At 35.2% G+C, this 144,179-nt stretch overlaps 2 protein-coding genes across 2 annotated transcripts; both read left to right on the top strand.

The window, feature by feature from the left end:
- The first annotated feature begins 60,603 nt into the window (after positions 1 to 60,603).
- Positions 60,604 to 131,988, top strand: LOC128857506 (microtubule-associated protein Jupiter-like). Its single transcript, XM_054093287.1, has 3 exons — positions 60,604 to 60,725; positions 122,958 to 123,091; positions 131,720 to 131,988. The coding sequence occupies exons 1-3, from the start codon at positions 60,604 to 60,606 to the stop codon at positions 131,986 to 131,988; spliced, it is 525 nt and encodes a 174-aa protein (XP_053949262.1).
- A 3,475-nt stretch (positions 131,989 to 135,463) lies between these two features.
- LOC128868595 (microtubule-associated protein Jupiter-like) lies at positions 135,464 to 143,270 on the top strand. The gene is made up of 3 exons (XM_054110874.1): positions 135,464 to 135,574; positions 135,733 to 136,239; positions 140,782 to 143,270. The coding sequence occupies exons 1-3, from the start codon at positions 135,568 to 135,570 to the stop codon at positions 140,916 to 140,918; spliced, it is 651 nt and encodes a 216-aa protein (XP_053966849.1). The 5' UTR covers positions 135,464 to 135,567; the 3' UTR covers positions 140,919 to 143,270.
- Positions 143,271 to 144,179: the final 909 nt, after the last annotated feature.

Genomic DNA, 144,179 nt, shown 5'->3' with positions numbered 1-144,179 from the left:
GCGCTTTTTTATTGTTCGAGTTACAAAGAAGTCAATAGGGGAAAAAATGAGTTCGAGTTAGCACGTCGTTCGACTTAGCGGCTATTCGAGTTACCGCGAGTGCACTGTATTAGCAAAAAAAAAAATCCTCGTGTATTCAGTTAGGCTCGTCACTGTAAAGGTGGAAAATATTATACTTTAAATTATTACATAATCGGTATTTTATAATTTTTCCGATTATATTTACCCGATATTTGGGTTTTCCTATATACTTGATCTTTAGTTTCATGATTTTTGTTTTTGCCATCATATTTGATAATTTAGTATTTTATTTTTTCGATCATGTTTGATAGAAAATTTCAAATTTCGTTCCTTCCTTTGATTGAGAAATTGTTCGGTTTTATTTGATTGTTAATTTTACACTTAGGTTTTTTCGATCAGATTTGCGAAAAAATTTCAAATTTCGTTCCTTCCTTTGATTGAAAAATCGTTCGGTTATATTTGGTCGTTAATTTTACACTTAGGTTTTTTCGATCAGATGTGCGAAACCGATCAACTTAAGCCCACCCCTCTCTCATTTTCTTTGAGATTTGTTTCCTTTTATATGAATGTGTTTGGTGACTGAAATCCTTTGTATGATTCCATTCGATAAGTAACGGGGCTTATTAAATGAGTGAAGGACTCAAATTCTGGTCGTTGAATATCAATATCAGAAATCCAGTTTCTTATCCACTTTTCGATATTGCTTTTTCAGAAAAGTTTTAGTTGATGAATAACCCTATGACAAGAAAAATTAGGTCACCTTAAACTTATAACAAAAATCGAATGGATTCTATTTTATAGGTCAGGGTTTGTCGAATATTCAAAAGAAAACTCATTACTTTTTTCTTTCTCACTGTCAATGCGGATTGCGCACATATGTATATTTTTAATTTGGGTCATTTATAATTCGGTCATTTGATGTGCCCAAACATTGATGTGTCCCGAACACTCGTCCTATTTACGGCGACCACTTTTCTCCTAATCTGAAATCTACTGTGTGCTCCATATTTTCTAGTTCACACAAAGGACTGTATCCCTTAAGCAAGTAAGTAAACATATACATAAATATTTATAACGGTAGTATACAACCTCCGTTAGATGTTCGAGGCCGAGTTTCTCCTTCATTTTGTGGTATGCGTTTTGATGTTGCCCTACAAATGTACCGAAATGGAAAGCATCATATCCCATCCGTTACATAGCGTATACGTTCTCATTTGCTCATTTCCGTTCCATTGCTTTTGCATAAGCTTTTATTGATATTTTCTCCACTATTTATGCAGCTTTGTACAGCACTTTAGAAGTACTCACACTCTATGCGAATAATTGATGTTAACTAAATGCTTGCAATGTATCTGCACTTGCAGCGTGCAGCTAGCCCTGCCCAGCCCAACAACAGGGTTCTATATACAACCCATCATCACTACGCCTACTCTGTGCACGCACGCAGGCACTTAGGCGCTCATACACATGATAAATACAATATTTTTCACACAAATACGCATCTGAGTAGTACTAAAGCATACATGCATAAAAATCTACATATGCACATTCATACATATGTATATTGCAAAACATCTGAAACAAAGCCAAAGCAACGACAACAAAACGTGACACCATATTCCGGTTATTGAACTACCATGCCGCCATAAACAACAACAACCACTACAGCAGCATCGTTCACTATATGACACAATGTTAGTCATCGCTAACGTTTGCAACATGTTGACAGCTCTATTGGCACGCGCTAAAAATGTTGCTAACGGCATATCGTCTCTCCCATACTCATACACCAGCATCGTCAGTATTTCTATAGTGTGTCTAACACAACCTAACCCAACAATTTCAGCAGACAATGAGCGATGACATACCGGCAACGGTCTTGTACTCAATATACACTACGCGTTATATTTTTTGTTGCTTTGTTTTTGTTATTTGACTCCACGGAAAATCCGTCGGTATAAAAAAGCGCCAAGCATCAAACAACAAAACTGCCAGAAATCAGCTGTGTACGAGTGTCGCTTTGGTTCCCTGCGCACACATGTGAGTGTAGTTTTATTTTTGTTGCTCACTTACTTTAGTAGAGCGATGAGAACATTTGTTTGTGGGAGCGTGTTTTGGGGAAATTTATATGCACTCACCTTGATATTCTTGGAGAAACACTCGTGCTTTTGGTTGCTGCTTCGGTTAACAGTGTTGCCAGTTTGTCAGTACGATTGTGAAAACGAGTTAAAAGTAATTTTATTGAACTATCACCAAATACATTGTATAAAATATACGGGCATCAGGTTACACTTAAGCTATGTGAATTTGAATAAATTGTTGACACACTCAAATAGCTAATTTGGTGTTTCGAAGTAATAAAATTTGGCATACAATTTTTGTTTATGCAAGTTATTAAATTTTCTAATAATAAAAACCTCAAATTTCATGGCAACTGGCAAACAGCAACGCTGGACTATACTAGCAACATTAGAGAAAACCAAGTCACAATAACTTCAAAAAAGAGGCAATCTTAAAAACCAGTTTTTCAGTAGGGTCGCTGCCTGTTTTTTGTGGACTCCAATCGGAGAACTTTAAACGCCTTGCGCCGCAGTTGATGGGGAGCAGTTTGCAGGCGATAATATCACGTTTGAGGAATAAACTTGTTCTTTGATGAATGTTTTGACTCGAATTTTTCCCACAATATGTATGTTCGCATTTATATCTGTGTGATTTTGATAAAACAGCTTAAGCCAACTTTCCAGGTTGTTTTTTTTTTTTGTAAGGCACTACGTTGCTTGCTTTTCTCGAATTATTTAATCAGTTAATTATTCATTGCAAACTACGGCAAGTAGTAATAAAGTAAAGTAATAAATTACTACATTTTTCTGTGACAGATCAGAATATATCGATGGCGGATGTAAAGAAAACCTTGTTAAAATCAAATTTTTTTTTGCCAAAGGTTCATATCCAATTATATGATAATTCCAAAAATACATTTTTTACTTATAAAAACTGCAAATTCAGTTTAATTTAATATCATTTTCTTCTTTCGTCGTTTTCCTCATTTCACATTCATATTTTAGAAATATGCTCAAAAGGAGTTGACTAATCAGGAATGCTTTATTTTTATGATGAGTTGTTAGTACGGAATACTTTCATATTATTTCTCTGAAAATGTCATTAAAATCGATGTGGATAAAAGTAATTTAATTTTACCAAGCACCCTTCATTATTTTTGTTGCATTCATATAATGTTTTCGAGTATTTTCTTGCACACAGCCCCATTCCCGTTTCTTTCATTTTAATAATTATTCCAGTGATTTATTTTTACTCATTACCGCCCCAAGAAAGTCTTGACTTTTAATCGGCCATGGTAATGTGCTCTCTTTTGCGCTCATCCAACAAATTCTCCGCCAACTTTTTATTTTCGGCTAACTTTGTTTACTTGGCGGCTTTTTGACTGCAGTGGTTGCTTCATATTTTGGCTTTTCTCGGCCACTAGCTTGTACGCTGGCGATTTTCGTCGCCGTGGCTTCTGCTTTTACTGCTGTGCTGCTTGCTTGCTTGCTTGCCACTCTCTTCTTAGTTAACTTATTAATCACTGCTATGGGTGGATATGTGTGTGGTTGTGTATGTTGCATGAGTTTTCCGCGCTCTCTGCACGTAGTCGGCTCTCGCGAGCGCTCTCTTGGCATGCGGATCGATATAATATAAAATGTTTTCCACTTTTCCATTTACGGTTCAGTCGAAAGCTTCAAATCGTGATGTTCACAACCGAAGGAAATAAGAAAAGCGCATAATTCATTATCGCACGAATAGCAAAGCAAATATTTATTTAAAAATTAAATTATTCTAAAATAAAAATTGTAAAACTTCCAAATCTTTATTAAATTAAGGCAAAGCCGCAAATAATATTTAAAACGAAAGCGCGAACGAATTTTGGTTGAATTTTCCGTTTAGAGAAAAACAAGGTTTGACGTGTGCTGCATTCATCAGTATTATCCTGCCGCGATACTATCTACTATCTATCCTTTGCGTGCGTGTGAATTTGTACTTGAAAAATAAAAACGAAATTCATATAAGTTCAATTGAGACATTAAAGTGTTGGTTTCTTTGTGAGTTGAACTTAAAGAAAAAACACAGTCGAATAATAACTTTGAAAAAACAAAAAAACGAAAAAAAAGTTCTGCGAAAAATTGTGAAATATTTCAAAGGACTCGTTGACTTTCTATGCCATAGAAAAGTGTTACCTCATAGCAACGGTGGATGTTGGTGGTGGTGTGTTGTTGGCATTAAAGTTGTTGCAGCAGCAATGCGGCTGGCCTACGCAAATTTCTATTGCAGCCAAATGGCAGCCTGCAGCATCACACACAGCTGTATGTAACTCTGAAAGCTGCGCTGACATCCTGTTCAAGGATAATATAGTAGATGCTTGCTGGCTGTTTATTGACTCTCGTGTGCTCTCTGGCACTCTTCTGACTTTTCTGTGAGTCGAAATTCTGTGGCAGCAAATGGTTGTACGACTTTAAATCCTCTACAGATGCCTCTCCGCGACCACTGTGCATATTCCACGCAAATTCGAAATTCTCCTGCCGCCCGAGGCAAATGTATTGATTTTATGTTGTCCTTTCGAAGTGTACGCATACTTTTACTGCAACAATTCAACAACTTCTCGATACAGCATCAGCGTGGGAGTTCGGCTAATGTCATTATATTTGCAGTGCGCTTCTGTTGATTTAGCTCGCTTGCTTTTCAGTGACGACCTTTGTTATGACCAACACCACGTATCCTTGACATATGCATGTGACAAGGATACGTAAAAAATGCAATAAAATGGAACACATTTCAAGTTTCAGCAAAATACAGATTATAACTATTACAGTTTTCACGCATCTGTTGTCTTTGAAATATTTCGCAATTTTCGTTTTGTGTTCACATTTTCATTGCTCCTCTTCTTTTTGGACCAATTGGAGTGGAAGTTTTATTTATTTCTATTTTTGTGCTCAACTCTAGATTACTTTCTTGAGAAAGCTAAAGAAACTTCCAGCACAACACATACATATATAGGTACCTACGTAGCATCCGGTCAGTAACAAAAGGAAGTCCAAAATTATCAACATCTACTGACAACTAAACGGCGATTATCACGTGTTTACGAGGCAATTGTGCAATTAAATTTAAATAAAAACAAAACTACACACAAAAATACAGACATCGAAAATGGCCACATACGCTGCATTCAAGCATGTTGAACTTTACAATGTTGGCAAAACTAAAAAGAGGTAAGCAACAAGCACAAGCCACACTGATTCAATGCCTTCGTACTACTTATAAGTATACATACATATGTGCATATGTACATGTGTATCTAAGTATGGATGTCTGCTTATACTTAAGTAGTTTTCATACTTAACTAGACGGCAGGGCTGGGTAGTTAGTGACTTTCCAATTCTACTTTAAACTGGCAATTAAAGTGAAAGGGCTTGAAATTGTACTGCAAGCCAATTTTCAAAATTGAAGCTTCTATTAAAGTTTTCATTCAACAGACCGCCCAAGCGCGTGTTTTATTAAAAAAAACTTGCTATAGGCATTTTGGGAATCATTTGTACATTTATTTACTACTATAATTTACTTACATGTTGTAAATCGTTAATGAGGTAGAGAAGGTTTTATGATAAATAAGTGATTGCGCCTGAAACTGTAGGACAACAGTATACAATACTAAATATAAGTAAGATATCTATCAGCTGATACTACCTGATTTCAAACATAAAGTGCCGCATTTGAAGCACAATGTGTTGCAATCAATATTCAACCTTCCGATTCTGATGGTCTCGCGGCAATTTTATTGAAGAATTGTGACTCATGGGTGCAATCGCTCAAGTTACTTTTCAATGAATCCCTGCCATCTGGCATTTGTTGATGATTGGAAGCGTTCTTTCACCGCACCAATATTAAAAAGTCGCAGTGAGAGCAATGTTATTAACTTCAGGCCGATTTCTAAATTTCTATCGGCCGTTACTAAACTTCTTGAATCTATAGTTAATGAGAAGCTTTAATTTAGTGCCGAGACCAACATGGTTTTGTTGCAGCAAGATTTACGCTAAACACGCTTGTGAGTTGATTCAATTTATGCGGATTTCTCCACGGCCTTTGATACGATATCCCACAGAATCCATATACGAGTAACAACGTTTAGCTTGTCAATTTTAAATGACTTACGCACAAAAGGGAAAAATACGGTTGGCATTATTTCGATTTCGTTGATTGTTAACGTAAAACTATGTATTTTATTTATTTTGTAAATTAATTTTTTTGTGGGCTTGAGTATAATTATAAGTAAACTGGGAAATGTTTGAAAAAAATGTATTAATATTGAAATTTATTCTATGCTGGAAATTAGAGTGTAGAATTTTCCAAGGTAAAATATTCCGATTCTTTTTAACATTCTTATAAAATTGTTTTTTTTTTTTTCAATTTTTTATACTTTTTAAAGAAAAATATTTGGGAAAAAATCCAGAGACTACCCGCACGGGCTCAGCCATTATTAAAAAATTACGAAAAAAACCTTTTTCTTAAATTTTGAACGTAAAAATATTTTACCCCCCAAAAAAATTTGTTTAAGTATATTTTATTATAAAATTATATTGTATAAAAATAAAAGAAAACCTATACACTATACACTCTAGACCAAATTTTCAGCATTGAAAAACCTCAAAATTATCAAATTTCTTTCAAAATGTTTGCATTTTCTTATAATACTCAAACCTACAAATTAACCATTTTTTAGAAGAATTGACGACTCTGTCCGAAATACTAGGATCACTTAACCTGGAATCGCTCTGCTATACATCTCAGTTGTTCGTCATGGTAGCATATTAAGCCATTATTCTATTCATTAACGACATCTCTTCGTGTTTCTCTACTTCTAAATTTTTACTTTATCCTGTAGATTGAAAAATGTACTCCAAAATTAGTTGTCCCAATGATGCTGCTGTTCGTCCAATGAAACTGAATAAGCAATTAATTCGGCAAAAGCCACAAAATCGTTCTCTAAACTGCTGCATTTTCTTCACATAGCGTGTCAGTTTGCTAACTCTACGCCTGATTCTGTTAGTGAATTTAAGAATTTATGAGTGTATTTTGGCACTTAGTTCACCTTTGATGTGCTTATTAATTATACAATTACCGACTCTCTGTCCACTCTTGCATTTGTAAGAAACTCTCTAATTGCTTATAAATGCTATTCTTATAAATTGGTTCGAAAGGTTCCGAAAATGTTACTCCATGTCGTTTACATGCTCCAAATTTCACAAACGGTATTCCGTCACGTGGGTCTCCCATTGTCTTGAAATAATAGCTGAACCCTCTTAGCTTTTATGAATTCTAACATTGCCATTGGCACTGGAATGATTGACTACTTGAGAGGTCAGATTTCAATACTGCTAGAAAATACTAGAAACCTCGGCCTGTTTGACGAACGAGTGTGTATACATACACATATTTCCAATAGGCTTTAATTAATCGGCTTTTAGTGCTGACTAATACTTTTTATCGGATTTTCGAAGAGCTTTTTCGCATATTATATAAACCTAGAATTATCTGACTTTAACACTATTTTTGTGTTTATTCGTTAAATGTAAGCATTTATACTATAAATTGTTTTTTAAAGATCTAATAATTCATATGTCTGCATAATATAATATTTATATCAAAGAATCAGTGAATAAATAAATAATAATATAATAGCAAATCAGATTTTACTACTATTTGACATATTCTTTGAAATTACGTTACTCTTCAAGCCCTATATTGAGTATTCTGAAAAGTTTAAAAATGTAATTTTTCAGGGTTTTAACCAACAGTTTCTAAAAATTCTGACCTGAACGCGCTCATATGAATACCAAAACGTACTACTGTGGGCAAAAAGTAAGGGGAATTTGGTTGTAAAATGAAAAATCTTTATTTATTCTTGTTAAATCAATTTCATCCCCTCTCGATGAAATACACTTATGCCAACGATTTTTCCAATCCCCGAAACATGCCAAATAGTCCATTTCCGGTATAGCCATCAGCACCTTCTTCGATTCAGCTTTTATCTCCTCAATCGACTCGAAACGCGTTCTCCGGAGTGGTCTCTTGAGTTTTGGGAATAGCCAGAAGTCACACGGAGCCAAATCAGGCGAATACGGTGGTTGCGGAACGATATGCGTGGAATTTTTGGCGAAATGGTCACGAAGAACGAGTGCAGTGTGAGACGTTGCATTATCGTGATGCAAAAACCAAGAGTTGTTGGCCCATAATTCTGGTCTTTTTAGACGAATTGCTTCACGTAAACGACGCATAACGCTCAAATAATATTCCTTATTAACAGTTTGGCCAGGTGGAAGGAATTCATAGTGCACCACACAACGAAAATCGAAAAAAACTGTCATCATGACCTTTATTTTTGAACGACTTTGACGTGCTCTTTTCTGTCTGGCCTCGCCTTTAGCACGATATTCGCTTGATTGGTCGGTTGTTTCAGGGTCGTAAGCATAAATCCAAGTCGCATATCCCGTAATGATGCATTTGAGCTTGTCCTGATAGTCTGAAAGCATTGTTTCACACACATCAACGCGACGACTTTTTTCCAAGAAATTGAGAGTTTTCGGTACCAAACGAGTTTCGACTTTTCGTAGGCCCAAATGGTCTTTCAAAATAGTTTTCACAGATCCTTCTGATATTCCGATCATATCAGTAAGGTCTTTAACAGTCAACCGACGATTTTTGAGCACTAACTCCTTCACTTTATTGACGTGTTGGTCATCTGTTGACGTCGATGGTCGTCCGGAGCGCTCCATGTCATCAACACGTTCTCGACCCTCTTTGAAGTCTTTGTACCACTTATAAACATTTTTCTTCGACATGGTCGAATCACCAAATGCCTTCTGCAACATGCTGAACGTTTCCGCAGCCGAAATTTCATTCCGCAAACAAAATTTGATGGCACTTCTCTGCTCAATCAAATCAGACATTGTAAAAATCGAAAAATGCACTCTTGGTCGTTTGGTAAACACAAGCGTAAATATATTACTGATAATGACATTGATTAACACATGAAAGTTGGCCCAGATGTTATTAACAGTGCTGCCAACTCATGAAAAAAATAACTAGAGCGAAATTTTAATCCCGCGAAGTTTGACAAATAAATTCACCTTACTTTTTGCCCACAGTAGTATATATGCCTCCTAAATGTATGCTTTAATATTGATACTTAATTGAAGTAATGTGCTAAGCAGTACCTTCCGATGAAATATCGAAGAATGGTACACGCGCAGGCAATTAAATTTAGCGGAATTCTATGTGTGGAAGTATCATCAAATGAAACTTGACTATTATTTTTTTAATTAAAATATTTATATAAAAGTAAAACCTATTTTTTTTTTTGTAATACATGAAAAGGATAAAGATGAAATCAAATGTAAATACTTCCTTGCAAGTCAGCTGAGTATCAAATAAGTGGTATATAACCACTAAGAATGTTATGAATAAATACCACAAAACTAGTAAACTACTCAAATTTGTTCTGTCCTCGAAGTAGAAGAACTGAGCACATTCCCATTATGTGTGGTATTATATCTTTTCCTTTTACAGCAATTCCATATAAGTGAAAATTTATCTACAAGCAACTAATCAATTTTATGCTTACAATGTAATCACTGCTGACTAAAAACTGCTCATTGTTGTCATCACAAACACTTTATTGTCTATAGTGCTCAGCAGTGTCTTGGAGAGTTAACATAAGGACCAAGGTGATAATAACCTAAAGGTGTTAAGATAGATTACGATAAAAATAAAGGCAAAGGTTAAAATGAAAATAAAGATAAGGAGCACTTTAGAAATAAAGACAAAGATAGAAATAGACAGAGGGATAGTGATAAAAATAAGCAGTCAAATACATGCGTAAATTTGAAATTAAATAAAAATAACTAATTTCTATGGGTATTGTTCGATGATCGATGTTTGACCACGGGTGATATTAGTTTAAGGAAAATGGAAATGGAAAAAAGGCAAACAAAACACAACATGTAGGCGTATTTGGTTTTCGAACACTGGTTTTTGTTGTAGTGAGTCTAATCTTTTAAAATAACTCAGAAAAAAAAGAAGCGTCTCGCAAATGCGCTATATAGTAGTAAAAAGAGTAAAAAGAAATCCATTGATTGTGCTTGAAATGAAAGCTGTATTTAGGCATAGTTAGAATAATCTAGTTTAGGTCAAATATAAGAATTTATGTTCAATAACTTGCTGTTATTTTGAGGGTAATCCCATTATGCATCACGCACATTTTGCATTTGGCAAAACACTGGGAGAGTCGTTTTTCACACGCTTATTTTGAGACAAATTTGCAGATGGAAATTCGGTCCATGATGTTTTTGTTTTTTTGGCTTAAATCCTGTGGCCCCCATAAACTAAAATTGATATACTTAACAGCTAATGTATCAGAACAAAAATGATATTCCTGTAAAATATGGATTATTTTCTCTCTTTCCTGGTGTCCATCTCTGACATGCACTTAAGCATTACTGATTCAAGCAGTCGCAAAAGCCTTTCCGATCGTAAACGGATTGGACTTACAACGCCAGATAGAGCTTACTAAAGTCATCTATAGGAAAAATTATGCATATCTTTTTTTTTTTTACTACACCTCGATTTATTACATTACAATTTTCGAGTGTAACTACAAAGCTTCGATTGACTCTCACGCTTGATTAGACTAAGCCAGTACGAGTAATAAATCATAGTTTTTCTTGAGCAAGATCTCCCTTCTTCTTGACATCTTTTCCATAACGATCCGTGCGGGGTTTTTCTAGATTAATGTACAGGGTTGGCCATATTAAACTGACCCATGTGATTATTAAAAAAATATGGAAAAAGAAACATTTTTTTGTGTTTCATTGTGAAAAACATTTAATTTAGTTCAAGGAGATTCGTTTACATCACTTTTTGAATATGATATCGCGCAAGTGGTCGCCCTTAGCTCGTATAGCGTAATGTGCCCGTTTTTCGGCGTTTTCCATAGTTTTGGCCAGCGTCTCGGCCGATATGGCGGCTATTTCCCGTCGGATATTGGCCTTAAGTGCGCCTAGTGTCTTTGGCTTGTTGACGCAAACCTTAGATTTCAAATAGCCCCAAAGAAAAAAGTCCGGTGGCGTCAAATCCGGTGATCGTGGCGGCCAGTCAAAATCGCCGCTTTTTGATATCAAACGGCCAGGGAACAAAGTCTTCAATAAGTTGACGGTGGCTCGTGCTGTGTGTGGTGGTGCGCCATCTTGCTGAAACCAGAAGTGCTCCATACCATTTTCACGAACAATCGGCATCACAAAATCGGTTATCATGGCCCGATAACGCTCTTGATTGACGGTCAATGGTTGGTGTTGACCATTTTCAAAGAAGAACGGCCCAATGACCATATCAGCGCAAATGCCACACCAGACTGTAACTTTTTGGTCGTGGAGAGGTACCTCTTCAATAATTTGGGGGTTTTCAGTGGCGTAGAAACGGCAATTTTGCTTATTTACGGTTCTGTTCAAGGAGAAATGGGCCTCATCACTCATAATGATTTGATGCCAAAAATCCTCATCAGTTTGGGCCATTCGGACGACAAAATTGGCATATTCCAAGCGACGAGGCTTATCGGCCGGCAACAGTTGTTGGTTTAGTTGTATTTTGTACGGGAATATCCCCAAATCCAAACGAATGATACGTCGTAGAGTGGTCCGAGGGATGTCCAACTGAGCAGAACGACGATTACCTGACGTTCGCGGCGATGACTCGATACTGGCTCGTACGGCCGCGATATTTTCGTTAGATCGTCTTGGCCGCTTTTTATTTGGACGTCGGGTATTAGCCACAGTGCCGGAAGACAAAAATCTTTTGTGCATTTGCTTGATTGCGTTCTTTGACGGCGCACTTTTCACTTTATTTTTTTTTCTCCACGCACGTTGCGTTTTTACAATCGAGAAGGAATTTTGAATGTACAGCTGAACAATTTCAGCGCGTTCTATTGGGGTGTACTGTTTCATGGTATAAATCTCCTTCGACTGACGCTTCCAACGCGGTATGTCATTAGCTGATCTGAAATTACAGTAAAAAGTTATAGGGTTACTCAATGGGTCAGTTTAATATGGCCAACCCTGTAGAACTTAATCATGTCACGAAACGATATTTTCTCCTTAGTTGATGTTTCCTTCTCGATTGGTTTTTTTTCTCCGGGGATATTAAGTGAGCCAAAAAGGTTTAAGTACAGTGATTATTTTTACAATATTTGGAATGTTTTTCATAATTTTTTTTTTCGTTAGTTTTGTATAAAAATATGGTTCATACTAATATACAACAAAAGCAACATATTTTAAAGTTTCAGACTTGAGACAAAATCAAAAAGAATTCATCATATTTTCAACGAAATTTAGAACTACCATATTTACTCAGCATTTTGCACTTTTTTCTGGTATGCAGTTTTATAGCTCATTTAATTCCAGTATTACAAAGTGCAAGTTTGAGGTTTTTGTTTAAGCTGGGAATGTTTAGGGCCTGCTGCTGGAATGATGGCCCCTTGGCCGGATATAAATCCGAGTCGTTCCGCTATTTTAGAACCGAAATTCGTGGGAAGTTGCCTAAAATCCCTGTGGATTTTTAGTATTTTATATTTTTGCTGATAATCTTGTACATTTCCTCCATATGACACTGGAACGCTTGAAGAAAATAAAATGCAGAAATCGTCGCTTAATGGAGATTTTTCGACAAATTTTGTTCAAAAAACCTAGAGAAGGCAATTGTTGACCAATTTTAATATTTTTCTTCTTCTCGGCCTAAATCTTTCCTTTTTTTATCATACCAAAACACACCTTTTGCAAATTTTGGCATTTTTTTATTGTAGTTCTAATCAAGGGTGATACATCGCGGCAAGTTTGCAAATTTCTGACCCCCTTAAGGCGTGAAAAAGTCCCCTAAATACCTAAAAATTAAAAAAGAAATTTCAAAGAAAAAACCTAGATTATTCTCGGGAAAATTTTCCAAAAATTTGTGTATATATTTTTGGTGTTGCTGAGTCCGAATTCGTTGTCCATTTGTTCCCTCTGTCTTAAAAGTCAATTCTAGGCCAAATAGAATATTCACCGGAAAATTTTCAGAAGTTTATATTTCGAAAAGTTGATTTTCAAAAAAATCTAAAAATCTTCAAATTTTCAATATTCAGGATTTTTAGCAACGTTAACTTGCACTTTCTCTGTATGCCAAAAAAAACGTTTAACAATTCTGAGTAAAAGTTTCGACATTCTGATGAAAATTTGTTTAGTTTTTTTTTTTTAATTTCAACAAAGTTTATTTTTTTTTATTATATTTTCATACAAAATTAACGAAAAAACATTACAAATCACTACCACCACTTTTTTGACTCACTGATCTAATTTGAGTTTTATAGTTATAGTGAAGCCACAAGTAGTGAAAGTAAGAAGGAATATAGTCGTTCTGAATTCTAGAACGCTTTTCACCTCCCCTCGTATATGGGCGAATTTTTTACTCTACCCAAATTTTTGGTTTCAATATAAAATTAAAATGGGGGAAAAGGATTTTTGGGTTTTTGGCTACCCCTGATCGGAATAGTTTAGGAATACAAAGGTGGCACAACATTTTATTACTTTTATGTCATTACGCTTACTGCGGAGTGTTTGGCGTAAATTTCAACCGCCTCACCCTATTTAATAGTAAACAAAACCACATCATTTTACCGGCTATCGATTGAATGCTCATTAAAAACATTCATTAGCAAACGTTTATCGGTAATATAATCTTTGCAATGTACGAAGACTGCTCGTAATAACACAAAACGCACCCCTCTCACAGCAGAATGCCCTACAAGCCTTCAAATCAGTTTATTTATCTACGAACTCTGTTAACACTTTTGTTTGGCCATAAAACGGCGGGCAAAAAATTCCTTGAGTGCACACCCGCAAACACCTACACACACTCGCACATCTACACTACTACTTGACCCCAATAAAAACAGCAGGCGACAAACAACAACAAAGCAGCACTTAAGGTGAAAAACTAGGTAAGAACAAACCCAAGAGGGGAATGATGCCCATAAACGCGCTTGCGGTTAGCCCTCACGGGTTTTTAAAGTACTTGCCTGCCTTTAGACTGTAAATAGATTTTTTTTGTTTTTATTGTAAAGTAAGCGTATACAGAATGTTTTAAAAACCACACTACACTCCTTAGTGGGCGTGTAGCATTCCAGTTTGCTTTGAAATAAAAATAGAACTGCGTTATCCTGCTGCCTATTGCATATATAGTAAATCCACCCCAACCCAGTTGCTGCAAGTCAACTCAGGTGGTGGTGATGGTATAAAGTTATTAAAATTTAAACATTGATTGTAAGTCACCTAGATTTTTGCGTTATGTGTTGACTCTTATTTTTTTTTTTTTATTTTACCATCCCATTTTCCTTCCGCTTAAAATTTACTGTCTATCAACATTTTTATTTGCTGTTCTCCATTCATTAATCAGCCGCTCATTTTTCAGATGGCTCGCTTACTAGTTCCTAAAAAAAATATTGTCCATTCCGTCAGCTGGCGCTTCATTGCTATATTGCGTGTGCCCACGCGAGCACCAACCGGAAGATGAGGGGCGGGAAAGCTGTATAAACGCTGTTGTGAAACACGCGACTTATTGTTTAGCTGTACACGTTTTAGGGTTTACCTAGCGTCAATCACGTCACATCGCGTCACGAATAATGGCCAATGAATGAATGACCAATGAAAGTGGCTGTCTGTGGTGGTCAAGCGTTCGGTGTCTTATGAATTTACAAAACCAATTTTTATTTTTTTCTTCTTTTAAATGCATTTATTTTTTTGGTTTGTGTTGGCTTTCCTTCAGCTGACTCGTCATCCAGTGCGACAGTTTGTCTGCTCAGTTTGCATGCAGCTACTGCTCCTACAGAAATTCTAAAGCTAACGAGCTTTTGTTTACTTAACGCGCTTGCCTGTTGTTTCGCGCTTTGTGCTCTTTGCTTCTCAACCAGTACCTTGCCGCTGTTGTTAATTATAAAAATTCACCTTCTATTGTGTTGCCTGGCTGCTGTCAATATTGATTTTTGCGCATTGTGTTCACCTTAAATTACTTAACGTGCACTCGTTAGTATGTATGCATAAGTATTTTTGCGCCCTTTCGTTACCTTTAAATTTCTAAAATTCCTTACTTTTGCAGTACATTAACCTCTCAAGTTTCAATGCACTCTCTCACTGTCTAGGCGCTCCGACTACTCGCGCTTTTGCCTTCAACTGTATTGGCCATGAGCATATTATACAATATGTAATAGTTAAGGGCTAAGGGGACTCTCCACCAACACATACTTCGATTTGACCGCCCGTTCCAATCTCACTATGCTCTTTCTAGCGCCGCCTGCTACTCGTATCCCCATTTGCCGTCTTTGCTTATTGGCTGGCATGCAAATGCCGGAATTCGAAATTCCACTCCTGCCTGCCAAATGGCGACCGCTATTAGAAAAATGCCTACAATGAGTTTCGAACCCAGGCATTGCTGAATGGTAGTCTCGCACAAAGTCATTCGGCTACGGTGACCGCATTCCTTGTAGTGTAAATAAAAACAAAACCAAAAAACGAATCCACGAAACTGCTGACGCTCGGCCAACTACTAAGCCAGCGTCTACGCTATTGATTTTCCTGCCGACAGTCGTCGAAATGTCGAAATTCGCCTTGGATGTGCCTATGTACTGATTGTTCTAAGTTAGGCATTACCACTCCTTTCTTCTCCTCCTATTTCTCCACTTCCGCCGCCGTTGCCCGTATAATTCTTCCCAGCAATGAATGGGTAACTGTTGTTTTTGTGTTTTGCGCGATTGCTAAAAGTTAATGTAGTCAGTTCTGTTAACTTTTTTTATAACGGTGTTTTATGTGTTTCCTTGACCATTTTATTGCATTTACCTTTAAGGTTTCGCCGCTTTCTGCTTTCCTTTGTGTGGGAATGCATACATAATCGTGTGTGTACTTCCATGTATGTATATGATTCTGTATGTGCACAAAATACAAGTGCGAGTTCAACGAACTACTCCTTGCATATTGTTATATAAGCACATTTGCTGTTAAATTTAAATCGTTTTCAGCTGTTTCTGGCATTCTTCTGATGATTTTCGCTTCCTTGACCGAGCACTATCTATAGTTGTTGTTGTTGTTGCTCGTTCGTACACATTTAACAATTTTATGAAACATGAATAATCGACATACATAGCTGACTTAACTTAACCAGCGTGGCAGCCAAGCAGCAGCTAACATGAGGCAACCTGTGTGTCGCAATCAAGTTTATCAGCTAGCCAGCGAGTTCTGCTGCCAAACTCGTTCATGCCCAAATCACCAAAAATAAAGTGCAGTTCTTATAGTTGGTGACAAGTTGTTTGTTGCGTTCGCTGTCTGTCACTAAAGTGAAATGAAAACTGGAAACCTTAAAACTTTCAGAATTCTTCGAAAATCTTTGCGAATCCGCTATGCTTAGCATTTGCCTTCACTACATTCACTTGCTGTTTGCCTCTTTCTCTCTGTCCTCATCCAGCTACATATATAAAGTACATAAGTAGTTGATGTATGGGAGACAGACGTGCCGCTCCTGTTGGTTGAACTTTCTTATTTCACTGCAATTTATTACCAATAAACTTTGTACTTTGCCTAAGCTTTGTGGTGTTTATCCATATCCATTTCCTGCTAATCGTTAAATGCTCGCTCTTTAAGAGTTCTAAACTTAAAATTACCACTTTAAAGACGTTTTCTTCTTGCTTCTGTTTCAATGCCCAAATTAATTGCAGAAATCATGGAAATTTATTTTTAAAACGAAACGCTTTCATCGCCCCCTCACAGTGTGAGGCAATTAAAATCGGAAAAATCATAAATAAATTAAACAACAAACAGCTTTAAGCCCCCTTCATCTTTCTCTTTCGTGAAATGGCATCTGTCTGCCAGTTGGTATTTTTCAAGCCCCATAATTTTCTGTTGTTTTATTTTTAATATTCAGCCAAATGCTGTCTCCAGTTATGTATTGAACCCATTTGTGGCAATATTTTACGAAAACGTTTCTCATTTCGTGCTACTCATGCCACTTTCGGCTCTTGTTTTGGAAAATTTATTTCAGAAAAACATTTGGACGTTTTGTTATTACCAAATTTGTAATCCAATTTCTATATGCAAGTAATCATGGTTTTCTTAAGTGAAAAACTATAAATTACTGTTTGATTTATTCAACTTGCATGAAGCTTGAAGCAAGTCAAAGAACTATTAGTAAATCACGATGCTGTATAAATAAGTATCAAGTGTTGAAAACAGAACGCCTGTGTTTCAAGTTTTTTCGCCAAGTAGCGAGTGCGTGTCTATTTACTACCGACTGCGTGGGTCTCGTGTTCGAAGTCCACATTTAATTGTAGAACATTTTTTTTTTAATAAACATTATAATTTTTTAATATTGAAGCGAAGGCTTTATTTTAGATGTGTACCTTGAGAAACTACAGTACTTCTGTCACACATCTTTCCATGACATTCTCAAAGAGCATAAGATGAAAATTAAATTTTTTTAAATTTTATTTAAACAATTTTTTATAATACAATAAATACAATACAATAAATCAACTTTTCAAACTTTGTGCAAAATATGCAAAAATTCAACAAATTTTCATCCAATTTTTTGGTCGGATGGAAAACCCTTTTTTGGTATATTTTTTACTATTTAAGGTAATTTTAGGTGTGCATTTAATTCTAGTATAATAAAGTGCAAGTTTGAAGGGGCGAACATTTTTTATTGATTTTTGATTTTTTTTATGCAGCCGGAGTTGGGCATTCTCTTCCATATAAGAAATATTTGGGGCAATTTTACTGAAAGTTGATTGTTGTAGTTGAAATCCCGGGATTCACAAAGTGGTCTGGAATTAATTGCCCTAACACTGCTCTGTATTGGTTCGAATGTAACTAATTTCAAAGAAAGCATAAACATACTCCAAATATCTTTATGTGATCATCTAGAATGGAATAGGGAGCCGCTTTTATTGCTGGAAAAATTTGGAAAACGGTGATTTTTAAGTACATATTTGCCATACTTGTAAATATATTGTATGTTTGCAAAGTAATTTTGCTAAAAATTATTGGATTCAGCCAAGCGATTACCCAAATCATTAAATTTTTCTATTATTTTTTATGTGTGTCAATTTTCAAACAATTTTAGCTCATCTCAATGAAATATCGTTCACCATAAAATTCTTAATGTAAATTAATTAGCAAAGCGTTGGAGCGAGTGCCACATTTAGAGTTTTTTTTAAGCATTTACTTCCTGTTAGGGGTCATTAATTTTGCCGGTGAGTGTAGTGTGCGCTTTTCTTTTTTCCATTCTTCTTTATTGGAATTCACATAGAAAATAGATTTATTACCTTTTTATGTCACAAGAAAAGTTCATCACTTTTCAGATGCTACTAATGCGTAATTTAAATGAGGAAACAATTTCTGGAATGTGCCTACGAGAGTTTTATGGGCATGCGCTACTAAAAATAGTTTGAATACATTACTTAAGCGCCATGTTTCTACTTTTATCTAAGAGTTGATTTTGCGGTCTAATCTAGTTTTAAGAAACTTATTTCTTTTTAACTTTTTTTGGTCATACATAAATCAAACCAAAAATGGTAAGGCATATTTCATGTTAAGTTGATTCATTGATATTGACAGCCATAAGTTAAGTGCGCATTGCTTTTTTATTTATTTATTTTTTTTTTATTTTGTTTTTTGTGTTAGTTGCTTCTTTTTTATTATAAAACTTGAAAATTGAATGGCGTCATACAAATGGAAAAAAGTTGGCTAGGAACTAACCTTTAGCACTTCCTTCGGGGTGCTTTATTATAGCAACGCCCATCTAGCATTAGGAACTTAAATCAACTAGAAATAGAAGAGGCAAGGATATTTTTCTATGATTTTTTTTTTTAATTCGAAATAGCAAAACTTTGTCCTTAAACATAAAACAGTTCCGTTTAAAGGACTTTCAAAATTGATTTTACAGCAGCCCATTTTGTTGGCTCCAATTTTCAGAACACGTTGCCGGGGACTCGACAACTGAATTCTGTCCGCTCATTTCCTACTACAACTAAGTAACTTGGGCGGAATCTGTGTTGATTTTTTTTGTTAATTTTTATTTTATACTAGCTGTACCCGGTGGGCGTTGCTACGACAACAACTAAAATAAATTTAAGAAAAATAAGTTTAAAGAAAAATCAGTACACAAATATTCAATTTATTCTAAACCATTTTATTGATTTTGTTTATTTCGAAAAAAATCGGTTGAACGGGGCAGAAGTTGCTACTCTGCAGCGCCACCTGGTGGCTAGTGACAGCAATTAGCATATCCTACAAACCTTCTCCGTGGAAGAATACATATATTATATATACCAATTTTTATAATAATCGGTCCAATAGTTTTTGAGTTCATCGAGGACAGACAAACATTCATTTTTATATATAAAGATAACAAACACCATCTCAGTTTTTTCGTAAACCCCGGTTACGTCAGCCAATCAACTGATTCTTTGCGATTCGCTAGGAGCCGATTAACGGTCTGATCATGGGCACGCCTCTAAAAATCTTTTTACCATGTGTTTTGTGGGATGATTATTGCAACAGACCACCCAGCCAGAATTTCGTTAGCAAGTTTTTACGATTTTCAAACGTTGTTTGTTCGTGAACTTTACCATATGTGAAAAATGTGAACGTTTGGACACTGCCAGATAATAAAATGCATTTGTATTGAAACATACACATTTTATGTCTCTATTTAGGAGTCCTCCACCTCCTACACAAAAATAAGATTTTGTGTTTTGCTGCATAGAAACGGCATTCCATGCACACATTCGAACTCGCCATTTCGTTTTGTCTCTTTGGAGTACAATGATGTTTTTTTTTTCATAATCCCAATCACTCTTTTCCTCCTCTGCTACCACGTTTTCCATTTCCTATTGTATTTATTATACGTATGCGATTTTGCGGCAACTATGAAAATTAGCCGCTAAACTAAAAGTTCCCAGAAAATTCTGCAAACGTATTACCAAGTTAATATTACCAGTAATTTTTTCATTTTATCACTCATTTGACAACTTGCACGAAGCGTTGAGTGCCTTCCCGAGTCGCCACTTGACATCTACATACTTTTGTATGTGCATAAGATATAGTGAAGCGTATCTACAACATACTTGTTGCTTAACGTTCATCATTCTACCACACGGTCGCATCGTAAAAGTACGGTTAGCCAATTAAATTAAAAAAGAATTTTTTTTTTTCTATCTTTGCCCTACTAGTTTTGACGTTAGTTCTTTTGCAGAAGACTAAAACTGAGCTTGGGGAAAAAGTCCAGATTCTAAGCTGCAACTTTCCTGTAGTGAAATTTACAATTAAAATTGTCCGAAGGCGGTATTCATAATGCTGCTCAGCAACGCTTTCAAGTTTATTTTATCGCTTTCAAGTTTATTTTATCGCTTTCTCGCTGATTAAAGAGCTGATGCTAGATGCTGGATGCGCATTTTGCTTTCATACTTTTTCTTGGGTTTCATTATCGCTTGATTTTCTAATGCCTATTTCGCTTCCTGTTAGCGCATCCAATTTTCCACACTTTTATTTCATAATTTTTTGCTTATATACTTGGTTTTGTTTTTTTTTTTAATAAAAAGCTCTGCAGCTTTAATCATTAACGAAAAGTGTTGCATGTAGGCGCGACAAGCAGCTATGGCAGAAAACCGGAAATATAATAGTGCTGTTGATTCTTGGAGAGAAGGTTTCGTGTTATTTATGTACATACATATGTACATATTTAAGTGGATGTATGTAGGTGCAATTATTTGTGTGCGTGTGTGAGTCGCCGTTATGGTAAATTACGTTAGCTTGTAATACCTTTTTCCCTTTTTTTGTTTTTGTCTGTGACGGGTTTGACCATCACCATCACTCATTATAGCGCATGCTTGCGATTTACCAAGTCGACTTTTTCTTTTTATTCCACTTTTTGCTTTCTCTTCATATTAATAATTGTATTAGGTAATCGTTTTTCCTTAACTTTTTTGTTTACACACGTGGTTGCTTTAGTGGTTTATACGACAACTTTTACGACTTCTAAGGCAAAGCTTTAAAAATTGCGAATATCGCTAGCTGGCATCGTAAACCATCTCACACTTAACATTTTTCCACAGCTGACCAGTTGCTTGTCTGCGTTTCTAAAGAATTTACAGCAATCTAAAGTGAAACAAAACGAGCTTAAATGCTATTTCCCTACCTTTTCGCGAAATTCGGCAAACGATAAAAAAGAAATGAAAATAAAAAAGCGATAATAAAAATTAAGTAAATTGTTGTATGCGCATGCAATAAAATTTAGGCCAACAAACCTATTAAAATATAACAAACCCAATTTCAGCTTACCTTGCCTGCCTCTTTGCTCTACCTCAGTCGGCCTCTCTCTCTCTCTCTCTCTCTCTTTTCCTCTCCATCTCTTCACGTCACTCCAGCTTACTTTTGATTTCCGTATTCATATCCGTATCTTTTCGATGCCCTTTTTTTGTTGATTTGAATTTTTGTATTATTTTGACGTTATCATGGCAATGCCACACATATTCGACAACAGCTGATGGGTTGAGTGACAGTCGTAGTTGGCTCGCTGACTGTCAATGTTGGTGATGTGCGTGTCATACGTCTTCACATGTATTTGTAGTTAAATCAACAAGCGCTTGGCATCACACAATTGCACATGTCTGTATCTGCCTACTATGTATTGCATGTTAACTAGTGCTGCCAATCCCGGGATCAAAACATTTTTCAACTATCGAAAATTCCGCAAATGCCTACGAATTTATATCCTGTTAACGACTGTCACTCCAGCAGCATTCCCTAAACATTTGTGGGGAATGTTGTTACAACAACAACGTGCAATAATCCGCAAAAAAGTAGAATATTTGCCAATTGCGAGCCAGGTTTTATTTGTAATAAATTGTTAAATAAAATTAGGAAACTCAACTTTAAATGATTTGCTATTCTTACAAATAAAAGACAAGTTTTCCATCTGCCCAAATTTAAATTCAGTTGATTTAAAAAATTTATGAATCTAGGAGTGTTATTTTGAGATATTGTTGCTTGAGAAATGGTTGTGCATGCTTTATAAGATGTAAATGCTGAGGGATAAAAATTATCAGAAACCAACGACTATTCTCAGCTACTTCCCATTTGAAATTTATACACAAAAAGTTTAAGGGCCTTAAAACTGTGTAACCAAATTTTTTTCTAAATTTTCTTTAAAAAAGTTTGAAATTTTGGGGAAAATTTGTCGAATTTTAATAAGTCTTGCACAAAGTGTGAAACTCTAATTTACATAATATTTGTTGTAGAATCAAATTGACTTTTATAAAAAATTCATGAAAATTTGAGAAAGCAAAAGTATATTTCTCTACGCTGTTCAAAATATCCAGTTTCTGTTAATCTATCTTTAATCTTCCATAAATACAAGCAGGCACAACGCTTAGACGATAGCATGTAATCGCTTACGTTGGAGAAGGCTTGTAGGGACCGTATGCTACTCAAAGGAGTAAAAAAATATTATCTATCAACGGGTGGACGGTGTTGGACGAAGAAATACAAATTTGTTTTTTGAGTGAAAACAAAATTCTGAAAAATCCCTTATTGTAAATGTCTTATATGTAAGTATTTATTTGTGGCATTTTCTAAAGTAATATAAATAAAGTGGCGGCTGCAAGTTGTCTTCGGCGAAGGCTGTTTCGACAAGCCGCACAACCGTACCAACTACACCTATAATTTTTACTTTACAGTAAAAAAACTTCTTCGATTATAAATACCTGTAGAAATACAGCAAATTTCTTTACACTTTGATTGTTGCAAAATGCGGCACAGTTTTAGAAAAAAATATCCAATATATCATCAAAAAAATCAAACCAAAAAAAAAAAAATTACAAAAAATCTATGCGCATCATATACAGTCTGTGTCAGAAGAAAAGAACCTTTTTTTTTTTCTTGTAACTTCAAAATATAGTTCGCTCTGCGTTTTGCTGTCCTACCGTCCCACATCGTCAAAACCCACTACTCTCAGAAAAATACATTGAGAAACAACAAAACAAAAAATTGGCGTCACTGTAATGGACTGGCCTTCCCAGTTCCCACACGCCAACCCCATTGTAAATGTGTGGGGAATTATGAAAACGCATCTTGTCGAAAAGATAGTCCACGATTTAAAGAACGACGAGCTACGCAGAAAAGCTTCAAGCATGGCGAGAAGATGTCAGGCTGTACTGGACAACGATGGAGACTATACAGCTTATTGAGTAATTGCGACGCGTAGTTTTGTACATACTTTTATGTAAAACATTTATTTAATATCGGTTCCTTTTTTCTGACACAGACTATATACCGAAAAACTAGTGAAAATGTAGTTGTGAATATACAGTTAAAATTTAATTTTGAATCTGACAAAATTTGTTCAAGATATGATTCGGGACGATTTGATTTGGAGGAAAATGTATTTAAAGTTTTCGCTGCGGTACGCATTTGAGAGGGCCCAGCCAAAACAAAAATGGAATAACTAGAAATTTTTTTCCACCTTAATTTTTTGAGTATACCACTTTTATATTTATGAAAGCATCTTTTAAACAAATAATAATTTTTGGAATCTAGTGACCTGACCCTTTAAACTGTTTACAGTTCTTATAGAAAAAAGTAGGCACATGGAAATTTGAATAATTTTAAGACAATTATATCCGCGACAAATCGCGCTATACCGGGATTACATTAATAGTATCCCGAAATCCCGGACTTTACAATAGGCGGTGCTATTATTACCGCATCTCTAATACTAACTCGCTACTTAATCCAACTTGTTTCGCCAATCTACCATTGTGCGCTATGCCTTCCAAATTTTTCTTTATTTTCCTTGAAAAATATACCTTTGTATAGTATACTCGTTTGCTACCTACGTGTTGTGGCAAATATATTTTGTTAATGCCTTTGGTGTCAGTCACTGCCATCGCCTACCTTTCGTTTCTGTGCCAAATACTCGTTAAGGCTTGCACACGATAATCATAATGCTGAGGCAAAAACTAAATAAATTTGACAAATGTAAGGCCATTTTATTTTTTGCTACCGTTGCTTCCTTGTAGCTGTGTGATTTTTCTTTTTTTCCTTTCCTCTTTTACTTTTCATTGCTATTCCATTTTGCGTCACTTTCTAAACCACGAACGTTATCCTTGCATATTTTTGGAGCTAATAATAGTTTCTTGTAATATCGTAGTCTCATATGCGCGTCTTGTAACTTGTTACAATAACTTTTCAGCAACATCCTTTATTATTATTTAAATCGATCCACAAGTATTATTTCGTTTAATATCTATTTCAATCAACCAATTTGTTGAACATGATGTTGTTGGTTTTATTTCTACTTGGTTTGAGAAAAATTATATATTCAGGCACGTTTCTATTTTGAATACTATTTTCTGGTACTCGTTAGATCAATTAATATTCCCGCATCTATCATTCTGGTCATTGTAATGCTATTGGTTTACTTATGTAGTTAGTCCGCGATATTTAGCTTAATACCAGTCAATTACTCACTTATGAGTGAACAGGTTAGTTTTTCTCATAATCTATAGAAGCCGGAATAATTCTTTGAATCAGAATTTTCACTCTATAGCCAGTAATCAATGTTAATGCTCCCATCAGCAGGTTTACTGGTAACACTTAACACATTAAAGGCGGGAGTCGTAGTAATACGATCAAATTCTAATTTAATTTAAGAGTTTAAATAAACTCTTGTAAGTCTAAATCTTTTGTATGATTACACAAAGTATCGCCCGGTCTAGGACGAAAAACAAAGCGGGGCGGTCGCCATGGTACCAAACATACTTTCGTCAATGTCCCCCGCCTTTAATGTGTTACGGTAATAAAATGCATACCACCTTGATCAAAAAGTTCCCGGAATATATTCAGAATATTCAAATATTCAAAATACAAGTTTATTCCTCAAAAGTGGTATTATCGGCTTCAAGGTACTCCCCATCAACAGCAACGCACTTATGCCAGCGTTTGATCCACTCGAACCATTTCCGGAATACTGTATTCGGTATAGCCGTCCGATCCGTTTTCGATTTTTTCATTACATCCTTTCTGTTGTTAAAACGTGCTCCCCGTAGAAGTTTTTTGACTCGCTCAAACAAAAAAAATGGGTGTTGGAAATCATGTCTTTGACAATACTCGATATCAACGCGGACTCTTTTTTGTTTAAAATTCAGATCCCAAATCATTAACTACAATATTCTGAACGAATCCTGAGTTTCTCCAGTGACTTAGAATGTTTCCTGGCGGTTGTTCTCTGTATCCCTGTATTTTCACACCCATCAAAAAATCCGAATTACTTACTAACTTTGAAAAGGCTTCATTATTGCATATATAGGGTTATTCAATAGGTGCGCTTCAACTTTTTTCCGATAGGGAGGGCGAACGACGCAATATTTTTTATTTTTCGCTTGTCATTTGTAAACTTCATTAGTATACATTTCATCATGGAACGCTACACACTTGAGCAACGATTATAAATCGTGCAAATTTTTTATGAAAATAATCGTTCTGTTGCTGCTACTTTAAGAGCATTACGGCCATTTTACGGTCCATTTAACAAGCCGTCCCGTTTTGGGGTTATGTGAAGTCATTGGTCTACAGTAACAAGCCGGCGACGATTTGTGAGCTCAGAGCCAATATTGAACGGGAAATTGCTGGAATTTCGGCCGATTTATGCAAAAGAGTGGTCGAAAATTGGGTTCAACGATTGGACTTCGTAAAACGTGCACGCGGTGGTCATGCAAAAGAAATCGAATTTCATACTTAAATGTATATGTTCAAACTCGATAATAAAAAAAAAAATTAGTTAAAAAAGTCAAACCGTTTGTGTTTTATTCAAAAAAGTTCAAAAGTTGAAGCGCTCTTACTGAAAAACCCTATACATGTAAAACTTCGAAAATATTTTATTGAGGCAATAGATATTATTCCTTAACTGGGCATGTGGTGAATTCTAAAATATATTTTTTAGGAGATGATTTCAGTGTAAACGATGAGTCAAATTTTTTATAACTTCCGAACTAGTCTCTAAGGAGTAGACAGGGAAGAAGATATCTCTCGATCTACCTTAAAAAGAGCTCTTTGAAACGTGTGCTTAAGAATAACTCGTGTAAGGAACTGTTGTACTGCGATCAGTTTAGAATTAGTCGTCTCAAAGAATATTACTTAGTTATAGTTTTTCTATGTAAATTTTGATTGATTCCGATTACCGAAACTCTGTACTTAGATTAGCTGATAGCCTTTCACAGTGAAAAGAAAGCAAGGACCATAGGAAATGGTGTATACTTTTTCCTAGCTAAAATTGGAAGGCATAGGCATATGCACTAATGTATGTATTAAAATTGGGTTACCTCAGCTAACAAATATTTCTTGCCACTTTCTTCAAGAGACTCACGGTAAAAAGTTTGAATAGGCTATTAATTTATAATATCATGACACTGCCAGTAGTTTCATTATGCTCTTTGAACTCTCGATACACGTACATGTGTGTACCTTTGACTTTTTTCTCTAAAAGCCTCGACTAAAGAAAATGTGTTTGGGTGGAATAAATTATTTGGAATTTAGCTACAACCACACACGACACTGCCGAGCACTGAGGTGTTTGGGATGACAAAAATGAGCAGTTTTTAGTCAGCAGTGATTATATTTAAACTGAAAAGTGAAAAAGTGATTACGTGTTTTATATTTTCAGAGACATTTAGGTATATTTTTCACATCCATATATGGTACTGCTGTAAGAGGAAAGTTCTCAGTTTTGTCCCTAGGGTCGAACAAAAAGCTAAGGATGTTTGTAACGAATGAGAGTATATAATATAAGCACTTATTTAATACTGGGCGGTCTTGCAGGAAAGTACCTCGATTAGGTAAGAATACGGGTAGAACGGGTATTGCCCATTATTTAAACGAATGCTGCAAGTAGTTGATTTTATTGCTTGAGCCTGTGTGAGTTATTTGAAGGTATGGGGGCGTCCATAAATTACGTGAGATGTTTAAGGGGGGGAGGGGGTCGAGTCAAATCTCATCTAATCTTACGTTGGGGGGGGCTCGGCAAATATCACGCAATTTTTTTTCTGATTGAAACAAAAAAATTGTACATGCTTAAGATTTAATCTCAAGCGTAATCGTAGTATGATTAAGATCATTCACTAATTCGTTCGAAAGAAAATAATTTCATTCATACTTCGACGTTATACATTACTACTGTCAAACCACCATATTTGTTTTATACCAAATAGCTCAATTTAATCTGAATTTGCGGTACAGTGTAGCCCGTCGGTTGTTTTCGCGCCACTATGAGCCGAACGCCCTATCACTCAGGTTGACGTTTGACAATTCCGGACTTTAAAGAACATGACAGAAAATCATTTGCTCCATTTCTAATACGCGTACCGATTCAACCGCTGAATGCCTTCATCAGCACGCCTATTGATCTCTATTGCCCAAGTATACGTGATGATTTAGAGAAAATATGCTGCAGTACATGCGGTATTTACTTCGCATCTATCACAAGAGCTGCAGAGCACAGGCGAGCAGCTCACATTGCACCAGCTAAGCAAGCGCGTATGTTCCGCAAAGTGCGACCCTCACGGATTGTCACAAGACGAGCTAATGAGTTACTGTGCGCAAGCGTCAACGGCTTAGAGTGGCTAGATTAGGACAAAGTTGAAGGAGCACATGATTTTACTGAAAATCATATGGACATGTTGGCCCCAATAGTCTCTCTTGAAATCGCGCATGATTCTCCATGGACTGAATTAGAGTAGATGTTCTTTTTTTAATCGCAGTAGTTACGATTTAAGTCTTCTATTGTTAAATTTTTATTACACTTATAACTCTCAGCCATATTGATTACTAGTCTTAACTAGTCGTAAATAAAAGCACGAAGCAAATTTTTTTTCTTTTTACAATAACAATCCAACGCGTTTACATAAGAAGCCCACATTTTGAAAAATCTCACGTGAGATTGGGGGTTGGGGGAGGGGGTTGAATAAAATCTCACGACATCTCACCAGGGGGGGAGGGAGGGTCAGAAAATTGAAAAAAACACCTCACGTAATTTATGGACGCCCCCTATTAAATGTCATTGGTCATTAGTCTTCTTACTGAGCAGTCTACAGCTTTCTCTGCTACACATGCAGGGTTCCTTTCGACACGTAGCTGGTATTGACTCTTCTTAGTGTTAGTTAAATTTCTTTGTCCTTTTTCACTTTGTAAAGACTGGAACTGGGTTTCCGTGGCCGAAGTATTCGTTAACTGATGTTTCACATCATTTGCATTTATCTGCAGTTTTTTTATATTTTTTTTCGTTCTAGTTTTCAGGGAAGGGAAATGAATTTTAGATATTTTCTTCTACATTAAATTGTGCATATTTATGATTCAATGTACGTAAAGCAGTACAGCTCTGATTACTCAGCTCATAATAGCATCGCGCTTTTTTTGTTGTGCATGTACTTGTTATTAAAGTTTTTTTTTTACTTATTGTATTTGTTGTTTTGTGTCACATAATATGGAATGTAATTTCTTTGTTAAATCAATGGAAAATAACTTTGTTTGCCGAATGTCAAAATGCAAATAACTTTATATGTACCTTTATACGGAAGACAAAAACAAGATAATACAGTTTTTCATTGCATGACAATTCACGAAAATAAGAAAGAGAAATCGCCAAAATAACAAGGAATTCAACAGTGTAGAGTTTCGAAGGAGACACTCTTATTATTATATTTAGTATTGACTGTGAAGATTAATCATACGACTGAAACAAAAGAACTCGAAATTCGGAATTTATTGCTCGCTGAGAATTTCTGCTTCGATATATGTAGCTTATATGTGTATGTAGAACAAGAAGATTATTAAAAATTGAACCTAGTTTTTGCAGCTCAAAACTTGAATTTGTTTTATTAAAATTTCCTGAGCCTCCTACGGCGTACCCGGAAATTTTCTACAAACTCAAATTAAAAAGTTCAAAAGTTTGTATAAAGTTTTAAAGATTCTTCTAGATGGTTTTTTGGTAAAGAATGAGCACAAAAAAATGAAAAAAAAACAAAAAATTAACGAAAGAATTCTTACTCGAAATGCATCTTAAAGAGTCAAAAATCATTGTGCACTTAATTGTGATCGCCACTGTACATATGTATGCTATGGTCTTTTATTTTTATTTATTGAATTTTGTAATGAAAATTTTAGTTTGATGAGAGATCTATCATTCCATAAATCTTACTACTGTAGGTTAGAAATAATTTTATACGATTATGTCAGACGGTGGAACTACAAGTATGGATTTAAAAATTAAGATAATTATTTTGTGTAAAGGGAGCCCTCGAGGTAAATCCGGAAAACATTTATGGAGTTCCGGGCAATGTTCCCACCTGTTGATAAAGGGACATATATTTAGTGATTGATAATAGATTGCGGTTGTAGGTGCTTTTGCAAAGATGAGGGGAGAGTAGGGCGGAAGAGCTGTAATGCTGGAAACGCGTTTTGCTGGAAAAAACTCGAATGAGATAATTAAACAGTTAAGTTGAAAAGAAACACAAGTTCACGTCGTTACCAAAATTTAACGAAGCTGGACAAATCACAAAGCAAAGAAGACTAAGGTTTGACTCCCTAGCAATCTTACCCCACCACTGCTCGCTAGATTTGTGGCCACCTTTATTGCAATTCACTTGATTGTTACCTAAGACACGTAGTCAAAGCAAACAGGCTGAGCCTCGTAACACTAAGGATGCTCTGAAGACAACTGCCATAGAAATGATGACCGCAAAGGAGGGCGTAAAAGAGTTGTAGCTGGTGAATGTTATCGTAGCGTAAGGAGGTTGCTTTTATTAATTGTCGATAATTACAATTAGTCAGTTCTATTTTTAAATTATTTGAATTTTCCTTGATTATCCTGTATTATGGCTCCTTAGAAAGTGCAGTCTTTTCTGTAATTTATGAAAGTCAAGATGTGTAGTAAATTTCTCAGAAACGTTTCTAACATTTATGGAAAATTGTCATTGCTATAAATATTGTAAGTAAAAGAATTTTATTATAATTTCACTTCATTATTTAGTTTCTGTTTTGTGTGAGAAAATTTAGCGTATGGTTTCTGGAATTGTTAAAGCGGCAAATTTGTAGCAACGCATATGCACCTAATACATCAAGAAATATTTTAAAGATAATAAATATAACCTACCGGTAGATCATCTGACTTTATTTTACACATTTTCCGGTTAATATTTATCAACAAAGGTACAGTGGATGCCCCTAAAAATCGTGCAACGCCTTTTTGCAGTGCTTGCTATATTTACTTTTTCATAAATTTATTATAAAATGGCAGTTTAAAAAATCGTATCAATCAAGAAAGTCCCTAACTTAAAAACAAAAACTCACAAAAATTCAAAAAAAATTTCAAAGTATAATATTAATAGGGTTTTTTAGAATATTGCTGCGTATTTAGTTTTCTAGCCCATTAAATTTTAGCATTTTAGGCCACCTCCATATTTTTCATATAAAAAATTTAAATAAATGTATTGTGTTGAGAAAATCCACATATATCTGACCCATGAAGGGAAACACGAACTTTGGTGGTGTTATTATTTTTGCAAAAACTTTCGAAGCACTTTGTCCAGTCGCGTTTCTAGGTTATTTTTTAAATTGTGTGTGATCCACCATGAGCAAATCTATTTTATCATAAGGAGAGTATCCAAAATCTTGTTGATGCTCGTCATACTAATGCGCATGGATGCCTCAATTTAACGTTATATGACCTGACGATCTTGCTTAATAATTTTGTGCACAGATTTTAGACGATCTTCCCGGGTTTTGCGATACCAAGGGTTGGTGCTTGCTCGTCGTGCAATGAATTTAGTTCTTCGATACAAGTGTTTACGGTTTAATTCCATTTTTTGCTGAGATGAATTTTTAAAGCACCTGTAAACAACACTAATAAAGCTCAAAACGTTCTGAGTGTGTTTATGATAAAATATGTCAAATGGAACGTCATATTGCGCCTGACAACACCAGAAGTGCCTAAGTCCGGAAATATTAATCACAATTCTGAACATATAAAAAAAAATATTATAAAAAATCTTTTTAAAGATTTTTATGAAATTTTGTAATTTTTTACTTTGATAGGATATATTATTTTTGTATAATAAATTACTTGAAAGAAGTAAGCTTTGCAAAACAATAGCTATACAGTTTTCAAGAACAGACTGGAAGTATGTATGTGCATTTGCAACCTTGTTTCAATTGCTAACCCCGGTATAACTAGCCATGACAATTCCATTGCATCATCCACTCATCATCTCTTCACGCTTCTACCCGTCTGCTTCCTCAGACTCCAAATTCATACTGCAAACAGCTGTGCAAATTCCACTGCAGCAGCTCCCCCAACATTTTGAACAGAGTAAATTACTCACAGCGAACCTTTAACAAGCTTTCCTCCATGGGATACATACTCAGTGTGGTTTTTGTAGAAAAGCTACATGTTCGTGTTAAACAGAACTGACCAAATGATTTTGATCGATTTTTTACATATATATACACATATATGTGTAATATATATATGTGCATAAACACAAAGTTCTGAAGGTGTTTATGCATTCCTCCAGTATTCCCAGTTTATATTTGTGCAACTCGCTCTTATATACACACCTATATTATATTGTAAAAGCAATGGGTTTCAATTGACTTCTGCTATACTTGTATATATTTTCGCTAGTAATTCTATAAAGCACATATATTGTGTTGCCACATGTTCAGCCTCTTCTCAGCCTCAACTCTTCTTTGTCACTAAAAATTTTCTTCACATTTCCTTTGGAAATTTATTCCAAAATTTTCTCTTTCACTTCCTTTTTCTTATACATCCTTTCCTTTCACATTTCTGTTTTTGTTTTTTTTTTTTTCTCTCTTCCCTGCCATACTTCTATTTTTTTGTTGTTTGCTACTTCTACATTCTCTTCACTTGCATATAGGAATTGCGCTGGGAGTCCTTGCAGTGCAATTGTATTGTAAAATTTCAAAGGAATTACTTCACTTCAAATGCGATTTTCGCTAAAATACATAAAAAATTACTGCAGTGCTCCTTGTCTATGCATCGTGGGCTGTGTGTGTGTGTGTGTAGGGAAGGATGAGTGAAAGGTCCTTGAAAGGTGCTTGAGCTATACATGCAATTTCATTGCAACGTGGCAACTGACGCATACTTACATTGCTCGTAAAAGTGCGCTTAAATGTATTAAAGTTGCATTTTGCTGGTTCCAGTATGTTTCCGTGCTCCTATTTTCAACAAATTCTTAAAGGCGAGATATTGGAAAGCTTAAATAGTATTTAGTTGAAAAGAGGATACATAGAATACTTTTAAAAAGGGTTTAGAAACATCAGGGATCTCAAAGTAATGAAATGAAATTTATGTGCAGCTTCATATTCAAGCCAAGTGCAGAAGAGAGGGTCGTTGTTGCTGTTAGTGTTTGTTGTTGTTATTGTATCGGCAAAAATATTCCCCATGATTTGTAGTGAATGCTGTTGTTTACTTAGGTAGGGTAGGGTGGTTGTCATAAAGACACACTTAGACCTTTCGCAGGTCCATTGTGATGTGGTTTACTTAGCTGGGTATAATTTCTGGTCATTCTGTTAACGTTAAGTGTCGTCAACATCTTGAGAGAATCGCCTTAGAAATCTAAACAGCTTTTTTACATTTTCAGCAATTTTTTGTGAAAAACTAAAGAAAAAAAAAGTTCTTAAGTATTCATTATAATGCGTTTTCTAACTTTTTAAGAGTTCTTACAAATTCTTTTCGATATCGGAAAAAGTTGGTCGTTAGCTGCCACTGCACATAGCTTGGTCCAGCTAAGCTGAAATAAAATATTGAATCAACATTTTAATCGCTGAGCCTCAGCCTGAACTAGAGTTACTAGTTCTCACACCTAAGTTCATGGAATTAGTCAATATAACAAGCAAATTAAGTTACGATAAAAAATGTATTATCTACCTTCACATAAGTCTTCTTTAATTCTACATAACGATTCTAAATTTGTTCCTACGACTGAAAGGCACTCTAAGTAATTATCCGGTGTTAACCCGTTTAGCACCGCGATTACAATTTCCTTGATCTCCATACCGCCGCCATGTTGAATTCCTTTAAGGTTTAACTTCATTTCGAGGGAATAAAAAAAAGTTTGCCAAGTTTTTTTACATATCATAGTAGATGTCATGGCGGCCGCCGTAGGTTGGTGCATAAATGATAGAACAAGTTTTTTTTTTAGTAGTGGCCGCCCCTCGGCAGGCAATGCCAAAGCTCTGAGTGTATTTCCGCCATGAAAAAGCTCCTCATAAAAAACATTTGCCGTTCGGAGTTGGCTCAAAATTGTAGGTCCCTCTATTTGCGGAACAACATCAAGACGCACACCACAAATAGGACACCACATCCTTTGCTGGTTGTTTGGCCGCGCTTTTCCTTCAAATTGTGATGTGCGTCTGGATGATGTTTTTCTAATGGGAAATCCCAACTAGATTATGAATACGAAAAATTGTTTCACAATGAAGCTTTGAGATAATGAAAAGTCAAGTGTTTTCGACTGATTTTCAAAACAAAACATATGTAACTTGAGTAGGTTTGAACCGACTTCTACTCCATTTTATGATGACTATCTGGTTTTTTGTTTTACTTTTTCTTACAAAAGGAGAACCCAAATTTATAAGAAATGGCCAAAAGACCTCTATTGAAAATAATTTTGATATTTGCATCCTATTCTTAGCTGATATCCATGTTATGAGATTATTTTGTGATAATTTTTTAGAAGAAGAAAAATCTCTTTGCAGGCTATGCCTCTTCTTGTGCAAAAACAAAAAATAAAAAATATGCGAAGAAGAAACGTCTTGTGTGTCCTATAACTTGGATGTTCCAATTGCGAAGTTTGCAAATGAAAATTTTGGATGAACTCACTTTCTCGGTCTCTTCACAATTATTCATTCCATATCCTTTTTACGTACAGCTAAAACAGTGTCGCACGCTTTTGGCATTTTTCTTTGTTGAACATTTTGCTCTTTTGCTTTTTTCAAAGCTTTTTGTTTGTGACCTGCTTACTGAGAGACTTTGTGCTCTTGAGCTTTTGTATAGTAAGAATACCAAAATATATCAATTGTGATAAAATTTTGTAACCGTCTAAGAATAGGGCTGTGCCCTAAAATTAAACAATATAATTTTATCTAATATTTATAATTTTATAAATGAAAAAAAGTATTTATAATTGTTTTTTATTTTTTTCTATTTACAGGTAAGCATCACACATATTTTGATTCCAGAGAACATGGGGAAAAATCTTAAACAATGAGTATAATTTACTATAAATATCCTGGCTCTAGTTAGAGTTTCCTGACTTTGGTATTAATGTGTAATTGGGAAAGTAAAAAGAACTCCATAATGAGTATGTAGACTATAGACTATAGACCTATTATACTTAGTGTGCACAGCCTGTCTGTTCGGGCGATTATTATGATGGACCGGAACGCCTCAACGTTGCAACCACAGACTCAGGCAGTAATTTTTAGGACCATTTTTTGAGCGCAAATTTAACTCTGCTTTTATTTTAGATTTAGACTGCCAATTTAAACGGCCAATTTTCCTGGCTTAAACTCAGTTTGAAAATTTCACAGTTAAACTAGCACTGCAGAAAACGAACCCTTTCTAATTTCCAATTGTTAATTGCTGAACTTCATCATGATGAAAAATGTAAATTTTAAAAAACTTTTTAACACTGCTAGAGGCTAAAAAAATTAGGGTACGTCTAAATTAAAACACAAAATTTTTATGTTTTTACTTAAAACCCCATATTTTCAATCTTTTAAATGCAAATAATATTTTTTGAAATCTTTTGTTAGAATTTTATTTTGAAAAATTATTTATATCTACGTTGAAATTTGCTGCGACCAAATGCTTTAGGTCTAAAATCTAGCAGACTAGAAATCCGTTGCAATGACTCGCTCCGTTGGACTCGCTTTTTAAAATCTTCTGTTGAGCACCCGGGTCTGGCCTTTTTTCGTCCTGTTCGAGGAACCTTTTTAAAAGGTTATATCCATAAATCGATAGAAAATTAAATTTAGGAAGCTACCTGGAAGTTCAAGTCGTTAGCTATAACAGAAATATGTTGAATTCAATTCAGAAATATGTTAAAAAAAAAAGCCAGTCTGGCCAGACCTGGGTGCCTAAGGGTTAATCAGAACTAAATCGTATTAGCACTCAGATTTTTTTAAATATTGTAAAATCAAAACTTATGCAGCGCCATAATTAAGCAACATTTGCCAACTCTCAGAGAGAGGAAAAGAAAACGAGTTCGTTCAGAAAAAGCTACTTTTGAGAGAGCTTCACAAGGAAATGAACAATTTTCCATGATTGCAAGTATCATATTTCCATACAAAACTCAGATTTACCAAAATCATTTTGCCGCAATTTGACTGTGCTGTCGGAACTCAACGGCTCTCAGAAGTCTAGCATTACATTTGCTACTTTTTTGCTTGAGTGTAGGAGTGTGTACGAATTTTTAAACACAAAGCTCATCTAAAAAAGGCGTTGTAGCAGTCAATGTACACACTGAATAACTGTTTTTGTAGTAGAGTTCAATTCAACTTATGTGGTGAATGAAATAAACTTTTTCGTTTGTCCTTGTTGACTCTGCATATTTGTGACTATTGACTATAACAAAATAACGACAGTTGAGCTGTTAAGAACTGATGATTGAATTCGTATCAGGGCTGTTGAACTATACAGATTAAGGTTGGCATTTCAAACAGGTGTTTCGGAAAACTCAAATTATGCATCCGTATGTGCACTATTTCAAAAATAGAGGGAATATAATAAACCCAATGATTGGATGCTGGAGTTTGTTAAGCGTTTATTCAGCTACAAAAATCATCAACTGAATAAAAAGTTAGAGGAAAGCATTTAAATATTGAGAGAGAATAGTGTAGTTTTCTTGACGGTTAAAAGTGAGTCCAATATATCAAATGAATGAACGGGAATTAAAATCTTGGCTTAGGGATCGCTTGTGCGTGACTAACCGGTTTCGAAACCCACCGCGGACATGCATCACCAAATGATAAACAAAATTTTTGTAATAGCGGTTGCACCTCGACAGGCAATGGCAAACTTCTGAGCGTATTTTTGCTATTAAAGAGCGTCCACCGTTCGAGGGTATGAAGTTGCAGGCCTCGTATGTTGTTGAACAACATCAAGACGAGTACCACATACTGAATGAAGAACTCGGCAAAACACCTAAAAAAGAATGTATCCTTTATATGTACATAGATATGTAATGAACCAAGTAATATTCAATATGCGAATTTACAAATATCATAGTGGGTACACTAGACGTACAACGACTACTTATGTTGCTAAAAGTGCCTGCCACCGACCTGCGCAACCTTTTTACCCACTGTCGTTTTTCACCTGTCTCACTTTTTTTGTTTGGTTTTCGTTTTTTTTTTCACTCGACTGCTGCGACTAATAATTAAATTAATTATTTATGTACCAAGTAAAGTTAATGCCGATGCGTCTAACGGCGCCAATAAGCAATTTACATAGATTAGAAAGTATGTGAGTGAAGTCCTTTCGCTTTCTGCTAAATACTGAGGCGCCTACAGTACACAGCAGTGCTAAGTCAAATGAAAAAGAAATGAAAAAAAAATGAAAGAAGTTAAAGGCGGCGACAGACTTGAGACTTCCAACTTTCTACATCCTTTCGCTGGTGTTGATGGTTCCATTGCTGTTGTTGCTTTGCCGCTGAGCAGCGCAGTGTTTACATGTCACTCACACGATTAATAACCAGCAAAGTGAAACAACAGTAAAAAAAAAACAACAATAGTATGCAGATAACAAAAATAACAATGTTAATAATAATAGCAGCAACAACATAAAACAGTAATAATGACAATAGTTAAACGCTGGAATGGTTCAAGCGCGCAAATCAATCAAAAGAGCTTTGCAAACCAATTGACTGTCAATGAATGAAATCGCTGTAAACATGAGTGTAGTATACTCGTACAAGTATCTGTATCTGTACGTGCATATTAGTGGGTTTTTTATGTCCACTGCGCTGTGTGTGACTAATTCCCAAGTTGCGTCTCGGTGTGTGATCATTATTGTGATTGCAATAAATGCAACAATAGAAACAATGAGCGCGCACAATTACCGGTAAACACAAGCACATACGCTGTAGCAAAAAAGCTGTTGTATGGCGATACATGTTGCAGCAACATGTGCCGCGCAAACGCATGCGATACGTGAAGCCAATGCTAAATAGTGAACTTGCCGCACATTGGCTGTTGTTGTAGTGCCGTTTGTGACTGTCTGTACTACCCGCTTGCCGCTTGAACACAAATCGCTTACCCGCTAGCTAGCTAGTCGCCTGTCAATGTCCATTTGTCTTTTGTCATTTGACTGCTTAGTCTGTGTAAGCTGTGCCATGCCAATGTTTTATGTTCATTTTTTTATTTCTTCGTTTTTTAAATCAAAAATTTTCTTTAATTTTGCATTTATATTGATTATATTTTATTTTTTGAAATTTTATTGCTATCTCTCTAATTTTTCGCTGCACGCCGCTATCAAATTGTTTTCATCTAATCGATAATTACCGATCAACACATGTTGTTGAGCCGCACAAATTGTTGGTGCGCATGCGTTCATTCATTGTGTCTCTCCTATACATACAGTTTGTCAAGAATGAGTTTTCACACTGAAAATAAACACAAATTTTTTCAAAGTGATCAAGAGAAGTATTAATTAAATTTCTTTGCAACTTGTTTTTTGATGATTTTTATTTATAAATACAATAAATTTAAAGGTATGCAAAAAATAGCACGAGTTCATATAAATAAAATTGCAAAATACAACAAAAACCTATCCCACTTTGTTTTGTTAGTGTCAAACAACTGTTTTCACTACATCGCTTTTAAAATATTTTGGAGCTTATTCACGGATGAGCGGTACTTTAAGTTACAAAAGCTTTACATTCCTATTTCCTATGAACTTTCTGTCAATAGCTCATTAGTTTTTGCTTTGACGGGACGGAGATTATTAAAATATTGTGCTTGTAAAATGCCCGGAAAAAGATTATCGTTTGATGTGGTACAATTGATTTATTATAACCATCAATTGGGTAAAAGTGCGCGGGAATTGTCTGAAATGTTTTGCATAAGTCGAAAAACAATATATAATGTGATAAATCGGGCTGAAAATGAGAATAGATTAGAGCCAAAGTGTGGAGGAGGTCCCTCGAAAAAAATAACAAAACGTGCAGAGCGCGTAATCATGCGAAAAATTAATCAAAATCCTCAGGTTTCGACCAGAACTCTTGCGAGAGAACTTAAGGAAGAGTGTGGAATTGTTGTTTCACATGAAACAGTACGCCAAACCATACTGCAGCACAAATATTTTTCAAGGTCAGCGCGCAAAAAACCGTTGCTGTCTTCAGCAAATGTGGAAAAACGTTTGTCCTTCGCAACTATGCTGATTTCCGAGCCTGTTGACTATTGGGACGACGTTATATTTTGCGATGAGACAAAAATGATGTTATATTATAACGACGGACCTGCAAGAGTGTGGCGCAAGGCATTAACATCGCTAGAAAGACGCAATATTATTCCGACTGTAAAATTTGGAAAGTTGTCAGTCATGATTTGGGGGTGTATTTCCAGCAGAGGAGTAGGAGATTTGGCATTCATAGAGGATACTATGGATTCTACGCAGTACTTGCAGATTTTAAAGAGACATTTAGTAAGCAGTGCGACGAAATTTGGGTTCGTAACAAACAACAAACCTTATTTTAAATTTTATCAAGACAATGATCCCAAACACAAAGAGCATAGAGTGCGTATGTGGCTTCTGTATAACTGCGGAAAAGTTATGGATACACCAGCTCAGAGCCCCGACTTAAACCCCATTGAAAATCTATGGGTGCATTTACAAAAAAAAGTAGCAAAGAGGCAGCCCAAAAACCGAACAGCACTTAAAACTGCCATATTAGAAGAGTGGCATGATATACCAAACAATTATGACCTGGTAAAGTTGGTGCAGTCCATGAAAAAAAGACTACAATGCGTAATAGATGCAAAGGGTAACCATACCAAGTATTAATTTTTACAAAAGAATATGCATTTCTTTAATAACTTGTTTAAGAAAGCAAACAATATCAATTGTGAAAAGAGTAATTTGACACTTACAAAATGAGGTAATATTTCTTTTTGTTGTATTTTTTTGTTTTCTTTCCGTTTAATTTTTAATTTTTTCCCATGAAGTAACTATAAATGTTTTACTTAAATATAAATAGCTTAAAAAAAATTTTACCAAATAAATAAATGAACTTTTATGCTCCTTAAAACAAAAAATTAAATTTATTTTCAGTGTGAAAACTCATTCTTGACAAACTGTATGCATATGCGCGACATTATCGTTAATTGGAAATCTTGCTTTTTTTTCTCTTGGTTTGATTTTTTTTTGCCAGTTTAATATTTTTTGGTTTTGGTTTTACTCTGCGGTGACCATTTATCCGAATTGCATTGCCAATTATTAATTATAAAGCGTGCAACATACTTATTGCCAAGGCGGAGTTGTGGCAACTGCTTATCAGTGCCACATTTGTAGATGTATGTATGTGTGCATATGCATCGCAGATGGAACCAAACAAGTTTGTGCAAGTAAATTATGGAAAATAAAAGAAAAAAGTTGGCGTGTGTCGCACAAGCCTATTTGCAACATCCGCAGGCGGTTGACGGTACCGGCAGTAGGCAATGACAATGATGATAGCTGTGTGATTGTGGTGGGCCTGTAACAGCGGCTGCAACTCCCACTTAAAAGCGCGCTTGTATTTATACATTACTACATGCAAACATATGTAGATACGTTTATACATGTTCGTATATGTGTGCATTTGAACATGCGCAAACTTCGTATGATCTACCTTTTTTGCGGTGTCAACTGGGCGTTAGCGGCTGCCACGAAACCGCCCAATAAATAATGCACCACAGAGGCTGCACTTTTGTTCTTCAAACAACTTAAAATTATAGTATTTTTTCGAGTCACTTAATTCTGTGTTTGTTTGTGTATTGGCCGCAATGGTTGATGACAATGTTTGTAATAAATAAAAAAAACAAAATAAGTTATAATTATTAGCATAAAATAGTTATCGACAAGAAATATTAAATTTTTCTAGAAAAAACAAAAAAAACAACAACCCGCTACATCAGTAGTGTGTTTTTTTGAGAACAAGCAATCTTTTTCCTCTCCTTTTTAACCCTCTAATGCACAAGCATGCCTCAGAGCATACACTTTTTAAGTCAATAAAGCAGTTAGAAGATTGTAGCGGTGGCGAAAAGAAGCATATTTAGGAAATTTTTCCCAATGCGACAATAAAATCGATCATAATTCTGAGCAAGGCCCATTATTGCATATGCCATAGATTGTATAAATTATCTTTTTCAAACTGATATAAAAGAAAATTACTGCTTTTCAACTTTTCTTCGACGAAGTGCAACAACTACCAGTTTATAGTGAGCAACGTTTTCGTTTTCTTTTTTGTTTATTTATATACGTTAACTGGTGTTACCATATAGAACCATGTTTGCAGAACCATATAAAGTACTTGTTTTGTTAGTGTCGATAATAACGTCTTTACAGTTTTCGGCACGGTACACATCGAACTGAGGAGGACTGCGCTAGAATGAAGTAGAAATATTTAGAAATCCTTCTGACCTTAATTCTGTTATTTTTATGGTATTAGGGCATCTTTGAAGCTGAACCGAATTGTTTTAATTTACATTCTCTAATAGTGGTCGCCTCTCGGCAGGCAATGGCAAATCTCCGAACGTATTTCTGCCATGAAACAGCTAGAGCTCCTCAAAAACTCATCTGCCGTTCGGAGTCGGCAATCAACTGTAGGTCCAGTTGCGGGCCAACATCAAGGCAATAAAGGGTTTAGCCAATTGTACATACATATTAATTACCTCATCCCGCTTGATATCAATTAAATTTCTACCAAAAAGAGAAAAACCAAGTTGAACCAACCGCGAAGGCTTATTTTATTCTTATCAGTAGAGGATCAATAGCAATCGAACACTCAATACTCATTAGTAGAATAATAAATAAATTAGGCATCCTTCAGATATATATCATATATATATTTATACCCTTCAGATTGTCCCATCAGGGGTGTAAGCTATAAAAGATGTAAAAAAAATCCATCTTCGTGACAAAAAAATATGTTTAGGGTTTGTGTATTAGAGGGCGCGGTTCAGCTTACAAATTTATGTACAATACTGTACAATTACTGTAAAGCTACGAGATGTTTGGTTGCTTAACAAATCCAAGTTGCTGGCATTGGTCGAACCAGAGCAGGTATCGGCGAGTTAGGTCTGTCTGGTAACTGCTGAGGTGTGTTATAAGGGAAAAAGCGCATGGCTGAGATTTGTGATTGCATTTGCTTATTTTCCTTACGATGTCCTGGAAGCGCTACCACCTGGGAAGGCCGTTGTCTCGTGAGGTTCTGTGTGTGACGCAATCTGCGGTTGCAGCAAATGCAGTTCGAATTTATCGCATCCTTTTGCCTGAACATACACAACAAGGGCAGACAGCCTACGTTTGTAACTGCTAGAAGGCGGGAGGTGATTAATCTCACCTTATCAAATTTAAAACTTGTGTGGTCTGTCGTGCTCGGACCGCAGGAACATTGAGTTTCAGTGTAACGAGGAGGCACAAATGCCGTTGCCCTCTAAAAACCCCAGAAAAACAGACTGGCAGAAGTTTCGAGGGAAAAGTGCGGGGCTGTGATGCCGCCAAGGCTTCGGACAAAACAGGGTATTGAGGCGGCTGTTTAGAAACTACACTGCCTTAACTGAATGTTTTTACTCAGCCTGTCTAATACGACTTCTCATTGACCGGACTCCCGTTTCTTGGTGGCCGAGAACTCCAGGTGTTGAGGCGTGAGTCGAAACTAATCTTGCTGAGAATTGGGAGCGATACTGTCATGTTCAAAAGAACTACAAGAACCTAATTCTGGAATCAAAAATAGCTTATAGGGAATTCTGCAGCGATATTGAATCCATGAGTGACACGGCGAAATTGGTTAGGATCCTGAAAAAGACCCTTACGCTTTGAAATTTGCCATTGAATTTTCATGGGGAGAATTCACTTTTATGTAAATTTCATATACAATGTTGATATTTTTCAATGCACAAATGCACAAGAAAGTATGCCCTATGATTTGTGTAAAAAAAAAATGTAAATATTTTTTTATAAATACTCTGAAAACCACCCATTATTATCAAAAAGGTCAAAAACTAAAAAAAAAATCGTGTCTATTTTATTTAAATTTTTAGTATCAAAAATTTCTTCTTTCTGCCATCCTAGTGTGTAATCCCAAGGTATGCTCAGTCCGTACTTCTCATCATATTTATGTGAGTCGTGATTTTGTGCTCTAAAAACGAGCAACTCGAAAGGCGACACGCAGGAAAACCCGGTTAGAATCATAAAAAGTTGTGGTAAATAAAAGTGCCTCAACTTTTCTCAAAGCAACAAGAATAGGAAATAATTTGAAGAAAATATGTCAAACAGTAAAAATCACAAAGTTTTATAGCAAACAAATATAACTCAAATCGATTGAGTCATCTTGATTTCTTGCAATTTGAAAACTAATTTTTTTATTTTTGAACACTTTTTGGCTCATCGACACGCCTTTTTTGCAAATTAAAGCAATTTATGTTGAAAAGAACTTCTCAGGAGATATTAGCTTCAAAATATAGGCGTCTGTGTACAAATTGGAGCCTTCTGTGCATAGTTATTAGCGTGCATTCAAAAATACTTTGGGACTTCATTTTATACGCCAGTTGTAGAGTTTATACTTAGCTGCCTTTTCTAAAAATTCCCAACTCCAAACCATTGATTTTTGTTATATGAAAAAAAAATTAACTTTGCAAAGCATTTAACAACCAAATGTGAAAATTCACACTTGACACCAGATTGTTTTTTAACAACTACAAATATTGCACAAATTTTCCCACAGCAGCAAAGTAACAAGCAATCACCTCTGCTAACTGTTGAAACTCCTTCAGCAGCGGCAATTCATGCAACTAAGCAGCCTTTTTTGCTGTTTCTGTGTTTGACCGTCAAGCAGCCATAAACCAAACACCGCAAACCTGACATTGACTCTGTTGCAAAGCATTAATTTACACCATTAACACTAACACCTTCATTTCATGTATGTATGTGTATGGGTATATATTGTTTTTATTGCTTCCAAGCTTACAGCTAGCCAGCTGGGTAAATGTTCAACTAATATGTTTTCATAACAAGAAATAAAAATAAATAAATGAAAAGTGAGGGAAAAATAAAAAATCTTAGGAAAATCTGCTGACTGTTGGGTGCGCCATAGTTTTTCTTTCGGCAGCAGCGCACCGCATGTGTTTTTTGTTGTTGTTTTTTATTTTTATTTGTGCTTGTTTGAATTTGCCAATCTCTTTGACTGTGAAAAAATTGTCCACATCAGTGTAATTGTCCACAATTGATTTAATATGCAATTTGTTGTCTGCGTCGAGTCATTTTTTTTCTTTTTTTCCTTTTTTGTGTTTTTTGCACGTAAGAGACTCGTTCCTTTTTAGCTTGTTTTCTTTTTGTTGGTCATCCTGTCGCTTGCCACTGATTTATTTGCACGTTTTATTTGATTTAAATGCTTATTACTTGCTTTCGATCGTGTAATGTAAATTAATATGTCCGTAATCGGTATTTGTGTTTGGTAATGTGGATGAACTCTCTTTTAAATGTCTAAACTTTTCTTAATTTGAATAAAATACGGAAGAATTGTAGGAAAGTATAAAATGTTTGTTGTAATTTTTTTCTTTCGCTTCGAAATTCTCACCCAATTCTTATTAAAGTATTAGAGTTCTTATTTGATCGACTACCTTGGTAAGCACAACAGAATAGGGTTCTAGCGGATATATAATTCGCTTGACCTTATTTTTTAAATTCAGTGCTTTGTAACCCCTTGCCGTGCTTTAACGAGTCTGACTCGTGATGAAAATTTTGGCCCAAACATGAATATGACGAGCGAGGCTCGTGAGTACATCGTCGGGCCAAACGTAAATATCATAAGCTGAGGTCGTGTACAGCTAGTCGGATCAAACCTACGTTAGTCGGAACCAAACATCACGAGCTTGGGCCGTGATTGAATATTAGTTTCTGTACGCCACCAGAGTTAGTCACGAGTTTCATAATTGCTATTACAAAGTATGTAGTTTAGAGTATTCTGATATGTTTACCACGCGTTGACGTGTGGCACTTGGGCCCGAGTTTCGTCGAACTAAATGGCACGGCAAGGGGTTAAAGAAAAGGGAAAAACTACAACGCGAGAAAGTTGTGCAGTTTACCTGGTTTGTTTAACTTAAATTGTTCCTCTAGCAATTTGGCTTAGTTTAAAACCATACAGCAATGCACTAAGTCGACAATGGCTGACAGAGCGACCAATACTTGGTTGTTCCCACGCTAGTGGGTTCTACGTTACCAACGACCCAGTTTTATATCCAGCCAAGGAGTGTCACTCCAGCAACAACCGATGCCTGGCTGTCATTACGATGTTTTTGTCTCGATTCGTTTCGCTTTTTGTCGTTTAAAATGGACAACGTCAGTGGAAACCTCCCTAGCTGCATCACTTCTTTACAAAGTTGCAAGCAGTGACTTTTCGATTTGGTTCTTCCATTGTGGTTGTGCGCTTCAAAAGATCTTTTCACCAAAACATAATCGTACATACACACGTATGAAATCGTCAAACCCTAGAAGGCTTAGTATTTTCATGCGTCTTATAATGACAATTTATTTATAAACCTTACCTGGTGTAGTGAATCCTTCGGTCTTTGTCGTATATCTCATCTTACGGTAGGCCAAGGAAAGGAGCTGTTTTTGCATGGCTGGACCAGAGGGAAAGAAGTGTAAGTGAGTGGATTTTAGTGCAAATGTGAATAGGTGGTTAGTGTTGTGCGAGGTACCTTCACATGCCATATGTATGACGAATGCTTCTTGAGAGGATTTTCTCTAATATTCCTGCCAGATATCTGCGTAGTTCGGAGTTCTTCTATGTTGGTCTAAATCTCTTTATGCTCAGAATGCTCCTATTACTAGAACCTTAATTGAGTTTAATAAAATCTCTAAATTTGTTGAGATAGATTTTTCATTTTCAAAAGATCACCTATTAAAATCTTTGAATATTTATTATAAATAGTTTAATTGTACTTCCTTTTTTTATTTCCTATTAGCCTTAAAATATGTCCACTTAGCCTATAAAAATCTATTATATTCATTGGCTTAAGAAATAAATAAATAAGTATGTCGGTGTCGATTCTGGATAAGTAGGACTTAGCCTGCTATAATATCCGTAACGTAATTGTGCGAAAATATCCGGGTTTCACGAGGCCCGTACAATTCCTCATTACATCTGCTGCAGTGCCCGTTGCCTACGCGGTTCCGGCATATTGCATGAAATTATTATGTTCCTCGAATGCTTTGAATGACTTTTTATATTTCTTCCAAATCGTCCAAGTTTTGGTGTCATATAGAAGGCCGGACATGATGGGAGTTCCATAGAGTAGTTTTTCAATTGCCTACCGAACTCAAAATAGGACCTCCTCACAAGAGCAATTCTTCGCTTGATCCCAAGGCTCACTTTGTTGATAATTTTTTTTATTTTTTATTATTATGTTTATGTTTTATGTTTTTATTATTATGTTTAGGCGGCCGCCGTAGCCGAATGGGTTGGTGCGCGATTACCATTCGGAATTCACAGAGAGGTCGTTGGTTCGAATCTCGGTGAAAGCAAAATTAATAAAAACATTTTTCTAACAGCGGTCGCCCCTCGGAAGGCAATGGCAAACCTCTGTATGTATTTCTGCCATGAAAAAGCTCCTCATAAAAATATCTGCCGTTCGGAGTCGGCTTGAAACTCCATTTGTGGAACAACATCAAGACGCACACCACAAATAGGAGGAGGAGCTCGGCCAAACACCTAACAGAAGTGTACGCGCCAATTCTTTATTTTTTTTTTTTTATTATTATGTTTATAGAAACGGAGGAAGTCACACAGCTGTATTGTCAAGAACTCTATTTGGTTTCCGACACGTTGGAGAAGTCTTGCCATTTTTGATGGCGCAATGGCCATTTTCAATGTCATTCTACATAATCTTATGACTTTTGGGTCATTTAAACGTGTCTCTATCCGACAAATTTTTTGTTTTGGTTTGCTTTCACATCGTTCACATGATGCAAAATCTGCCTTAAAAAACTTGAAGTCTTTACGAAGGAGAAGGAGTGTTCTCTCTCTTTTAGCTTTCGGCTCCCTGACTACCCTGCTGAAAAAAACATTTTTCTAATAGCGGTCGCCCCTCGGCAGGCAATGGCAAACCTTCGAGTGTATTTTTGCCATGAAAAAGCTCCTCATAAAAAATATCTGCCGTTCGGAGTCGGCTTGAAAATGTAGGCCCCTCTATTTGTGGAACACCATCAAGACGCACACCATAAATACGAGGAGGAGCTCGGCCAAACACCCAAAAAGGGTGTACGCGCCAATTATAAGTCCACTTATATATATACATATATATATATATGATTACCCTGCTGAACTGCTGGCCATACTTCAGGTCGTGAAAGTGATTGACTGAGATGCGATACCTGGAGATGATATCTACATCTTCACTAACAGCCGACGACTATAAAGTCTCGCACAAAGCAGTCGACAATCTTAAATTTCTGCGCATTTCTTAAAGAGATGGTTGAGTCTTTTCGCCCAAATACATACAGCAAGGAGGCAATGTAAGGCCGATGAACTAGCGAACCTATCTTAGTGAAATTTGTGAGAATAGTTAATAGAAGATGGTGGACGAATCCACATTTAGAACCGCTGGGCAATTGTGGCGGACTTACAATGCTTAACGCACAGAATCCCTGATGAACCACAATAAGCACAGTCTTAGCGCACTGATTTCCATTATAACTGCGCGCTGTCCCATGGCAGACACGCCTAGAGGCTAGGTGTGCAGTCACATGACTTAAGCAGAAGCTTTTTAGATGACGAAGAGAAAAAGATGATTTTGCGCCTACTGTGCCACTGCGCTGTAGAAATCGTGGACTTTCTAAGGTTTAGGAAAAATTGTAACAAGTTCCCCATACGACATAACAATAGACTATGCGCTATGAGCTATGGGCTGAGTGCGTCCCATTATGGATAACCGCTGCAACCTAACCTAACCTAAGCTTTTTAAAGCGTAGAACGTTGCATTTTGTGCCGCGGAGATTTATTACAAACTGTCCATATTAAAAATGTTATTTAAAAATAAATCGAACGGTGGCCTATTGTTGATCATAAAAATCTAAGTTTTTAATTAAAACTACATTGCACCTAATATTAAACATTTTCCAATAAAAACTGAAGAGCTGGCAAGTTCTATTGCCCTTAGTCGAAACCAAAATCATAACTTCGTATAGTCAATATGCATTTCTTGTCTACCCCGGGTAATAACCCAATAACTAATAAATCGTAAACCAAAGTTCGCAGACATTTACGATTTCTACCTTCTTCAAGGCAGATTTCTTCTCACCAACCGCAAACTGAAGGTTAAATGCGGGTCGCCACAAAAACCAACACGGTGGCTGCAACAGACAGACAATAAATTTGCTTACATGACTACTTAAATGCTGTTAAGCATCACAGTTTGTTGTTGTTGCTGTTCATGTTGTGGCATTGGTAAGATTTGCTTTTGTTATTGTTGAAATATACAATTTTTTGCATTTCTACGAACAACTGTTATGCGTCTGTCCATTTGACCGCCATTGGCTCTATTGCCACTTTTGCTACCACACTTTACTATATTTTTCTGTTGGCTTCAAGACCGCCAGCTTTTTCGCTGTTCAGCTGCCTAACTGCCTGACTGCCTGTCTGCCTGTCTATGTCAATGTCATGGCACTCTATTACACTAAGACGACAGTGTGTAACATATGGGATGCAACGTTTCTACTGTTGCTCCACCCTTCATGTGTCTTGCTTTGATTTTGCTGCTGCGGCAGTCACGCGGGCAACGTCAACATTTTGATTAATGCATTTGTAATGGTTACGCATGATATGCGCATGCGCATATGCCATGTTCTTCATAGCGAATATCTGGAAGAATGGGCTGGTGCCACAAAGGAGGGTGCGTGAACGGCGGGAATGTGGTGCGCAGCGCATGCAAGCTTTTGCTATGCGGCTTCAAAGGAAATTGGTAGCCATTATTGCTGTTGGTGTTATTGCTTCTGATGTTGTTGCTGTAAGAGTGCTTATTGAATTAAAGCTGCACGCGCTCAGCGCATAGAAATTAAATGAAGATTTAAATGTCTTTAGAAGCCTATTACAAACAGCAACTGATAGCCGCCGAATCTACTAAATCACCAGAGCCAGCCTAGCGGAGACATTGAACACTAAATTTCTGCGTATACAAATCAATTTGAAATATTTTCGCTAGTCTTTTTTTAATTTTTTTTCTGTTTCTTTTATTTTCGCATTTCTTGCTTCGTTGCACTTTCCTTTAGCTGTGTATGTTGCAAGTGTTGTCCATCCACTCGCTGCCTATCTCACTACGCAGTTGGTTTTGCAGCACGTTCCCTGGTCTGTGGATCTGTCTGATGGACAGCTGTTGCTCATAAATCACTGGCTCAATGACGCGTAACATTGTCTATCCAGCCACGCGATGTCTACTTTGCTTTTAAGTATTTTTTTTCCTTTAGCTTGCAGCAGTGCGTGTGTGGTGTTTGAAGCGGAGGTAGACTCGCATCTTTTACTTAAGTGTCGAGTGCGTTGCTGCGCATGCGTGCGAGCGCAGTACCTTTTCTCTGTAGTTGGGCGTTGTAGAACATGTACTTTGAGTGGGCTGAAGAGAAGACGTTTGTGTGGAAGGAAATTGATATTGAAGGATTTAGAACTATAGTAAATTCATCTTAATATGGGTATGAAGTACTTACAAAAATTGTTGCAACAACAAATCTGATTTAAAATGTCCATAAATGTACATATGTGCATATGTATGTACATCCCATTTGTAAGATTTCGGCAATTGTAGCTAAATTGCTTGCGGGTTCAGTAGTTTTAGCTACATTTAGAAGGCGTATTTCTCATACTTTTTTGATAATAAACTGAAGGTATAGAAAAAAAAACAAATAATATAGGTAAGTGGGCATGCTTTTAACTGAACATCTTTAAATGTGTATTTATTCTGCTATTCTTAAAAAATGTTAACACAGCCTGATAAAAAGATTCGATAGATTTGATCAAATTTAACTCCGTTTATTAAATAAAAAACAATAAACTAATAATTAGCCTTATCATTGAGTCCATCGTAGAAAAGTGACGAATAGAACCTTCCGGTAGATAGATAAAATGGTTGAAATTCAATAGACTCGACCCCATTTAACCCCGTTTAAAAAAAACACAACTATAAAAAAATTAGTTAATTAATAATCTGCCTTATCATTGAGACCATCGTAGAAAAGTGACGAATAGAACCTTCCGGTAGATAGATAAAATGGTTGAAGCAACAAACTGTCACTCCCCAAGTAGCAGTAAAACCAGCCAGAGCTGTTGATATAATGGAGAAGATTGCTGGCATTTGGGTTAATGCACTGTCCCAAGCTGTTGAAGAAAGGAGCACCCAGTGACCTTAATCGTCTAGCTGCCAAGCCTGGACATTTACAGAAAAAGTGATCAACAGTCTCCTTCTCTGAAAGGTCTCCACAACTTCTGAAATGGGGGTTAAGTGGCAGCTTTTCTGCGTGAGTGCCGATTGTCAAATTACCGGTACCCTCCCGTACCACTACGGAAAGAGTTCTATCATTGAATCCATCTGTACTTGGAAAATAATGCGAAATTTGGATGTTTATTTTATTGCGTAATTATTTTCATTTTCTGCCGTTAAAAATGAATTCGATTGGCGTGCGCTAATAATATTTTTGATTTAAAAAAGGCAGACTTTTTAACATTGAGAGATGCCTTTAATCCTCTGGATATGGATGACACTTTTTAGGGAGAATCGGCGGTCCTAGACTTTTTGCTCCTCTTCAACATTCTTCCAAAATGTGTCTTCTGGTATTTTTGGCATTTACTGAAACCCTTTTTTTCTTGCAATAATTTAAGGAACCGAGCGTATTACTGATGCATTATTAAAAAATTTGTTTGTTTAAAAAAATTGTGTTGAATGAATTTAATACTCGTAACCAATAAGAAGAGCTTGACTTGAAATTAAAGAAACTATACTATATGACCTCATTGGTAGGCGCGATTAGCAATTACATTATGAAATACTTCTTAAAACAAGTTAAATTATCATATGGAAATTGCTTATTAGTATATTTCCACTAGACTTGCATCTCGAATGCGATGGCATAGCGAAAAGAAGGAATAGACAGACATATCAGCCAGATGCGCCCGGAAGAAAAGCACATACGCTCAGCTCAACCCAGTTCCACTTTCGATTTATTGAGAGAGCTGGGTTTGGATGAGGTATTTTGTTTTGAGCAAGGGACAAAAAAGACCTTACGGGTCTATTCATTTAAGAATAGTATCCAAGATATTCACTCAAGCTTCGAAATATCGAATCACCTGCTAAAGTAACCGGCATTGCCAGGACGCAAGAAAAAACAAAACATAAGGCCAATGTATTTTCTTTTTACTTTTGGTCACTAGAATGTCAAAATCAATTGACAAGTTGATAGTTTAAAGTAATTTAAACAAAAATTTATAATTTAGAGACCAAATACTGGGTTGCCCATATTCGACGGACCCATGTGTTTTTTTTTTTTAATCAAAGAAAAACACAATTTTTTTGATGTTGACGATAATAATCATTTTATTTGGTTCAAGTAATATAGATTTGTTGACATCACTCACGGATGCTGTTCTTGAGCTCTTCTATGGTCTTTGGCTTATTAATATAAACCTTAGATATTAAATATCCCCACAAGAAGAAGTCAGGTGGCGTTAAGTCGGGCGAACACGGGGGCCAGTCAAAATCGCCATTTTTCGACATCAAACGACGAGGGAACAATTTCTTCAAAAAATCGATTGTGGTGCGAGCTGTGTGTGGTGGAGCGCCGTCTTGTTGAAACCAGAACTGCCTCATACGCTTTCGACGAATAATTGGCATCACAAAAGTGGTTATCATAGCGCGATAACGCTCCTGATTGACGGTAACAGCTTGACCATCTTCATTTTCGAAGAAAAACGGCTGATGTGCACATCGAAAAACGCTTCCTGTTCTTAAGAATTTCATTAAAAATGGCCAATTTAATATTTTTGCCAGAATAATCCTCTCGTCATTTGGTCAAGCAGTCGGTCTATATTTTATTCTACCACACGTTTTATGAATTCGCCTGGGACAAATCGAGATAAAATTTTGCGGGTGTTCAAATGACAAATAAGATATTAATATGGCGTATAAATTTTAATTCCTCTACTGGTTAATATGCGTCACTTTCAATATTTCTCAACCAAAAACTTAACAATTGTCATTAATTATTTCAAGCGAATTTCCACTCCATTCAATCAATTGACAATGAAACTGCATAAACTACAAGCGAACGAAATCAGCAAACAATTTTTTGGGTGTGTCACATATTTGTATTAAAAGCGCACTTTAACTGTACGTTATTAAAATGTCATTGCGTCGATAAGCAACGACAAAAAACGCTGTGTAGGAGCAACAGATTGATTGGACAAATAATACCCAGCAAATGTGCTCCTCTGGCTTATTTGTTTGCGCTTTTAAGTCGACGCACACTAAATGCATGAGGTTACGGAAAACAAATTGATCGATGGATCGAACATTCGACCACCAAAACCATTCGCTCGTTTTTAAAACTTACACACACACATTCGGTGAATATTGTAATATTAAATGCAACATGCCACATGCCGCAATATTAACTGCTGCTCGCTTGCAACGACCAACTTATTTGCCTCGCGTTGGCTCACTATCTAACTACGCGCCACAGTGTGACATGAAAGACTCCTCCTACTGTTGGTTGTTTTGATAAATGAAAAGAAATTTTAAAAGGCTTTAAAGTAATCGAAAATCTGTCAAGTTTTAATACAACAACTTGAAAGTTGGTCAAACGTAGTACAAGTATGTGAGTAACGGATTAAATTAAAGTGGTGGAAAAAACAAGCGATAAATGTTGCAAACTCAATGAACACTGCAGTTTTAAGGTAAAGAGGCTTTGGCAGAGCAGTATGGAAGATGTTACCAGAGATGCTTGGGATTGCAGTTTTTCCATTTGCTGTTTGTGATGCGCACGAGATAATTAAATTTAAACAAAAAACAGCGCAATAAATGAAAATTAAAAAAAAAAAAAATTATATGAAAATATTGACGTCTACAGTAGTCAATTTAAATTGTATGCCATGTTAACGCTTCTTAGCTAGTAAAATATATCGGGTGTTTTTAAGAGCTTTACAACTTAAAGTGATAGAAACATTGTTGGAATGAAGTTTTTTTAATGATATCAGGCATATGACCGCCGCGGCTATGAGTTGCATGGCCCATTCGATCAGTCCAATAAATCGATTGTTAAGCGCGCTGTGTGACAGGTTGCGCCGTCTTGTTGGAACCAAATGTCGTCTATGTTTAGCTGATTTGGGAACGAAAATTCAGTCAGCATTGCTCGATTGCGCTCGCCATTCAACATAACGGCAGCTCCTTTCTCATTTCGATAGAAATAAGGACCGCTGATGTGTAAGCCGCACGCAAAATGAAGGAAGTGCTCTTGAACTTCTCGAACAGATTTATTTATTTATTTTTTTTTTTTCAGAGTAAATTTCCCCAATTTGGAAACATTGTTCTTTGTTCTGGCATTAAACACTTTATGATAACTTGCCACACCTCACTGCACAGAAATGCCATTCTTTCTTAGCTTTCAAAACATAGTTATTGATATCGATAGTTCTCATGCAGCTAAAAAAGCACCCCTTATATACATATATATACATATGGTGTACATTTATATATATTTTTTATTTAATTTTTAATCGATATTCGTCTAAAGTTAAGCCTTGAAATATGAAATATTACACGAATGTTGTGGCAATCACTGAATTTTCGCATTGAATAATCGGTGAAAGTGCCTCCACATAAGCTGACAGTAGGTGTGACGAAAAATTAATGACCAAATGCAGTCATTTCCTTTGTTGCCACTAACATTTTGAGAAAGGGAAACATTTGTCCATTACGAAAGTAATAATGCTTGTATTTATATAGTAATAACTGTATTGCGCTTATAGCCTAGCTTAGGTAAAGGCCGAACTTATTCCCTAACACACAAGCTTTGCTTTATTTTTTCCTTATTAGTAAATGGTTCTACAATTTTCCGTCTCTAAGACATTTTCTTTTTACTTTTATTTTATAATACATTGGCAGATTCGCCATAGACTTTTAAGGATAAAAGCTGTTTTTTTATTCGATTTACTGACCGCTGCGTTGGGCGCAAAATATTCCTCGCCTGTTCGCTTTCATTTTTCATTCCCGCTCCTACTTTAGACGCATTAGTGAATCGTTTTGAAACCTAGCAAAAAGTATAAAATTTTTCTGTGCTGTACTACTCCAGCTAAATTAAGCTTTTTTTATGAGAATATAAAGGAGAAAAAATTATGAAGAAAATAAAGAATGAAACGAAAAATGGGAAATGCAATCAAAGCATATTTATAGGCTACTTAGCACATTTCCATAATGAAAAATCGACTAATTTTAGCAAAAACGTTCTTAATACCAACGATACTTTATGACGATTGTGATGTCGCAGTAAGCTTAATGTGCGAGATACGTTTATTGTATAAAGAGCCACAAGCTTCTTCTTCTTGAAATGGGCGAGTTTAAAAAAACGCACCAGCCCTTTCTTTCTCGTGCCATCCAGCGCCAGTTGGACACACCAAGTGAAGCCAAGTTCTTCTCCACCTGATCTTTCTAACGCATACGAGGCCTTTCTCTTCCTCTGCTCCCACCAGCTGGCACCGCGTCGAACACTTTCAGAGCAGGAGCGTTTGTATCCATTCGGACGACATGACCCAGCCAACGTAGCCGCTGGATCTTTATTCGCCGCGCTATGTCTATGTCGTTGTAAAGCTCCTTCAGCCTCATCGCCTACGATACTCTCTCAAACACTCCCAGGGACGCCACATCGGATGTTGTCATCATCCATACGAGAAGACGGGTATGATGAAAGCCTTATGGAGTGTTAATTTTGTTCGTCGAGAGAGGACTATACTACTCAAATGTCTACTTAGAACAAAGTTGCACTTGTTGTCAAGAGATATTCTAGGTTGGATTTCAGTATCAAAATCGGCATACGCCAACAATTATACGCTCTTATAAAAAACATCTGCTTGAGTGATTAAATTCTGTGGTTCGCACGATCTTTTCCAACATCAGGATAAAGAAGTCACACGATAGAGAATCAAGCTGTCTGAAATCTCGTTTGGTATCAAACGGCTCGGAGAGGACCTTCCCAATTCTGATGGCGCTGCTGGTATTGGGCAACGTCATCTTGCATAACCGTATTAGTTTTGCGGCGATGTTAAACTTCTTTTCATTCTGTCGAATGCAGCTTTGAAATCGACAAAAAGGTGATGTGCCGATTATTCTTTCCTGGGTCTGTTCCAAGACTTGTCGTATTGTTCATATCTGATCGGTGGTGGATTTTCCAGGTCTAAAGCCACACTGATAAGGTCCAATCAGTTGGTTGATAGTGGGCTTACACAATACGCTCGCTAGGACCTTATACGCAATATTTAGAAGCCTAATCCCGCGATTGGGCAGGGCACACATAAATTCCAACCGGCAGGCATGCTTCCATCCAACAATATTTTGCATAGAAGCTGATGTATGCACCTTACCAGCTCCTCGCTGAATAGCTGAACTGGCAGTCCGTCGGCTCCCCCGGCTTTGTTGTTCTTTAGACGCGTTATCACTATTTTCACCTTGTCATGGTCGGGTAGCGGAACGACAATTCCGTCGTCAACGATTGGGGTATCGGAATCTTTACATTCTCTGTGACATGCGCAGCTATCACTGTTTAACAGATTCGTGAAATGTTCCCTCCATAATTCAAGCACGCTCTGGGTGTCAGTCACCAGATCGCCGTCTTTGTTCTTATAGAAAATCGGCTCGATCTTGAAATATTCTGTAAGCCGCCGAACTTTCTGGTCGAATTTTCGGGCGTTTTTACTGTTGGCCAGCATCTCAAGCTCCTCCCACTCTCGTATTTCGGCCTCTCGTTTCTTCATTCTGATAATACGTCTCTCTTCCGTTTTCAGCTCCCGGTGACGATCAAATGTTAATTGCTGTCTCAGAATAAGAAAAACACAGGGTACCCCGAAATTTCGGGACTCAAGCGCGATCGCGACATAATAAACACAAACACTGGCTGATAAAAAAATACAATAAATGAATTGTATTCTGTTCAGATCGATCGATATTTTATTGACTTGAATTATTTTTTTTTATTGATTTCAAAAAAGTTGCACTTGTTGCTGGTTTTAAATAAGGGGACTAACTAGCGAAGCGTAATTTCCGTTTCCTTGCCCACTTTCAATATGTTTTTGATACATTTGTGTATAACCTATATTTAATATGGCATTTCACCCTCCTCACTGTCTACCACCATTATTTCTTTCCTGGCTACACTTGAGTGAATGTTACCTACAATACCAGCAGAAGCAAACTTATTTCGGTGGCAGCAGTAATTGATATCGTTGATTTTACTGTTATTAGCCTAGCACTATTATGCCTCTGGGTCGTTCGTTTACTGACGATAGCAATCGCCATTGTGTTTATTATTTTATTTTTATTTTTGTATGTTTAGAATTGGTCATTGGGACCTTTCCCTCGAAACGAAACTCGCATGCGAGTATGCGCCACACATGTGGCTTGAAGTTTTGGCTGCTGCCGTTTGTTGCCCGCCTTTCTTTTAGTAAACTTTCGTTCCTGTACGATTGTTTGGGCTGATCGCCTGGCTGGCTGAAGTTCCGTTCCATTCCATTTGCGGTGTCATTATACCGCCTGCCACCGGCTAGCCAGCTAACCACCAGCCAGTCGGTAAATACTATTTATGGCCACATTTGGATTTTTCACAAACCAACAGACCAATATCAATAAAAAAAGAAATGCACAAAAGCCAAAATAAAATTTCATAGAGTAATACAATTTTTTATCTTTGTCTAATGAAAGGGGCCAAGCAACAAAATCGAGTGATTTTTCACATTTCATTAGGTTTTTGTTTCGAAACTCTCGCTCTTTTGTGTTGCATGCAATTGCATTTTTTTTGTTTTTATGGTTTGGTTCAATACCAAATCATCGCCCCTTTTCGCTTATTGTCTTAGCCATATCGTACTTTCACTTGAACACTCGTGTGGAACTGTATCTGTCCGTTTGTACTACCAAGTATCGCCTGCATATATGTGTGTGTGTGTACAGCACTTCCCGCCAACTGTCAAGCACAGATTCGATTTCGAGTATTTATTACTTTTGGATGGTGATCTTGCTGCTGACTTACACGGGCACACACGCACACGTACACTCATGTGCAAGATGTCACACTGATTAAAAAAGAAAACCTTTATATGCATTTAGTTGAGTTTTCATTAAGTAATTGAATTGTGTGGCATGTGTCAGAGGTTGACAACTTGCGGCGCAATACCCCATGACAGGTGGATACAAAAGTAAATACCTACATATAAGTAGATATACTCGTATATAGTACGTTTACTCTGCACACACAACAACTGAACAATGAAAATGCGATGATGACTGGTGTCTGGTTGCTAGGCTGTTCGATAGGCCACGTACCTAATGATACATCAATTGTTGCAAAGCTATTGTTAAATTGTTTGCTAAAAAAGTGAATAATGATAAATGATAGTTTGTTAGTTGTGAGCTTATTTGGGGTGAAAGAGATGTCGACATACTTACATATGTATGTATGTACATACAATGTCGAACAAAATATATTGGACTGGAGCCTCTTATTGTCATTCATCTCTTGCACTGAATATCACAAAATTTTTATAAAATAAAGAAGAAATAGTTATTTTAAGAAAACATAAACAATCATAGAATTTATTTCACTCCTTGAAATTATATACGAATAAAAAAAATAGAACACATAAGTATTTAATATGCAGTGCGACAAAACATATTTTGCACTCATTTATTATTATTGAAAATTCTTAATTGAAGCATAACTATTATTTTTAATGAGATTAGCAAATACATAGAATAAAAGCATAGAGGCATAGGAGCTATAAAGTTGTTAATCATTTCTCGAGAAGTTTTCAACTAGGTTTGTTCGGGAGTTTCAACTAACTTAAAGAGGCTTTCGATGTCGGTAGTGAATAATTCCTATACAGTACCTTTTTTATGCCATCTTATGACATTTGTCGAGTGGGCTGATTTCCAATTTTGTACGATAGAACCACGTATTAAAATGATTGAAACTTATTATGAAAATGGTCCTTCTTAAAAACAATTCGTTATCTCCGTACTGATGGTAATAATGCCACCTGTTTTTTTTTTAAATAAATGAACATAGGCTCCAATGTTGGCAAAACATACTTAAACGAGTCGATATTACAACTGTTGTACATTTTATGCTCGAGGAAATTTTTCTGAGATTGCATACGAGTTTTGTATATGAACAAATTATGGCACGCTTGGGAAAATTATTCTTAATCTCATCTTAACTTTGCAAACCCATGCTAGATATCAGTTAGATAACGACATAGGGCATGGAGATCAAGTGGAGCTATTGGATATCAACCAGAGAATTGTAAATTTCTCAAAGCTTGGATATTTAATAGGGAATGATGTATCAACGTGCAGATCAATGGGGGAATTTTATTTGATATCAACCTAAGAATTATAAGTTTTTCAAAGTTAGAGCAACAATTTTTTGGGGATTGTTGTGTTTGTTTTTTTATATTTGAAGAGCAATAAAATGCGTTTTTTAGGCGATGACATTGTATTTAAATAAGTTTTTAGGAAAAAAATTTATTTTCATTAATATTATGTGCGGATACTTATAATAATATGCCGACGCTTATAACCTTTGGCCAAGCCAAGCCAAGCTTTCCCTCCAATTTGTTGTGGTAGTCTTCTTGTTGATCAACTTACTAACCGTTAGTTTTCCATAAGAAATTCTTTCATAACAAAAATACGCTCGGAGGTGTGCAGGTTTTTATGCCGATGGCAGGCTTTTTTCCAAAAACACAAAAAAAATCATTATGCATAAACCAGGTTTTTGTCAGAGCGGGGCAGTGGCAGAGATAGTAATCAAGCTACGACGGAGAAAAAAGTTTAAAAACTTTATAAGTACTTATTTTGTAGCTATTTTGCTTATATTTTTACTTTCTGATTATGAATTCAACTACTGATAAATAAATATTCTAAAACATTTTTTTTTTCTTTTTTTACAGGTAAGTTTTGTGAATTCTGTTCATTTTTTTTTTTTGCAACGTACATATTCCTGTAAGTATTTGAAAGACTATTTCATTAAATTGCTTTTTGATTCATATGTATTTACTTACCTTTGACAGTCCCAAAAGCCACTAAAACTCACTCATAGTCCGCGAAAAGAATGTAGCACGGACATTAAACATTGAAGAGAAGATTTTAAAGCGCCACCGCATCTGCGCGCAACGTTTATACCAACAAGTTTTTTCTTCCGGTCGAATCAAGTTTGGCCATTAAACGTTGGAGAGAATACGTTGAAGAGCCAACGCGACTGCGTGCATGGTTTCCATTAACGAACACTAATTTAAATAATAAAGTTGTATTATTTGCTCAATCGTCTAACCTGCCATCAGTGGCTGAATAATAAACAACAGTTTTGACAGCCGCTGCCAAAAAGAAGAACATGACAGCCACGGCCTGCCGAATTGACCTGTCTATATTGGAAAATCTTTAAGCTTATTAGCAATTTCCTGGACCATTAATATACCAAAGTAGCTGAATAAATTTATTGGGAAGTCATTACGTGAGATGCACGCTCATTTCAAATAGCCCCTAAAGCTACAATATTTCCCAAAATTTTTGTTAAACATTCATTTTCCAGCTAATTTCTTTGAGATGTGCATATTAACTTTCTTTCTTATCAAAATCAATAAGTAAGGCTTTTGGCCACCCAGCTCTTTCAATATTATTTATCCTCATACAGCTTGTTAACTTAATTTACCCATAAATTACTATACAAGCCCGCAGCCAATCAACAATATGTATGTAGTTAGACACTATTGTAGAGTGCAATAGCTCACTCAGTCAAAAAATTGATAGATTGTAGCCAAATATTTGCATACCACTGAGGGGCAATCAGCAAACGCAAGATGTGTTATGGATACATGTGAGGCAAAATACATAGCAATACTCGTACAAGCACAAAGAGTTTATAAGAAATAAGAAAAAAATATAAATAGAAAATTGAAGAAACAATAAAAAACAAATATGAAAAAATAAAGAAGAAAGCCAACAACTAAATCAAGCTATCAATGGCTGGGCAATCAGCGCGGAATTCATTAGGTGCAATAAATTGTGTACTAAATTATGTAGCTGTATGTATGTAGTTATGAGTGTATGTGTAGCTAGAGATGCCTGCAGCCAGCAGCGTTTGAGCAGGCGAAGGAGGTGTCGCGGTGGGTGGTGGTGCAAGAGGAGCAAGGTGAGGGCAAATAGCCGCAAAACTATATTTAAAGCAGCTGCTGTTTGTGACCACCTGAACGCTGCTAATCGCTGCTGGATATAAAAGCAACTTCATCAATGAAAAATTTATTTTCTATGCAATTTTGTGTTGTTTCTTCATTAATTTTTAGTTGATTTTTCTTATTTTTGTTTTTTGATTTTTCATTCATACCTTTTATTTTAGTCCATATTCGCTAACAGCGAAATTTTCTTCGGCTCACATTCTCCAACTGACTACTTTTGTATGCTGAGTGTCTACAAGGGCAGCTTCATTGTGGCTGCTGCAGAAATCAATGGCAATTAATCAAACGTTGTTGCACAAGCCTTGTGGCTGGCAGAAGTGAACTGAGTTGCGCTGTGCTGTGGTGGCTGACTCGCTGACTGGATGGTTAGTCACTAAACAATACTGAATAGCAAAAAAAGTGAAATATGAGATGTGAAAAGAGCACTCATACCCGAAGTTGTGCTGAGGCTAACACGAAAAAAACAACAAAAAAAAAACAGAATACCAGCTGCGCGCATGCGCCACAACTTCATTACATGCCACAGAGAAATACATCAAATACCATGCATGCTCGTCCGCCACCGTCATACAAGCAACATACATATCAAAGCCACTAACATTTGTGTGTCGCGCGCGCACAATAAAGCTCACATTCACCGAATGTAATCACCGGCAATCACAATGGCAGCAGCGGCACATAGCACACAGCACACAGCGGTGGCGATAGCTCTGGCGGCAATGGCAGTGAACACCCACCGCCTACCTACAATAAGCCTATTGCTGCCGGTGGTGGTGGCGCGCTGGTAGGATTGCCGGCTCGTTGACTAGATATCCTCAGACTACGACCACAAATGTACATATGTATATACTAGGGATGCCAATATTAGCGAAACACTTTGAATTTCGGTATTTCGGTATTTTTTGAGGTAATCCCGTGATCCCCTTATCTCACTTTGGAACATAAGTAAAAATGCATAAACCAATATTAGTAAAAATGCAATAACTCGACTGAATGAGTTGCTTTATTTATAATTATAGGGGTTTCAACGAAAACTTTGTTTTTCAAAACAAAAAAACAGAATTAATATGAAAATTATTAAAATTTGCATTATATTAGAAATAGTGTGTTTTTACATTTATAGATGAAAAATAAAGTCCGACAGATGTCTAGATGTCGCTTCTTTCTTCAAAATTTCCAATTACTTTAAAAAAAAAAGGCGAGCCTATTTCGTTATCACGTCACGGATTTTGAGTTTTAAACAGAATCAGAAATAATCCATTCGTGTTAAATAAATTGACTGGACGCCGCAGTTAATATCTGAATTTCTTGAAATTATGCGATCGGGAAATTTGCTTTGCAATAAATTCATTGTTTCGGTGGCTGTGTGGCATGTGGCACCATCCATATCATCACTAATAGGCCAAAATTCAGTTGTTAGCATCGATTATTAGCCATTGACCCTAACTGCTTCTCGCGCTGAATTAAATGAAAAAAATCCCTAATCCAAGTTTTGTAATAAACAAATTTTTGTTCTTTCAATTCGATATTTAAATAATGTTGGGATCCCGAGGTTTCCGGGACCTGAAAAACACTGGGATCCCGGGATTGGCATCCCTAGTACATACATATCCATAGATGCATGTGCGCCTGATATGTATGTACATACATATATACATACGTACATGTCTACGTGCCCGATTGATCTTTCCAACTCTTATTGCTGGTTGCTGCAATTCCGTCCAAATGGCAGTGCCACATTGGAAGCGGAATTTAAAGAAGTGAAAAACAACATTTCAATAGTCGCATAAAATAAAAGAGTCAAGCGCGCGCCCACGTCTAATAGAAAAACTCCAATTGTGAAGTATGTAACAATTGCACAGGCGCAACGATGCAGTAAGATTACAATGACTATTGAGCTTGCGCGGCACTCCATCTGCCTAGCATATGAGAGCTACTACTTACTATAAGGCCTCCTTGCTGAATGCCCACTGATGGCATGTGAGTTGGTAGCAAGTCGCCAGCCACCAGCGCCACATACCATTGGCCATTTTGGGTTAACGAAGAAGACAAATTGTCGTCGACGCCACTGCCGTTGGATGACGCCCCTTCAAAGCAGCGCTGGTAGCTTTAACTACATGCATATCCTCTACACCGCTGTTTGTGTGTGTGTTTAAGGAAATGTAGTAGTTTGAGTAAATCACACTGTAGGCATACATCCATCTGGCTTGGCTTGGTTGGCTGGCAGTATGAATGTTTACCGTGCTGGCTGTCGGGATTACTGCCGCCTTCGTATTTGGCATTGAGCTGAATGTGAATTGGCGAAATTTACAATGTCGCCAGTTGACGACAAGTAGGTAGTGCGTTTGCTAGTAGTTGCATGCAAGTTTTAAGTATTACCAAGCAGTAGGCAGGCAGACAATCAATCGAGACAGACAATAGTCAGCAGTTGTTTGATTGGCGACAAGCAGTTGCTAGAGTCATCGCTGATTACTTGACTCTGGTGGAGACTCTAGTCTGCTGCCGCTGCTGCTGGTGTCTAAATTCGGCGTTAAATGAAGTTGTCAAACATTTTTTGCTTAACGTTTCTTGCGCGGTCACATTGTTAGAAGTAAAAAAGTACTCGATTCAGTGTAGATGGTGGATGTGGCGGCCGTGGTTGGCGCTATGGTCGGAGTTGTTGGTGACACTGGTGACTCCACAACACGCTTCTTTTCACTTTGCTGACTTATTGGCATTGGCTTTTGATTACTTACTGGTATTGCATTTATTGAAATGTCATAAAGTTTTGGTTTTTTTTTTTATTTTTATTTTTTCGCATCAGCGATCATGTCTCACTCACCTTCTTCTGGTCATTATAGTTAACAAAGTGGTTTTGCAGAATGAATACTAATTTTAAATTTCTTTAATTGCTTTTGAGTGAAAGTCCGAACTCGGCCACATTAAAAGTTAAATATTAGACGCTTTGGAAAAGGCAAGAGCGATTCCATGTCAAGCGATTCATGTCGATGTCAGGTGGACATTCTTCCAAAATTGGTTCATTAGGCTTCAGTATAATAAGAAGTAAATTGAAAACATTTTGGAAAAAAATAACTTAGCGATTTATTCAATGTGAAAATTTTGGTATAGAGTTTTCAAAGTGAAATATATTCGGTTCTTTTTAAGATTTTTACAAATTTTTTCCTTTATAATTTTTAAGGATTAAATATGCTTCTTAAAAGAAAGTTCTCTGACGAAAAAATTATATATTATTTTTTTAATTTTTTAGTTTAAAATATACTTAAAAAAATGTTTAATTCAAAATGTTTGAGACAAATTCAATGTTTCATTAATCCCTGGAAGTTTCATAATGTGATTTCATTACTTTTCGAGTCATATTCATCGTTTAAGATCAACAAATCGGCGATAAACCGAAGCGTCGTTAGAGATACACAAGCGCACAAACCGCTCATCTGACTTGAATTTTTATGTAGTCACTTCTAGATGAAGCAAAACAATGGTCGGGGTGGAAAGGTTTAAGAGTTGTCAGGTGGTCGAAATAAAGTATTTTTTAGACATCTATTATCGGATTTTCGTCCAGATTTTGAACTATTTTTGAACATCATTTCGGAAACGACTTCACATTCTCGCATTTTTCGCCTGAATTATCTTAAAATGTTTTACGCGTGGAACTTGCGGAATAGTATTAATGTTATTTTCCAACAGAAGATGAGATGTAGAAGATGAAATGTGCTGTGTCATTCTTTTTCTTTTCATTTCACATTTTCTTAGTTTAACCGTTGGTATAATATTTCATGGTTCTTGATTTTTTTTTTTCAATTTTTAATGTTTTATTTCATTTTTTTGTTTTCTATAATTTTTTTTATAATTTTCTTTTGTTTTTTTTTATTATGGTTTTTTTTTTAAATTACATGCTCTTATACATTATACATATCTAAATGCCTTTGCGCTATTTAAAGATTAAACAGATAATAGAATAGCAAAGCGATTTTCACACAACAATAAAAGACCCACAAGCAAGTTTGCAATTGCGCTGTTTTTTAGTCAAATACAAATCCCGTTGCTGACCCAGTAAGTATATAAGTAGTAAATGCGGAGCGCAGCACTTTTCTGGAATAACCAAGTCTACTAAGATCGTGCATACATACATACATAAATGCAGATAATTCCCATAATTTGATGTACTGCTGTTCCCATGCACAGCTTTTTTTTTGTTTTTTCTTACTTTTCGCATTCAACGAAATTGTGCTGAGATTTGTTTTTTTACTGATGCGAAAATTTACTGGCGCAAATAGATAATTTCTCTTCTCCACAGCCGACACTAATTTGCAAGTCGCCGGTGTAGAGTTCTTAGCGTAGGAGATTATGCCGCGAACGACTGCAAAACGAAGTCTGACTCCCACAGCATTTTCTGTGGTCGGTCAGGTTGTTCTTTCATTATGCTTCACTTGTATTTTTTTATGTTTATGCTAGTCTAATACATGCAGTAAAATTTTGCTTCCTGTTTCACTAGAAATTAGAGCAAACACCGATTACATTGTAATGCTTTTAAATGGATTTAATGCTGACTTGCTTCGAGCGCTACTTAAACAACAAGTGGGAAGTTGCGATGCAAAAAATGGTTCGCATAATAGAATGGATGGGAATAATTGGGAGGGAAAATAAAAGAATTCAAGTGAAGAGTGCAAATATTTCACTTGGGAAAAATTACTGGTATTTAGCTTACGATTCTCGCCTTCTAAATGTACGCTGCTGCAACAATGTATTGAAAAGTACTTGGAAGTGAATTCAACTTCGGTCTGGTGCGAACCATATAATTTGCCAAGTGATTTGCTCACTAATTACGATATTAAAATGGGAGTACTTGCTGCCGGAGAAATGGCAAGCAAGTGTTTCACCTTTCACTGTATTGTAAGCAAGAAAGAGGGTATGTAACGGAAATTCGGGGTTAAGAACGCTGTTGGGTAAATGATGTTGTGAATATGAAAGGTAGTGATCTTCTATGTGGATATGTATGCTTATGTATGTGTGTAAAGCAGAAGAGTTCATTCGTTTTAACTTTACCACAGCGAAAGCTAAAACTTATTTAAAAAAAAAAGTTAAGTAAAAACATTGTTTTTTATGCTTTGTAGATAAACATGTTTTTTCTCACACTTATGAATTTTTTTCTTTTGGCGTTATATAAGGTGGGTTTGATGATGGAGCTCACGTATTATACAGGGTGGGTCATGTAAAATTTGCTTTTTGAATCGGCTATAAAAAAAACCAATCAATATTTTTTCAAACTTTTTTTATTTTGAAGATTAAACGTTGTCATTTATGAATGAAAAATAATATCGTTCAAATGACTGCCACGACTGGCTTTACAGTAGGCCATTCGATCAGCCCAATTTTTATGCACATTTTCGATTGTTTGGGCTCCAATCTCATGAATGGCAACTTCGATTTCGTGTTTTAAATCATCAATCGACTCTGGATGGTTCGCAGAGCATTTGTCCTTAACGGTTACCCACAAAACATAGCCCAACGGGCTTAAATCACAGCTCCGAGGCGGCCAATTGATATCGGAATTTTGGCTGATTATTCGGTTTTCAAAAAGTTCTAAAAGTTCGAGTGTAACTTTGGCAGTGTGACAAGTTGCACCGTCCTGTTGAAACCAAATGTCGTCCATGTCATCCTCTTCAATTTTTGGAAACAAAAACTCGTTGAACATGTCATGATTATTCGGATTATTCGGTTTTCAAAAAGTTCTAAAAGTTCGAGTGTAACTTTGGCAGTGTGACAAGTTGCACCGTCCTGTTGAAACCAAATGTCGTCCATGTCATCCTCTTCAATTTTTGGAAACAAAAACTCGTTGAACATGTCATGGTAACGCTCGCCATTTACTGTACCCCCCGAAGAAGAAGAAGACTCACCACTTTGGAAATAGGTTTTCAATATTTCCCAGTTTTGTTCAAGCGTATAGCGTCCCATTTCGTAAATGTCAAACCTTTAAGTAAATTAGGAACACATTTGACATGTCATTTGTGTTACCATTCTCAAAAGAATAGGTGGTTCAAAAAGCAAACGCTATATGGCCCACCCTGTACATACATATGCTACAAGGAATAATAAAACGGGGAAACTGGCTTTGAAGGTTTGAATTTATTATTTTTTTTTATATTTTTCCCGGTAACAACTTTTTCCACAGGATAATAGAACTGCAGGTGGTGATTTCTGTTTACTTATCACAAAAATAAAAATTTGTTTTCGTATTACACTAGTTTACTATTATTTTGACCTGCGGCACTTCACTGTCCAATCATATGCAAAATTTGATAAGTCATAAAGTCAAATGTTACAAAAGGATAAAAGTTTTCGAAATATAGTTAAATTGGTTTTCACTAAATTAACATTATCTCCGGATTTATTTTGTTTTATAAACTTTTTTTGAAATCAAACGTAATTGAGTTTACTATCAGAAGTTGATGCAATACTTACTTACACACTTTAAAAGTTTTTCGAGAATTTTACATAATTTTTAATTAACTTTAGCAACAAAAAAATTAAGTTTCTATAAATTGCTCTTCTTTACTATTTTGCTTTCTTGTAAATCTGATATCGATCGATTTTTAGGCAACCTACCAGTGAGCTAGAGACTTAAAGCATTGAATGTAACTCAACCCTCGACTGACAATAATTATTGAGGTGTTAGATTTTCATCGAGATTTATAAAAAATTAGCGGTTGGCCGTGAGAAAAACATGGATTTTCGAAATTTTATCCACAAACTTTTAGTGACTCACCCTATGTCTATTTTCAGTTTAAAATCAAATGGCATATCATTTGAGGTGACAGGGATTCTTGGAATCATAGTATCTTCTCCTCTTGATTTCCGACTTCCCACTTTTGTACAATTGGTTATAACTTCGTCTAAGGGACATGTACGCTAAATACGATACATATACGTGAAATAGCTAGAAAGATATGATGAATAGTTATTCCTCTCAAATGAGGCGTAGCTCCGCCTATTTTCCTAAAAATAATATATGATCTTATATGTACGTATAATCCATGATGGGAAGAATAATGAGATGGCGCCTATCGTGGTCCCGTTACTTTGCTCTCAGCGAATTTGACAACAAGTTACGTGATTTTAGTACCAGTATGGCCAGCATTTTTGATTTAGCATTTTTTTGTTTTGTTATTTAGGTTCGGAGTTTTAGTTCTTTCTTCATGACATTTTTCTAGCCTGTTCTAATTAAAATGTAACGTTTATAATTTTGTAAAATATAAATTTTTTAATAATAAGTTAAATATTTCACTCAGTTGTATTTAGCTTTACTTCTTTTTAACATTTGGTGGCATTGCCCGCCATTGCAGGTGTTGTTTGTTGGTGTTCTTCTGCTTTCGGCAGTCAAATCTCTCTCTCGCTACTGCAGTGTTGCCTAGCTGTGGATATAAAAACGCACTAAAATGCCCACTTAAGGAAAATAAACACCAAATCTTTATTGAATTACTTAAAGAACTTTGTATGCGTGACAAATTATTTTTAAAATGTGCTTTTTTTTAATAAATGTGTTATGGTTATGTATAATTTAATTCATTCGTTTTTTTTTGTTTTGTTAAGCGAAACTCTTTTGTTAACGGAACGACTTTTTTGCTATATTTGAGGTTATGTAACTAGATAAGGTACTATTTTTATAAAAATTTCATAATGGTTTTTTTTAGTATTTTCTGGTATTTTTTTGCTTAATGCCCTATGTCCCACTAAGAATTGATGACCGGAAGTAACGATTACACCTCTATGGTTTTTAATTCGCATTCAGTAAGTTCAAAAGCTTTTTAAAATGTGTAAAAAGGTTTTCAATCTTAAGAAGAGTTGAGAGAAGATTTAATATTCTTGCATAACCTTAGAAGGAGCAAGAAATTAAATTCACACTTCCAAAATATCAAATATTATAAGAACCAACAAATTTTCATTAGCACTAAAATCTTCTCGGAGTGGCCTTTTTTTAACCTTCTTTTGTATAAATATACAGTTTTTTTAACTTAAAGTTTCGGTAGCTTTAAATTAAAAAAAAAAAAGAAACAAACACGAAACTTCAAAATTTTCGCATTTTCGGTATAAAAAAGCACTAAATTTATTGCGAAGAGCAAATGGTTGGCAATACTGCACAACTCGGAAAAACGTAACCTCACGCACTCTTGATGGGCGCAATCTTCTTTCTATCATTCTTGCGTATAATCTATATACCAATTATTGTACATCTGCGTCAAATAGTTGGGAAGATATATTAGATTTGGCAACTTTACCTATATTGTGCCCAGGGATTACATGAGCCTACTCTAAAAATTTCATAAATATCGATAAAGTACTTTGAATGCCTATAAAAGGCACCCGCACATACGCACATTCATTTTTATTTATAAGACATAGGCGGTTTCAATTTCACGCTTATTTATTTTTAGTTTTAATTTGGAAGTCGACCAGCTTTATCCAGATATATATTTTTTTTCAAAACTCAAAAAATTAAAGTTTACAACATCTCGTGAACTGTTCTACTTTCTTAATACTCGGATTCAGCAATAAATTTTATTTAAAAAATTGCAGCGACATGGTATTCTTTTTCTTCAATAAATTTCCCTTACACGTTTCATGCTATACTCAGATATCAACGAGCCTCATTGAAAACATCAAAAGTCAAATTTCTTAATGCTGTGCAACATTCTGTTTAACGCGCTTATACTCGTAGCAAAATCGTCCCCAAATGTAATACGCGCGGCTTCAACAGGTGTCTGATGATATTTAATGACTGCACTTTAGTTTCACCAGTAAACAAAGCCTGTACACAAACGTAACTAATGAAGGCGATTTCATGATTTTCTTTTAAATTTTCTATTCTTAGTTTTGTTTTTTTTTTTTAGTTTTTTCATTACAAAAAGTTATTAAAGATTCGAAAGCAGAGATACACAGCTTACACGGATACATAAATAGAAATCATAAGTTTGCGCAAACGCAAAACGGTGTCAGATAAAAAACTTAAACTTTTATCGAAATCTATTGTTTTTTCTGCTTGTGAAAAGCTGCCTGCGTCTGTTGCCATTTCAGCGACACATTTGGGTCAGATAGTGTTGTTATGTGTTGCCACAGGAAATTGTGAGCTTCATTCAATTCTTTTATATCTTAATAGTTTCTTAATGTCAACATACGTCTTATTATTTTTCTTAAATAACACTCAAAACACTTTTAGAATTTTGGCAAATTTCAAAAATACGCATCCGTAAATTTCCCATACCAAGCCTGCAGCGAGGTTTAGTCATTATATCATTTTATTCATTACCGACCTCATTTTGCACGACGAAATGAATATTTCCTTCGTTTTAAGTGATGAATGCAATAATTTTTTATTAGTCATGACTGGGACTATGTGACTAAAAAAAATCAGTATTTATTCATTTTGTTGAGCATGACTGGAAGTCATCAAGTTCTTTAATCATTTGAGTGCATTTCATCCTTCATCATTTCATTGCAATTGCAGTCATTGTTGTTGTTGGAGCAGCATAAACATTCGCAATACATATACGGAGAATGCTTTGGGAGGGACAATCCTTGGCTGTATATACATAAATCCGAGTCGTTTCGTAGAACCGACTGCCTTGGGAGGGCAATTGCAATTGTAGTCTTTTGGAGCGATTTGCGATTGAAATCTGCCACTGAATTTGTAATCTAAGCTGAATTTTAAACTTTCATTAACATATTTTAATTTGCGAAATCTGAAAGCACTAAACAAAAAACGTGCAAAACAACGTTCTTCAAAAGCTAAAGCGTTTAGCTAAGGCCCGCGTTAAATTGGACTGCCTATGAATGCAAAATTAATCACCAGTCGTGGACAACCGGAAAGCTTAGTGACTACTATTCCGCACCCTTTACTCTAAAAAGTGACTAAAAGACTGCAGTTGAAAAGTGTTTTTTAACGAGTGTCACTGCAACGATTTTAAGTCGTGCACCCCTCACCTTACATAGCAATAAACAACACAACGTCTAGAAAAAATCAGCGCGGATGAAAGGGAGCGGGTGAATTCCTCGCATCACATTCCGTTCGTCATACAGAATAAGGGTGTTTTTTTTTTATCGCGGAGTGGACTTACACAAGTCAAAAAGGAGGGTGTCCATTTCGATGATATAATCTAGCCACGAAACCGCCGTATTTAGTGGGCAACGCCGGTGAGCCCATAGAGTAACATTCTATCTATTGTAAGGGTGTGTTTGTGGGTAGGTTCATTGCTGTGCAGGAGTCAGTTGAACTGCATAAGTAAGCGTAATCACATAAATAATACATAATAATACCCCAATTCTACCGAAGTATATTTACTTATAATTTAACCATTTTAATTTTTATTAGGGAGCCTTAAGTTGCCTTGGGCGAAGCCCGATAAATCTGTCAGAAAGCTAGGACTTGACATACATACAGGGAAGGGAGCTTAGCTTTCTTGCTATCACTCAAATGACAGTTACGGTAGCAGGCATTCTTGCAAAATGCTTACTGGGTGGCCCGTGCTCCGTAAAAAGAAGTTGCTACCATTTTGTGCGCCTATCCTGTTTGTCTATTTAGCAAATCCTCATTATACTGTAATTCGAGTAAAGCCAGCCTCTTAGACAATGCTCAAGTTATTTCTAAACCGTAGTTTCGGAGCAGTACTAGGCTCCTCAGAATAAATGCCTGCTGTAGCACTGTAGTGCATCTTAACTTGTTGGCATATAGAGAGATAGGCTTCCTTATTGGATAATTCATGTGTCCTGGACTCCCACCTAGGTGGAAAATGTACATCGCAAGTCTAATACTATTTGATGTTCCTCTCTAACTATGGCCTATGATTGACCGTTTCGTTGAAGTTAGTTATTTTCGTACAAATTTTCATTTGATTCTCCATCATTAGAATATTTTTATAACAAGTTGATGTAACGCTCCTTCGAGCCTTCTCTTTGTGAGCCTTTTAATTCTTTCTCAAAAGGATATCTTAAATAAGAGATTGCAGTAAAATCTTCAGGAATTTAAGTATGCAAATCATAAGAAAAATCTTTTAGCCTTTCGTATGAGTAGATACATACATTCATACATATGTACATATTCATATGTGAGTGGAGTTGAGTAAAAAAATTTACATGCTGCCTCCAAAGGACAAAAAGTTTCAATGAAAAGCGTTTCATGCCTGGAATGTACACACTGCTAATCTGCTGGTGATCGCTCTGAAGGCAAAATACTTTCTCAACAGTCATGCACCGATTATGTATGTACATACATATATACATACATAGGTAGAATTAACTTCAACACTGGGCTTTGGTGGGCAGTCGGAATTTCCATTGCAATTTTTACCGCTGAACATAAGCCCTTTAAACTTTAAAGCAATAATTTCAACCGCTTTGGTTCGCCATTTACGTACATACATACATATGTACATATGCATGAATGTTCGTATGTAAGATAACAATTACAATACATTCCGAAGTTACTAGTTTAAGCTTTATATGCTGTTAATTAAAATTTTCTTGCTTTATTATGTTGAAACTGCGCTGAAGTTTTTATGCTCATAATTTTGTATTTTTTGTTTACATTTTCTATTTATTTTGCTCTATACAAACATTTTTCTCACCATAGAAAATGCACAGCTAATGAATTTGAGCTAATTTTTTTCTCTGTACTTGTACACATTAAGCTGCAGCGCTAGATGCAGGAGAGCACATCATTGTGGCTGAAAATGCATACCAAATGCACAAATACATAAGTACACATGCATACATATGCATATAAAACTGCAACTGAAAAAAGAAGCAACAAAACCTAACTAAAACAATGTGCTCACTATGCACTACATATAGTGACAACCAAACAATCCTACTAATAACAATAACATGGAGCTGCACTCGAACAGCAGTCAAGCACACCATTCAATCATAGCAACAACCACCAACCAACCACTCACTCACGTGGCTCTTCGCTGCTTTACTAAAGCACTTGCTTTTAAATTTTCTAAAAGTATGGGCTTTACATTCTCCAACAACAGCATCATCACTATAATAGAAAAACAAAAACTACTCGTTTATCTTTGTTTGCATTGGGCTTGGGAAACTGTGTTAATAAAGCATTTCAATCATGTAATCGACCAGCAAGAAAAGCAAGAAAATCAAACAAAAAACTAAATATTTTTAAAAGTTGTAAAAATGCATTAATGTGGTAAGAAGTATTTAAAAAATGTATAGAAAAAGCAACATAATCCATCTTCTTCGCACCAGTGTTGGAAGGTGTATCTAATTAAGAGCAAAGCTAAGATTGATGAAAGATGTGATTGAAGATGATTAATATTCCAATCGTTTCAATAACTTTTAAATCGCAATAATTAAATTGATTCATTTTCATGAGCCGTATATTAGTAATCGATTAAAATTAAAAATAATCTAAAAATATGTTTTTAACTTTTGAGAATGCTTAATTAGCTTTCATTATTTTTATAACTTATAAACGATTCATCAACCAGAAGAGAAAATAGGAAAACGAAAAAAAACTAGAAGAAACTGCCGTGCTATGTAATACTCCATTGACATCATTACGTCCTGTCAAGAGGTTTTTTTCTTAATAGTATAAATTATTGACCGACTTTCCATTCGAAAATTTGATATTACGAGGGTGCTATTTATATTTCTTTCCTTATAATGAAAAAATGAAAATTTGGTGGTTAGAAACAGTTTTATTGTTTATCGAAATATTCTCCATGATGATCGAGAGCTTTTGCAATCGTTTTCGAAGCACTTTGCCCTGTCGCGCTTCCAGGGCGTTGTTTAAATTGTGTTGTATCCATGGGAACATAGTTTTTTTATAATACCACAAGGAAAAATCTTATTGATGCTCATTATACTAATGCCATGCTTGGTATGTGACCTGACGATCTTGCTCAATCATTTCGTGCGAATCGTCAATATTTTCTGGCATATCCACTGGTTTTGAACGACTTCCGGTGAGCGAACAGCGACCACGATAAAATTCATTGGACTAGCTTATCAGTTTTGCGACACCTTTATTAATAGTTGAAGTACCAAAGTGTCTACCTTGTAGTTTTTCTTTCTCTGTGAAAGCCAAAGATTGCCATGCAATGCACTCAATAAAAGCGCCTACCCTATCGCACAGATTAGAAGAGATTGCAAGATTTCAGTATCCGAAGCAAACTTCGGCTGTGACATCATAGAGTACCCAGCAGAATTTGGTCCACTCATTCTTACGCTCTTCCAATCATTGCATAGATGGCATGATGTGAGACTCTTTTACTCATCCGAGCGCTGTGAAAATGCGCATTTTTATTGGAAGATATTTATTGCATTAAAACTCCACATTCCTACATTTTTTCCCCGTCTTCAGTTGAGTCTGAGTGAATTTTCAGCATGGCGCGTTACATTATAAATGACCGGCCGTTAAGTTTGAAGCCCAAAACTGTTGATGCACCTATTTAAAAAAGGTTTAGATGAGATTAGATTGACCGTAAATAAATAACTTGAATATACTGTATGTATGTATGTATATGCATGTGCAGTCTCGACCTTCAATGGTCTCAACTATCGATAGTTTGAGAGCTCTAGTTTCCACTTTATATAATAGAATAACATAAATATAAAAACAATATTCATAATAATGCCGAGGGCCCTGTATTCATGTGTACAGTATGAAAATATGGATTATCCCCTAAAAGACAATAGTGGCCATTAAATTTCCTACCTTCAGCAATAGGAATGCAGGCCCCAAATCAGCAAGGTCGTTTTGTTCATACAAAACTCAAATTTCGAAATATTTCATGTAACATGATGATCATATGAAATACCTAAATTCCAGCGCCAGCTAGCGGGGTGAAAGTTTAATACACATACATACATACATGAATCTCTTTTTAGCATCCATTCCATGGCGGGTTAGGTTGTATGGACATCTCCGAAAAGGGGGAGATCACTTGGACGGTGACTTTAATTTGTCCATTGTGGTGGCATTAACGTATAAGAAGAGAGAGAAAAAGAGAAATTAAAGAAGGCGTTTGGACCGACAAGGAATTACAGATTGGAAAACGCTCCTCGGACTCATCGCTTAAAATTTAAGAGCTATGATACCTGAATCGCGAAGGCATCGAAGTAGCGGCTAAGCGGATGCCTTTCCAGACTTGCTACCTTGCAATTTTTTATCTAGCAAAAAATTGGCCCTCCTTCTAATGCAGTTACTACAATAAAGTTTCTCATCATCATTGTCAACGGCTGCACTGCGACATATTCACAACGAATGCCGCTGAATACTAATTGCGAAACTCTGCTTTGCCGAATTTGCACAAAAACAACAACAATAGAGGCACAAATAATAAATTACTTACACACTCGTATATGTATGTGCAAAAAAAAAGGGTATTTCATAAATTATTGAACGCCTGTGTAATATTCGACATGCAATCATATTTGCTTGGCTCACTATAGCGGCCCGCTTGCCTGCCTAGGCACCCTTCTGCCTGGCTTACTGCTACCAACTTATGTATATATAAAAATGCAATTTTCCCTTAGCTAAGCAAAAATCTTTTTAGCTGCATGTCGCCTGCTGTCTTCAAATATTGGCTTTTGCAAGACGCTGCAAGCAAACGTGGATTGCGGCATTGTCTTGAGGTGTTACTGGTGCTGTTGCTGCTGCTGCTGCTACTGCTAGTCCTATATGCCCGCCAGTCTGCCAATCTGCCACACATCATTAACGGTGCCGCTTCTTTCTACTCGTTTCTTCGTTGCTATTGTTATTGTGTAGGTATGTGCTCTCATATACGGCTTTTCTTAATGGTTTTGCATGTGCAACAACTGCTGCTTTGCTTCTTTTCTACTTGTGTTCACTTGCTCGCCCGCTTGTTGGTACTGCAATTAATGCCTCTTCTATCACCGCCTACAAAATGTGGAGTTGCTCGTGTGTTGCTTCCAAAATGTTGAGTGCGCTATTTTTTGCTCAGCTGTGCAACACCTGGCGGTGATGCCATAATTGCCTTGCGAGTTTGCTATGTAACAACTTATGTAATGCTGGTATGTAAAAAGGAAAAAACGGGCAAATGCGAAGGTGCGAAGTAAACAAAGTAAAAGCTCGCTATTGGAAAAATAATTTGATGACAAAAATTGGCAATATTAAACATTTCCTATTGCCCAATTTTTTGTGGACTCTAATTATATATTTATTAGGGTGCCTCACCAAGGAAAAAGTTGCAAAGCTGTCACCGAAATCAAAAAATATATTGTATTTTAAGATTTCTTTCAAGATATTTTAAAAAATTTCAAGATTTACCTTCATGCAAGGTAACTTTAACGGTCAGAATGGCGCAATGGCTTAGAGGGTATCCATATGAGGCCATTAAACACTTTCGTCTCTGTAGAATTCCTGCTCTGGGGCTGGAATTTCTTTCACTTGTAGTTTGTTGATGCTTATTAAAAGTTGGTGGTCGCTCAAGGCGGGCATAGGCTACTAATCCGTATGAGTTGGTGGGCTTTTCTCGAGCAGGAACCTATCAAAACAGCAGAAAAACTTCTGAGCAATTATTGATGCGAACATCTTTTTACGTTGTTCTTAGCAATTTGAAAATCTAAAACTTCTTCTTCCACTAGGTTTTATTTTACAATTTTTTTCGTTCTATATCGGTTTTTTAACCATCAAAAACATATATTTTTTTACTTCATGTACAAAATTTAATATATATTAATTTAAAAATCTTTCGAGAAAAATACTTAAGAACGAAGCAAACTAATTGTCAAATCATAAGAAATGCATGCGAAAGAGAAAAGTAATCTAGTAAACCTCTACCACGTTCAACAGTAATAGTTTCCCATGCTGACTTCGCCTTTTCAAATAATTGATCCCAGTTTGTAATATTCTGCGTACTGAGTGCACTTTTGTACGTCGTTCCAAAGTTTTTCTATTGGATTTAAGTCGACAGTTGAAGATACCCAATACAGAACATTGATCAAATTGTCTTCGAAAAACGTTTTTGCAACACGAAAAGTGTGCTTCGGATCATTGTCTTGTTGAAATCACCAAATAACCAGAAATTCTCTTCCGCATAATGTAGGATTACATTTTGAAGTATCTAAACGTTCTTGATCGTATCCATATTACTTTCAATAAGATGAATTGATCCGACACCGTTCCACGAAAAGCGGCCCTACACCATTATTGAGCCTCGCCCGTACTTTATAACTGATGAGGCACACTTGGCCCGAACTTCCTACCATCTTGAACTAAATATTTTATATATTTTATATTTTTCGTTTTATCGCTCTACTCTATCAAACTCAATTTGGCGTTGTCATTGCGATGCTATTACCAATGACTTCCTGCTTCTGTTTCGGGCCGTAAGTGCTCTTTTCGTAATTGGTTTTTCCAAGTGAACATTCAGATGAATAAGCGGCGATGAATTTCAGCGGCACTCTTCCTGGGATCCTGTTTGGACAATCTAACGATCATCGCTATCACTCTTGGTATTATTCTTTTTTCTTTCTTTTTCGTTTTCTGCTGTTTTATACTCGGACAAATATTTCAAAGCATTAAAAACCATCGTTTTTGAAACGTGTAGTGGTGCTGAAGTAATCTGATAGTCTGGTCTTTTGCGACTTTATAATTGCTTTTTGAAGAGCTGGGTGCAATTTTTCTCTTTCGATATTATTGAATCATTTCAACTAAAGTAAAGAGCTGTAGAAATACTCCAGAGACTTTATTTTTCACTTACTTACCAGTTACAAAATAACACGAAACACAATTCACAAAATTTTGGAACAACCACATTTTTTTATTAAATAACAAAGTGTAATATTTTAGAATAACAAAGTGTAATTTTCAAATAACAAAGAAATTTTTGTTGGCAGTGCTAGATGTTTTCTTTCATACAAAAAATTCCAGCATGCACTTAATATGACAAAAAAACGGGGTGACCTCTCAGCAAAAAAAAAAGCACAGTTTAAGAACAGCAAAAACTTGGATCATTTTTGTTGTTAAAAGTTCTTGAATTGAAAAACTTTTTAATAACGAATAAAAGTTGAATTTTTTTATAATCTTCAGCTTATTTTACCATCAACAAAAATTTGCATAAAATTTATTTCTATTATTATGCGAAAACACATTTACTAATTGTCATAAAATTTGATTTATTGCAAATACAAAAGTTGCCCGCAGGATAACATAAATGAAAATGTGCATAAAGGAGGAAAAATAATTGAAAAGCGTGACTATTCGCCTTCGCCAGCCATCTGTACATGTACCTGCAAGGAAACACAAAAGTTGAAATAACCATTAAATTATGGAAAAATCACCATCCATATCCACATGCAGCCTTTCAATTCACTCAATACGAGTGCACGCATGCGCTTCATACAATGCAAAAAGCAAGAGCCAAGGAGGCATATAGAAAAACAAAATTTCAATTTGCCCCAACTGAGCAAACATGCAATATTTCGGAAGAAAATAAGAAGAGAAACATTTTTTTAAGAAATAAGCAAATTAAATTGAAAAGCGCAATGGCACATTTGCTTCTGACTGACCGACCAACTAATGTGTTGCCACCTGAATGAATTGCCGTGGAAGCACAAAATTTGCTGGATTCGAGTAATAGTTGTATGGTGTACTCTCTATGCCTGCCCGGCTATTACAATCACCTGTCTGTTCGGCAGCGCTTGTAGGAATAAATAGTGTTTCTTAAACAAATACAATGGATAATCAACAATGGTAACACTGTTGTGACAACTTTTGTGTCATGCTTTGGCAATAATCGACTTTAATGTGTGTGTGTGTGTGTGTGTTTGTGCATGGTTTTGCGAGTAACAAAAGGAAAGAAACAATCATAAAATGTATTGTAAACTCCATTGTGCTTAAATGATTTTTGTTTCTTCGCTTGACCGATCATTTTATTGCTCCACCAATTCATTTCATTTCATGTAATTTCCTTTCTCTTCTTTTCTTCTTGGCAGGGCGACTATTCTTCTATTGCCACATGCTACTTTCTATCATACTACTTTAGAATATATGACTAACAGGACTTTCGAGCGCATGTGAGCGAGAGCGATTGCTTTTACTGCTTTTATGCAGCTCAAAAAATTACAAAAAAAGAAAAAAAAACAACAAAACGAAAGGCTGGCTGATACAAAATATTTTAACTTGGAAAGTCGCGCACGAAAAGCACTATACTCGTAAATCCTTATGTAGTGACTGAAGCTAAAAGCTGAAAAGTGTTGAAAGTCTCATACATTTTAGTGCATATGTACTTAAGTACATACGTACATACTTTTCATGCTCTGTTAAATTCGCTCGAAAATCCACAGTCAGCTAAGTCATAATCGTAATTTACTTTTGCAAGATTACAAGCTCGTACTACTTACCCCAGCACAAGACTCACACCCACTTGCAATTTATTTTTTCGGTCATTCAATCGATATTGCATTCAACACTCAACTTATCTACTTTGGCATTGCTGGCGACGATAATGTGAAAGGCGACGTTCGTAAAAGCAAAGCTTTTAACAAATTTCTAAAGTTTTTTTTATATTTACTATTTTCTGCTTCTTTTGAGTTGCTACAATAAGCGAGAAAAAATAATACATATGAGAGAAGAATAAAATAGAGGTGTGACAATTTGTATATGCTTCTAATATTGCTCCTTAACCCAAATTTTTGTTTGTTTTCAATATTAATTGTTCTTTATTAAAATCTCTCATATCTCTTATATGGCGGCAAAGCTGGCAAGTAAGATGGACTCCACTCCCTCTTTGCTAACAGTCAGTTTGCGATTAGCACTTAAGATGCTTAACCCTTTCGCTACATCTTTTTATTGGGCCATCCAAAAAATCCAAATTTTTGTCTGAGTATTCATTTTAGGACCAATAACAATACAAAAATTTTTATTTTTATTTTTTTTTGTTAAGTGCTTTTTTTTAATGTTGCCATATGGCAACAAATGTTTTGTATGGTAAAGAAAAACAGTTTATTTTTGGTTTTTGCATAAAGGTTCGTACATTTATTAAAATTTGGTTTGACATCAAAATTTCAATTTATTTATAAATCAAGATTTCTAAACTAAAGTTCCAACATTAACAAAATATTTAAAATAAAAAAATCCATTCAACTATAGCTATAAAAATTACTTAAAATAGTACAAAGGAAAGAAGTATCTTACCAAGAATTTAGTCGCTGCAGTGATAATCCTTAAAGCAATCGCGATCTCCGTTGGGTAGACACAAGTGAACCGAACACTTTGAACATTTGTATCTGGAAAATCCTGAACATCCTTTTAATTTCCATTTTTTTTTTCTCAGTGTACTCCACCCAATGTTGATTTCCATCATATCGGACAGAAATTGATGGTGCTGTTTCATATCTCTTTCGAGAAGTTGGTGGGCTGTCCATGTTTTCATTCAAAGAGACTTTTGGCCGTCCACGTTTGCGAGAAAATGCGTCCTTATTTGCTTGCGCTAGCAGACCATCAGCAATGTCGTTGCGGAACTCAGGCAGATCCATGTGTTTCTGCTTTTGGCCTTTATTATTACCCTCATGATCCTTCCTGTACTCCAGCCATGAGTTTCATATGGCCAGGTCAATAAAGTGGTCAAATATTTTAAGTGTCGATTTTCTTGACCGTATCGATATTCTATACAATGAAAGAAGGAAGTCTATTTTATCAACTCCTCCCATATTCTTGTTGTACACAGCCACAATGTAGGGCTGAGTTATTTCAACTTTCGTCTTTTTTTCAACTAAAAATCTTTACACATTTTTAAGCGGCTCTTCGCCATATATTGATGAAATCAATTGGACAACACCTCTATCAAGCCATCTTATGACATAAATATTGTCCTCCCTTTCGATGCGGTAATCAAAACTACCTCTACCTTCCTTTTTTAGTTCCTTTTCAGATTGCAAAGGCACTTTACTACACCTATTTCCTCTAATTGTACCCGTAGCCCAAATACCTTTTTTCTGTAAGTACAGTATCAAATTAAGTGTAGAAAAATAGTTGTCAAAAAATAGCTTCAAGTTTTTGTTTTCGGGAATAGTTCTTGTGAGATGAACTACAATATCGGAGCAAACCCCTAGTTTTGGTCTAGAAATAACGGTATTTTTTCCTTGATATATTTCAAAGTCATACCACACAAAGTCATGCCATTTGAACTACATAGACAAAATAATTTAATTCCCCATTTTATTGGCTTTTTAGGCATGTATTGTCTAAGGACAGTATTTCCTTTGAAAGGTACCATCATTTCATCCACACAAAGATTCTCTTCTTTGGGGATAGTATAGAACTTTTTAGTAAAGATATTTATTAATGGACGAATCCTGAAAAGTTTGTCATTGCCTGGATCACTTGTTGTGAACTTCAAGTTGTTTCGCAAGGAACGAAATCTATTCTTTGTCATATTTTGACGAAATGCCGGAATATCTGTGGGCGCTGTCCAGTACATAGACAATCGGGGATAACCAATTGTCCCAATCATAACCTCCAAAGCAAGAAACTTAAAAAATTCTTCTTGCGTTAAGTTAAATGATCGACCGTCTTTTAAAAGAGAGGCTTGGTTTGTCGCCTGCACTACTTCTTCAAAAAATTCTACAGTAAAATACTCCAAAAAGTACTGTACTGGAAGTTTTACAGCGTTACTTGAATAACACTCCGAAAACTCAGCTTGAGGAGGAGCCCACGAAACCTTTTTCCATCGAAATTCATTAACTTGTTTTGGTTGATAGTTCGAAGTACCAGCTTCTGAGCTAGAGCCATTTTCATCCAAAACTAGTTCGTCATTACATTCCCCGTTGATATTTGTAATGCTTATATCATACGGACCTTGACAACACTGTCACTAATTTTTCTTGCCATATTTGAAAATAATATTCCGCAAACAACAACACGTCTCTCTGCTACCAGTTTCAATCGCAAATAAACTTCTTCTGCAATCTAATGCAAGTTAACACCTTACGAGAAATTTGTTGCCATATGGCAACAAGCTTAGTTTTAAAAATTAGCACAGCTTTTAAAGCTGCGAGCGAAAAAATATTTATATGCCAAATGACAGAGATGAGTAAGCAGATGAGTGCGCGAGAAAAAGGTGCGAGAGAAGACTTGGGGAATCAAGTCGAAGCATATGAGCAACTCTTAGTTTCAGTTTTCGCAAGTTTTGGAGAAGGCGGAACTTACTGGCGTTCACATAAACGAATATACGGCTTCTCACGGAAATCCGTGTACTATCGAGACTATTTACTATTGGTATTATGAATGCCACATTCGGAACCCCGCATAACAATTACCATAGCAATTCAAGATTGCGATATCCGTGAGAGCATTTCTGGCTGAATGTACAAGAGAGGCGAAGAAGGGGTATCATGATAAACTCGTTCCATTTCTTCATTGGTTGAAACAATAAAACGATAAGTACGAGAGTAAATCAAGTGAGAGCGGTATTGATTTTTTTAAATTCACTGTGAGCGGTATAGCGTGATACTGTAAACTGAGAAAGAGTGACTCTATCTCTTCTCATCTCATCATTCAGCTCCTTTGATGCAAATTGCCTGCGCTTCGGAGAATGCTCCTCAGATTTTTGAGTGACACTTTTTCAAGGATCTGGAAAGTTTCGGCATATCCGCGCCAGAGGAGCTGAATAGGATCGTCAAAAGATTAAAATGGTTTAGTGGCATATACATACACGGCTTTAAAGACTGTGAAAATCTTTCTTCTGGGCATTGCAATGGGCTTCTGTGAGTGAACTCTTTAAGAGCAGCCAAACCTGTCTAACCTACTCTAACGTATTGAAAACCAAAATAAAAAAATCTTGCGTGATTCATAATTTGAAAATAAGTTAATCTCAAAACGGTTCCATTTTTATTCTTAAATTAAATAAAAATTGTTATGCCCGCTTTTCAGATCAGTTGTTGTATTCCACAAAGTGTTATCCATGTTTTAATTTTTCAGAAATTAAAAAAAAAACTAAGCAGACCTCTTAAACTTAAGCTCTTCTATCATCTGCGTTAATGGAAAAACGGTATATACTTAAAAAACTAATTTTATTTACAAAAAGCTCGAATTTTGGGTCACTTTCAAATCGGTGCAACTCGCTTGAATCTTCATATTATTAATGAATACATGAAATAATGAATATATTTGGAAAGGTCTTAAAATATGTATAATAAATTGTATAGTTCCGATGGAAAAATTTTACCGATTTTCTTTTGTATAAGAGTAATGCACCCCTAAAGTTGGATAAGGTCGTGAGTACATTAGTTTCTATGGTGTTAGAAACAAATTAATGACGTACTTTTGTCCATTATCGCACACTGTTTTCTTCTAAGAAGAACTCTCTTAAAATTTTCCGCAGAATATTTTTATGGATCATTTGAAATCTCCATCAACACTGCAAACTCGGTGATTTTTAGATTTTCAAAAATAAGGGTCGTTATGACCCACTTGGACAAAAAATATTGCGTTGAAATGTTTTACAAAAAAGTGCGTATTAAATTAAATTATACATTCTTAAAGGCATTTTTAATGGTAAATGTAGTGGATCAGTATTTTTTTTTTTTTAATTTAGATCAACTTGAGGCCAAATTGGAGAAAAGTCAGTCACTTTAAAAAAATTGTTACATTTAGGGATAAAACAGCAGGTGATCCACAATTCTTCCTCTTTGAGAATTGCTATTTCTTCTTCTTTTGGCTAATGCAGAGTGTTGTCAGCAAAATTACTTCCCATTTTTTCTATTCCATTTTATTATAAGAGTAGAAAATGTTTCGAAAGCATTACGCATTTCGCCCAATTTATTTCTTTGTATATATTGTATATAAAGCAACATTAATCTTTGATTTCATTATTACCTTTTACTGGAAATTATAATTCAATAGAAACCTTAAAACTATAAAGATGAAAGCTACGAAAGCATCTTCAATGGGTGATTCCAAACTGTTGGTGTTAAAAACACTTGCTTTACGCAATAAACTCTCTTCAAATTTTCCTCTAAAGATGCTTGACTCTCTCACAAAGAACTCTAAAGCTGAGGCGAATTGGCGCAGATCCCTATAACAGAGCAGTTCGCTTTTCACCTGTTGTGGACTCCTAGGGTACGCTAACACCAGGCATTTAGGTCGCAGACATGCTTGCAATAAGCATAAGTGTTAGAAATGGCTTAGTCCCCTTTTAGAAAGATACATTTCCATGATAGATACAGTGATCGTTTTTTCCTTTTTCTATAAAATTGTGATCTCTCGTTCGTCGATCAGCGAGAATCATGTCGAAGACCTTTTTGAATGATATCCTCAGTAACTACGTCTGCCGGGCATCCTGGTCGCTTGTCATCAGAAACAGATGTTCGCCCACGTTTAAATTCGTTGCATCTAACTGTGGCCACAGATGGCGATGCGCCCTATAGACAACATCCAACTTTGCTTTTATCTGCTCGTATTTTGTCCCATCCAAAAACAAAAAGCGAATTACAGAACTATACTGTTCTTTTCCCATCTTTGCGAAAATCACGATACACGTCTTACTCGAATAGCTGCCAAATCCAAACTAACCTATCCATCAGTCTGAAGTTTGTTTTGCCGTCGTTTGATAGATGGCAGCACACGACGCTAACACCAACTTCCCTCAGGAACGCCCTCTGTCATCAAATACGGGTACTTATTGAGCCGACCTCGTATACGAGAAATTTTTCCTTTCACAGATACCTGTAAAAGATGGAAACACTTTGTATGTGAAATAAAGCGAAACTCTTATGACCAAAAAGGAACCGGGGACGGTACCGAGAAATCCTTAGGTGGAGCAAAAAATAAATACTTATACTCTTATACAACTTCATTAGACAACTTGTGAGATTTTCTGTACAAAAACAAAATCCAACTCTATTATAATACAATAGTAATTATACTTTCTTATGAATTATATTCCCAGAAATCAGTTTTCATTTGAATTTGTATTAATTTTATACTATTTCTTCTCTTTGCAGGTATGTTGGATTTCCTTTCAGAACTACTTACTCCGAAACTTAATTGGAAAAATATAATATTTCAATACAGAAATTGTAGCTAGTAATTGTAACGGTAATTTGTAATTGGCAATGTGAAAAATATAGTTATGACTCCAAAGTACACAACAGGAAAATTGCTCCAACTTACATAAAAGGTTAAGCCACTGTGGTGGAGGAAAAAAATAGTTTATTTTGAAATTTCTTTTCAATGGGACAATGAAATAAATTAAAATTCTATAAACTGGGAGCTTTCTCGTGCATGTCATAAATTATTATTAAAAGTAATATAAAAAATTAAATTATATTTCAAAGTAATATAAAAAAAAGTAAACACAAAAGCTTTGTTTTTGGATTTGGCGCAAAAGGTTACATTTGGTTTTGTTTCCCTTGGAAATCTTTTGAGACAATTTTTCTCTTTCTTCTTGAAAAAAAGCAGCCACACATCACTAGTCTTTCTTGACATCAATATCGTCTGTACTTTAAAGATTGTGAATATGGATAAATAATATTTATAAATAATTTGCTCACGTAATATGGACGACTCCTTTAAAATCTTTTCAAAATTTCAACTCTGGTTTTAAAGCTTCATATTATCTATAAGGTGTCGCAAAGTCAATCATCCAATTTTACTAACTAAAAAAATAGTATTGGGTGATAGAAATATTTAGTTTGAGCCTTACGCGCCGGTTTGTATACTGCATCTGTCTAGCGCAATGTAAATAATGCAGAGGTGTGACCAGCATTAACTGTCAGCGATTTTGAAGGAATCATCTGATTGGCTGGCTCAAGCGGGGTTATGAGAACGGTTGTTTACGAAAAACTGAGATTGTGTTGGCGATATACGAAGAAACAAACGCAGCTATTGGTAATTTTACTTCGTTGCCGTCAGAACACCGACTGATTGATTGGACGAGTGTGTGAAGACGTGTGAAATGAGCGGATGTGATTTTGCTGTCGCGATCCGTTTGACGTAGCAGCCGAAGTTACTCTCACAATTTTACTTCGGTCGGCTAAACATGGTAATATACCATCCTTGACAGTCTTGTTCACAAGTGTGAAATATAACTAGAGTGGTCCCATATGTATGTACAAAAGTGTCTATAATAGTATAGCATTCAAACCGTCAAAGAGTCAAATGAGGAGCTGACTCATGTGAGTTGGATTTATTGAGCCAACTCCTGAAAATGCACTGAGTTACCCATCCTTAGATTAAATCTTCTCAAACGATCGATAATTTTTCCTTATAACTACCTTGTTTGGTAATTTCATGCATAAATGTATATATGTATATACTTCGACGGCATAAATCTAACAACTCTTCTAGAAAAATAAATTCAGAATCGAAATTCTATTGCTTCCCAATTTTCTGCATTAGAACTCAATTTTGCGATGCTTCATTCCTAAATACTAAATCAATTTTAATATTATTTGGTAAATGTTAAAGAGAAATTTGTTGTTTTACCATAGATAAGGGGAGTAAGAGTGTGAGGAAAAGGAAAAAAAAATAAATGAGTGAAGTATGAAATTAAAGAATAGAATCTAATGCTATCTAGTTAGTATAAGATTTATTAAAAGTGGTAATTCTTTAATAAAAAACTTCAACCAAGAACGAAGAAAATTAACCAGCAGGAGCGCATGCATAGTATCTCTATCGCATACGCAAAAGTGCATAAAAATAACGCCAAAAGCACATACATACAAACATCCATAGGTATGTTTACGGTAATAAACTGAACTGAACTCACGTTGTAACGGTGCAATTAAAACGTAATTAACCCATAAAGTCATGAGTAATCAAGTTTATGCGCCTGTATTTATGCATGTACATATGTATGTGTGTTGTAGGAAATGTGCCGGATTGGGCCTGTGAATTTCCAACTCTGTTTGATTGCTAGTGATGAGTGTTGGAGGGGAGATGTGGATAGCTCTTTAACTTTATTGTAGGCAGCAAGTGCCACACACATGCATACTTACCTACAAACGAAGTATGTAAGTACACACCACTTCACCAAGTAATGGGTTTTATAAATGATAATCATTAAAATTATTGGGGTGGTACATAGCTAATCACTCTGTAAGTAGAAAGCATACACCCCATTTTTCTGCGCCGCGCTAGACGGTTGCGTTGGGAAAATTTAAATGTTGTCTTTGTTAATCTCAACTGCGCTAAACTTTCAAAAATCAATGAAAGTTGAAATTAATTGACTGACTTTAGCACTAGAGATCAGTTTTATGGCCTGCATGATATCTTTGTTCATCAGTAAAGTTAAGCTTGTATGGGAAAATTTAATTAAAATCTTTCAAATTAAAACAAATAATATTAAAAAATTGGTATGCAGTTGTGCATACATACATACATATGTCGCTCATTTTTTGCAAGAGTGTGATAGTCCAAAAAAAATTTAGATAAAAACGCAGAAATTACCATCAACTTTGTTTTTAAGATGTATAAAAAAATTCATTATCCATACTTGTCCGTTATTTGTGAAACTCTTCCAAAGCTTCATTTCAGCTTTATCGTCATTGGAACTTTCAGCAGTTGTCGACTCGCGGTGGCTTTTTCCGCGATAAAATTTCATTTGAGAAATTTTAAATTAAATTCACGTCGATTTAGTGTCAAATTTTATTATAATATTCACTTCAATGCATTAGTTTTCACTTTCAAAGGTATTTTCACTAATTTCATAGTACAAATAATTCAATTGAAAGCTCGAAAGTGATTCCGTACTGCCAGATGATAAATGCCCCTAGGTGCCACAAATTAATTTTTTTACAGACTTCAAAGTTATAGCTTATAAGTGGATAAATTTTCTACGTTTTATGTCTATTTCTGAGATTTATGGGTGTACTACGATGTGTTGTCTGCGGCCACTCGCCTAATTTTTAATTTTTTTATGGGTTATGTGACCACTCTTCCCTAACTATTAATCTTTTGTGGGTTACAATCGGCCATTATAGGACCACTTCTTCAGTATTATAAATTTTTGTTTATTTTTCTTCTACCAATAAACACAGCTTTAGTAGATTTTTTAAGCTGCGCTATTCATTTGCAGCTGCGAAAATGTACACATCTGAACATACATTTCATATGAAACTGTGTTTAGATTCAGTAACAAACCTTCTTCTTTTTTTTTCTTGTGTCATTTTGTATCTATCCATTTGCTATTTATCTGGTCTCTTGATTTGTTTAATTATTTTGCTTATACATTTTTTCATAACTTTCGCTAACCCTTTTTTGTGTCTATTTCTCATATTGTGTCCAAGCATTATTGGAATTTTTTTTTACTACATATCCAACGCATATACAGTGGCTCACAGAAGTATTTTGCATAATAGCGCGTATGTACAAATTTAAGATTTTGTATGTACTAAGTATCCGAAAATAAAAATGTTAATACTTACACGCATTATTGAGCACTGTCTTAGCAATTGGGCTACACATCATGCACAAAAATTGTACCGTTAGGTGCATATAACAAAAAACGTGCGTAGCAATGAAAATGTGTGCTCACAAAAGTATTTTGCTTATTGTTTATAGATACCGTTACTGGACGCAGTTCAGTTACTTTTTCTGTTTTCGCTGAAGTTGTGGCTACAAGTGCGTATTATAATCAATTTTATTTGTAATTGAGTTCATTTCGTTTGTAATTGTGGTACTGTGCATATCGGAAATGCCAAAGGGTAAAGAACTAACTACAGCTGAAAAAAAAATTATTTTACATCTCCATAATGAAGGAAAATCTACGAAATATATTTGCAATATGTTTAGTCGATGCCGCCAAACGATAGAAAATGTAATAAAACGGTGTAAAAAACGCGGTAATTTAGAAAATGTAACCCGTTTTGGTCGACCAAAGTTGCTAACGGAGAGAGAAGAACGCCAAATATTGAAAGAAAATCGCAAAAACCCACATTTATCAGCCCCAAAAATCAATGACAAAATAAAAGCAACCTTTCAGATTGAAGTATCCGATGAGACAGTGCGCAGAGCCCTCAGAAGCAACAATATTCACGGTCGTGCAGCAAGGAAACACCACTGATTTCACAAGTCAATAAAGCAAAGCGGCTTTTATTCGCCAACACCTATAAAACCAAAAGTTTTGAGTTTTGGAAAACCGTCATATTTAGTGATGAAAGCAAATACAACATTTTTGGTCCGGACGGACGTCGTATGGTATGGCGGAAGCCAAATGAAGAGCTGCGATTAAAAAATGTTAAATCCACTGTTAAGCACGGTGGAGGTTCCGTCATGGTGTGGGGTTGTATGTCGGCCCAAGGAGTCGGAAAGCTGGTGTTTATAGATGGAACGATGGATAAACATCTTTATTTGTCTATTCTCAAAGACAACTTACATTCCAGTGCAGAAAAAATGGGAATGTCGTCTAACCACTTTTTGTTTCAACACGACAACGACCCCAAGCATACAGCTCATGATGTCAAAATGTGGGTACTTTTTAATACAAAACATTTGCCAACATCTCCCCAAAGTCCCGATATCAACCCAAAGAAAATCTGTGGGCCTATCTCGAAGAAAGAGTGCGAGAACACAAAATTTCGTCAAAAAGTGACCTTAAAGATGTTTTACTCCAAGAATGGGAAAAAATACCTCTTGACTTTTGTCGCAAGTTAATAGAATCTATGCCAAGGCGCTTGGAAGCAGTTTCCAAAAATAATGGTTATCATACGAAATATTGAATTAATAGAAATTAGTATATTTGTACACCACCTAGTCAAAAGCAAAATACTTTTGTGAGCAATGAATTCTATTTTATTTTACTTTTTTTACGTTTACATTGGAACATATTTTTCTTTTAAAGTTTTAATACATTGTTTATGTAGATATAGGGTTTATGTTTAAGAATTTATGAAATAATTAACAAATGAATTTAAAAAATATACAGGAATTGAAGCGTGAACTTATTTGTCTTCTCATGCAAAATACTTTTGTGAGTCACTGTATATGTATGTATGTATGTATGTATAAATAGACATACAAAGCATTTAGCTTTCCCTTTATAATGATTGAAAATATTTTAATTTTAATGTTTTCCGCATGTCCAGCGAAGGGAAATTTCTCTGGGCTTGCATTCCCAGTATATTTGTGTGAATTGGAATTTTTATGACTTTGCGAGATACAGGAAAAATATTAATAGGAAAATGTTGCACACATTTGTACTTCTATATATGCCTGTGCAATTATACTTATATGTATAGTTATATACATATATACATGTGCTCAAGAAAGGTTGGCCGCCTTTTCTCCAAACCGAAGCAAAACATACTTTTTCAGCCTTCGAGGAGTTTTGGTGCTCAATTCATTCCAGGTTGAGAATTAGGGTTTTCCCAATTGGAGAAACATGTAATTTTTGCCTTACCAGAAATTATATTTTGATTCAATATTTCACTCATATGGTTTTCGTCAACGGGAAACTTCGTTTTCTTTTCTTCATTACTTACTGCGCAAATAAATACAAATCAGATATTTTTTAACACCTTTTGGCCTTTGGGATTACATTTGAGTAGTTTAAATTAGGTTAGTTTATGTTACGACGGTTGCTATATTACTATCTATGAGGATGGGGTTCACTTAGGCCTGGAAGCCCATTGTGATATCAAATCTTTGGACTTGCATAAGTCTCCCCCTCTAGCTCTCGCCTCTCTGATAGATGGCGAAATATTTTGAATGCGGATTCTAAATCTACCAGACTCCCAGCGCTGACGCATTTTGCCAAAAGCTGGACAGTGACAGTGGCTTAAACGTTCTCAACTTCCTCCTCGTTCTTGCATAAGTCATTTAAGGGAAACCCCATACGCTTCCCTTGTGTTTTTACTTGCCACTGCCCGGTGACTATACCAACCACCGTACTAAAGCCGGTCTAGATTGGTGAGAGACCTAATACTGTGTTTATGAATTCTAAACTAAACCTGTCTAGTTACCTCACAAGCGGTGTTCCAAGTGCTTGCTTGAGGATAAAAGGATGCCTACAACACACACATACTGAACCCAATTGGCTTACTTAACATCAGGTCTTCTAGTTAGTTGTTAGTTATTTCAAAATAATACTCATTATATGTAAGCAAAAATTTCCATATGAGCTTCTCATAAATTTTATTTCTTAGTAAATATGGCTATGAGAAAAAGGTATTCATTAAATTGCTGTCCTCAAAAAATACTTCTTCCTTTAGTTTCATATTATTGCTGTATTGTCGGAAAAATTGGGCTCACCGATTAAATAACTGCATGAAGTGAAGTCAGGAAAACAATTATAATATTACCTTAAACGAAATATGAATAACTCTGTAAGCGGCAGTTTGCAACATTCGTAATAAGTACACTTAAACGTTCATTTCACACACTTCGCGTGTGAGAAGGCAAATGCTTGAACGATTAATATGCCCATGCGTGTATATGAATGTGTGTTACTAAAAGCCAACAGGAAAATGTAGGAAATGTTCCACGTGCGAACACAATTACGGATGAGAGATGCATGTGAAAGAATTTAATTACAACCAAACATGTATGCATTCATTTATGTATGTATGTATGTATGTATGTATGTATATACAAACATACAAACATAGCTATATGCATTTCAACTGCACAACTGCCAAAACTCTTACCCGCTTGCTTTCACACTTGATGAACTGCAGTTATGCAGTCGTGACAACACTTGCACTATTTGTTTGTTTCTTATTTCTGTTTACTATGTTTGTTTTCGTTGTGGCCGTTGGCATTTGTTTTGTCGTCATTAGTTCGGCTCAATTACACTTTCAATTTCATATCGAATTAAAATAATTAACATTTTTATCACATGCAATTTGTTAGACAAATACCTGTGTAGGTATGTATGTGGGTACATATATTATATTACATATTTATGTTTGCCTTTCGTCATTTGTGTTTTTCTTCTTCCATCGCATGCATTTGAGTGCCTTTTATATCGAATTCCTTATTTGTTGCGCATGCGCAACAACTTTGTAACTAATAAACTGCAATTACATATACACACATACACTCATATTTGCTTAAATGTAGGTATGCACATACATAGTAGACACATGCATTCATTCATTCGCTCACTTATCCACGCACTCAGCCACGCTAGTCTCTTATGCACGTATTTGCCTGGCCTGTCAGTGGGCCAGATGAGTGGCGGCGGCGTGCTTGTGACTGACGTTGTGCCGTCCATTAACACTAAAAGTGGCCATAAATCAAATTGACAAACATATGTCATATTGTAGAAATGCCTTTGAATGTGTATGCCCATGCATACATATATGACACTCATACGCCGTGTAGACACTAATAATGTGATATATCATCTCACATATAACTACAGTAGGGTTGTCTCTATCGAGATTGTGGGGTCCCGGTGTTTTCAGGTTTCGGGATCCCGAAAAATGTTGCTCGAATTAAAGGAAGTAAAAACAAAATTTTATGAAAATAAAAGCTTTTCATTTTCCAAGAATCTTGTTTTTATTTACTTGTGGAATATGGCGTAGGTAGGTAGGTAGGTAAGATGGCAAGAGTACTCCAGATACACCTCAAATAGCACTTTCGTGCCCTTTTTGAACCCATAATGTGGACCACTACCTGTGAAAAGATTTAGAGCAGAGAAAAACCGTCTACAGCCATCCAGTGCTGTTGATGTAGTGGAGGAGAGAAAAGAGATCTAGGCTGGAGAAGTTCTTCAAGTCAACCCCAAAGGGCATGCTAAGAAGTCTCAAGCGCCTAGCCGCCAGAGCCGGACATTTGCAGAGAAAGTGTTCCACAGTCTCTTTCTCTCCAGGATCCCCACAGCTTCTGCAATAGGGGTTGTACGGAATTCCAAGCTACTCTGCATGAGTACCAGTAAACACCGCAATGAGCTTGAAAATTGAATGGCGGGGGATCACCTTAAGCGTTCTGTTTCTATCGTGTTGAGGCCATAGTGTTTTCGAAATAGCACACGATGAGACAGACCTCCATTTGTCTTGCGCTTTTTTTTAGAAAGAAATTGTATAGTTTCCCTTTAACAACGGTCAAGGGGGCACCGATGTCTGAGAAGGGGACAGCTGAACCCGGTTCTGTCGACCCCTTCATAGCAAGCTCATCGGCAATTTCATTTCCCTCTATATTATATTGGTGTAACTTGATTTAAATTGAAAACTGCATCACAAATACAATTTATTTACAAATAAATCAACTCATTCAGCAAGCTTTTATTGCTTCCAAATTTTCGCAACCGAATTTGAAAAAATGCGACACACAATGTGAAACATTCGCAAGACGAAAGCACGTAGGTTGTGCGACTCTAAATCCTTGCGTGATGTGAAAAAAGCCTAAGGATGTACAGAAATGTGTCAGAAGCCTCCTATTATAGTTTTGTGGTCAAGCACAATAGACCATATTAGAGGTCGCAGTACATTATAATCCGATACTAATAATAATAATAATCTGTTATAGAAGTTTTTTTTTTTGTTTTTATTTTTTTATAGAAGTGCCATCTCATAACTGCTATTGAGCTGAGCGGAAGGAGTATGGAGGAACTTTTTCTTCACAGACTGCGAGTTCATCCTAGTTTTAAGTGGTTTATTTCATTTTATATTTTATGGAATTTTCGCTCATACAAAGAAAAAGTTATGTCCGGAGCTGAATCCCGGGATGAAAATTTTGCGCCAGTATTGGCATCCCAAGCATTCATATAGGCGCATATACATATACCATAGAATTTATCACTGCAAATTATTTAAGATACATATAAACTATGTTGGGTGTGCATTTCAAATGTTTTTACTTTTGCTACAACAATTTGTGCAACACTTATTTGTAATATGATACTTACACATATCCACATTTCATACTTGTGGCGGCGCATGCGCAGCTTACTTCATTCCTTACTTTTGCAGTCGACACTCGCCTGCGTTTTGTCACTTTCCACGAGCTTCACTTCTTGATCTCGTATATGGTTTTTCATTTGCACCCATGTTGTTATTGCACTTTTCTTAACTTTTTTTCCTCATCCTTGGTTTTGCGCGCTTGCGAGCTTGCTTCTCACTTTTCTATTGCATTACATGATTTTCCCATGCCATTTATATTTTATTGCACTTAGTATGGTCCGTGAAGTTCGCTGGTGGATTGCTGTCATCGCCACCTATATCCATCAATTCATGCATTTTGTCAAATTCTGGTTAGTGGCCGTCACGTCTTCATTGCCTTGCTAGCTCACCAACGCCAATGTATTGCAATTAATTTTCAAAGTCTTATCAAGGTTTTTTTTTTTATTGTTGTTTCAGACATGCATTGGGACATTAATGCAGTTGTTTTCATTTTAAGTTTCTTGATTGTGCACTAGAGTCCGCTAATGCATAAATTTATACCTCTGCAAATTTACAGTGGCTCGTTTTTTCTTCGCTGTAATTTTGATACGAAAAGCACGTATCTGAATTGGAAAATCTTCGCCGTAATAAAAGTTTGACCAACGTGTCAAAATATTGAAAACTTACTTTAGTGTGTCCAGCTTTGAACTGATTGTAAATCACTTTCAGAAGAGGCGCTTTTTCGTCTCGGCAACTATGTTAGAATTGCCACATCTGCTGACGCACATACCTGTATGTGGTTGCAAAAAATCCAAAGCAGGAACGACTAATCAATACCAAATTTTGGTGTGTGAACATCATTGGCCATATTTTCCGAATAGCTCATAAGATATATTTCTTGCAGTGCGTTACGGAATAAAGTTTCTCTGCGTATAACTAAGTGGTAACGGTAAATTTGAATGATTTTTTTATAAGTTTAGTAAGAAGTGTCCCAAAAATATTAATAATTGAATTTGGGTGCTGTTTTTAGAGAGACTTTTTTGAATTGGTATTTTTGGTAAAACAAAGGCTCAAAAATGAAGCTCCGAAAAGTGTTGATGACAAGTTAAGGAGAGACAGGCAGATTTTTAATAGTACTCCAATGCTGAGCCTGAAGCAAGCGAAGGAAAACTGGAACTATAATTGTCAACTGCTACTATCCGTCACAAATACTATTTCGAAATCCAATTACACAGAACTGTTTGTGGGCTCACCAAAGTCCACATAAAGGACGTTATCAGAGGTTAGGAAGGCAGGCATCATATAGCACTGGATGAAGAGTCCGGGAAAGAGGCAAACTAAATAATTTATCCTTTCCTCCAGTTGATGATCAAGTAGGTTCCTTAATCTGAATAGAGATGATTTAGGAACTTGTATTGGATACTATACGGGATATTATAGTCTTCGTTATCATTTCATCAAACTATGATTAGTAGAAAAAAACATCTGCCGGTTTTGCGAAAAAGATGCTGGAACTCCAGAGCACATTCTCAGCGATTGTGAAACATTCGCGAGACGAAAGCACGTAGGTTGTGCGACTCTAAATCCTTTCGTGATGTGAAAAAAGCCTAAGAATGTACAGAAATGTGTGAGAAGCCTCCAATTATAGTCTTGCGGTCCAGCACAATAGACCATATTAGAGTTCGCAGTACATTATGATCCGATACTAATAATAATAATCTGTTATAGAAGTGCCATCTCATAACTGCTATTGAGCAGAGCGGAAGGAGTATGGAGGGATGTTATCTTCACAGATGGACTAGGTTCTGAAGTTTTTAGATCCGACGAGAGAAAAATCTTGGTAAAAAGGGGAGAGTTGGCAACAGTAAAGCACCCTGCAAAGGTCCATGTGTTCGCGTAATTCTTATCAACAGGATTCCGTAAAATGATTGTCTTTACGTATAACCTTAATACCCAGAAGATGGTCAAACTGTACCAAAAAGGTATAATGAAGTTTGCTGCAAAGTTGTTTGGATCTTACAAGAAGACAATGCCGAAGTCGTCTTTGCAAGTCATGGAAACTGGAAAATGAAGAGTAAACACTAGATTTCCCATTTTCAATCGGCAAATCTCATTGAGACTGTGAAAATGAAAAGTTAAGGACTGCTGTATATTAATTGCTCAATGATTCATTTTCGAATCGCTATACGGAGAAACTACAATGTTTCCCGTACTAGCACTTCCGTCTATAGTACAGAAGAAACGAATACATATCTTTTCTCAGCTTGCCTGTGATTTTATCATAAAGCTAACCTTAAAACGGTGACACTACTACTACAAACAATGAAGTTTTTTATATGTACCTCCACTAAAATATTTTCTCAAATTTCTCACTATACAAAAATTGTGTCGGTTCACACAAAAATCATATTGTCATATGGAGACAAGAATGGCGCCAAATGTTCACACTTTTGCATTAAAGTGCATTCTTTCACTGAATTCCTTCAATATCCTATACTGACTGATGGTCACTTGAAAGAAAAAAAAAAAAAAAACAATCAAACACAGTTCAAATGTTTGCACTTGTCTTTTTTTTATTATTACCTCTATTGTTGCCACCATGGTTTGGATGGCGCCTTAGGCAAAACACTTCGATTCAATTGCTCTCTTTACTAGCTCAATTAACCTTGATCGCAGCAGAGCGTTGGTTATTTGCTTGACATTTGAGTGCTGCTTTTAAGCGATTCTATGGCACTGTGCACTCGTAGCTCTTATGGCGACGCTCTTTTTATTTTTATTGCTTTTATTTGTGCCATTGCAATTGTTGCCACCGTTACTGTTAAGTGCACGCTGCTGTAATGTATAGGGTTTTCTACTAAGGTCGTATCGAAATGGAATAAAACAAGTTGTGTGTGAATAAATATAGCACAATTAAACTACAATCAATTAATTTACTTCGAAAAAAAGATTCTCAGAAACACGACTTGGAGATGATACTTACCGCATTCGGTGCAATGGTGGGTTAGACACATTTATCAGAGGTGGAAATATGATATTAACAGATACGTTGCAGCGCAAAGAATTCGATGGTACGGTCACATTCTTCGAGTGAGTAATAATAGAACTGTAAAAAAGATTTTCGAACCAAATCCACAAGACGATAGAAGAAGAGGTCGGCCGAGAAAAAGATGGATAGATGACACAGAAGAAGACATTCGAACTATAGGCATATCTGATGTCAAATGAAAAGCTAAAGATCGAGTGACGTGGAGGCGAATTGTAACGAAAGCGGTGGTGTGGTTTATTTAAATAATACTTTCTGTAAAAAAACGTTTTAAAGCGTTGAAAAATGAAAACTGAATTGGTTTTTCCAAACTTCGGGTCGAAAAAAAAATAAACAATTTGCTGCAAATTAAAACTGTATTGGCAGAGAATGTACCTACTTTCATTCTTACAATCAATTGAAGTCTCTTTCCGAAGCCATCACTCGATGGCCTTATGGCACCTAGTAGAATAGCATTGCATAATTGCATCAGAAAGTGTGATATTTTCTAATTGTGTTTTTTGGCACATATTATCTCCAAGATACTCTAAATGTCTAGCGGGCGCTTACTGACAATTAACGCTTGCGTACCTCTTTTAAATCATCTTCAGTCTCGTTATTTAGTAGTCACGCCTCGTACGTACATATATATGTACATTTATGCATGGATAAAACTCATTTTGCCATATTCAATATTTCTCACATAGCAAATTAATTGGGTGTTGATAAGAATATCGATCGCCTGATGATAGCCTGGGTATTTACAAAAAAAAAATATGCATATATTGCAATACTCCACTCCGCATACCCATCATATTTAGTTGTGACTTTCGCTGTATGCAGCACATTGAGAAATACGCTGGGGAACATCATAAATCATCCAAATCCGTAGGTTTATCTTATCTGTCACCAGCGTGTACTGCACTCTAAGTCTATCCACATGCTCTTCTGTAACTCCTCTCTGGCACTCGCCAGCAAATCTCTTCTAAGCTTATTTCATTTTCTAATGCTTTCAAGTGACCGCCGTCTCAGCCGCCATTCAACCACTATTACTTTCTTTCTATCTTGCAACGCTTTCCTTCATCATTAACTACTTAATCTTGCTGCCAAACCTTTTATCTCGGCAGCGCTTAATTAAATGACGATTTTCTTTTCAGTTTTAAGATTAAGTGTGCGCACTCGCTCTCCTCTGACGTTGCATGCAATACACGCAGCAGTGTTGCATGAAACGAAAGGCAGCTAAAATGCACTAATTACATCCTAGTGTACGCAGCTGCGGCGCGACTGTGACTGCAATAACTAACCGCTGGCAAATGTCGACTGCTGTCAGCATACTGCTGTATAGGGTGCTCCATTTAGTGAACGTCTATACATTAACGGGGCGTGAATATTTGTGAATGATTTTGTTTTTTATAAATGGAAAGAGTAGCCTTGTCATTAAGCGTGAGATACAATTTCATTAAAGGGACTTCCACGGCGGCCTTTGCAGTAGACATTACGGTAACTCAATTTTTCTGTACATTTTTGCGTGTTATGGCACTTATCTCACTAACGGCAACTTCGACTTTATGTTTAAATTCTTCAATCGACTTTGTGTGGTTGGCGCAAAATGTTTCCTTAATGAAACCTCAAAAAATAGTCCAACGGAGCCGCTCCTGGGCGGATAGATTGGGACTTATCTCACCAATACCTACTTCGATTTCAACTCTTGTATCGAAATTGCAGCTGCTAGGCAGCCATTCGGCCGATTATTCGACTTTCGATATTTGATTTTAATATTTCAAGCGAAGTGCGAGCTATTGTGTTAATGTGTAACCATAAACTATTAGTATTTACTTTCCTCGAAAAAACCTCACCTCATTATATGCCGATATTACAAAAATATCGCCACATGCTCTGTAACAATACCCAAGTTTCATATGAGAATAGAACAAGAACAACAAATTCAGTAATTGCACAAATTACATATTGAATATAATAGTTCATTTTTTTAAGAATTAAGTTTTCACCCAACTATTTAACTGAACAACGCTCACCCTTACTTCTTGGAGAATGTAGAAAGCACCACACATTCACCTGGTTTGTACTCTGACCAGAGATTGAGAAAAGAATACGCAACCCTATGAATTTGCTGAGAAAAGAACACGAAAATTGAACAGCTCTGATGCAGATAAACTCGATATTATTGTAAGAAAAAAACTTCACGGTTGTTATTTTAACTGTCAAAGCTAAAAAATTGATAGTTCGCAATTCAAATAATAGATGAATAATCACCCTGTACCAGCAGCTAGTTGTCGCAATTAGCAATAGTCCAGCGCAGTTCAACAGTGCGGCAGTCAACAAGTCAGCAAATGCACTTGTACTCATAACTTTGCTCTAACTAAATGACAGTGCTAGCCGGTCTGTGTGCCTACCTTTCGTACCAGCTATAGCGGCTCACATCCTCTCCCCTTGGCCACGCATGCAAGTTCAGCGCCACCACTCAATTTTCCTTAATTACTCGCATAAGTAAATTCGTAACAGCAAGTTGGCTGGGCTTAGCGTGTCGTTTTCGCTTTCTAATCTTTAACATCTTTCACTGGCGTGGTTGGCTTTTGACCACGCAAGCGCGCGTACTCGTACAACTGCCTACTACTGGGACAGCCAACTGTCCTACTCCTCATGTGAAAATATGTTTTGCAGCAAGTTGTCGGCACTGCCGATGTGTCACTTCCAATCACTAAACTCATTAATTTTTGTGGTCTTCAAAATTGTTCCGCATCCACGACATAAACATAGCCGCGTTGTGTTGTCTGTTCACTATGCCACTCTCTAGAGCGGCTCAATTTGGTGGCATGGCAGAAGAATCCTATTTCCGAAAGTGCTGCAAAAAACGCAAGTGATTGTTATTGTATGCATGTGCATACAATGTTGTTTGGTGTTGTGCGCCCACCTTGTTATTAATCGTTGTCAAAGTGGCCATTTACTTAATTATAGATACACACATACACACATGCAAGTGTACGTGAAAGATAGATCGCTCACCTCTTTCACCAACTAATTAAAGACGGTGATTGAGGTGATTGAAAGCAACGGGCCACATGCCGAAAACGCCAATCACTGCACTCGGTCATTTATTAAAATTATTTATTATATACTTGTGGTACAATCGCACAAACATAAATATTATATGCGTGCAAATATATGCGTTTGCGTTTGTTTGATCCCAGCCTTTCTCTTCACCTGCTCTCCATTTAACAAATGCCTTCCTATTAGGTATTTAGTATTGTTGTTTTTCCTGTTTCCATTTTTCGATCAAATCTTTTTGATAAGCATTTTTGCTTAAACTTTCAACTCGCCTGAAATGCTTAACTGATATGTTTTGTCTATTTGTCGAATTGATTAATTCCTCTACGTTGTGTTGCTCATTGGCCTATTTAACCGTAACTTTCTTAATGTATTTTATTGAACGTGAAATTAAGACGATTTGGAAAGCAGGCGCAACATAATCTTGAAATGTTGGTAAAAATAGTTAAGATTAATAAAACTGATTGTGTTGTAAACATTCAGCTGGGCAACAAGAATAATATTACTCAATGTGATGAATGCGCGACTCCACTTACAGGAAGATAGACCATCTTCACCTGGAATCTGTCATTTTTCTTATTGTGATTATATAAGTTAATAAATTATAAATTTATTTTAGTTCATTGAAAAATATTTAAGAACTGAGCTCTTTATTCGTTCAATTCTCTTTTTACACTCAACTCTTAAAATTACGATGCCTCTTATAAATAGTCTTAAGCTGGTTTACATATTTATTTGTTGATCAGCATTTCTTATGCTGGTTTACATGTTTATTTGTTGATCAGCATTTCTTATGCTGGTTTACATATTTATTTGTTGATCAGCATTTCTTATGCTGGTTTACATATTTATTTATTGATCAGCATTTCTTATGCTGGTTTACATGTTTATTTATTGATTAGCATTTCTTATTATTTGGCACAGTAAAGTAAGCATAAATGAGTTATAAGCATTTAGCTGCAATGTAAGCAGTCATGAAATATGCTGACTAAATATTGAAATAGGATAACTGATATGAAATAACTAAATATTGAAATAGGAATAAATGTTGCATTAACTCTTCCCCTCTTAAAAGCGATCGTCCTCGAGCGTTACGTGTTGATAGAGTTAATTTGATGCGTGTTTTTTATGTGCAGGTCTTTCAAAGCTTCTAAGGAAAGTATTTCTATGTGCTCTTTTTCTAATGGAGTTGGCCGTAGTATTGTGGGTATGGCTTCGATCGGTCTTGTTTCCAAATTTTCGAATAATTGACTGTTTATTTTTATTGTTGAATTGTGAAATATGATGACATGAGTACCATTGATTTTTTTGGGGTATTTCGTCAGCTACTAGTTCGCCGTCAAATTGATTTAGCAATATAACTCCTTGTTTTACTTCTTCTAATGTAGGGACGTGATGGCCATTTGTTGTTGAACAAGTCGAATTCAAGCTATAAATAATCCTAGTTATACATAAATCTTTACTTAAATCTATTAAATTAGTTTCTTTACAAATCGTTAGATCATTATATCTTTAGCATTCGTTTTTTATTCCGAACAGTGAATCTTTTCCTTTAAGTATTTCTTTATACTCAGTTTTGAATTTAATATTGTTTGCTTTTTTTTTCTGGTCGTATTATAATTCTTTTAAAAATTTCATTTAATGTTAGAGGTATTTTTACCATATATAAAATTTCCATATCCTTACTTAATACGTTTATTTTCGATATTTCTAATGCTTCTTCGGCACTTTTGAATGGTATTTTTTCCTTTTTCATTTTTATTAATTGACAATTCTATTTCTTTTTTACTTAATATTACTGAATTCAATATATTTTCTTTCGCCCATTGGATGGCATATTTTATATTTATTAATTCTTCCTTAATTAACCTAATCCTATTCTGCAAATTGATTATAATTTCTGTTATTACATTGTCTTCCTTTCTAATGGTATTTACCATTCTATCAACTATACTGGTTATATTATTTATTCGTATTTCAAATAGTTTATTAATTACTACTTGGTCATTATTATTTTCATTTAAGTTATTTAGATTATTTGTAATTATTTTCAAATCCTCGTGATCTGGAGATCCGGCTATGTATTTCCATGCCGTTCCCAGTATATCAATTGATCTCTTCGTTTTGTAATTTGTGTTAGAAGGTTTTAGTGCATTTAGGATTTCAAAGGTTTGAATGGTTTCGTGTTTGAGGAGAGGATATAGGAAGTGGTTGTTAGGGATTTGGTGATTTATTTCTTCGTATGTTTCTGTCAAAAATTGTTCGTATTTTCCTAAGTCGATGAGGTGAATAAGTCTAAATGTTCCGTCTTGTATTTTCGCTTGTCCGTCGTCTATTGTCACAAGTTGAGATTGACTATAGTCTAAAATTTGAACGTCTGATGAAGAAGTAGTGATCGTGATGAGAAGGATAAAAAGTTTGTAATGGTCCATTTTACCTGCAAATTTAATTAAGTTTTTATTAGGGATTTATGAGTTGTTCTTCCTGTTACTGTTTTAATCGTTGTCCTGTGGTTTTCTAAAACTTTCTCCTTTTTATACCTTGGAGTTAGTTTAGAACCTAGTCTCTTGTTTATCTTGATATAGATTATTTCTCCTGGTGAGAAATCCTTATTTTCTGGTCTATTTTTATTGTGATATGAGAGGTCTTGCTCTTGTTTTTTCTTAAGTAAGGTAATGTTTTCTCGTCTTTGCTTTTCTAATTGTTGTGGGTCACTGTAAACTCTATTTCCAAAAAATGTGTCTATGGGTTTATCTTTTGTCGTTGAGTGAATTGATGAATTGTATTCCTGTACTGATTTAAATAGAAGTTCTTCGAATGTTATTGTCAGGGTTAGACATTATTTTAATTAATTTATTTTTTTTATTTTATTTTTTTTTATTTTTTATTTTTTTATTTTTTTTTTTTGTTTAACAGTTCTCTGGAGGGTCCCTTGGGTGGTGAATCGCAGAGAATGTTTGTTATTATAAGCTGGAGGGTCCCCCGTTAGGTGGTGAATCGCGGCTTTAAATTATATTATATTATTGGCTGTACAAGCCAGATTTTATTATAATAAATTTTTTTTTTTTTTATAACTTTCTTTATATTTTTTTGGTTTTTTAAATAATTCAATTAATTTGTATAGTAAAATTTAATTCTGTATTTTTCACAAATTTGTTTTTCTCAATAAAAATTTTTTGTAATTCCAAATTAATAGTAATATTCAACTTATATTTTTTTCAATAATTTCTTTATAATTCTTAATATTGCTTAATATTAATATCCTTTTTTTTCAATAATTTCTTTATAATTCTTAATACTGCTTAATATTAATATCCTTTTTTTCAATAATTTCTTTATAATTCTTAATATTGCTTAATATTAATATCCTTACACTAGTACTTCCCGGCGGTGGGGTGTGGTTCCTTTTTGCTAGTCTCTGCTACTGGGGCACCTCCAATTCGCACTATTAGAAGCGAGCGTTTTTTTCCTACTGGATTCTAACGCTGCACCGGCTCACTGTTCGCGTCCTTGTAATCGTACTCTTTTTTGTACAAAACACTTCACTTCACGAACTTTGAGACCGGTCCCTGTTCGGGCGCCAGTTAATAAATTATAAATTTATTTTAGTTCATTGAAAAATATTTAAGAACTGAGCTCTTTATTCGTTCAATTCTCTTTTTACACTCAACTCTTAAAATTACGATGCCTCTTATAAATAGTCTTAAGCTGGTTTACATATTTATTTGTTGATCAGCATTTCTTATGCTGGTTTACATGTTTATTTGTTGATCAGCATTTCTTATGCTGGTTTACATATTTATTTGTTGATCAGCATTTCTTATGCTGGTTTACATATTTATTTATTGATCAGCATTTCTTATGCTGGTTTACATGTTTATTTATTGATTAGCATTTCTTATTATTTGGCACAGTAAAGTAAGCATAAATGAGTTATAAGCATTTAGCTGCAATGTAAGCAGTCATGAAATATGCTGACTAAATATTGAAATAGGATAACTGATATGAAATAACTAAATATTGAAATAGGAATAAATGTTGCATTAACTTATATACTCATACTTATATACATAAATATATATAATCGGTGCTTACACTCTTTTTGAGTGTTTGGTCAAGTTCCTCCTCCTATTTGCGGTGTGCGCCTTGGTGTTGTTCCACAAATGGAGGGACCTACAGTTTTAAGGTTTAAGGTTTTTTTATGACAAATACTTATGCTACTCAACCCATTCGGCAATGGCGGCCGGCCATTTTATTTATTCGCCCAGGATCAAAATAATGGATACGCAATATTTGTATCAGTTTTGAAACCTTTTCTTTTGTCTTAAATTTCTATAATTTTTTATTAAAATATACATTTTTTTTATATCAAAAAAATGCCCAAAACGTCTGGAAAAAAATTATCAAAAATCAACGAGAATTTGGGGTGACTTCAAACTTGCACTTTATTATTCTAAAATTTAATGTTTTATTAATTTGCAAACCCAATGTTTTTATTAAAGTTCTGACTAAGAATTTTGAAATTTTTATTTATATGATATTGTTGTTCAATAAAAATTATTCAAATTATTGAATTGAAAAGAGAAGTAAAAACTTATCAAAATGGCGTGTATTTGTTAATAAGTATATGAGCCGCTCAATGCACACATCAATTAACTCCACTTTTTGAAAAATCTGAAATTTAAGTGTCAAAGCCCTTGGTATAGTCATAACTTTCTTGAATAATAAATATTAGCACCGTTAAATGGCAAAATTTTTTGGCAACTGAATAATAAGTAATTTATTTCAGAAGCCATTTCGATTAACTCCACACTCTAATATAAATCGTTTCAGTAACGCCGTATCTGTTCTGGTCGTGCATCGACGCTTATTTGTTTTTAAACAGCCGAAGACTCTCTCTCTCTCAATAATATTCGTAACAAAACAGATAAAAAGAAGCACAATGCAAGCGGTAGTTAGTATAGCAGTGATCTTGCACGCTGAATGTTACTGTGTACTTCTTAATCTTTTCAACATCCCAGATTTTTTTTTTTTTTTTTTTGAAGGAATAAATATTATACTGTTATAATCAAGATGAGTGAGACTCATAATGTGAGTGAGGAAAGCAGTGATGATTTTTCAATACGATTTATCAACAGAAATTCTGGGTTAAGAAGACGTTTATCGTTTTCCTCGGATTCATCGGCTTGCAATAGTACAAACCCAATAAACACATTGATTGGGAGAAAAAGAAGTTGTAAGTGAGTACAGCTATTTGCCCAATGACTCAGATTTTGCCATTATTCAGTCATGTGCGAAAAAAAATCAAAACATTTTTTCACCAGATGATTGGTACCATATAATGAAAACATGTAAAAAGAAAGCGCCGTTTCATCTAATCCAAATGACTCACCAAGATTTTTTGTCAACAAAACCTTTAGAACAGTCTATCGTTAATAGAAAAGTAACCGTCATAGGGCTTCCAGTAAATTGGCTTAAGGGGTAACACCACTGTAGAAATTTCAAAAAAAATTTTTTTTTTTTATAAGCTTAAAAAATTCTTTGAACCTTTTAAAATACAGAACAAAAAGTTTTATACGTTACCGAAGTTTATTTCATAAATATTTTAAGCTTTTAACCAAGCGTTAGTGACTGCTACCTAACGACTTCTCCAATCTTCCAAACTTTAAACGCGTTTTTCTCAAAACACGTTTTCTGAAATTGGCACGCAGCATAACTCAAACAATTTTAAATATTTTCAGGTTTTAAACTACGTCTGTATAATAACCTTCTTAAGAGAAGAGCGTAGGGGATTTTCGATAGATTTATTTAAACGATTGATAAAATTATTTAAGTGCCGTTTTTTTAGACCAAAATTGAGTTTTTTCCTTCAAATGCTTGCTAATTCCACAAAAATAAATATTTTTTAAATCCCCTACGTGTTTCTCTAGCTATTTTTATCTAGATTAAGAAAAAAAATGTTTCTTTGTTCCAGATTAAAATTTGCACCCTCTGTGCTGCGTGCCGCGGAACTCCTTCAAGAGAAACCACATTACATAAATGTCTCCAATGCCGCCATTTTGTAAAATTTTTCGATCAAACTTTGTAGTTTTGTATTTTAGTATATAAGTAATAACTTCCCAAATCAGAGTGATTGTTTTCCCTTTCCTTCTATACAAAAAAATTCTTTAAAAATCGTGTTTATTTTACGCGTGTACAGTGGTGTTACCCCTTAAAATACGCTGGATAAAGTTAGAAAGGTCCAAACCCTATCTCACACAACTCAAATGTGACTATAATGCAGATACAGAATTTCAAGCCATTAATGTATAGGAAAATCTTTAGTGGGTAGACCGCAAAGTTTGAAAAATATAGATCAGGCTTTATTAATAGGACTATGAATAAGTTCGTGCGGGTTTTTTTCGAAATTTGAAACTTTATTGACGTAAAATGGTTACAAATTTAATATTCAAAATATTGTCCATCGCTTACTACTACTTTTTCCCATCTTTCTGGCAATTCACGGATTCCCTTTGTGAAAAATTCGGTCGGTTTTGCCGCAATCCACGAATCGATCCATTTTTTGACTTCATCGTAATTACGGAAGTGCTGGTCAGCCAGGCCATGTTGCATCGATCGGAAGAGATAGTAATCGGATGGCGCAAGGTCTGGACTATACGGCGGGTGGGGTAGGACATCCCATTTGAGCGTTTCTAAGTATGTTTTTTCACCACTTGTGCAACATGTGGCCGAGCATTGTCATGTTGCAAAATAACTTTGTCGTGTCTATCGGCGTATTGCGGCCGTTTTTCTCGCAGTGCTCGGCTCAAACGCATCAATTGTCGTCGGTAGACATCCCCCGTAATCGTTTCATTCGGTTTCAGTAGCTCATAATACACAACACCCAGCTGGTCCCACCAGATACACAGCATAACCTTCAGGCCATGAATATTCTGCGCCGACGTCGATGTTGAAGCATGGCCAGGGTATCCATACGTTGCCCGACGTTTTGGATTGTCGTAATGGACCCACTTTTCATCGCCAGTCACAATTCGATGCAAAAAACCCTTTCTTTTGTGCCGTTGAAGCAGTTGTTCGCATGCCATAAAACGGCGTTCAACGTCTCTTGGCTTCAATTCATACGGCACCCAATGGCCTACCTTTCGGATCATTCCCATGGCTTTTAAACGTTTGGAAATGGTTGATTGATCAACTCCCAAAGTTTTTGCAACCTCTTCTTGCGTTTGAGCCGGATCTTGATCGAGCAATTCCTCCAATTCGGTATCCATGAACTTTGGCGGCGCACCCTCGCGTTCTTCGTCTTCCAAGCCAAAATCACCACTTTTAAAGCGTGCAAACCACTTCTGGCACGTTCGCTCAGATAGAGCATGCTCACCATAAACTTCCACCAAGATACGATGACTTTCGGCTGCTTTTTTCTTCATATTAAAATAATGAAGAAGAATTCCCCGCAAAAACACATTATTTGGCACGAAATTCGACATTTTCAAGTGTGGTAAAAATATTGTTGTTTACGCTTCAAATAAAAAACTTATACTGACGTTTGTGCCTTACGACAGTAGCTCTCCAATGAATGTTTGGAAATGTGGATCGATGGAATAATAATCAAGTTACGCCATCTGTTGTAAAACCGCACGAACTTATTGATAGTCCTATTACATATATCCTAAAGTTAGAACTGTAACAAAGAAAAAATGGAGAGACATGATAGACCTGCTAAAATTCATTCCTCCTGTTAAACACGATTACTATAAGAACTAATCAACAAATCGAAATGACGAATCCTCGCATACAGCTGATGAAGAAGACATTATTTATAATATTGCTGAATCATCCCAAAGAATAATGAAGCTAACATAAAGGTGATCTAAATTAATAACGAAAATTATTTTATAACCAAACTTCCAACACTCACTTTTATGGAAAAGCTGTGATAAAAATGTATAATAACTAACTTTTTCTGTAACAAAAACTTAGAAATGAACAGACAAAATTTAACTTTATTACTTTTTTCAGTTGCCAAATCGATTAACTCCATCAGTCACATAAAAACTGTAACATTACTGACGATTGTTTCTTGGCTATTCTTTTTATTATTATAGATTTATATAGATGAAAACTATATCTGCAATTATGCATTCCACATTATATATTTGAATTCATATTATCAGAGGAATTTTTAAAAACAATATACATACATTACATCATCGTGTTTCTCAACTTTTCGTTTTATGGAGTAAATCGATGTGTGCACTGAGCAGCTCATATATATCTGTATAAGTAGAGATGTATGTATTTTCAGCTTGTTAGTTCGATAAATGTAGGACTTGTTATTCAATATTTTTTTATTTTTTTGGGGGAGTTTTAAGCGATTTCTCTAAAAGCCATTTGGTCTGAAAATGATTTAAATTATTTTAAAAAAATCTGGTATAAAACTAAATGTAGTTGTCTTGAAAAGTTTGTAATTAAGTTTTTTTTTTTTCCCCGTGTAGGTCATTTAGACACTTTGTTTTAAAAACCTGACCAATATTAAATTTGTAGAGTCGATAAAGCGTTTAAGTTTTCTATAAAATACTATCGGAACAATTTCCGAATTAGTCTGCACAGATGAGAACAGTGTGCGAAAACAAACAAAGGTACACTATTAGTTAGAACGTAATGGTTGGTTATTGCATGCAATACTCCATATCGTGAGATATGGCACACTAAAGACGTTTAGCGCAAAACATTCAAAACTTCACGAGCTTGGATCAATAAATTATTTTCATTTTGCCAAGAAAATTCGTGTGGTTTTACTGCAAAAACGAAAAGTACCAAGTCGCCAGTCGAAAAGGTCTGAAGCAACTTTTGTGCTGTTCGTTCAGTAAAAGCATCCTTTCCAAACAACGCACATATTTTTACTGCACTTTAGCACTTTTGTTGCCAATTTGCAATCGCCATTTCTTCATATTTGTAAATTAGTTGTAATGGGCTAAATCTGAAGAATATTCTAGATGAGGCAGCTGTGTCTAATCCAATCCATGCAGTGTGGCCATAACCGCTTTGAATTTCTATCCTTGCCGAAGAGAACTTTTTTCTTGAAAATAATTATAAATTAATCTGTATAAAATGTAAAAATATGTTGACTGACCGTATTGACTTCTACATAATAACATATGTAATAAAACGGTAATTTGTCCTTCAAATCGAAGTCTATATTTCATTTTCAGATTTAAACTGGCACAATATTATACTACAATTGAATAGGCTACAAAGCTGCATAGCCAGAATTTTTCTAAAAATTCTAACTTAAAAGTTTGCAATTTTTATGAAAATTTGTAGAAGTTTTTAATAGATTGTACGAAGTTCGAAATTTTGAGTAATATGGTTTCTATTGCAGTATGAATTATATTTTTTTAAAAACTAAAAAAAAGACATAAATATTCAAAACTTTGCGCTTCTATTATTTTTAACACATGAGTAGGTCAATAGGCCACTAGCAAAACGCTGCTGAACTAAACGATAGGCGATAGGCTGAACAACAGGGACGCATATAAAACTTATTAGTTGAGTAAAATAAAAAATGAATATTTCACAGTACGAAAAAATATTACAGAGGCCTTAAGCTTGATATTATTACAACAATTTTATATATTATAAAATTTTTTATCTGTTACTTTCATATTATAACTTAGTATCACTTTTTTTTAACAATAGATTTTAACCGTTTTTGTATTATTAGCATTCCACTAAAGCCTAAAATTTCCACTTCCTTTCATCTTGCCCAACATTTTCCATACATTCATTTCTTCATCAATAATTAATCAAAACAAATATCGGCACCAGAGTTCAATACACTTTGTGAATTCCAAGAAAAAATCTACTTGCCTACCAACAAGCTTTTCAACCTACCAGCGCATTGATTTTTTCCTTGGCTTGTGCCATTTTACGAAACGTGCAATTAAATTCTTATCCAGTCTAAACGCCTGAATTTTTTTCACTACAAACTTTGCTTAGAAATGTTTTGTCTACTTTTTCATTTAAGTAATGGAAAGCTGCTTTACCGCAATAAGTGTGTAGTAAATACATAGGTACATATGTTTATATGTACGTTTATAAAGCACACAGATTGAAGCCAGAAACCGTGAAATTCATTTGCACTCGAATCCAGTAAATGTTGCTACCTTTTTTGGTGTATTGTTATAAGAATGTCCATGAGTAATAACCGTTTCTCCATTATGTATAGAAGGGTGATTAGCTTCTAATTTTTACTTTTTTTATTGAAATGGTGGCAAAGAAATCCACTAATAGTAATAAAAGGCGTTGCCATTTAATGCCTAAATACATGCTGTGCATAACGTATTGCACTCTTAAAAGTGTTGATATGCACATACAATGTGTGGCTCTGAAGTAATGATGATTATTATTATTATGAGGAGGTTTAGCACTGCAACCTGAGAGATCTACTGTGCCCCCCCAGCATGGATTCAGAGTATTTCTCTGAGCCCAATTTCCTCAATAAATTTTAGTATTTCTCCTATTTATTGAGTTTTATTTCTTCCTCAGGTAAAATATATTTACTGAGGTGTTATTATAATGATAATACAACATAACTCTGCTGGATTTATGCGGCAGAGTTAGGGAAATTTAGACTCCCTGATCGAGGTAATTTTAAATAAAAACCAAAGATTCGTTAATACCTCACATGCAGCTGGTTTTACCCGATTAAGATCCACTCTTTTTAGAAAACCTTATAAAAACAATCTTCGTTTTCGGCTTTGATGCACAATTTTACACGGCCTCTTTCGGAATGTTCTTTAGAATAGTAGATATAAACAGAATCAAATCGCTGAGCGAACTTCGTCGAACGAAATTTCGCTGTCAAAATCGAAACATAGCACAAACCAAAGCAACGTCGAATTTCTTTAGGTAAACTTCGTTGAGAATATATTAGATTAAATTAATAATTATAATTAATTTAATTAATAATTTTGATGCTACCGCCATCGACAGAGTCAGCTCTCAGTGAATGTTGCCTCACTTGCAGACATACCTTGCATATTGTGAGTATGATATTCAAAACTTTGATAATTTGAATTTATCGAAAAATGTGGGGATTTACTTTTTCACTTTTAATACGAATTTCGTGTATATAATATAATAACAATATGTCAATGAAATCAAGCACTTTTTGGCTGTTTTCTGGTTATAATACACTCTATAGATGATCTGGTTTTCATTACCGTTTCTCTAAAAGATTCAAATCCCATGTGGCTCTCGTTAAATTGCGTGCGGAATCAACAATCATCACTTTATGCTTTTTGAAGCATTTCATTCATTTTTTTCAAATGATTTAAAGGCTGAAATCAATCAAAACTCTTTGTTTGAAAATAGGTTTGTAAAACAAATTTTGTACCAATTTTAGATTTTTTTTATATACCATTTTAGTTTTTCCAATTATATTCCAGCAGCTGTCAAAGTTACATCCAGCTGTAAAATGCTACTAAAAAAGCTACGCAATAATTAAAACTATGACCAAATGGCATTCGCAGTACTGGCAACGCTGGGCTAGTGAAGCGAATAAAAAAATGTGTAAAAGATTGTGTCATAAAATATTTTTATTTATAAGAGCTTGGTTTTTTTTTTTTGTTCTTGAATAAAGGATGTGTATCTTTATTTTTTTTTATTTTTTTTATTATATAAAATAAATTTCTAGTATTATAAGGAAGGTTATAAGGAAGGAAAACCACGACACCTTCACAAAAAAAAAATATCCAAATTGAACTTAAAATTATACCGAAATTGAAAGAGCTGTATTGCTTCATAACCAGAATTATTTTGAAAATTCGTACTGATTTCATTTTAATGAAAATTATTTGAATTTTTTAATATTTTGTCTAAAAACAATCATTTCCCCCTCGTAAGTACATTAAGGAGCATCTCTCTCCATAAACAATTTTTTTTCTATCGGAATTATACAATTTAATCTATTTTAAAATCTCCGCCAGAAGATTTCGGAAGAATATTAAATAAGATTTTCGTGACCTGTACCGATTTGAAAATACCTCAAAATCTCGAGTTTTTTATAAATAAAATTAGCTTTTAAAAATATGTTTTTCAAAAAATTTGCCTTAAATTATAGAAGAATTAATGTTTAAAAGGTATGCATAAAAATGTTCCAAAAGTTTAATACAAATTAATCAAAGTAATGAGATTTGGATGGCATTTTTAACTCTCTTTAGAAGGTAACTTTATAAAGATATTTTGTCTCTCTTTTAGTTTCTCCAGTGCAATGATGTTTTTAAATCATTCCAGCTCACGATTCCGCTGGAAAAACAGAATCGATTTATTTTGTGCACAGTGTACATACATATCCCTAATGTACATACATAACTGCCACCAACCGTAGATTCGTAAGCATTTCACACGTGCTACGTGCAAATTTAACGCATAAATTAACAAAGCGGATTCGTAAATCATTTTTGTGGTTTTTTCTCATTATACTTGCACACATTAAATTTCAGATTTATGTCTTAAAGAAATTGGAGAAGCTTGTTATGGAGAAGTGGAGTTTTTACAGTTAGACGTCAGAAAATATAAAGTTGAATTATGATGTTTGCTAAGTTAAAAGTGCAGTATATTATTTAATAAATACTAAGAAAAAAAATACGCTAATACTAATTTACTGCTAGAAATAAAAAAATGCAACAACAAAAATGAATAATGTATATTTTTATAATTGCAAACAATTTGCACGCGTGTAAGCATAAATGCGTTGCTGCAAAATCGTTGCAGATAACTGCTTCTTATTTGTTATATGCGGCAGTAAAAAATAGAAATTCACGAAGAAGAAAAATACAGTTTTGAAAGCAGTCTCCAGTGCGCTGAAAGCTATGAAGAAACTGTGGCTGTGGAACACTGCAACTGTGGCTACCGCTTCCCTGGTGGAGCGTAAACGAAGCGCAAGTTGCAAGTACAAATAAGCTGGCAATCTGCCTGAAATCAACTACACAGATATGGTGCGCCTTTTCGGGGTCGTTGCAGCACCCGCTGTGCGTGTATGCGCAAACAGCGCGCTTATTATTGCCTTAATTTATAGGCTCGAAATCTAGCGCATTCAAATCATGAAAAAATAAAATTAAAACGTATGCATAATACTAAATAAATTGGATGCAAACAGCGATTGGATGCAGCGCAAGCAAGAAAGTCATTTTGGTGTTAAAAATAAGTTTGTATATATGTGCATATGTATGTATTTATATGCTAAACAAAAATCGTTTACCCAAGTGTCAACTAGCTGTTTTACATCTACATACAAACTTACAAACATTCATAATATTTTTTAGGCTATAGGCTTCTTCAAAGAATTATTTGTTAAACCAGATGAGAAGTGCGAAATTCCCTTTAAAACCATTGTACGGCGCAAAATTGGTGTAATCAATGGACTTCACGTTTATGGCATTTGGCCACATCATTGATTTTTCATGTTTTATTTCAGTAAATTTCTATGTGAACTAGTTTTTTACTGACTGGACTTGCACTAGTTCCAAAATGCCCTAGATAGATGGCAGTAATGTATTTTTTTATAAATACATGCCTATTCCGGTATACAGCGGATGCCTTTCAAGGAAATGTGAATCGAATTGAGAAGTTTTGGTATGCTCTTATCCGTTCTCCAAAGCAGTTCGCGGATAAAATTTTTCGCAACTTCACTACATTTCATATTACCAACTATAGATCAATTTCCAAGTTATTAACAGTCTCAAAATTATTTCAGTCAGATTTTTGTAGGGCTGGTGGACTGTCACTAATCGCGCTGTTTTTTCTCGACTTTCGTCTGTCAGCTTTTAATAAACGAGTGCAAGTTGATGTTAATTTGTATAAGCCAGTTTCGGTTTTCATTATGTTTTCTTATCTTGGGTAAGTGTGTATTTATGCTTGATAACGCGTCTTCAAAGACTTTTATTGCAACCTTTTGAGGTCCCCTTTCTTCTTCTTTTTTTGCCAATTCGATTTCGAAAATAGGTGATTGTATAACATACGGCGGCCACCGTAGCCGAAAAAGTTGGTGCGTGATTACCATTCGGAATTCACAGAGAGAACGTTGGTTCGAATCCCGGTGAAACACCAAAATTAAGAAAAACATTTTTGTAATAGCAGTCGCCCCTCGGCAGGCAATGGCAAACCTCCGAGTGTATTTCTGCCATGAAAAAGCTCCTCATAAAAAAAAATATCTGCCGTTCGGAGTTAGCTTGAAACTGTAGTTCCGTCCATTTGTGGAACAATATCAAGACGCACACCACAAATAGGAGGAGGAGCTCGGCCAAACACCTAAAAAGGGTGTACGCGACAATTGTATATAGGTATATACCCATATATATGTATAACATGCTATATTATCGTTGATATTTGCTAATTTTTAAATATAATTTATACATTAAACATAATTGCAAACATAATGCAGACGGCCTGAACATATCAAGGCAGTCTGATGCCGAGTTGCATCAATTGAATATTAACAATGTTGATCAATCATGCATTAAAACTCGTCTTGCCTTAAATATAAAAAGTGCTTCCACATCTCTACTCTACCTCATGTTGTATTGCACCTTTCGTTTAAAACGCTAGAGAAAATTTCTGATCTGAGTGTGGTTTTCTGAGTTTGCATATTTGCTTTTGTTCACTGTTTTAACTCAGATTTCACTGATGACACTTCACACTATGATTTTCATATTAAAAGCCTTGAGAGAGTTAAAAACAAAGTAGCTCGCGTTTAAATTTTGCGAATCCAATTCCAACCTATAGGTCTAGATTTCTGTTGATAAACTAGAAGTCGTCGGAATCACGATATTTTTTTTTTTTGAGACTAGTAAAAGCAACATATGCGTATGAAAGAATTCAAAGTTGTTATTACCATAAATGATAGCCCAATGGTCTGTACGAAACATTGTGTTTCTAGATTATGAACAAATTAATAAATATAAATTTATTAAATATGTAAATATTTTTACAATACTTTATTTATGAATAGTAAGGAAAACTTAAAATTAGACATATGTACATATTCAGGTACAAAGCCACTTATATGCTTAAGAGGAGATAAAAAACGCGTTCAATGTTTAACGAATAAAATTGTACCACGAAATCATAAACAAATAAAACATTTAGTAGCACGAAATTAAAAAAACTTACAATCTAATTTCGACTCGTCCCGTTCTCTTAAAAATTGTTTCTAAATTTCTTTTCAACCTCTTTTGTGACATGGTTTTTCTTAAACATGTACATATGTTTTGAGTCGACGAAGTAATAAAATGATGTTTCATTCGCGACTATTGTTATGAAAAGATTTGCTAGAATTGTTGATACGAGTAAATTATACATATTCGGCAGTATATCTTTCCGGTACAGTTCATTGGCTTTGAAAACTATTTTATACCAAAGATTTAATTCCATCTGAACTTGCTTCTAAATAATCACTATAAAAAGTATGAAATTATCGTCGAGACTCGAGTTATTACCGGGGAAAAATTGTTTGATCCTTGGCTTTCAATGTATCTTTATATTTTTAAAATCCATTTTTTTTCCAAGCATATCTGCTTTTATATACGTCTATGCCAAATGGCGTTTTAGACACAAGAACATCATAGCTGCTTACATATTGTTATTTTTGCTTAAAAAGATAAAGGCAAACTCTTACATTGAAAAAGTGCAATTGTATCGAAATATCACAACCTTGATTGAGATGGGCTGGTTTGGCCTCATTATAGACCAGACGTAAATTTTCATATACCATAGAAACCCTGAATGCGAGAAGTACTATGTCATTCGCGGATATAAAGCTCTAGATGACGTGCCAAAAATTATTTTAAGCAAGTTTGTTTTGGAAGCAATGCTTAAATCATGCACTCTGACCGCGTTGGTTTTTCACCGCTGATAACACTGTTAAGGATATCATATGAACCAGCTACGATTAACGACCTAGAAGCTTAAATTAAATGGGTTGTGACAAAAATAATATCAGATTTCCCTGAAGAAATTGATTTTAGCTCGAAATTGGATTGATAGATTACGAAGCAACAGGAGTGCCCGAGATAAGTACGAAATAATATTTTGAATGAAATTAATAATTCGCATTGTCGCAAATACATATATCCTTCGTTAAATCAAATTGTTGTTTTGGTTATTTCTCAGATATTTCCTAAAATGAGTTTTATATAGCTTGAAAAACATCATTTTTGTAATATTATATTTGAGTAAACCCGGTCCCACTTGGCTGCGCTTCAATCTATTTTGGGATAAAACTATTGAGCCAAATCGGGCCATAAATACAATTTTTAGAGATATCTTGACCACGGCACCACATATCGGAAAATCCTGCAATTTTCTTCTAATTGATTTGAAGGCAAACTCAATCTGCTGGCTACTTTTTCAGTTTGCCAGTCACATACATGAAAAAACATTAAAATTTATATATATAATGTGCTTACGTACATAAATAATTAGGGGATTTTTTTCGCCAATAAAGTCAAAATTTGTATAATACTTTGAGATGCTCGACATACCATTTCCAATTGACTAATCCAATACAAGAGGTACCATGAACTAGTTCAAAACTCACTACAAACGTACCATTTCAGAAAAAGTGGATTACTCTAAAAGCATTATTTGTATTTAGTATCTACGTATCTATGTATGTATGTATACATGCTTGCCGCACAGCATGATGCTGCACATGCGCGCCGTTAAAGTTCAAAGTCGTTGGTGCATCATTTGGTGCAGCGTCGTAAATGAAAAAACCAACGAACCAACCAACCATCTTATAAAATAAAAAACAACAAATCATAATAAAGTATGGCACTGTCTGTCCGACTATCTGCTGACGCTGACATTTGGTAGCAAATTTGCAACAAAATTTACTAAGCACAAATGTTCCAAAGTAGCACCAGAGGCAGCCCAACGTGCTTGACTGACTAGTTGTCTGGTGGCGGCGTGCTTAGAAGCGTTAGCTCCAACTCGCAAGCCAAATGAGCGCGCAAACTGTTACTCGTTCCAGCAGCTGCAGCAAATAGTTTGCTGTGGAATGCATATATATGAATGTGCAACTGTGCAACATTTTTTGTGCGGCACACAGCATTATAGAAATTGTTGTATTTTGCTGTATTTGTCTGTATGTATGTACTCTGTTGGCTTGGGTGCACATAAAATGCGCCGCGAAAGGGTCAACTCAGTCAGCGCACCTCTAACTAAGCTTGTGCCTGATGATGAGCTTTTGTTTATTCATACATATTTTCCACAAAATTTGTTAGCCCACATTTTTTCGTTTCTTTTTTTCCTTAGTTTTCTTTATATATATATTGTATTTTCTTTTTTTTTCGCATTTTAATGGCACACAAATATTTCATACGGCGCAAAGGTGTCATACGTGCCAACAATTCACGCCAAACGCCTCGTGTCGTACTGAGTGTGGAATATAATATTGTTGATTATTACTGCCTTATTTCCATGACGCTTCTGCACATTTTTTCAAGTTGATTACCAAAACGCACAGACCAACTGGTGAAGTAGACAGCCAGCCAGCCAGTCAACGAAGCAATCATATGGTAAATTAAAAAAATTTTCTTTGCGGCGCCATACGACAGGGTGCGGCCTTTAGAAGTTTCAGTACATTTAAATTTTCTTCACTGCGCTTTTATCACTTTCATCACACCTTCCTTTCGCAGAGGCGTCGTATCATTAATATTATTATACTTTTTTCTTGACAATTACTGGCGGAATTGTTTGTCTGCCTGCCTGTCTGGGTGCTGACACCTCGCGCGTAATTTATGAACACAAATCGAAAAAGGTGCTCAGTCAGCAAGTCAGTCAGCCACTTGGGCAACAGAGTCCAATAACTGCAAGTAATTTAGTAAAAAACAAACAAAAAAACAACAAAAACCAATAATTAAAAAGTGAAAAACTTCATTGACAAAACAAACGTAAAGAAAGTGCAGTTATGCAGACATGACGCGAAACGCAACCCTGCAGGGAAAAGCAATGAATTCAAAGAATTCTGGTATACCTATTTGTATTACAAAAGATGACTAGTCCAGAGACAATTGAGAAAACGAAATGAGTTCAAGGGCACTTTAAAGTAAGGAATAGTTTTTCGGCTGGGTTATTAAAGCTCACTTTATTGGAGAAAGCGATGTTAAGAAAATGATCCTGAGCAGTTTATTACGTAGTTATTGACAAATATTTTCAAATTTGTTATGACATTGCTTATCTACAGTGAGTCAAAAAAATTTGGCACAATGAGTTTTTTACAATACTCACAATATTTTCATGCTATATTTATTTCATTAATTTTGTAGAAAGATTCCCGTTAAAGTACTGTAAGTACAAGACCGTCAGCAAAAAATCAAAATTTCAACAAATCAAACTTGCACTTTGCTACATAGAATTGAATGAACTATGTATATAATTATATCCCAGAAAATAAATTTAAAATTCTGAATAAAAGGTTCGAAATTTTGATGAATTTTCTTTAATTTTTATAAAGTTTGAAATTTTAAAAGACATTGATTTTATTATAATTTGAATTTTTATATAAAATTAACGAAAAAATTGTCATGCCTATATAGGCATACATTACGAATATTGATAAAACTCACAGCCAAAACATTTTTGGTTCACGTAACTCTGCTCTCAGCGCAGAATCAGCTGATTTGATGATGTAAAAAAAGGTTTGACAGTGATTTGTATACAATAAAAAAAAAAAAATACAGATTGTGTTGGTCATGTACGAAAAAGTCAGCCCCAGGCCATGTTATTTCGTTGCCGTCTGAACAACGACTTGATTCATTTTAACGAGTATCTATGTATGTAATGTAATTTTATTTTCAGTACGTCTGGTATATAAAGGATTTTCCAATAGCAGGTGTTAGGTGTTAAACAGGAGAGATGATTAACGAATTTTTATGGCCGGAATTGGATGGTATTGATCTGGACAACGTTTATTTTCAACAAGACGGCGCTACGTGCCACACAAGCAACGAAACTATTGATCTTTTACGCGAAAAGTTTCCGGAACGTGTTATCTCTGGAAAAGGTGATCACAATTGGCCACCGAGATCTTGTGATTTAACACCTTGTGACTTTTTTCTTTGGGTCACAGCCCAGGGACGATTCAAGACCTCAAAGATGGAATTCGTGAGGCTATCGAGGACATAGGGCAGCACCTTTGCAATTCGGTTATGGAAAATTTCATGAAAAGAGTATTGTCCTGTAAGCGTGGTCGTGTTGGTCATTTGCCTGATGTTATTTTCCACTATTAACGACATGCCTTCCTCTTTATAATGAAATAAACATCCGATCATTTATATAATATTAAAAAATAGGATTTTTCTTTTAATATCAAAATAAACGCTCTTAATAAAACCTATACTACCATGGAACATGTCTTGGATGCTCCATTATATATACATATATGTATATAATTGACGCTCACACCCTTTTTGAATTTTTGGCCGAGCTCTTCCTCCTAATTGTGGTGCGCGTCTTGAGTTGTTCCACAAATGGAGGGGCCTACAGTTTTAAGCCGGCTCCGAACGGCAGATATTTTTTATGATGATAATGGCAGAAATACGCTCGGATGTTTGCCATTGCTTGCAGAGGGGCGACCGCTTTAGAAAAAACATTTTCTTAATTTTGGTGTTTCACCGAGATTCGAACCTACGTTCTCTCAGAATTCCGAAAGGTAGTCATGCACCAACCCATTCGGCTATGGCGGCCGCCAATGCTTCATTACACCTACTTAATTTATACTTAACCTTTACGTGTTTTCTTTACGGAGTTTGTTCTGGTTTATAAATTTTCTCGTTAATCCTAGGAAAGCGGTATTTAGCGAAACTATTTATTCGATAAAGCACCATATTTCTATAAATATGTGTAACTAGTTGTGAACTAGAAATTTGTGTTCCTAGTTGGACTTTTTACTGCAGGTTGCCTACTGGCACACATACGTACATATTTATTTAAAAAGTGGGTAATTAATTGACAAAAGAAAATGAATAATTTGGAAACTACTTAAATGGCCTAAAAGTCATAAATCCATAAGGAGGGAACACGCATATAAATAAGACCCAATTGGTCTTGCAGTGGAAATTTACTGCAATTACATGCACACAAAATACAAAAAAAGCTACCGTTTAACTTTTTTGAAATTTGCTCATCAAACGAAACATTTTTTACGATAATGTGTATTATCGTTTCCCGATTTGGACTAAGGCAAAAATACTGCACCAAATACCTCTCACTTTTGCGAAGTGCGGAACGGTACTACTGAGCACAAGAAATAATCCTGCAAAAATCAATTTCAGAAAATGTTGTCCTTTTCTACAATTCTACATTGAAGAAAAATACAGTCAGGCAAAAAAGTGATTTGCTTTTGCAAAATTCACAATGCTTTTCATGTTACATGTTTTTAATTAATAAATATATAAATTTATCAGAATTTCCAGTTTTTTACCCAGAATTTTTTTTTCTCGGTACGTAGTTTTTTAGCTCATTTAATTTAAGTATAACAAAGTGCAAGTTTGAAATAGCTGAAATTTTTTATTGATTTTTAATAATTTATTGACGGACTCTGTATTTTCTTCCCTTCGCGGTCAAATGTTGTATGGAAAATTGTGTATGTGAAAATTTGGTGATAATATTTTATTATTCCAGCTCTGGTAGGCCAATCGGCAAAAATGGCGATAATTAATTGAAATCATAGAGTCGAAGTGACATAAGAGCTCATATTTCCTTCCTGAGGAGCTAAAGATGAGCCCGAAAACCAGTTGGCACCATTTGCTTAAGGCTGGCTGGGTGCCCTATGACGTATTGGTTTGAAAGAACCTTTTGAACCGAATTGACGCCTACGACTCTTCATACTGATCCTTATCCTTCCTTAAAGCGAAGCATAACTGGCAATGAAAAATAGATCTCCCACAATCAAAAAACCATTATCAATTTACGGTGAGCTTGCCCAACGATCGCTAAGTTCGGATTAATGGCCAAAACGTCTTTGCTGTTTGTTTAATGATATTGATCCAAATATTTGCTTAGGACCTCAGCTTTCAATAACTGACCAAATTGAAACTGGCTATCGACCAGAATCAGCTTGATTTGCAAATCGGAAGGGTGTTGCGTTTCTACATCACAAGACCAAAGACCAAGAAGTTCGAAAAGCTTGGTTGGAGTGCTCTATCGCATCCACCGTACAGGCAAAACCAGGCATCGTGTGATTACTACCGTTTGAAAAATATGAAATTGTCTTCAAAATGGACAAAAGCTAACGAAGTATAGTAAAGCTAAAAAGTGGTTAGAAATTTTAATTTACCTACCATGATTTCCAATGCTGTCATTTTTATAATAAAAAGAAGTAACCACGTTGAGAGAAATTGCACAGACCGGCAAGAAATTTTGCCAGAAACCAGAGTATACTTTTCCAAATAACGGGGCATATCAATGGCTTAAGGTTTCTACCTTGAAATACCTTATTCGTGATGCTACATAACCTCAAATATAGATCAAAACGCGTTTTTTGAACTTTTAGGTAAAAAATATCTCAGAATCCCGAGCCACCACAGTAATTATTATTAATTAGTAGCTTTTTTAATGACACAAATAAACTCAGAGATTTGCCATTGCCTGTCGAACGGCGACCGCTATTAGGAAAAACATTTTCTATCATTTTGGCGTTTCGTGCCTACAGCGGGAATTATAAATATCTCAGAGGTTGGAGGGCAATTTTTGTGGGTCTTTTGGAGAAATTGATGTGTTAATTTGCCTCAATAATTCAGTACCAATCGTAAAAAGTTTTAATTTATCAATTCCTGTCACCAACATGGCAGCATGTTTCTCTTACTGTCTGGCTGTCAAAACCTTTTCATTTCCATCTATTTGGCTGCAATTAAAACTCTAATTACTCACGCATGCCTACAAATACAACCGTGGCAAGAGTTGCTGAGAACATCGCAAGGAACGAAAATACCTTTTTTGTTGCTGCTGTAGTCATTTTCCAAAGTTAATTACTTTGGTTTTACTTAATTCATTTGATTGCATCAATCAGCGAGCGAGTAACTAGAATAATCAAATAATCAGCACCAAGCACAGCCTGTATTGCAACAAAACTTCCAAACGGAAGCAGAGCACAGTGTTGCAAGTTTTGAAAAAATGATGCACTGTTTGTGTGTGTCAGCTGTTTCTTTTAATTTTCCTGTTGTTGTTTTTTTTTTTCTTTGCACAGACATTTTTTATGTTGGTACATTCTTATCTCTCCACGCTGCCACTGGATTCGCATCGTTGCCTTAAATCTCATAAAACCATGAAATTAACTGCAGTTTCCGTTCAAGCAACAACAGCGACAACTAAAATTGCAGTAGTTGTCCAACTATAACAACAACAATACCTTGCAGCACTGGGCACCACCATTACCACAAATAATGTGGCGGTGTTAATGATGATGATATGCCGTTGCGCTGCTGGTGTTGTTGGCGGTGGCTGGTGCGGCTGCCCTGCTCTGTTATTTTGCTGCTGCTGTGATAATGTTGATAATGGTGGCGCTGTTGATGATGTTGCTCGCACTGAACGCTTCACTTTGTTAATACGAATAGTGTTTCCTCAGGGCGAAACGAGTGGCTCGTTCTTAAGAAAAGCAAAGTTGAAGAAAATTAACAAATTCTCCAGCTGCACAACAAACTGTATTTCTTCGCTTCGCTGATTGTCGTGCTTCTCGAACGTAAAGTGGCTGGCGGCTGTCGGCTGGCCGCTGAACGGTCAGTCGGTCGGTTACTCGGTTTGTACTATTATGTATTTGTTCTTTTCACTCAGCTTGAAAGCTGTTGCTCTTGATTGTTATTGTTGTTCTTTCACTTGCAAGTGGCATTATTTAGTAGCGCTATCAACTTACCATCTTACGAGTATTGTTGTTGTTTTTATGGACTTGTTCATAGCTTTAAGTATGAGTATGACTATTTGCTTTGTTGATTTGTGTGCTTCTTTTTGTTTTTGCTGCACTTGTATTTGCTTCGCAACAATTAAATGCAATAAGCACATTAGGCCATTTGCAATGGTTGTTGGCTCTTGAATGCTTGCAATTCGGCCAAGCTAATTACACATTAACTGAAAAACATGCACCGGTGGTAGTAAAATTATGCAGGCACACATACGTACATACACATGTGTATAAATATGTTTAGCAAAGCTTGGTAAAATATTTTCGTAATACAGCGTCAATGTACATATGTATTTATGTATGTATGTATGTATGTATGTAAAATGTTCATTTACAAGCCATGAGATTAAAGAAATTGAGTTGGGGCTTTTTGAAGTTAATATATGCTAGGCTTTTCAGTAGGCCAGCTTAGTAAAGCAGTTATCAAATTTGGCGGGAATACTTAAGTTAGATTAACCAATTTATGCTGTTCGATGTTCGGTAGAGATACCTACTTTTTTATTCCGCAAATTGAAAATGTGATTTCTACTTATTCAACTACTTGGCATACCCCCTTTATAAACAACGCAAAAGTCAAACTCTTCTTCTTCGAAAGAGGCGACAGTGTTTTGTTGTTTCTTCAGCGGACGCTTTGATTTCGTATCTTTGCTTCTGTGCTTCCATTTTTTTACATATGTACGCAGTCGGCCTTACTATGTAAATCGAAAAGAACTTCAGGTGATGTTAAAATGCTGTTTCGCATTGGTTTCCGACTGCGATTTGACTGTTGGCCGGTGTGCCATGTTTCATTAGACCAACTTCCTCTAATGCATTGCGAAGTGATGCAGTTCATGCACTGCCAATCGATGTTATTTCCATTTCTGAAACTAAACGTTGTCACTTCTTCATGGACGCGAGCTTGCGCGATATTATTTTCAGAAATGACCACAGTATGGGGCTGGTTTTCAGTGTCGCTATCATTACTTGAACTGCATTCATTTTCACTGATCACTTTTAATACAACAAAATGAACTTCGATAAATACGTATGGGTCGAGCTCTAGCTTGCCAGCTAATATGGATGTGAAATATCTATACTTTATATTGTATCCATATAGCAAACAATTATTATTAAATAATTTATTGTTTCTTCATAAAACTCATCGCAAATTTCTGTATTTTTTTCTCTTTTAGGGTTCTAAGACCACCAGGCGGTGGAACTAGTGACATTTTCGGCGGTGACCTTCCACAAACTCCGCGCAACGTCAAAAATCACATGCAATCGAACATTTTCTCATGTGACAAAAATGGCGCTATCAAAAATAACGGTAAGTTGAAATAGCAGCATGTATGGTTTAAACATATTCTCAAATACCGATATATTACATTTTATTTTACAAATATTTACATATGTGTACGTCGCTGAGCACTATTCAATACAGGATTAGAAAAATGGCCTAGCTTAGTACCAAGGAATAAAAATGAATTGTTGCTCATGAAACATTGAATATGCGTGTACCCAAAATTTAAATAAATTTGGCTCGATAAAAGTTAAAGACAAGTTAGGTTTTGAATTTAATTATTGAGTTACAAAAAAATTTGCAAAATTTAAACTCGAAACTTAATTTTTAATTTGTATTTAACTAAAAAGTATATTCTGTCAAGAAAGTACCCAAATTAGTCATTTGAAAAGATTATCAAAACTAAAAAAAAAGTTCAGACGAAATGTCAGAATAAAGAACATTATGTGGGTAATAGCGGAGCCTTAGAGAGCAAATTTGTCGAAAAAGATCGTATTTGCGATTTGAAACAAAACTCTGTAACTCTGTATCCGGAAACTCGACTCATATAGTTACGCAGTCGCCGTATTTACCAAATTAGAGAGACATCCTTTTTCGGACGTTATCGCTGATCAGTCATCCTCAAACTGTGCCCGGGCGCCCTATGGTTGAAAAATAAAAGGCAATTTCATACCGCGCGTTAGATAGAAATTTTAATGTGAAATTCTTTGTTAATACGAAATACATAAAACCAGGATTTGATTATTTAAGGCTCCATCAAATATTATAATTAGCTCTAAAAGGTTCCATCGCTCAAAAAGTTAAAGAAACGCAGCCTAAGATAAAAACTCGTGGCGTGGTCTAAAGTCGATTCCGGAAAATAGATGTTTAAAAAGTATTTAATGATTGGCGCACAAAAATATATCCCATATTAGAACCAAACACAAAAAAAAAACAAATGACTTTATTTAGAGCTGTGTTGTTTGTTGGCCTAAGTGTTTTTTTTTTCAGATTATATTTTAATAACTAATATATGTTTCGTTCCTGTACTTTTTTGACAGAGTGTACATATAGTTTGCCTACCTATTAAACATTTCAAAAGATTTACAAATGTAAGTTCAAAAGCTAACAACAATCATTTTATTCTTTTGTGTACGACGATCATAATCCAAAACATGCAAGTGCTTCATAAAAATTATGATTTTCTTCCAACTTTTAAGCTACATACATAAATATATATTTACTATAAATTTGTTCCTCTACGCCAGCTTCTAAGCTTTTCTATTCACATTTAAATATGCATTTTAGATTTTCCTTAGACAGCAAAAACAATGGAAATAATCAGATATACTAAGTACATGCATACATACATACATAATGTACATAATAAAATATTAAATTGTTTTAGAGAGTAAAATTTTTTAGTTTAGCTAATTTCTTTATTGACCATTCAGTCTCCTCTCGCTGTGTAAATATGCATAAAGAAATGCTAGTTCAATTATATGATACATACATACATATATATAGTTTTTTATAATTCCAGTTTATTTTCTTTTTATCAAAGTATATGTGTGTGTTTTTTTTTTCAAAAATAGTTTAATCAAAATTATTATTTCTTTGTTGTTTGTATTTTTTTCGTAAGTTTGCAAAAATAAAAAAAAGTTTAAAACCGTAATTCAATGTGAAACGTTTTCTTTTTTCTTGTTTTTTCTTTCTTTCTTTTTTCCATGTCTTTGCAGTACGACAAGGAGCTCACAGATTCTATTTCATTGGTACCAAATATTTGTATTTGTAAAAATATCGATTTTTAATTGTTACCAGTTTGTTCCTTTTGTGGTTTACAATTTTGTTGTTGTTGTTATTACATACTTATTGTTAACTATTATAAATTGTTGCTGTTGTTGGGACAATTAGATTCCACTCAAAACATTTTAATAGCACAAACAGTTCACCAAATAGTTCAAAGCAATTTATTTTTTAACGTATTTAATATTTCCTAAAATATCCTGAAGAAAATAATTTACACTGTTATTGGTACGCTGCCCATATTTCTTTTTTTTTTTTTGGTTTTTTTTTTGATACCATTAAACGGGATAGAAAGTTGACTTCCAAAAGCAATTAACATACTTTTTTTTATATGTAAGAAATTAAAAGCCTGCAAAAAATTAAATTATCGTTGAAGTCCCCATTATTTCTTTTAATGGTAGAATCCAATATATTTACATGATTTTTTTTTATTTGTATTAACATTTACACACTCATACTAATTTTTGGCTAATTGTTTTTTATTTAACTTTACTTGTAAATAAATTATAATTGAAAAGGTTTGATAGGTAAATACGTTTTTACGCAGATAAATTTTTTATGTGGATATTCGGCTGATTAAATTGTTTAACCTGGTTGTAATTGAATGTATATTTTTTTAAATTATTTTTGAATAACCTTAACTGTAGATGAATTTATGTCTCTGGACTTATGGCAAAACAACCTACACATATGGCCATTAAATTAAGAACCCCCCCAAGTGTATACGGAAAGTACACGTTTTTTAAATTAACAATAACGGATATTGAATTGCTTGAGGTTTTTATTTCAACGATTAGTATAATAAATGTAAATAATAATTTAAGGATCTTTTAACACTTACACTATTTGCAAAATTTCGCTTCAACACAAGCAAATTTGTCCGCCCACTTTACAAAAAAAAAAAATATTTCGTGGAAATGCCTACAAAGTTGTACGCACAGCGCCAAGAAACTATGGCAGAATCGAAATTTAAACACTAAGTATTCGTTAAATTTATGTTCAAAAGTTATTTAAAGAGCTGGGTGTAGTCTTTAAGCGCATAAACTGTTGTTTGAACTAAAAGAACTTTTTTTTTTTTGTCAAAATGTTAGAGTGGTGTGAAATTTCACATAGTTATTGTTATTGTTGATCAGCCAACCTTTTCGGAGATTGCTGCTTAAGTAACGGTCCTGGGCCGGATATAAATCCGGGTCGTTCCGATAGCGTAGAACCGGCTAAGGGAGGAATGGTAGTGGTAACTTGGTCCTATGTTAAAAAATAAATAAATAAATAATTGGCGCGTACACTCCTGTTAGGTGTTTGGCCGAGCTCCTCCTCCTATCTGTGGTGTGCCGATTTATAAAAAATAATCGCCGTTTTTTTTCCAATTACTATTAATAAGAATTGCGCGTCGAAACAAACCATTACCCATTTATTTATTCTTTTTTAGAAAGTAAAATGTAGAAAACATGAATATGTCCATAATTTTGCCTTCGCCTCAATTAACGCAAATTTGCGCTTGCGCCAAGCCCCTCTTTATTTTGACCAAACTTCGCTTGTTTGACAATAAAATCGCAACTTACGACTACATAAATAATGTACTTTTAAAAAGCTCTGCAAGTTCACGAACATTTTAGTGGAATTAATGTGGACAGTAATTGGCATTAAATCGTTAAACGATGCGCACGAAGATCGAGGTGTAAGTTCGCGCAAACCAACTGCCGGAGGATGATTAACTGAGTAAGATGGCCATTTGGCTAGAGCGCAGTCGTAGCAAGAGTAGGCATAGTGACAGTGAACGACAGCAATGACCGTTGATCAGTGTTGCAGTAACATCAGTGGCAACATTTAACTACTTCAGTAATTTCAGTAATGCGGCAGCGTGTAGAGCACGCGCCACATTCAAACAGAAATTCATGACGAAGATATGTATATAAGTTACATAAGTATTCAAAGCAGAGGCAGAGAAGCAGAAGCTGACATAAATTTCGGCTCAGATAAATTGGGTATTTACTCCTCTCTCTTTTTCAAAATCTTCATATTTTTTTTTCGTGTTTAACCCAAATAACAGATAATCTGTTTAATTTCAACAGTTTGGGCCGAACTTGTAGCGTAATTGAAGATCTGTTCATATCTAAAATTTAAGTTTACTATTTGCTGCTGCTACCTTAGCTATTACACTTTTCTTTAAACACTATAATTTGTACTAAAATACACTCCTTTATCATTGCCACCTTCCGCTTCTACTTTTTTTGCTAGTCTGCTCTTTAGACTGGCCAAGTGAATGGCTGGCACTCCATTTGCCAGTGCGCATACCAGCGCCAGTACATGCTTACATACATACATACGTATGCAATGACTGCTGCACGGCGTATCAATGCACTTATAAGCTTTTATTAAGTTAGAAGGTGTTGCCTTTAAGCTGACACGTTTCGATTTTCCCCCGCCTATTCCACATCGTTAGGGCGCGCGTGCTTCTATCCTGTCAGTTGTGTGTCTTTTCTGGCACAACATGATATAATGATTTTTTTTTTAGATATTTGATAGTAGCGATACGGCACAACCAAAGCGTTAGATATAGAATGATAGCAGAAGATCGTATACCCCTCACAAATCACTTACAATTATTTATAGGTATTTTCTATCAGCTTATTTTAACTATATATATATATATATATATATACATACATAATTGACGCGTCTTGACGTTGTTCCACAAATGTTGAAGCCGACTCCGAACGGCAGATATATATATATATATATATATATACATACATAATTGACGCGTCTTGACGTTGTTCCACAAATGTTGAAGCCGTCTCCGAACGGCAGATATTTTATTTTATTTATTTATTATTTTTTTTGATGAGCTTTTTCATGTCAGAGATACATTCGAAGGTTTGCCATTGCCTGCCGAGGGGCGACCGCTATTAGAAAAAAACTTTGTCTTAACTATATATACAACTAAAATTAGATTGTAAATATATATATTTTTAAAGAAGCTAATAGACGTAGCGCTATTTCACATTTATTTACATTTAGCACATATCAAAGCATATTTATCAAAAAAAAAAAACAATGTTTAAACAGCAGATATAAATACAGACTTTTTTTAAATTTGATAAATTGTCTTCAGAGTGACTTAGTCAGACTTAAAAAATAAGTATAATTTTAGGAGCACTTTGAAAAGTTTTAATTTAATTTTTGTGCTAAAAAAGTCAGTTACAATTTTTTTTTTTCATAAATTAAAATCAAGTTAAACAAATAGGAGAAAATTTAACTACTTTTTTTTTACTTAAAATGTTTTGAAATTAATGTGTACTTATTTTTGAAAAATGTAGTTTCGACAAAAACGCAAAAAAAAGGAAAAGAGCCCTCTGCACTCTATTACACAGCTGTCTTAAAATAATCATAACTTCTTTATTTATATTTTTTTCGAAAACATCTTAAGATATTGCCAAAAATATTGTACATATGTATTTTAAAATTAAAATAAAAATCGATGTTTTTTTTAATTTCGGGGTGGTTTTTCTCCTAAAGGTGTAGTCTAGTACTCAAGCCCCTTACTTCAGGACTTTTTTTTATAAATTTCACTTTTCGGCCGCCGTAGCCAAATGGGTTGGTGCGTGATTACCATTCGGAATTCACAGAAAGAGTCGTTGGTTCGAATCTCGGTGAAAGCAAAATTAATAAAAAAAAAAAAACATTTTTCTAATAGCGGTCGCCCCTCGGCAGGCAATGGCAAACCTCCGAGTGTATTTCTGCCATGAAAAAGCTCCTCATAGAAATATCTGCCGTTCGGAGTCGGCTTGAAGCTGTAGGTCCCTCCATTTGTGGAATAACATCAAGACGCACACCACAAAAAGGAGGAGGACCTCGGCCAAGCACCTAACAGAAGTGTACGCGCCAATTATTTATTTTTTTATTTATTTTTTATTATTCACTTAGAATCGTTTTCTCTGTTATCAAATAAAGTGAACTTTAATAATCGAAGCGATAACATATTCCTAACTGTAAATGCCGTTTAACTCTTTTTGATTTCTCAACTACCTGACACTGATAAATAAAGAAATAAAAATAAACAGCCAACTCCAAAACTTCGGCAAAGCTAGAAAAATCTACAATTTTGTTCCAATATTTTCAAACTGGTACCAAAACCAGCTGCTCTTTATTTACATCGCCTTAATTAAATTCGGCTCACCTCACTGCACTTCACTTTAACCACAACTATAAACACATGAACTAAACTTTAAATGATACGTTTCGCTATTTTGCTGGGAGAACGGCATAACCCAAAAAACCAAAGATTCTATTAAATCGGCTTAAAAAGTTTTTAAATTAGTATGCCTCCCTAAGTAAAAGTAAAGTCATATTTTAATCTATTGAGATGCTGATTTATCGCAACGATTTATTTTATATAGCATAAAAGTATAGCTGGTGGTCATTTCTTAGTGATTGTCTAACGTTATAATAAACTTATCTAACGGTTATAACGTTCTTCAAGGAAACGAGAGTCGAGAGAACGAGAATGTGTTTAACGGCAAGATGAAGTTAGATATAATGCTAAAGGCTCGTTGAGAAAACGACGCTTAGTAAACTGTAAAAAAAATTTCGGTTAGCTATGTTTTATAAAATTTTGTTAAGTTCGGTAATGATTGTCGGGGGAACGGAACTTTACAATCAAATCATCTGGTTCAGTTCTTACTGTGCCTCAGAATTTTATGACCATACAAAGAAGACAGAATCGCTGTGACGTCGTACTTGTGAACCTTATTCGTATGTTATTTGTGTAATTTCATCTTCCTGTACCCTTGCTCCTATTTTCACATTTCTCTCACGCCACTGCACCAGCGTGACGTCTTGTATTCTATCGCTCTTGGCCTGACTCGATATGTTTAAACTTGCCCTTACGGACAAATCCTAACTTAGGGGAAGCTCTGTATGGTATATAGTTGTTTGTAGCCACTTTGTTGTCTACGAACGATTGACCAGCTGGATAACAATACTGCATGTGCAACCAACATCCTAATTACTTGTAAAGGGTGATCAATTTAGACGTATCGCATTTTAAATTGAAATAAAACTACGAAAATCCAAATTGATTGGGCAATCTTTATTATTTTTATGTATAGCCATTTATGACATTTATATCTTAAAGAGAACCCTTTTCAACTGTGCCGTAATTCGGCCATCTTTGAACACCAATTTTAAATGACTCACTGAAGGACTTCGATCGGTATCTCGTGAATTCCTTTAGTGTTGGTGGCTTCCAATGCCTCAATCGAAGCTGGTTTACCCACAAAACATTGAGACTTTTCATACCACCACAAATAAAAGTCCAAAGGTGTGATTTTACACGATCTTGGTGGCCAATCAACTGGTCCGAGACGAGAGAAAAATTGCTCACCAAAACGACGATGCAGTAAAGCCGTTGTTTCACGGGCTGCCACCGTCTTTTGGAAATCTATTATTGTGGAGATCATGAACTTCAATTTCTGGCATCAAAAAGTCGCTTAACATGGTGCGATGGTGTTCGCCATTCACTCTTTCATTGGCGCCATCCTCGTCTTTGAAGAAATATGAGCCGATAATTCATCCAGACCATAGGTCGGACCAAAATGTTATTTTTAATGGATGTAATGGCTGTTCTCGAGTAGCTTCGGGTGCTCTTCAACCCGAATACTTAATGGCTACGCCAATATGCAAAATTACCGTTCGGGCTGAAGATTAACCTGTACACCATAAGTTGGCGTAACCACGCGATGAACACCTTACACAAAGCCTCGATTCTCGTAATACAATTGAACGATTTGTAAACGTTGTTGAGACTTAAGTCTTTCCATGATGAAATGCCAATGAATACTGAAAAAATGATGTATTTAGTTGGACAGTAGTCACGCGTGATCTGTCACAAAAATCTATTGGGAAAAAGTACTTCCAATTTGATCACCCTTTACAAGTACACTTGAATTTCTCACCGTTATCATTTTGCCCATGTACCCATTACAGTCACCTATTCAGTCAAAGCAATTATTGGTTGGTGCTGCTCTTCGTGAGTTCGCCTGCGGACAGTGACAATTTTCCTTCTTTTTTTTTTTGGTTTCTTTTCTTTTACTTTCCGTCTACTTTGAAATTGACATTTTTTCATTTACTTTTTTTCCGTCGTGAGTTAGAAAGTATTTGGCTAAATATATTCGGATTTATTGTTTATAGTCACATTACCCTATAAAAATTGCCAATTGTCGACATACTTACTCGTATAGTATATTATATTGTTGCATATAGTAATGAAGTAAAATTTATGTTGCTAGCTACGAATTGAGTAAAAACTATTTTTGAATTGAGTTCAGCACTAAATATTCATTAAATTGGAAAGTACGAAGGTAGATCATGAGTTTGCGTAAATAACTATAAAATTCTATTGCAATGACATTCGTATTATTAGTCCCTCTAATGGCTTCACGTTTATATTATAAAATCACCCTTTCTCCTTCAGCTACACGGCCACAAGCATTATTCACCCTTAGCAAATGTACAATTGAATTTTTATACTTTTCTATAAAACCGATGCCAATGTTAAGTTTATTTTTTATTTAATAAAATTTAACCTCATGTACACATATATATGTACATATGTATAAAAACAAAATTATATCACTTGACTACCTTTTATATGTACTACTTACCTTACATGCATACATACATACATATTTACTACATATAACTCATTATTTGAATTGTATTTGCATTTTTAATCTAACTTCTCAATTTGTTTGTTTTTTCCATCCACTTCGTTTCGGTTTCGTGTACGCACATGAACGCAACGCAAAAAACAAACAATTTTCTTTTTCTCTCTTTCCGAACCATCATGCTTCTTCGTGTGCTATGCAGGTGATCAGCCACGTCGCGGACAGCAGAAAGTTGATTCGTATCAGCGTCTCTTCGGCGAACCAGAACGTCCAGGCACTCCCGCCAAGAATCACATGAAGAGCAACATTCCATTTGGTTCGAATACTGAAGCCGCTCAAGAGTTATTGGCTAATGGTAATGGTCATCACAGCAATGGCAAAGGTGGTTCGGTGTCGACCTCGACATCGTCCTCGGTCTCGTCGTCTACTGAGAACTTGAAGATGAATGGTGTTTCAAAAACAGGTGAGTAAACGTGATTAGAAAAACATAGGGACTACTTCGTTGAAATCAATTATATATTTTTTTTAGTTGTTGGTAAATTTGCTTATGGAAAAGATAAAATAATATTTAGACTACTTGCAAAATGCCGAAAGCTAGGCAACTAGTAGGAACTTCTGTACAAAAAGTACACGGAATTTGTCATAAGAGCGAAGGCGGTTCAATTTGTTTCGTTTAAAAGCAGCATTAACGAAACAATATCTAATCGTTAATGTTGAAACGAAGTAAATTACCGAAAAATCGGTATGGTTTCGTTTGTATGGTTTCGTATGTATTTAAACAGTCGTCGTTTGCAGACGATGCTTGTGTGCTTTCATATAGTATGTAAAGAGCGGAGAAGAAAAAAACTAGTCGATTGTGTTTACTCATCACTTGCGTAAACCTAATGTGTAAATAAAAAATCAGTACACGTATTCATAGTGTTTGTTGCCGTTGTTAATGTGCGTATTCACTTTTCCTAACTTCTACGTATTCCTCAAAATGTGTTGGGCTAAGTGAGAGGTTGCGGAGAAAATTGTGTTCAAAAAGCAAGAAAATGGTCATTCGTCGCACAATGCCATAGCAGAAACTTTGAATAGTCCGAAAAGTACGTTAACTTATATGTTAAAAAAGTTTAGTGAAACCTTGTCGGTTGAACGAGGACCTGAAAGTGGAAGAAAAAAGGAAGTGTGTCGCAGTCTCAAGCCAAAGAAGTGATGCCATTATATACCGAAAAAAACTTGCCTTTCACTTCGAGATGCTGCGAACCAAATCCATATATCAACAGGTTACGCCCAAAAAGTGCGCAAAAGTGAAGGTTTACGATTATATAAATAGATTGTAACACCCAATCGAAATGATAAACCAAATAAAAGTGCTAAACCGCGTGCGTCAAAATTATACAGTCAAGACAACCATAAATATGGCTCTGTGGTTTTGGACGATGAAAGGTACATCAGTGCAGGTCTCACCCTATTCAGCATCGTGTCATTATAGCCGTCTTGCCATGAACTGGTATGAAGACCACGGCCCAATTGTGGCCCATTGAAAATGTTGGGTAACTTTCAAAAAAAAATTGCTATTCTCTATCTCAATACCCATATTCTAGCGCACTTTTCAGTCTTCAAAAGTCTTTCGATTTTGATTTGTTGTTATAGCAGCATAAATATTCCCTATATAAATATGTGCGGGGTACGCTGTTGGAGTCACAGTCCTTGGCCGGATATAAATCCAGGTCGATCCGGTGACATATGTAGAACCGACTGGAATTGCCTTTAGCTACTTCTGTATAAAATAGTGGCGCATAAGATGAGACAAAGCGAGTCCATGCATGATGAAGTCATTAGAACAAAAATAACACTTATCAGCCAAATCGTAAAAAAAAAAATCAGCTGCTGTGGTAACTTCCCCTTGTATATATTCGCCTTGAGATGAGATTTCTGAGCCGGTCGTTGTCGTCACAACGACATCACACCACCGGCCTTTTTCACGATACCATCTTCTTCAAATCCTGCAGTACGCCCATATAATATGTTTTTGCTTGTAGATAATAAAGAAAATTTGGAGGTAAAATTTTATAAAAAAGGAGTCCGCTCGCATAAAGTCTTCTTCACAGATACCTATCATAAGATATTCTCGACGTCCACTCAATGCTTGTCTGTAATCCCAAATAAAACATACGGCATAAACTGAGCTTTACCAAAATTACGGTGCAGCTCAATTTTATTGTTTTTGTGTGGGTCAGAAAACTGCGACTTTAAGATCTATTGTGGATTTAGAGAAGTCCCTTTAAGCCCTTTCCTGAGGGAAGCATTAGGATATACCCTGCTTGGATTTCATCATGCATAGCTTAATGCGTTTTCGGTTGTAAGATATCAGAAGCGCTCTGTAGTGTTTAAAAGCTGGTAGATTGCCCCTGTATAGGAAGAAGTTCACTCTTATCTTTTTAGGCTCAACGAGCTAAATATCTTGTATATGTGTTTACTAGTTTTTGTTGGTGGGGTATTCTGTGATTCTGACAATCTTCTAGGTTTTTAAGTTTTTGGGGTTGGAGTATTGCATGACCACTAAACACAAACATTTTCATATTCGAAAAGATTTTATTTATTTATTTTTATGTTCGAAAAGATTTGGTTTTGTTTTTAGCATTTCTCTTTTGAGATCGGGCTATGTAAAACTAGTCGAAGATGATTCGTTTTTTCATAATATTAAATATTATTTCTGTTATAATTTTATACAATATTTTATTATTAAATTACAAAAATGTGTGCAACCCTAAACAATTAGGTAGGAGAATTCCGCTTTGTTGTTGTTGTTGTAGTAGCATAAACATTCTCATACATGAACAAGGAAAGCTACTGAAGATAAAGTCCTTGGCCGGATATACCTATATTCGGGTCATTCCGGTAACATACAACCGACTGTCATGGGAACGATTGTTGTTGTAGCAGCATAAACATTCCCCATACATGCGCGGAGAATGCTGCTAGAAGGACAGTCCGCTTTAATACAGATCGGTCCATCTAGCATTTGGAATTGGATAAGTAAAGGCGCATGAATATTTTTCACTATTTTTTTTTATTAATATAGAAAAAGTAAAACTTCCTTTTTCAGTATGCAGCATAATTTCATTCAAAGGACTTCTGTAGCTGAATCTAATTTTTTCACTATATATTCACGAATTTCGAAGTTGACCGTCAAAGTAAAATAAGTCGGTAATTCAAATTGACCGCTCTCTGTGTATAGGGATTTTCAATTAAGGCGAGATAATTTTGAAGAGCTGAATTGGTGAAGTCTAGGAGCTTCAAATGTAATAAAGGTTTCTCTTCTTGAATTAGTTTGATTTTGTAAAGGTGCAAGCCATTAGCTTACCGCAAAACTCGCAATGTGGACTGAATTGAATTCTTGTGACTGATTTGACTAATTTTGATTGAAACGCGTATTTTCGGTTACTTCAATGGTACGTTTAAGTTGACTCACTATAGCGCGCACAGGACTTCTGGTTATGTTTCTAAAAAGTCAAAGCTTGGTAATACATTTTAATAGTAGTCGCTTAGCTCATTCGTGCACTATATATTGCTTCACATAGAAGTAAAGCTTGAAGAATGGGATTTTGACGTTGCCAGATTTTAAAAAATGTGTAAGGGTTTATTTTATTTATGTAAATAAAAAATTGTTATGTCACTATTTAAAGCTTAACTTTCCATTAAAAACCCAACATGATCAACTCCAAGTGAAGGGCACTTGATTTGGCCACCGCAAATAACCTTATTCTTAAACAAGTTAGTTTTCAACTTAGAAGTAACAAAAAATCAAATTTATATCCTTCAATCATATTGTTTTGGAAAGTCAAAAATTCACTTTTTTGACATACATGAAATAATTTAAAAAATAAAATAAAAGTATTTGTTTGCACAACATATGTATATTTTTAATTGAAACTATTGATAAAATAATATAAAGACATTTTTTACTTTTGTCCATTGTCCATTTTTGCACGCCGCAATTTTTGTTCAACTCACATCACCATAACCATCTCCAACGTTTTTCACGAAAATTAAGTCTTCCGCAAAATGAGCAGTAAGTAGTACAAATCTTTGAATTAAAAAATTGCATAAAACGCTCATTGGTTTTGTTGTATATATTTATTAAAATCCCTATCAACATCATCATCATTGTTTACATCCAATCAAACCTCCAATCCAAATCCCTCGTATCATTTACCATCGATGAAGCAGAACCCGATGAAGCATGTCCACCCCAAACAATACCGGAGTCAAGTTCAATTCCTGCTTCTAATACACCTCAACTCAGTATTGATTTGCCATGCGAGGATAAGTCGCACGGAAAACATGATGTCAACGATTTGTCAGTACGTTCGCGTATGACTACAAACGAAGGCGACTCAGCACGTTCGAGAATGAGCGAACACCCTGAAGTCACCTCACGCTCTAAAGTCTCAATAATGGATCACACTCAAACACGTTTCAATGCTTCACCGAAGCATAGTCATATGGGTGCTGGTGATGTGGCCTCGCAAACGCGTCGTGAAACTGGAGTAAATTCAGATAGACCATATTCAGGTTCGAAAGTGTCACCATCCCGCAGTAAGCGTAAAGAAGTGTTGGAAGTTTGCGACAACCGTGCACCACCTGTACCAACGCCACGCAATCCCATTACCGGTTTGGGTTTGGGTGAAGATGGTGTTGGAGGCATAAAGCCGAAGAAACCGAAGGATCGTCGAGGTTTGCAGGGTGGAGATTAATAATTTAATATTACCGTAAAGGGAACATGGGGATTTAGGGCTGAAGTGACAGAAAGTTGTCACTTCGTTAAAATATTTCCGAGAGCGCAGTAGGTTAGGTTAGGTCCCATTCTCTGCAATTTGTTCGTGCGCTGGCTTTAAAAGTATTTCTACCAAGAACTTTACTTTGAACTACAATTAAATATTATTTATTTAAATGCGCAAACTCCCATGAAGGTATTGTTGTATTGTGAAGATCGTTAACTCACTTCCAGAGCTGCTACGAAGTTAGCCTATTTAGTTTTGACGGCCTTACATCAAATGTTGTATTAACAGTGGGAGTCACTCTTACAAATGTAAAAAATATTTACGGAATACTTCCGGTTAAAAGCACATTCGTATCTATATAAGCGATGAAAGCAGAGTAATTACGTTCTTGAGATCGAATATTCATAACGTATTTACATATTCCCATACGAGCACTTGCTGTTATAAAATTTCGTTTTCAATATGGCACTAAAGACCGGGTTTTGCAGTGCTAATTGAACTTTGTTTGTCGTTTAAACTAAATTTAAATTCAATACGCATTTAAAAGTACAATATAGGTAAACGTTTAGTCAAACGGCTAGTCAGGCCGAGTCAAGTTCCGTTTCGCTATCAGCTGTTTGCTGTCTCCTCGACTTTGGTTACAAAAAAATTTATTTAAAATCATTCGGTATTCGGCCTTTTTTTCTTTGCGCCCTGGTATACATTTATTTTACTTTACTAATTCTAGCGAAATGTTTACTTAATTATTGCTTCCCACGGACATTTTTATAAATTTTATTACAGCGTTTTGCTTTATATGCAAATATATGAAGCAATGGCATCGGATGTGTGAACGAAAATCAGCTGTTGTGTTTCTAGGTAAAGAGAAGACAGTATTGCCCTACAAAACAGCCATGGTTAACGCGGCCTTAAACTCTCTCCTTCTCACTGGACAACAGCTCTGCACTTCAAACTAAACAATTAGTTGAGTCAAAATGTGTTGCCAAACTGCGAAACTACAGTCCATGTTAAGCAATAACAAGACTTACCGTGTCAGTTTTAAAACTTTTATTTGTTCAAAACATGGAGTATAAAATTACACAGTGCGGCAATAAAAGTTATCCTCAACGCGGGAAACTATAGATTTCAAATAGTAATACTTTTACTCCCGCTTTGATATTATTAAAAAATGTTGGTTTACTGTTTTATGGTCGATCTTTAGCTCTTGGGTGATGCTACGACTACTAACATCTCGGTCAACTTCTATTATTTCTGTGATTTTATCAATATTTTTGACATCGACATTTTCTTTAACATCAAAAATGCCTGATAGGAATCGATGAAACCAAAATTGCACCGAATTGGCTATTACAGTATTGACACCATATACACCATTCACCATTTCAGCGGCCTAACCTTTATCAAAGAAAAACTGTAAAATGTACCGAATATTCTCTTTGTTAGCTTCCATTGTTAACACCCTGTAACTCACAACTGAATGGAACAAACCAAAAACAGCAAACGAATCTCTTAGTGTGAAATGTCACTTTGACAATGAGCATAAACTTTAAATTGTTTGATCGATACTTTACGGGATATCGATCACTACAGCCATCTACCGAGAAAATAATGGTTTTCTTTTTCCCTAAACTAATATAATGGATACTATAAAAAGTCTTTATTTATCTTGGCAGAAAGTAAAAAAAAAATTATTTAATAGCTGGATATATCCTCTCTCGTTTGATATCCATATTAATATCATTGAACGAGTTTAAGAATTTAAAACTATTTCTTGAAAGTATAGTCCTTTGAAACTTTCAATTCAATTGATGGGAAAATGAAAAACTGAGTATATGCAGTTTTATTATATAAAATGTGTAGTTTCGCGTGCATATACAATTTCTCCTGGATAACAAAAAAAAGTTGATTTTTTATCGCACATTGTTATATAACAAAACTGCGAGTGCATTGCTGCCAAATAAAAACTTTTTGTTGAAAAACACGCTGCTGCACAGTGGAGAGATCTTATATAAGCTGCGGGGAAAAATAGTTAACGTGTTCCGATTTCGCTGTAGTTCGTTATAAGCCTTCTGATGTAGAAAAAAGGGATCTGAAATGGTGAAAAGTAGACAACTGCTACGCCCGCACCCTAAGTTTGGGGGCGCAAATATATTAAGTGATCCGATTTTAATGCAATTTAGTGCATAGCTCTATATTATCTTAAAAAGTCAAAATATGAAATTTGATAGAGAGATACAAGTGTTTGAGAAAAAGTCTTAACTACTCTCTGATTTTGAAGAAGTCTCATATGCGGCATAAAAATGCATAATGTCCAACAGTGGCTCGCTATCTTATTCATAAAATTCCATAAATTAGTCGATAACAGACTTCTCTTTTTTTATTTAGATTAAGTATTTTATCATCAGAATTTACGTAAAAAAATTTAAAATTTTAATGCTTGAATTATTTGTTTAAATTTATATTTCCAGTACTAAATGCGGCCGAAAATATAAGGAATATAGATAAAGCAATGAAATTGGGTACAAATAATTATTAATTATAATTAGAAATATATGTATGTCGATACCTACATGTCTGTATGTATAGAATGTATAAACTGTTTCTAGTTAGCCTACCGCAATTTCTTCCCTTTCTTGTATGTCTATTTTGTAGCCAAGCACAGGTTTTGCATTCAAATGCGGACTTCAACGATGGTGCTGTGCCTACCCTTAGCTTTTTGAATATTAACCCTTTTGCTATCTTCGTTTACATTTTCTCCACTCCTTTCTTTTATGGAGTTGATTATAGTTTCTGCTTAATTTGATCGAGTTAAGTTAGCCAGTTACATGTTAAAGAGCGCGCGAATTCGTAATGGAAGCATCGCGTGTTTTAGTTTTTTTGCTGCATGAGGGCTATCGACATTAATGTCGATGACTTTGATTTGGCAGCTAAGAATGGCAAATGCGTTGAAATTTCACGAATCATTTAACGCCCGATCAATGCTTCTTCAATGAAAATTTACATAGAAAAAATCTCTTCGAGAAGTTTTGAAGACGACGCCGAAATGTCGATTTGTCGTCATTCTTAACTTGCCTTGCCTTTGTTCTTCGACTACATGGAAAACTTTACGTAAGGATCTTGGCTTGTGTGTCTATAAAATACACCTCGTACAAAATTTGACGCCAAATGACCATCGTTTGCGTCGTAGTTTTGCATTTGGCAATTGGCTCATTTAGATTTACTATACAGATCCATCGGTAAGAGTAGTCAAAAATTGGACTAATCGAATTGACCATGTAACTCGTAGTCGCGGTAGACCTATGCCGGATGTCATATTCTAAAAGTAAATGCCATGAAATTATCTACTAGATTATAAACTAATTCCAATAATATTTCTGTTTTGTATCATCATTTGAAGTTCTCAAGCTCTTAAAGAAACACTCAAAAACACTGCAGACCTCTGCAGTAGAAACTTTGTAAAGATAATCTACATACTTGTGCTTGTGTTGTTGGGATACCCTTTGTTACTAAATTTAGTTGCTGTCTACTAATCTCTTTGCACTTTCTTTTAAATAACGATAGTTGGTGAACGCTTATTGCCAAAACGAAAACTAAAGCGTTTCGAAATTGTAGATATTAAATAATTCCTGTCGTAAAAAAATCTTTTTTAATTGCACATAACAGAATACAATTTTTTACTTCAAATCTGTGTGTGAGTACCTAAAACTGCCTCTTTAAATTTATCTTACATAATTGTAGATTTTACTTCGATCTCGCATATCTATTTTTTTTTTAATAAAGGATTCGATTTCATGATTTTTGGCTGCAGTCCATGCACTGTGTGCCTTGCCGAGGGGGCTTAAAAGTGTAGATCCCTCCATTTGTGGAACAACATAACCACAGGTGGGGGGAAATTTGGTCAAACCCCTAACAAATTTATACATGTATTGTGACAGTTAAATGTTCAATGGGAATAGACACAAACGGCAGTTTTTGTATAAAAAAAATATTAAATTTGTCGTAAGCTCAATTTGTATGCTAACAAAAATAATAAAAGTTCAACACATGCACAACTCTCAAGCCGAAATATTTATGAGTAAATACGTAGATGTTGTTCCTCGACGTACTCTCTGGAATATGGTATTAGCAAATATTTGTTTTCTGATGTTGCCATAATTGTGAAGAATGGCTTCTTGCAGCATTCCAGTATGCGTTTTAGGTTCATTAAGGGCTCTATTACCTGCGCCATTTTTGTTTTTTTTTTCCCATAACAAGAATTTGATATAATGGACCAGAAACTCATATAAGAGAGAGTGAGCGAGCGAGAGTAGAGTGTAAACTATAGCAATCCTTCCTTTAACAACCTGACCTTAAATTTTATTGTAATATTGTTCCAATTCACTACGTGTGTTTACGTCTTTTGTAACTTACAGCTATAAAATTATTTAAGTGCATAGTTTAATTAATTTCCTTAATAATGCGTGTCTTCTTTGTCTTATCTTTCATTCACATCTAGATGGCAATCCTGTCACAGGCGAGGGTTATAAGCCTAGCAATTCGTTTAACAATTCAGTACCCAGTCTGAATGGTGCCAATCAGGTCATCAACAAGAATCGCATTCCACCAGGTGGATTCTCGTCAGGTCTCTGGTAAATACAGTTTATCGCCTGTGTATTGTTCGTCCGCCTGAGGAAAAAATCAACAACAGAGAAGCGAGGGTCTGAGATGAAGTGATGAAACCGATAAATAATAAAAAGCAAATAAATAACACACAACCAATACACACAAACAAAAACAACTAAACTAACCGATCATCAAACCACATACGATAATTACTGAAAAGTTAAAAAAGCAGTGAATCCTGCAAATTTTTATAGCGATAAAACAACCGATGGATTGATGGATGAATGGATGGCTGCGGTGCGGTGCGGTGCGGTGCGATTGATATTATTAACAAAGTGGGGCAGGCAGATCGAGAAGAAGCAGGAAGAAAGAAAGAAAACTGTCATTGAAATAAAGAAGTTTTCCATTACGGAAAAACGGTAGAATTGATAGAAAGAATTCAGAGAATTGAAGAATACAAAAATAATTAGTATTTAAGCTAATCAAGCAAAAATTTGTAAACACAAAAACACATGCTACATACAAACACGAACACAAATATACGCCAACACTGTTATACAGAAAGCAAAAAAAAAAAATACAAATAAAGACCTTTTAGCGAAACAGTTATATGGTTACGCACGCATGCGATGGATTCCAAAATAAACGTCACAAAACCTGCTCCTGAAGAAACTGGCAAACGACGACGGATAGAAAGAAAAAATACGAACAAGAGTTATGCAATCAAAAAATAAATGCGGCAAACAATTTTTTTAGAGGAAAAAGGAAAATTAATATAAAAATAAAATTGAAGCAATATTTGAGCAAAAATGCAATTACATGAATTAATGACAACTCTTCTATGTAATAATAATAATAACAACAACTCTTCTACAAGTAACAAATGTTCATAGCAAAATTGAGTTTTATGCACTCAAGCATAAAATTTTTAATTTTCCAAAACTAAAAGCGCAAACAACCATACAAACTGCATGGCATTTGGCATTTTCGTACCACAATCATCAACACAATCGACATTCCCAAACACATCAAATCAAATTTTTACTTGCAAGCTCTGGAAATTGCTCCTAGCTTTTGTATTTGTATCCTCATTTATTCCTCATCAACACTAACAAACATATATATGTACGTACATATGTATATGTCACATAAACACACGAAACCTTAACGTGTACGAAAAGTGCTCATCAACGAACTGCAGCTCGAAACAAGAACAACAACAACTCAACGAACTTAACAAACGACGACGTCAATATAGACGATTGGCAGATGTTGCTTTAGAAACTAAAAACAAAAAAAAAACAATTATTTTAAATAAAAGTATTTGCTCAATTTAAAGCTGCAGTTTGTCAGAAAATTAAAAGAAGTAAACAATTATAAATTACGTACAACAACTGCGTGTGCATAAATCTCTTTAGCCGTTTCTTGAAACCAGCCCCGTTTATAAATATTTTGGCGCAGCCCCAACTAGGCGCAAAAATCTTGAATTCTACAAACAATGCAAAAACTCATCGCTCAAGTGTAGCACCTCCTTCTAACTATCTGCCAACAAATACACAAATACATACATCCGTATCCACATCCACATCCACATCAACATTAATGAACTGAAGAATTATAAGCTAGCAACAACAACAACAATGAAATATTAAAATATTAATCACTACATCGTAATTAAAAACAACATCAAAAATCGACAGAAAAATATGAAAAAAGTATATATAATAAAAAAAAATTCTTCATACCATCATTCATACATACATACTACATACTCACTCACAAACATACATTTAACCAATTGAATTCATTTCTACAATATTTGAGATCTTACATAATTAATTAATAATCATAAAATGCCTATGATTTGCATTCATTTATATTAATTAATAATTATAATTATGTTCTCCTAATATATATTTTATATCTATGTAAACGATACAACAACAAAAAAACCAATCAAATATTACATTACATTACGTATGTATAACTTAATAATATTAATTTCAAGTACTTGTAAAATGCATGATTTTACCAAGATTCTAAAAATGAACTTTTTTGAGTGAAAGCTATCTGTTTCCAAATTATAAACTCTTATCACAAAATATTTCTGGAACAATTTTTGCAATTATTACTAAATTATCATTTAATCTAATAACGTCGCATACATACTACATATATACATACTCGTATATTTGTATATCCAGTTGTAATAAAATAGTAATGAATTGAATTAAAATACCATACCAACATGCATACATACGTCTAAAACCCACACACATTGATATACACATACATACATACATGAACACATTTGTAAAAAAATTTTAAACAAAATTTGTTTAATAAATTTCGTATATTGAAAAATTCACTTAAAAATAAAAATGTTTTTTATTTACAATTGCAATGATATGGTAAGTTTTAAGAAAAGGAAATTGAGGGAAAAATAATTACCTTTCATGCTCCCCATACAAGAAATTAAAAGTTCGAGAAAAACGGCTTGAAAGTTTTCAAATTATTATACAGACACATTTTAGTCTACATATAGTAATGAGATACTGTCAACAGATATCGTCATGGATTTTTTACACAGCACAGACAAGTATATATACATACATCTATAAAGGGTGATCAGAAGGGAGGTGCTTTTTCCAATAGGGTTTTTTGGCAGACAACGCGTGACTACTGTCAAACTAAATAAATATTTTTTTTTTCAGTATTCATTGACATTTCAACATGAAAATACCTACGCCTCAACAACGTTTACAAATCGTACAATTTTATAACGAAAATCCACGCTCCGTGAAAAGTGTTCATCGCGCGAATTTTGTATTTTGCTCAAGCGGCTGAGAAAAAAAATAAATGAAAGAACAAAGACAACTTTTTGCTTGAAGGGCTTCTCAACAACTGATTTATTATAATTTCAATTATTACATTTAGACTTAAACTAACGTACATACGTATTTGCTTATTCTGCATTTAATATTTAATTTTACAAATTGTTGTCAATACCTTATTCCGCATTTCCTGTCCCACGCTTTTTCAGGTAAGTCAAACTGTTGCAAAACAGGAAATGCGTTTCCAATTACTTTTACTTATTGTTCATTATTTTATTTACAAACTCATCAATTTCGTCTGTTTTACAATGTGAATTTATATTTGAAATTGAATATGTAACTTCTCCCCCCTTTAGATTAGAATTCTCCTGAATTCTTTTATTTAATTTAATAGTTATACGTTTGTGTTTATTGATGACAACAATGACAGTTATTAGAATTATAATAATGCTTAGTA

This window comes from Anastrepha ludens, chromosome 2 (assembly GCF_028408465.1).
Source record: "Anastrepha ludens isolate Willacy chromosome 2, idAnaLude1.1, whole genome shotgun sequence".
In the NCBI taxonomy this organism is placed as follows: Eukaryota; Metazoa; Arthropoda; class Insecta; order Diptera; family Tephritidae; genus Anastrepha; species Anastrepha ludens.
Note: the sequence above shows the minus strand (reverse complement) of the source record. Positions and strands in the feature narration are given on the sequence as shown.

Excerpts from the sequence above, each read along its gene's own strand:
- LOC128857506 (XM_054093287.1), top strand. The coding sequence starts at position 60,604 with ATGGCAGCAGCGGCACATAGCACACAGCACACAGCGGTGGCGATAGCT. Across the intron at positions 60,726-122,957 it reads CCGGTGGTGGTGGCGCGCTG|GGTTCTAAGACCACCAGGCG; the intron begins GTAGGATTGCCG and ends TTTCTCTTTTAG. Across the intron at positions 123,092-131,719 it reads TGGCGCTATCAAAAATAACG|GTGATCAGCCACGTCGCGGA; the intron begins GTAAGTTGAAAT and ends TGTGCTATGCAG.
- LOC128868595 (XM_054110874.1), top strand. Across the intron at positions 136,240-140,781 it reads GAAACCGAAGGATCGTCGAG|ATGGCAATCCTGTCACAGGC; the intron begins GTTTGCAGGGTG and ends ATTCACATCTAG.